A 144179-nucleotide genomic window follows, 5' to 3' on the forward strand; every position below is an offset into this window, starting at 1 on the left:
AATTGTATCTCTATAAACCTTCATTTTCAGGACAAGTTTTAAACACTTTATTGTGAAATAAACTCTAGTGACGTTGGGGTTTGTTTTAAAAGAAAACTGTGGATCACCACACTGATTTCAGTGCTAATCCCGTTTGGACACTAGGCACAACAAACCAAAAAAGAAAGGGCATCTGGCATATAAACTGCGTCAGATAAGCTATGCAGACCAGAATGATTTGCTGTGGTGATCCGTAATATAGGAGCAGCCAAAAGAGATAGATACTAGATAGTATCAGCTATCTTGAAACCAAGAGGGTCAAGTGGCCCCATGGCAGAGCTAGGATTCAAAGCCACAACCTTTCGGTTTGTAATCCCCAGCTCTACCCCACCAGGACACCACAATTCATATATTTACTATACGATATTAAATTCATTTATTTTAAAAGAAATAAGAGCAGCTAAAATGGCCCCCACTATACAATTTTTTTTATCAGCTTACAGCAGGCAACAAAAGTGCTTCAGGATTCTATGAACATGGATTTGAAACTTGCTTACATGTACTGTCTAAAGTTTTTATGTTCTTACCATGTCCAACTGGATGCCCCCCCGGTTACTCCAGTTTTCATCCAAGCCACCTACAAAAACAGTTTGTAGATATGCTCTAGACCAGGGGTGTCAAACTCATTTTCACCGAGGGCCACATCAGCATTATTGTGGCCCTCAAAGGGCCGATTGTAACGTATCCTGCTGTGATTGCAGTCACATTGCTGTTTTTCTTGGAGGCTGAATTCTGCATTTATATTGTTCTACTTTACCACAGACACAGCCTCATAACACAAGAGACGCACCGGTTTTTCTTCCTGAAGCACAAACTTGTTTTCACTTTCATTAAATTTCCTCCTTATGCTTAATTTTCTTAATTATCTTTTTGTACATTTTAGGATCATGTGTAAATATGTGTAACATCATCTACTGGCGGGCTGTGTCACTTTGCAGGTCACAAAATCAGCCTGCATTTTGAAAGCTGCAGTTTATTTATTTATTTATTAGATTTTACAGTGTATTTTTAAGACAATCATTCTGCCCTCACTAATAGTTTATCCCCCTTTCTCAGCTAGACAGCCAGACAGACAGACAGCTCCCTTCAGAATACAGTCAGTTTATTTGCTCCCCAGCTGTGTGCATCAAAATAAAGTAAACATACAAACAATAAAGAACTTAATACAGTAAAAGCACACAGCTGTAGTCAAGTGTTACATCTGGTACAATATGAGATTTAACCAAACGTAAAATAACGAGTTAAAATTGTGTGTAAAGATACTAATTGCTATAGTAACGGTAACAACAGTATTTAATTACGGTAAATTTTTAACTAAAACGCTGTGATATACTCACTAAACATTTACAAACTGAGAATATAAACGCCACTACTTACAGACAATGCTTGGGTATTATATTGCAATATAATTATTTGTATTTATTTATTATTGTTTACATTACTAACTACGCTACCCCGCGTTCTTTTGCCGTAAGTCACATGGCTTCTTAGCGAAGGTTAAAGTTAGTTGCCATGACTACGATGTCGCGTTGTCTCTTAAAGGCGCAGGAGCGCATTAAATTATAAGCGCGTCTCTGTAACGGCTCGAACCATCACAACAATCACAGTCGTTTAAGCTCTCGCGGGCCACATCAAATGACGCGGCGGGCCGGACCTGGCCCGTGGGCTTGACACCCCTGCTCTAGACCATGGCCAAGTACAGTTAGAGCAGTTAAATAGAATAAATTTGTATTCGAATGTATTCAATCACTCACTAACATTTTCATCCAGGCCCAGAACCAATCAGAAACACCTCAGTGCAAAGCGGTACTTCCCCCTGGGCAATCCATTACGAGGATCCATCTTAAACAAATCTTCACACACTGACACCTAGGGGTAGCTTGGAGAAGCCAATCTCATTCTATTTATCAAGTGCCGGGACTGAGCACTCTTTAACATGGACCTGATTTATGTAGGGAAAGCAACTAAAGTACTTAAACATCAGCAAGATACTCCCATTTGTTTTTACTCACAGCAAAGACACACTAAAATTGTCCTTGACAATCCTAATAAGATTGAGGCAACAGTTGAATGGATTCCACAAATTAAAAGCAACATGGGTTAAAATGTCAAATTCAATGCAATTTATGCATTTCACACCATACAGTAATATTTTGGGTTATTTTTACCTGCAGTGTGAATGTAGCTCAAGACTAAAGTTACATTTGACCTCATCACTGTTTTAATATTTGTCCGAAGTGGGATCTAAGGAAAAGTAAACTCTAGACAAGCTGCCATAAACCATTCGTTTCATTTAAAAAAACAAAAAAACAATTAAGACAATACTGGGCTTTTAGTTTTTTTTATTTGTTTGTTACAAATGGAAAGGTGGTCCTTTACTTGCCAGGGAGGATGATTCCATCATACTAAAAGACAGAGAAAAAAAAAAAAACAGGAATAAGAGAAAATTAACAAAATTTAATTTAATTTTATAATGCATACAATAGGATTGGTTGTTAGAGTAAAACCTTTGACAACATTTAAAGTAACCAATTTTTCATAATGTGTAATCATATGGATGCATCACGCTGGATTTTTAAAGGTCTGATAATGGCCTGAAAACTTTACGCCAACATCAAATGTGAATTTACTAAGATTGAACTGTAAAACTTGCTTGCATAAAGTAGCCTTTGATGGTTTGATGATGTTGTGATGCTTTCCAAACACAATACAGTTAAAAAAAAAAGTGCAGTAATGTTTAGTCACCACTTCCACTGCACCCAATTTCCATAAACTAGTATTTTTCATTAATTTATTCACTAAATCAGTGTTTGGCAAAGAAAAAAAAACAGTAAACAATTTAATTAAAACAAGCAAATCAGTTCCTGAACTTATGTTTATTATTCTTTTCCCCTTACCAGCCTACACAATCAATCTGAAAAATTTCTCACAAAACCTATTCTTACATAATGGCAATGGCTGCAGCACTGGAAATTTTCAATTTGTAATCATATCCTTGCACTGTCCAGTAAAAGAGCGTCATTGCATCTATATCAACTAATACAATATCACCACAATGTACAGCAAATGAACAACTAGGTCTGGTGCATGTCTAAATGGCCTTCTAAAAAGCTGAGACATACCTTTTGCTGGAACCAGCGCATGGCTTCTTCCTTGCGGATGCGGTGCTTGAAGCCAATGCGACCCCTCTTTCTTTTCTTGTCAGCAATGCTAAAGCCAGGTCTGCCCAGAACCTGTAATTACAAGTGTGGTTGAAACAGTCAACAGCCTGGCACTAATATACTAATCACAAAAAACACACTTTAGACTGTAAGATCAGAATTGCTGCTATACATTCACTGCATACTTTCAACACACCAGCGTTCGCATTTATAGCAGAGTCAGTAAACCGGATGATACAGAATATAAGGAACAGCCTGGACAATATATACAGTGACTAATCATGTACTTGAGATATTTTTCTTGAAATGTGTACACAGATATTACTGTGATAAAACCAATGTATTTTTGTTCTAATCTTCAACGTCTTTATTAAAAACAGTTAGAAGGATGATTTGTGACTAGATTATGAACTGTACAAAAGATAGTTTTAATTAGAAAACAGCAACATTTTAATATTTGCATAATATCTATGGCACCACATGGAATTAAATAAGCAGTTTTCCCCAAACCAGTATACTTCAGTGGGCTAACTTTAAATAAGAATCTTAGTAGTGTAGTAGTGCACAAGTTTTCTACCTAGGCCAGTGGTAGCTTAGTGGTTTAGGTACTGGACTAATGACCAGGTCGCTGGTTTAAGAACCACCTAATCCGTCCAACCATGCACCAACCAATACCATCGATTATCAGAGAAGCACAGTGGCAAGGTAAGCAGCACTGCCTCACTCCAGAGGAAACAATAGCACAACCAGTGCAAAAGTATAGCAAAAATAGTCCAAACTGTTGGTTATAGATCTGAAGATTCTAACAAGCCACAGCACAAACATCTTGCAAGTTTGTTATTAGTAATTCTACAAGTCAGTTGACATGAGTCATTTTACACATTGCACAGACCCTTTAGAGACTTTTTATTAAGAAAGTTCAAGCTACTGAGGGTTTAGCATTGGCTCAAGAACTCAAAAGCAGCAGGATGTCAGTTGTGGGGCCTGAACGCTTGACATTCTGAACAACAGTTCAGTACTTCAACCTGGCTAAGCCAACACAGTCTGAATAAAACATGCTAGATTTCTGTTATACAAATCAAAGTCCTGTAGAAAACTGAAAAGAATCACAGAGCGGTTACAACTGTCTGCACAACAGGACTCTGAAGTTTGCTATACACATTACTTCTCATGGTGGTAGCAACCAGGACCTTTCTTTTGTGTGGCCACTGGATGTAACATTATGCATTAGGGCTGCAACGATTAGTCGACATAATCGATAACGTCGACTATAAAAATTTGTCGACGTGGAATTTCATTGTCGACGCGCCGTTATTATTGCAACGCACTAAAGGAACTGCAGGGGGCGCAGCATCGCTTCCATGGCGCAGCGGGGAGATTATGAAGAGAGAGAGGCAAAGATAAAGAGACCGAAACTTTCAGGAGTATTTCAGGAGCATTTCAGCCAAAATAACCCAAAGAAACGAGCTGAACGCAGACACTACAAAGCAGAGTTGTGGTTTCTCGCCAGCACTACGGTGAAACGTGAGCACCCTGCAGCCGTGATGACCAGCGCTATTCTGGACATGTAAGTTTTTACACCGCTTTGTGCTTTAACCAACGTAGTTAATGTTTGTTAATGCTAGAGTACCTGTCGGAAAACTATCTAAGAGTTCGCTATTTTTCATGTTTGTTTGCTAGCTAACGCATTAAGTGCAATAGTTAATCAGTCATTTATATGAGTAACGTTATGTAACTTAACATTATAGCCTAACGTTACCCTGTCTCGTCTTCCATATTTTTTGCTCTCGTTAATGAGAGCATTCATTCTAAATAATAAGCCTCCTCCACTTAATGATAGCTAGTTAGCTCAGCAGATAATTCAGTTAAGATATTTAACCTGTTATGGTTTAGTTGGCGTAGCCAGTACACTATTTGTAATAAACTATGATACATAACCTTCAGTTTGTAATAATTAATACAGCTTTCTCTTTTGTGCTTTCTATTAATAGCACTAAGCAATGGAGTGTGGATGAGAAGAGAAGAGTTTCATGCACCCCTCAGATGGCTGAGGTCCTCACAGACAGCATTCACATGTTTCTCAACCACATGTTATAAATGTTTTTGACTTCCAGAGTGATAACTTCTGAAACATAACAGTTTCTAATGCTGTCCAAAGCTTTAAAGTGATTGTGTATTAATGTTTCAAATATATTTAATTAAACTATCAAGCTTAAGTTTCATATTCATGTTTCATGGGTCATTATTTTACTTTGATATTGGAACTTAAATAACAGAGTTTTGTTACGTTAAGGCAGAGATGGAGGTTATGACATAAATAATCATTGACTAGTCGACTAATCGAAAAAATAATCGTCAGATTACTCGACTACTAAAATAATCGTTAGTTGCAGCCCTATTATGCATTACTACAGAGTTGACTAATTATAAACTGTAGATCCTTAGCAGAACCTTGTCATTCAGTTCATAAAGTTTGAACATCAAATTAACAGGACTGATTTAATGCTAGTAGCATGAAGCACCTTTTTTTTCCTCATATCTTAAAACTTTTAGCTCAAAGAAAAGTAAGGCAACATCATACTTTACATTTACAGCATTTAGCAGACGCTTTTACTCAAAGCTATGTAAGCTGTGACAATGCAGTGAAAGGAATTAAGGATTAAAAGTCTTGCTCTAGGTCTCAACGGTGGCAACATGGCTGTGGTCAGGCTTAAACAAGCAAACTTTCAATTACTAGTCCAGTATATTAAGCACTTAACTAGCTACCAATGAGCTACCACTGACCTGTAAATATAGTATAAGTGAACTGTCTTGTTGTAAAGCAAGCTTCATACAAGCATTTAAACAACCAACATTTACAGTTGGCGCTAGCTTTTTCACCCAATGACACATTTTCTTCCTACGAGAAACATGGCAGGAACCCAGGTTATGTATACTTACCACATAGAAGTCCAAGCCATAGATGCCAATGCTTGGGTCGTACTTGATGCCCAAGTCGATGTGCTCCTGGATGCCAAAGCCAAAGTTTCCACTGTCGGAGAAGTTGTTCTTTCTTAACTCGTACTCACGCACCTACACACAAGGCAAGAGATCACAGATTAATATTTAACAATTCATTAGACTTCCAGTTGCTGCCTAATCTGATATATTAAGTGGTTAAGATTAACCATAAAAATGTTTAGGTATAAAAATCACTTTAAATTGTTAGTGTTTGGCTATGTAAGATGATTGCCATATCCACACAATTGTGACTAAATACAATGACATTTCTCATCCAGAAAGCCCCAGTTTGAACAAGACAGTAAAGACACAGAACATTACAATTTTACCTTTAATCCCTTCTCCAAGATCTCCTCAGCCTTGGCACCACGGACAGTGCAATGGACTGCAATCTTTTCATTTCTACGGATACCGAAGGATCGCACAGTGTAGCGGGCTAAAAGAGGAGAAAGATCATTTTCAAAAACATTTTCAAAACCACTGCAAGGCATAAATCAGACTGACAAATTTAAGACAAGTTTAGAAGGTAAAGGAGGTATGATTTACCCTTGGAGAAGACAGGAGTCTGGCCTGTGAGCTGTTCCAGCACCTTAGCAGCACGAGTCAGCCTGTCACCGCTTTCACCAACACAGATGTTCAGGCAGAGTTTGCGAATGCGCAACTCCCTCATGGGGTTCTCCTTCTTCTCACTCTGGTCCTGCAAAGGTATCAGCAAAGAACATTATGCCAAAAACAGTCATTACTGAACAAATTACATCTTGCAGTTATTTCTACCAGAAAATTACAAACAAACAGTTGCAGAAAAATGTAATCCCCCTAAAGAAAATAAGATTTGATTATTTAGAGAGCTAGATTATGCTTTAATTAAACTTTGTAGTTGAATGGAGCAAATAAAAATAGTATTTTAAAGTAGCCAGATTTTGTTAATACAGCCATGTCACAATGATTAAACACTATGTGGTGCAGCTAATATTAAAACCTTCTGCTAGGTTATATAAGCTAAAGTTGGGTTACAACACGATTAAACAATTGGAAACTCAACAACCCTTAATTTGCTTCAGCTGTAATGTGTTATATAAACACCACCCAGAGAGTCTGAGGTGTGTTGCATCCTTAGAAATTAAGAAGCTGTCACAAAAGCTGAGAGGGGGAGATCACTTCATGACATTAAAAGGCCAACAGGCATTAGCAATGTTCTTCAGAGAGCACTGAGAGTTTAATTCAGAAGTTCCAAACTTATGGCACATCAGCAAACTGGCCATGGAAAACATTTCATTCAGAGCACTCATCAGGACAACAAAGAAAAACCTTTGGGTTGGTGCAAAAGAAAGAATGGACCAATGTGTCAGTGGCCACCATAAAATCAACACTTAACTAATGATTTCATACCCCAGACTACACAATGCAAAAAGGTTTGACTAAAGTACACCATACATTTAGGTCTGCAAATTTCTGGTACACAAATCCCTGAAGTGACAAATCAAAGCTGTAACCGGTTGACCACATAAAACAGGTTGTCTGGTGCATAAAAGGTGAGACTTATGACCAGAAGAATACTATCCTCACAGTTAAACATGAAAGTGGGTCAGTGATGTGGGTTTTTAATGTATCTGCTGCAGGAACTGGCAATCCTGACATCCTTTTCTGATTGCAACTGTACTTGACAGTGTCCACTTGATTTCTATGTGTCCACTCTAAGACACTGTGACTATACAACTGAATGCATAAGGCAAATTATTTTCTAATTAATAAGTTTAATAAGTCTGGACACTAAAGTAATCCAGCTGATGACAAAAGTGTTTACAGGTAAGAAAGTCGGCGTTTTGTTTAAGGTAAAACTGCACTTTAGTAATAAAGACTACAACTCATTTTCTACACGCAATACTATCCCAATAAATATAACTTCACAGCAATATTGAATTACACTCGGAACAGTCATCCAAATCCGATTGCAAAACGTGTTTCACCTCGAGAATAGGCGACTAGTTTCCCTTCGGAAACTTCATTAAAAGCAACTGTATGGAAAAATTCTTAAAACACGAGAATCGAAAAGAATGTTTTCACTTTCTCTAAAACAGATTCAACTTAAACGATTCTAAAACTCGATGTAAAAAGAAAAAGAGCAACATATTAAATAGAGACGTTTGATCAGAACATGTCCGGACACATCCACACAACACTGCGAACTCAACCAAGCTCCGAACCGACACAGATTTAAACAGCTATACTGAAACTAAACAAAATGAACAATATAAAATGCACAAACACAATAATTACGCATTAGTCTGAGAAACTTCGGCTAAAAGAGTTCACTGGCAATATATCTCAGTATAACACAGCAGCAGCATTGGAGCTAAAGCACTACGAGCTGAGCTAACAGCTAACGCTGTTAATCTCTCATAATATTACATTATCATCTCTAATACAGAGACATCTATATTCGTCCGACATCCCTTTACTAATCATATCCAAAACTCACTCAATATAACCCAACAATAACGTGATGTTTTCAGATTACGCCTGTACAGCGTTTTCTTTGGTGTTTCGTATGCACTCACCGCCATGTTTGATCACTAGAAGAGGACGAAACACTTCCGGCGCAGACCATTTATAGCAGTGCGTTCACCCAAAAATCAACCGGAGAGAAACGCTTCTCCGAACGTTGTTTCCACAAAGGTTTTGGTTGTGTTCAAACTGTACACTGCGCTAATAAAGTCCGCAGTTAACATTGTAAAGGACAAGTAAGTCGTGGCAGTCTTTGCGTTTAAATGATTTTATGATTTTGATGACTTTTTATGTGAGAATAACTGTTTGTTCACATATTTCTGAACTGTCTCATCTATAACAGACCTGTTTCTGTAGGTCTTGAACGACACCTGATTATCCTGATAAATTGTTTACTTACTATAAAGTGACAGTTTGGGTTTTTTAAAGTTTCACAATTCATTTTCAAAAGCTTAAATTTATGAACTTTTTTTTTCTTTTGGACAGAGATGTGTTGCAACCCTTCAGTTATTTAAAGTGAAATATCTTAATCCTACCTGGAAATAAATGTCATTGCTGTCATTGCTCTTTATTCCCCACAATATTATGTACAGTAGGTCATATTTGCAAGTAATTTACAATCATGTGTTGAGAAATTTTCTTTTTTTAACTGACAAAAAAATATTTTATGAAGTAGACACTCGTAGTAAGTCACAACCCATTTTTATTCCCAATTATGACTCTGTTAACAATTCACCAGGTCACTGGAATGTTTTGAAATGGTATACATTAAATATTCAATAAAGCTTTCACCTTTATTAAAAGTTTTTTTGTACTTTTGTGAGTTAAATAAAGTTTTAAACAAATTACCAAATTGCAGATTCGGTTTTTTATTGCATGTTACAAAATGTCCTAGCTGTGCTAGAAATGTGGTTTGTACTTTGTTTATAAGCTTATTGTCCCATAAGTACGTATGGTTAAAAACACTAATATAATACTATTGCAATACAATAATTTATACTGCACCAGTAATATATACACTAAATATTGTATTTGCTTGAAAAATGTATTTAATTTACTTAAGAGTTTTAATGTCTGTGAAAGATATGCACTTTAAACTGGTCCGCTACTTCTCTGTTCACGTTCTGTATTTTGAATGTAAAATTTCTCTGCATCTGATAAAGATTTTGTTGACATAATGTTCTCTCCATTTCAGTGTGGGTTTTCTCCAGGAGCTCCGGTTACCTCCCACAAATCCAGAAACATATAAGTTAAATGAACTACAGATACAAAAATGCCAGTGACTGTGTTTGACAATGAACTTGAACTGATGAATTATAAGTAACCTGGAACTATCTGTCCTTCATGAATGTAACCAAAGTGTAAAAATTACATTAAAGTGCTAATAAATAAAATGGTATTTAAATGACTAATTTTGTTAAAATGTTAAAATATTTTGTACTATAATATTTATGTGATTCATTCACCCAGAATGCTGTTATAAAAATATGATTAATTTTGAGACCATCTGTAAATGCACAAAGGTTAGGCAGGACAGACTATATTCTACTTGCTATTCCTAGCAGTATGCATTATTCTATTTCATTATTACAAACATTACATGTTGTTTTAAACTGTTAAATGTTTGTCAATAAAATAAATAAATAAAAATTAATTAAACAAATACCTCTTTAAACTCTTTTACATTTTCAGCATTTAGCAGACGCTTTTATCCAAAGCGACTTACACAATGAGCAATTGAGGGTTAAGGGCCTTGCTCAGGGACCCAACAGTGGCGACTTGGTGGTTGCGAGGCTTGAACCAGCAACCTTCTGTTTACTAGTCCAGTACCTTAACCACTGAGCTATCACTGGCACTTTTCAACTCTTCAATTAAAAAAAATCACAATTACACAAACATTTGAGAATCACCAAATGAGTAATGAGTATTTTACAGTTAACATAAAACATTTAATTGCATTTAGACGTGAAATAGTACAGAAAAAAACTTTAATCAATACGTTTGGATGTAGCCTCATCAAAAATGAAGTATATGCATAGTTACTTCTCTTTGCTGTTTCAAGTAATTAGCAGTTTGAGATGATTAATACTTTAGCATTTTTACACCACTAGAGAAAATACCATATACATTACATGTACATTAAATATACATATAAATTTCAACATTTACATTACATTTTTTAAATAAAAGTTATATAACAATAACAAAATGTCACCACCCAGCATAGAAGTTGTACATCGCAAAACATTTTAAGGAATTGATTACATTTAGGTAATTTAAGTGTTGTCATGAACAACTTTAATCTAAAAAAATTATAATCTAAAAAAAGTAATCTAAAAAAACTTTAATTATTCCTAATTATTGGGGTTGCAGCGTCCCAGTAATAGTGTTTTCAATAATGATTTCTTATACACCTCTCATGTTAGCAGTAGTAACTGTTGCTGTGATTATTAAATGTTGAACAAACAATACCCTGTTCTAAAAGATGCACCAAAGCAATGCATTTATATTTTAAATTGTAGGTACTTTTACAAGCATTTACTTGCATACAGATGGACCTTTCAACCATTTGGAGGTGGATTTATGTTGTCTATTAAATTACATTTTTGCATAAAGTGCACCTACGACCAAAAATATAACACAGCTAACACAAATAATAGACATATGAAAAAAAGACTGGGTCTTGCATGACATGTCACATGTTTCAGGAGTAAGTGTGTCTGGTTTTAGAAAAGTTTGTTGAGGCTGCAATTGTGCAGCAGTTGCATAGCAGATTGCTGGGGCAGGTTTTGGGACCTGCAGTAGAGGAAGCCCTGAATCAATCTGTTCCCTTAAAGCATCACTTAAAACCTGGAGAGAGTGCTTGGGAAAGCTGGACCGAGAGAAGAGATTGTGGTCAGGAACAAAGAAATGGGGAAGTGAGCCAACTTGCACAGCATGATGAAAATCTACCAGCAGCTTCATGAAGCAGGTGGATAGCTGGCCAGGAGTCCACAGTGAGTCTTCAAATCTGGCAGAGAGATGGTGAAAGAAGGCAGTTTTTCCATGGTAGGAGCAGAGAGGGTCGAGTTCTTTGGGATATTTATGCTTCAGCCCCTCAAGCAAGCACTTCAGAAGTCGCAAACACAGTTTTCTAATAGAAGAAAGGTACAGTTGATATATCAGCACAACAACAAACATAACCATGTAATCATTGGTAAACTAGTAACGCATGTATACAGTTATTATTCTTACCGGCAACATTCATTTGGTTTACCCTCACAACATGTCTTCTTGTTGCCATGGAACCTGATCATCTCTTTTTCAATATGAGAAAAGGATATTCTCCAGCTCTCTGAAATGACAAAAAAAACACAGCAACAAATAAGCATTGCCTGTAGTGAATGCATTAGCTAATGTAAAAAAATTAGATACCTTTTTCAGTATCACAGAGGTTTCTCTGTCTTGGTCTCTTTGGGACAAAATAAACAGGCTTGGCAACAATTTTGCGTCTTGCATTCTTTCCAAGCCAATTGTCCACAACCGGGCCAGCTCGTGCAGCTTTTGGCCATCCTTGTGGCACCTCTAGGGCAGGAACAATATCCACAGACAGTAACTCATTCTCTTTGTCCCCATCTTCCAGGAAAGCCAAGGTCACAGCTGGAGAGTTAACTCTTTTCCTGCACACCACCCAGTGACCTTTACCAGCATACACTACAGAAGAAAATGCAAAGAGCACTTTAGGAGGCAAGTTGAGCTTATGTGGCGTAATAAGACAAAGGTTTCCCAATTAGTTAAATTGTCAGAGCTGTGTTATTTCCATGTGCCCAGTGTTCCCAAATGGCATGTGGTCCAACATTACCCTAATGCAGATAAAGCATATAATAATGATAAACTGATAAATAAATAAATAAATATGTATTAAGGAAGTATAATAAAACGGGACATAAAAGAGAGCATCATATTATCTACCCAAATACTGTTCTGTGGTAAAGAAAATTATTACCTTGATGTTTGCTGATGAATTTTCGAACCAAGCAATGCATTTCCTTTATTATTTTGCTGGCTGATATGGTTAGTCCATCTTCTAGAAGAAATGCACGTATTTCACCGCGTGGAGGTCGGCAGAGGGAAATTGTATAGAATAGACCATCATATTTCATCAGCTCTCCATACTGTATTCGTGGTGTGTTTAGTTTCAACATGATATCAAACTCATTGGCTTTATTAATCTGTTAAAGACATACATTAGAAAAAAGACCCTTAGGTGTGTCAACGACATCATCTGATAGCCTAAAATAACTCAAAATGCATGAAATTTGCATGGTAAAAAAAACTAAGGAAACTAAACCTATTATGTTTATCAACACATTACAACTTGGGGATTTAAATATGTATTTAAAAACTAGTGAACTCAGTATAAAAACTTTAAATACTTTTTTTTTTGTTTTAAAACAAAGTTTCCTACTGCACTAAATAGAAAAAGACAGTTCCCATAGTTTTTTCCCCATTTTCAGCAAAATGTAATTTTGAATCTATTACATGTTAAGTCAATTTAATAACAGTGCCTTGAGTATTTAGGCCTAATAATATAATAAACTGGGATTTGTATAAAATTTACAGTTAACCTAAAATAATTATCTGATTTAAAATTTAAGACAAACTACTAAAGTATTAACTCCTACGTTTACCTCAAAGTAAAATAAAGTAATACTCAAACGTCTAACAATTTTGTTTTTGTAAATACTATTAACTTATTTCTTACACTCAGTTTGAAAGAACATACACATTTAAAGATCAATGATGTAACTATACTTGAAATGTGTAAGTAAAATTCAATATTAAAATCATTTCATAAGCTAAGCATCTTATATGCAGTTTTAAACATCTCTCTTACTTTCTCTAATTCATTATAGCTCCCACTATTCAGAATTGAGACATCCCTAAATAACGTATCATGTAATTATACTTTCTGAGAAAATAGTATATTGTAACTACAGTACAGTGTAACTTTAGGCTCTTTTTCAAAGCACAGTTTTTTTTTTTTTACCATAAAATCTCAAACATCTTCCTTATCTTTCTTTTTACTTTTACTAATTCATAATAGCTCCCAGTATTCAGAATTGGGACATCCCTGAAGAAAGTATAATGTAACTACAGTGTAATGTTAAGCACTTTTTGAGGCACTATGCCTGCTTCTTTTCACCAAAAAATCTCAAACATCTCAAACAGTTTCTTATCTTTCTTTTTACCTTCACTAATTCATAATAGCTCCCACTATTAAGAACTGAGACATCTCTGAAGAAAGGCTGCTCCTCATTTTCTTTAAGAAACTTTAGCAAATCCTTTTTTAGATCATTGACCAATTTTACAGCATGTTGCCGGTCAGCTAGACGCAGGCGTAAGTCTCGGCCTCGCTGCCTTATCCAACGGTCGAGCTCGGCAGAAATAGGCAAATCCTTTTCAGCTGATTCTTCTGCATCTACGTCTTTAGGGTCACCTAAAAATATAAACTTAAAGGCTTATTATTAATAATATCAACCAGGTAAAGTCACCAGTTTTGTGAAAATGTACAAACTGGGTTTACACAAATGTATTGTAACTTAAAAGATACAAACTTAGACTACAATATTTTTATTTGCTAATAATGTAAATCAGAAGAAGATATTTAGCAAACAATATGGTAAAAGAGCAGTGTAAAACAAAGACTTCAGTGTTCTGGTTTCGTTTTCTTTGTTAGCATCTTCACATTTTACACATTTGAGTGCAAGATCTAACTTGTTTCTTTATGGATAAGGTGTACATGACTCCAAATTAGGCAGTAGCACAGTGACTAGGCAGGCACCTCTCTCTGGGAATGAGCGCAGATTTATGAAATCTGTTACCCCAATTCCTACCAAGTTTGAACCGAAAAAGATCTTGCCAGATCTGATTTTCCCATTTTCTTTCCTCTTTGGTCTTCCATTGTATCAGGTTTTTAAAATATGCTAGGTAGAATCAAATAACAGCTACCTAGCATATTTTAAAAACCTGATACCTATACACCATTAGTTAGGTAAAATTCATTCATACTTTTATGACCCAACAATTAGGCCAACATTGTTCTTGTTTCAATTTCCAGGGTTTTAATCTACGCATAAACTAAAACATGCACCAATTGCTACCTTGGTCGACCCCTGCACTGTAAAAAACGAAAGGTTTGGGTTGTAATTAATTATTCAGCACATAGCAACTTATGTAGCATAGTATACTTGCATACAAACGTCAGCTCTGGCTTTTCTATAATCCTTCATGAATGTGATTCACATAATTCATATATTCATATAAACCTTGAAAGTTTTCTATGAAAAATGAAGATAGTGTAGGACAGAAGAATTTACAATGTTCTTACCTTTACAAGGTTGACGCTTCTTTCGAATAGCATTAGGTAAAGTCTGATTTTTGTAGGCCTTATCAGGTAATGAGATTTCCTCACTGTCAATCATCAATTCCTTCAGAGGTGAGTTCTCCATTTTAAATGGTAAGTAAATCTGTAAATGTGCAATATACTTATATATATAAAATATTTTCAAAAATATTATTATTGTCAAAAAACTAATTTGTCTTACTATTAAATGAACAAAGATCAAACAATACCAATTCCATAGTCTTATGCAAAGCTCTGATCATTGTATTTACTTTTTTTTATTATTAATTTACACTTTTACCCCACAGTTTCATCTTTTTAAGTGAACATATATACATTATGTATATACTGAGGGGCCAAAACATTAGGACTACCTACATACTCTATACTCAAAACAGCTCTGACCCACCAAGACAATGATTCCAGAAACATCTAAAGAAGTCTTGTAATAGCTGGTTTAATGCATTCAATCCAGGTGTCTATAAGTAACTACTATTAGCCCAACATTTAATATATCCTTTACTGAGACTGGCACAATTGTTACAAAATAGGCATTGCCATGCAAATTTTTGGTCCTAATATTTAGTTCTAGTATTTTAGCTGATCTCTGTGTGTGTGTGTGTGTGTGTGTGTGTGTGTGTGCGTGTGCGTGTGCGTCTATGTGTGTATAAAATGCTCTAAATAATTAGAAGTTGTGCACTAGAATCTAAAGGGGAAAAAGTTCAAGTTTGTTTCCTGTTAAGAACTTATTATCAAGTAAATTATCCAAATACGGTCATTGAACAATGATTACTGGTTTAATTGAAAAAATGAATAAAGTGTCTATTTGAATAATAAAGTGTCTAAGCTAAGTAATAAAAATAGACTTACCTGAGCTCTGTATCTAAGAAGCAGCAGTTGTTGAACCTGAGTGTGTCAACACAATTCCAGACTTGCGCACTAAATACTTTCACTACACTAAAAATGAAACTGTCCAAGTAGGCATACCGGAAGTGACACCATCATGATAGAGAAATGAGAGCTGTAGAGTGTTGCGTAAATACACCTTTGCAGTTAATGATACATTAAAATGTCGTGGCCAAATCACCATAGGCTATATACACACTCTCATCCGCATTCTGAGACAGCCAGCCCTGTCACTTCCAGCGCTCCTCACAGAGTAAATATGGCGTTTTTCATTTGGACGCTTCATATGGCATACCATCTGGGCCAAAGCGTTTTAGAATTGGTCTCTGTACACTTCCCACACGTCAATATAACATGGCATACCATCTGTGCCAAAACATTTTATAATTGCCACATGGACACCTAACATTTTCCACACGTAGTATAACATACTGGGCATACTACTACTACTAACGTCTTACAATCCTTTGCCTTGACACGTAAAAATATTATGCGTCCACACATTAGAAATGACATGTTAACAGATAAAGACTTTTTTGCATGTACAGACACCATCTTTTTGTGTCTGTACACAGGAAACATTCACATGTAAAGACACGTCTTTTACACGAAAGACTATGATGTGTGCAGGCGGGGAAGTTTAATGTGCCTTGAGCCAAACTTTAAAAAGCTGACATCATTGACTGCAATTTCCTTCGGGATCAAGTGGAGATGTTTTGTGTTGCACCATGGTCCTATAGAAAATCATGAATCATTACATTCAAATAATGTATTGCAACATAGGCAGGTTCTTCACAGTGCGTAGACACATGGAACATGTGGAAACATATAGAATACCATATGTTAAGCCTTGTCACGTTTTGGTCCCTTATTGACATGTACTGTAGATACATTTAAGTATAAGCTTTCTGATTGGCTGTAAGATGCCAAGATGTAACTACATGTAAATTTTTGCAGTCTACATATGTCATTTCTGTGCGTGTGGAAATGTTTTAGGCAAAGGCAAACTATTTTAAAATACTTTGACCCTGATGGTATGAGAAGGGCTTCAAACTCTACAGCTACATCCACAATTAACGAGAGTAAGATCTAGAGCTCCTGAAATTTACGAATTCACATTCAAATCTGAAAAAAAGAACAAAGAAGATACACTTTTTTACTTGTGTTTTTCTACAATTCAGTGCCTTTTGCATCATCAACAGACAATGGTCTTAATTATGTAAAAATCATTCATTCATTCATGGGCAGTGGGTGCAATTCACTGGGTGAAAAAAGAGTGAAAAGAGAGAGAAAAAAAGTAGAAAAAACTACCAGAATAACTACTTCAGCAATTTCAGTATTGTAAAATGTATTGGGAGTAAATCATCTCCTGTGCAGTCATGTGCCATAAGAGGAGTGTAGTAAAACAAACCCATGAGCTCTATTCCCATGGAACAATCTCAGCCAACTCATCACATGGTAATGCTTGTTAGTTGGCTTTTGTTAGTTATGCAAGTTTTGCCATTAGTTAACATATACAGTGTATCACAAAAGTGAGTACACCCCTCACATTTCTGCAGATATTTAAGTATATCTTTTCATGGGACAACACTGACAAAATGACACTTTGACACAATGAAAAGTAGTCTGTGTGCAGCTTATATAACAGTGTAAATTTATTCTTCCCTCAAAATAACTCAATATACAGCCATTAATGTCTAAACCACCGGCAACAAAAGTGAGTACACCCCTTAGTGAAAGTTCCTGAAGTGTCAATATTTTGTGTGGCCACCATTATTTCCCAGAACTGCCTTAACTCTCCTGGGCATGGAGTTTACCAGAGCTTCACAGGTTGCCACTGGAATGCTTTTCCACTCCTCCATGACGACATCACGGAGCTGGTGGATATTCGAGACTTTGCGCTCCTCCACCTTCCGCTTGAGGATGCCCCAAAGATGTTCTATTGGGTTTAGGTCTGGAGACATGCTTGGCCAGTCCATCACCTTTACCCTCAGCCTCTTCAATAAAGCAGTGGTCATCTTAGAGGTGTGTTTGGGGTCATTATCATGCTGGAACACTGCCCTGTGACCCAGTTTCCGGAGGGAGGGGATCATGCTCTGCTTCAGTATTTCACAGTACATATTGGAGTTCATGTGTCCCCCAATGAAATGTAACTCCCCAACACCTGCTGCACTCATGCAGCCCCAGACCATGGCATTCCCACCACCATGCTTGACTGTAGGCATGACACACTTATCTTTGTACTCCTCACCTGATTGCCGCCACACATGCTTGAGACCATCTGAACCAAACAAATTAATCTTGGTCTCATCAGACCATAGGACATGGTTCCAGTAATCCATGTCCTTTGTTGACATGTCTTCAGCAAACTGTTTGCGGGCTTTCTTGTGTAGAGACTTCAGAAGAGGCTTCCTTCTGGGGTGACAGCCATGCAGACCAATTTGATGTAGTGTGCGGCGTATGGTCTGAGCACTGACAGGCTGACCCCCCACCTTTTCAATCTCTGCAGCAATGCTGACAGCACTCCTGCGCCTATCTTTCAAAGACAGCAGTTGGATGTGACGCTGAGCACGTGCACTCAGCTTCTTTGGACGACCAACGTGAGGTCTGTTCTGAGTGGACCCTGCTCTTTTAAAACGCTGGATGATCTTGGCCACTGTGCTGCAGCTCAGTTTCAGGGTGTTGGCAATCTTCTTGTAGCCTTGGCCATCTTCATGTAGCGCAACAATTCGTCTTTTAAGATCCTCAGAGAGTTCTTTGCCATGAGGTGCCATGTTGGAACTTTCAGTGACCAGTATGAGAGAGTGTGAAGCTCTCACTACTAAATTGAACACACCTGCTCCCTATGCACACCTGAGACCTAGTAACACTTACAAATCACATGACATTTTGGAGGGAAAATGACAAGCAGTGCTCAATTTGGACATTTAGGGGTGTAGTCTCTTAGGGGTGTACTCACTTTTGTTGCCGGTGGTTTAGACATTAATGGCTGTATATTGAGTTATTTTGAGGGAAGAATAAATTTACACTGTTATATAAGCTGCACACAGACTACTTTTCATTGTGTCAAAGTGTCATTTTGTCAGTGTTGTCCCATGAAAAGATATACTTAAATATCTGCAGAAATGTGAGGGGTGTACTCACTTTTGTGATACACTGTATGTAAAAAACAATAGTGACTAAATAAAATAACTACTAGATCTCTGTCCCGCTAGATGACAGCTAAACCTTAGACACCACAGTTGTTTGTGTATGCCTTAATTTCACAATGGTTACTCAAAAAAGCTCAATGGTCATGAAGCAAGGCAAAATTGAAGTGACAATTCATCGTTTAATTGTATTTTTAGGTTTAACTAGTGCTATAAAATTTTATGAATAATATGCCATAAATAATGTTAGTCAAGTTTAATGTACACAAGCGTTAAACATTTGGTTTCTATTTAGTAAGTCAGTCTCTCAGGTTATAAGTGGCTTTTGTTTGTTCATTTCAAGCCCAACCCTCAAGTTTGTACATTTTACCACAGTAAAAATAGTTGTTCAGGTCGTCAAACTGGATTAACAATGTCTACTTAGGCAGTGATAGCTCAGTGGTTAAGGTACTGGTCTAGTAATCTAAAGGTTGCCGGTTCAAGCCGCACTACCGCCAAGTTGCCACTGTTGGGCCCCTGAGCAAGGCCCTTAACCCTCAATTGCTCAAAAATTGTGTTAAGTGATAACTAAGTCGCTTTGGATAAAAGCGTCTGCTAAATGCTGAAAATGTAAATGTACTTAGACAATTAATATGCATGTATTATTCTTTTATATTTGTTTTGTTTTCTTTTTTGTAAACCACTTTCATTTTTTTCTTTTGACACATTTTTACATTAATTTAAAAACCATAAACAAAACTTAAATACCACACAGAGATAGTGGTAGATAGTAGAGATAGCAATGGTCACTTGTGATCAAGTCCTGTAGTGTGTTTTCTGTGCTAACAAACCTAAACTTTGGTGTTCCGCAAACTGGCTCTTAGGTCTACTGATTTTTTCTCAATAATATATTTATCATGAACTTATCTTTACTGTTGTGTTAACTAGAAAAAGAAAATGTCTTTTGACGTGTTGTCTTTTGACCCAATGAAACTGCATTTGCAATTGAAATGCTATAATACATAGTAGTTATGTGCAGATGTGTAGATTTAGAGTTATCTCTCTAAAATGTGGTGCATTTGAATGTAAAACAATAAATGCAGCAATTTTGTTTATAATGAATTTTATTATTGTAATAATTTTGTTCAAATTAATGAACTCCTTTCCTTCTGAAGCTTTTGCGATGAGCTTGTATCAACATAAGCCAGTCTTTAAGAAACAAGTTAAAATTCTGGGACATTGCAGGAGTGGACTGTGTAAGCATGTCTTCGGTGTCTGATGAAGGAATTCATTTGCTTTTCTGAGCCTTTTGAGCAGATTTAGTGACTTTGCCACCAGTAGAGGCTTTCTTATCAACAGCCTTGATGACACCAACAGCAACCGTCTGCCTCATGTCACGCACAGCAAAACGGCCTGAAACAAATGCAAAATAATAGTTCAAGTTGAAAGCATGAAAAGTGATGGTAGTGAATTGAGTTCCTAGAAATAACAGTGTAGCACTATCAACTATTGTACTTACCCAGAGGGGGGTATTGTGAGAAACTCTCCACACACATAGGTTTTCCTGGGATCATAAGTATGATGGCAGCATCACCAGACTTCAGGTTCTTGGGGTTGTCCTCAAGCTTCTTACCAGAACGACGGTCAATTTTCTCCTTCAGCTCAGCAAACTTGCAGGCAATGTGGGCGGTGTGACAGTCCAGCACAGGGGCATAACCCTGAGAGATCTGGCCAGGGTGGTTCAGGATGATGACCTGGAGAGAAAATGAAAAAAAAAAAAATTCATCAATTGTAATCGTAGTTTGATCATCATTTATGTTTCATTGATTATCTCTTAGCACCTTCTGGTGTGCAGTGGCTCTAGTGCCACCTGGAAAAAACTATTTTGTAAATTACTTTGAAATAAAAGTCCCCAAATACAAAATATGAAGCCAAAATGGCTTTTAATGATAAACTAACTTGTATCTCACCTGAGCTGTGAAGTTGCCAGCCTCCATTGGTGGGTCGTTTTTGCTGTCTCCAGCCACGTTACCACGACGTATGTCCTTTACAGACACGTTCTTGACGTTAAAACCAACGTTGTCACCGGGCAAAGCCTCAACAAGAGATTCATGGTGCATCTCAACAGACTTGACCTCAGTGGTAACATTGACTGGAGCAAAAGTCACAACCATGCCAGGCTTAAGGATGCCAGTCTCCACACGGCCAACAGGTACGGTTCCAATACCTAAGAAGCAAAAGTGTGTGCTGTTTCAGTTTCCAGAAGCACTAAATAATAAAGGTAAAAAGGTTAATGGTACAGGAATTTACCTCCAATTTTGTAGACGTCCTGCAGGGGCAGACGAAGAGGCTTGTCAGTGGGGCGAGAAGGGGGCAGGATGGAATCCAGAGATTCTAGGAGAGTGGTACCATTACTACCCCCTTCCTTGCGCTCAATTTTCCATCCTTTGAACCAGCCCATCTACAAAGTGTAAAAAGACTTATCATTTTTCATGCTTTGGATAGTATTTTATTAGTATTAGTAGTAAAAACATTTAAATTTTTTACTTGATAATTCTGGACTATTAATGCTATTCAAGACATAAATGCATGTGCATGTACTGATGAGACAAAACATTCGTACAATTGACTAATCTGCTGTCAAAACAGTTCTGACCTGTCAAAATGTGATACAAATGTGATTCAAATGTGTTGTATCTTGCAGTGCATCCTGATCTAGTCTCCTAAACAGGTCATTAATATATACAGTATACAGTCTACAGTATGTATATATATATATATATATATATATATATATATATATATATATACAGTGTATCACAAAAGTGAGTACACCGGTCACATTTCTGCAGATATTTAAGTATATCTTTTCATGGGACGACACTGACAAAATGACACTTTGACACAATGAAAAGTAGTCTGTGTGCAGCTTATATAACAGTGTAAATTTATTCTTCCCTCAAAATAACTCAATATACAGCAATTAATGTCTAAACCACCGGCAACAAAAGTGAGTACACCCCTAAGAGACTACACCCCTAAATGTCCAAATTGAGCACTGCTTGTCATTTTCCCTCCAAAATGTCATGTGACTCGTTAGTGTTACTAGGTCTCAGGTGTGCATAGGGAGCAGGTGTGTTCAATTTAGTAGTACAGCTCTCACACTCTCTCATACTGGTCACTGAAAGTTCCAACATGGCACCTTATGGCAAAGAACTCTCTGAGGATCTTAAAAGACGAATTGTTGTGCTACATGAAGATGGCCAAGGCTACAAGAAGATTGCCAACACCCTGAAACTGAGCTGCAGCACAGTGGCCAAGATCATCCAGCGTTTTAAAAGAGCAGGGTCCACTCAGAACAGACCTCGCGTTGGTCGTCCAAAGAAGCTGAGTGCACGTGCTCAGCGTCACATCCAACTGCTGTCTTTGAAAGATAGGCGCAGGAGTGCTGTCAGCATTGCTGCAGAGATTGAAAAGGTGGGGGGTCAGCCTGTCAGTGCTCAGACCATACGCCACACACTACATCAAATTGGTCTGCATGGCTGTCACCCCAGAAGGAAGCCTCTTCTGAAGTCTCTACACAAGGAAGCTCGCAAACAGTTTGCTGAAGACATGTCAACAAAGGACATGGATTACTGGAACCATGTCCTATGGTCTGATGAGACCAAGATTAATTTGTTTGGTTCAGATGGTCTCAAGCATGTGTGGCGGCAATCAGGTGAGGAGTACAAAGATAAGTGTGTCATGCCTACAGTCAAGCATGGTGGTGGGAATGCCATGGTCTGGGGCTGCATGAGTGCAGCAGGTGTTGGGGAGTCACATTTCATTGAGGGACACATGAACTCCAATATGTACTGTGAAATACTGAAGCAGAGCATGATCCCCTCCCTCCGGAAACTGGGTCGCAGGGCAGTGTTCCAGCATGATAATGACCCCAAACACACCTCTAAGACGACCACTGCTTTATTGAAGAGGCTGAAGGTAAAGGTGATGGACTGGCCAAGCATGTCTCCAGACCTAAACCCAATAGAACATCTTTGGGGCATCCTCAAGCGGAAGGTGGAGGAGCGCAAAGTCTCGAATATCCACCAGCTCCGTGATGTCGTCATAGAGGAGTGGAAAAGCATTCCAGTGGCAACCTGTGAAGCTCTGGTAAACTCCATGCCCAGGAGAGTTAAGGCAGTTCTGGGAAATAATGGTGGCCACACAAAATATTGACACTTCAGGAACTTTCACTAAGGGGTGTACTCACTTTTGTTGCCGGTGGTTTAGACATTAATGGCTGTATATTGAGTTATTTTGAGGGAAGAATACATTTACACTGTTATATAAGCTGCACACAGACTACTTTTCATTGTGTCAAAGTGTCATTTTGTCAGTGTTGTCCCATGAAAAGATATACTTAAATATCTGCAGAAATGTGAGGGGTGTACTCACTTTTGTGATACACTGTATATATACTGTATATATATATACTGTATATATATATACATACATACATACAGTGGGGCCAAAAAGTATTTAGTCAGCCACTGATTGTGCAAGTTCTCCTACTTAGAAAGATGAGAGAGGTCTGTAATTTTCATCATAGGTACACTTCAACTATGAGAGACAAAGAGACAAAATGAGAAAAAAAAATCCAGGAAATCACATTGTAGGATTTTTTAAGAATTTATTTGTAAATTATGGTGGAAAATAAGTATTTGGTCAATAACAAAAGTTCAACTTAATACTTTGTAACATAACCTTTGTTGGCAATGACAGAGGTCAAACGTTTCCTGTAAGTCTTCACCAGGTTTGCACACACTGTAGCTGGTATTTTGGCCCATTCCTCCATGCAGATCTCCTCTAGAGCAGTGATGTTTTGGGGCTGTCGCTGGGCAACACGGACTCCACAAATTTTCTATGGGGTTGAGGTCTGGAGACTGGCTAGGCCACTCCAGGACCTTGAAATGCTTTTTACGGAGCCACTCCTTCGTTGCCCCAGCGGTGTGTTTGGGATCATTGTCATGCTGGAAGACCCAGCCACGTTCCATCTTCAATGCTCTCAGTGATGGAAGGAGGTTTTGGCTTAAAATCTCACGACACATGGCCCCGTTCATTCTTCCCTTAACACGGATCAGTCGTCCTGTCCCCTTTGCAGAAAAACAGCCCCAAAGCATGATGTTCCCACCACCATGCTTCACAGTAGGTATGGTGTTCTTGGGTTCTTCTTCTTCCTCCAAACACGACGAGTTGAGTTTTTACCAAAAAGTTCCATTTTGGTTTCATCTGACCACATGATATTCTCCCAATCCTCTTCTGGATCATCCATATGCTCTCTGGCAAACTTCAGACGGGCCTAGACATGTACTGGCTTAAGCAGGCGGACACGCCTGGTACTGCAGGTACCCACGGGATGAGATCTTGACCCCAAGGGAGATTATCAATGGTCTTGTATGTCTTCCATTTTCTTACAATTGTTCCCACAGTTGATTTATTCACACCAACCTGCTTGCCTATTGTAGATTTACTCTTCCCAGCCTGGTGCAGGTCTACAGTTTTCTACCTGGTGTCCTTCGACAGCTCTTTGGTCTTGGCCATGGTTGAGTTTGGAGTCTAACTGTTTGAAGCTGTGGACAGGTGTCTTTTATACAGATAACGAGGTCAAACAGGTGCCATTAATACAGGTAACGAGTGGAGGACAGAAGAGCTTCTTAAAGAAGAAGTTACAGGTCTGTGAGAGCCAGAAATCTTGCTTGTTTGTTATTGACCAAATACTTATTTTCCACCATAATTTACAAATAAATTCTTTAAAAATCCTACAATGTGATTTCCTGGATTTTTTTTTCTCATGTTGTCTCTCATAGTTGAAGTGTACCTATGATGAAAATTACAGACCTCTCTCATCTTTCTAAGTAGGAGAACCTGCACAATCAGTGGCTGACTAAATACTTTTTGACCCCACTGTACATACTCTATACTGTATATATTAATTACACTTATATATACGGTATATATATATATATATATATATATATATATATATATATATATATATATATATATATATATATATATATATATATATATATATATATATATATATATATATATATATACGGTATATATATATATATATATCAGTGTATCACAAAAGTGAGTACACCCCTCACATTTCTGCAAATATTTCATTATATCTTTTCATGGGACAACACTATAGACATGAAACTTGGATATAACTTAGAGTAGCCAGTGTACAACTTGTATAGCAGTGTAGATTTACTGTCTTCTGAAAATAACTCAACACACAGCCATTAATGTCTAAATAGCTGGCAACATAAGTGAGTACACCCCACAGTGAACATGTCCAAATTGTGCCCAAATGTGTCGTTGTCCCTCCCTGGTGTCATGTGTCAAGGTCCCAGGTGTAAATGGGGAGCAGGGCTGTTAAATTTGGTGTTTTGGGTACAATTCTCTCATACTGGCCACTGGATATTCAACATGGCACCTCATGGCAAAGAACTCTCTGAGGATGTGAGAAATAGAATTGTTGCTCTCCACAAAGATGGCCTGGGCTATAAGAAGATTGCTAACACCCTGAAACTGAGCTACAGCATGGTGGCCAAGGTCATACAGCGGTTTTCCAGGACAGGTTCCACTCGGAACAGGCTTCGCCAGGGTCGACCAAAGAAGTTGAGTCCACGTGTTCGGCGTCATATCCAGAGGTTGGCTTTAAAAAATAGACACATGAGTGCTGCCAGCATTGCTGCAGAGGTTGAAGACGTGGGAGGTCAGCCTGTCAGTGCTCAGACCATACGCCGCACACTGCATCAACTCGGTCTGCATGGTCGTCATCCCAGAAGGAAGCTGACGCACAAGAAAGCCTTATTTTCAGAAGACAGTAAATCTACACTGCTATACAAGTTGTACACTGACTACTCTAAGTTATATCGAAGTTTCATGTCTATAGTGTTGTCCCATGAAAAGATATAATGAAATATTTACAGAAATGTGAGGGGTGTACTCACTTTTGTGATACACTGTATATATATATACAGTGTATCACAAAAGTGAGTACACCCCTCACATTTCTGCAGATATTTAAGTATATCTTTTCATGGAACAACACTGACAAAATGACACTTTGACACAATGAAAAGTAGTCTGTGTGCAGCTTATATAACAGTGTAAATTTATTCTTCCCTCAAAATAACTCAATATACAGCCATTAATGTCTAAACCACCGGCAACAAAAGTGAGTACACCCCTAAGAGACTACACCCCTAAATGTCCAAATTGAGCACTGCTTGTCATTTTCCCTCCAAAATGTCATGTGATTTGTTAGTGTTACTAGGTCTCAGGTGTGCATAGGGAGCAGGTGTGTTCAATTTAGTAGTACAGCTCTCACACTCTCTCATACTGGTCACTGAAAGTTCCAACATGGCACCTCATGGCAAAGAACTCTCTGAGGATCTTAAAAGACGAATTGTTGCGCTACATGAAGATGGCCAAGGCTACAAGAAGATTGCCAACACCCTGAAACTGAGCTGCAGCACAGTGGCCAAGATCATCCAGCGTTTTAAAAGAGCAGGGTCCACTCAGAACAGACCTCGCGTTGGTCGTCCAAAGAAGCTGAGTGCACGTGCTCAGCGTCACATCCAACTGCTGTCTTTGAAAGATAGGCGCAGGAGTGCTGTCAGCATTGCTGCAGAGATTGAAAAGGTGGGGGGTCAGCCTGTCAGTGCTCAGACCATACGCCGCACACTACATCAAATTAGTCTGCATGGCTTTCACCCCAGAAGGAAGCCTCTTCTGAAGTCTCTACACAAGAAAGCCCGCAAACAGTTTGCTGAAGACATGTCAACAAAGGACATGGATTACTGGAACCATGTCCTATGGTCTGATGAGACCAAGATTCATTTATTTGGTTCAGATGGTCTCAAGCATGTGTGGCGGCAATCAGGTGAGGAGTACAAAGATAAGTGTGTCATGCCTACAGTCAAGCATGGTGGTGGGAATGCCATGGTCTGGGGCTGCATGAGTGCAGCAGGTGTTGGGGAGTTACATTTCATTGAGGGACACATGAACTCCAATATGTACTGTGAAATACTGAAGCAGAGCATGATCCCCTCCCTCCGGAAACTGGGTCGCAGGGCAGTGTTCCAGCATGATAATGACCCCAAACACACCTCTAAGACGACCACTGCTTTATTGAAGAGGCTGAGGGTAAAGGTGATGGACTGGCCAAGCATGTCTCCAGACCTAAACCCAATAGAACATCTTTGGGGCATCCTCAAGCGGAAGGTGGAGGAGCGCAAAGTCTCGAATATCCGCCAGCTCCGTGATGTCGTCATGGAGGAGTGGAAAAGCATTCCAGTGGCAACCTGTGAAGCTCTGGTAAACTCCATGCCCAGGAGAGTTAAGGCAGTTCTGGGAAATAATGGTGGCCACACAAAATATTGACACTTCAGGAACTTTCACTAAGGGGTGTACTCACTTTTGTTGCCGGTGGTTTAGACATTAATGGCTGTATATTGAGTTATTTTGAGGGAAGAATAAATTTACACTGTTATATAAGCTGCACACAGACTACTTTTCATTGTGTCAAAGTGTCATTTTGTCAGTGTTGTCCCATGAAAAGATATACTTAAATATCTGCAGAAATGTGAGGGGTGTACTCACTTTTGTGATACACTGTATATAAAATGACTGTGCTAAAGTCAGTCATTTTAATATGTTAATGAGTGTATGTTAATTATATGCTAGTCTTTCAACCATTATATATATATAATAAGTACATTGCCATGTTTTGGCTCTCACATTGGTGCTGGGCTCCAGCATGTTGTCTCCATGCCATCCAGAAATTGGCACAAAAGCAACAGCTGCGGGATTGTAACCAATCTTCTTGATGTAGGCGCTGACTTCTTTGGTGATTTCCTCAAAGCGAGCCTGGCTGTATGGGGGCTCAGTGGAGTCCATCTTGTTGACTCCAACAATAAGCTGCTTCACTCCCAGGGTGAAAGCGAGAAGGGCGTGTTCACGGGTTTGTCCGTTCTTGGAGATACCAGCCTCAAACTCACCGACACCAGCAGCAACGATCAGCACAGCACAGTCAGCCTAATGCAAAAATAATAAATAAATAAATAAATAAATAAATAAATATATATATATATATATATATATATATTAGGGCTGTCAAACGATTAAAATTTTTAATCGCGATTAATCTCAGAATTTCATATAGTTAATCGCGATTAATCGCATTAAATAAAATCTGTGTAAATGTTATAGAAAACAAGGTTTTTTAAGTGAAATGTGAAAAGTGGACGTTTCTACACGAAGTGAGTGTGTTTTGACCCTTTTGGGGCTTCCATAGTTCATGGACTAGCGTGCTTGACTCCGGTATTCAGTGCCGTAACAGATTAAGTTAATAAAGTGTTTTGCTCCCGACAACTTGTGAATATACCGTGTATTTATTTCTTTATTATGCAAGTGCATCCCTACGACGCTCAGTTATATTATTTTAACAAACCGCAAATGAACAACGGTGGCAAGTCCGACATTAAAACGTTGGTTCTACCAGTCAAGTCTCAACATGAACTAGAATTTGAGTTAACGGCACTATTGTTTTTAATCGCGTTAAATTGAGATTGCGTTAATGCGTTATTATCGCGTTAACTTCGACAGCCCTAATATATATATATATATATATATATATATATATATATATATATATATATATATATATACACAGTACAGGCCAAAAGTTTGGACACACCTTCTCATTCCTGTGGTTTTTCTTAATTTTTTTTTAAATTTTCTACATTGTAGATTAATACTAAAGACATCCAAACTATGAAGGAACACACATGGAATTATGTAGTAAACAAAAAAGTGTTAAACAAACCAGAATATGTTTTATATTTTAGATTCTTCAAAGTAGCCATCTTTTGCTTTAATGACAGATTTGCACACTCTTTGAAATTTTCTCAACCAGCTTTATTAGGTTTCCACCTGGAATGGTTTTCAATGAATGTTTGTGCCTTGTCTAGAGTGAATTTTTGGAATTTGTTGCTTTTTTAATGTGTTTGAGACCATCAGTTGGGTTGTGCAGAGGTAGAGTTGGTAAAATATAAAACATATTCTGGTTTGTTTAACACTTTTTGGTTCACTACATAATTCTTCATAGTTTGGATGTCTTCAGTATTAATCTACAATGTAGAAAATAAAAATAATAAACATTGAAGAGAAGGTGTGTCCAAACTTTTGGCTGGTGTGTCCAAACTTTTGGCCTGTACTGTATATACAGTGGCTTGCAAAAGTATTCACCCCCCTGAGCATTTTTCGTGTTTTGTTGGCTCACAACGTGAAATTAAAATGTATTGTTTGGGGGTTTGCATCATTTCATTTAAAGAACAGGCCTACACCTTTGAAGATGTGAATTTTTTTTTATTGTGAAGCAAACAACAAATAAGACAAAATAACAGAAAACTTCAATGTGCATAACTATTCACCCCCCTAATGTCAGTACTTTGTAGAGCCACCTTTTGCAGCAATTATAGCTGCAAGTCGCTTTGGATAAGTCTGTATGAGTTTGCCACATCTAGCCACTGGGATTTTTGCCCATTCCTCAAGGCAAAACTGCTCCAGCTCTTTCAAGCTGGATGGTTTCCGCTGGTGAACAGCAATCTTCAAGTCTGACCACAGATTCTCAATTGGATTAAGGTCTGGACTTTGACTAGGCCATTCCAACACATTTAAATGTTTCGCCTTAAACCACTCGAGTGTTGCTTTTGCAGTATGCTTAGGGTCATTGTCCAGCTGAAAGGTAAACCTCCGTCCCAGTCTCAAATCACTGGCAGACTGAAACAGATTTTGCTCAAGAATATCCCTGTATTTAGCACCATCCATCTTTCCCTCAATTCTGACCAGTTTCCCAGTCCCTGCTGCTGAGAAACATCCCCACAGCATGATGCTGCCACCACCATGTTTCACTGTGGGAATGGTGTTCTTGGGGTGATGAGATGTGTTGGGTTTGCGCCAGACATAGCGTTTTCCTTGGTGGCCAAAAAGTTCAATTTTAGTCTCATCTGACCAGAGCACCTTTCTCCATACATTTGGGGAGTCTTTCACATGCTTTTTGGCAAACTCAAAACGTTCTTTCCTATTTTTATCTTTAAGTAATGGCTTTTTTCTAGCCACCCTTCCATAAAGCCCAGCTCTGTGGAGTGTACGGCTTATTGTGGTCCTATGGACAGATACTCCAGTCTCTGCTGTGGAACTCTGCAGCTCCTTCAGGGTTACCTGTGGTCTCTGTATTGCCTCTCTGATTATTGCCCTCCTTGCCCAGTCTGTGAGTTGTGGTGGACGGCCCCCTCTTGGCAGATTTGTTGTGGTACCATGTTCTTTCCATTTGATGATGATGGATTTGATTGTGCTTCGGGGTATCATCAAAGATTTGGAAATTTTTTTATAACCCAACCCTGACTTGTACTTCTCAACAACTTTATCCCTGACTTGTGTGGAGAGCTCCTTGGTCTTCATGGTTTTGTTTGGTTAGTGGTGCCTCTTGCTTAGTGGTATTGCAGCCTCTGGGTCCTTTTAGAAAAGGTGTATAGATACTGACAGATCATGTGACACATAGATTGCACACAGGTGAACTTTATTTCACTAATTATGTGACTTCTGAAGGTAATTGGTTGCACCAGAACTTTTTAGGGGCTTCATAGCAAAGGGGGTGAATACATACGCACATGCCATTTTCCAGTTTATTATTTAAAATTTTTATATACATATATTTTTTTTTCTCATTTCACCTCACCAACTTAAATGACTTTGTGCAGATCTATTACATAAAATTCAGATTAAATAAACATTTAAATTACAGGCTGTAATTTAACAAAAGAGGTAAAAAGTCAAGGGGGTGAATACTTTTGCAAGGCACTGTATATATATATATATATATATATATATATATATATATACAGTATATATATATATATATAAACTGAACATACATTTACAAATAAATGTGCATAACTTTGAAAAGCAGGACACTGACAGAGTCAGAGCTAACAAATAAGTAAATACAGGTAATAAGTAATAAAAAGAAGCATAAACTGGATAATTATTTAGAGCTTGTTTAAGGGAGTTTTAGGGCCTAGCACCTGTAAGCAAGTACAGAAAAGACTTTCAGTTTTTCTTGCCTTGTCTTAAAGGGTTGTAGGTTAAGACAAGCCATATTTTGCCAAAAGGTTTCAGTAATAAAAAGGGTAGGTTGTTTAGAGTGACAATAGATTTAGACAGTAAACAGCAAGTTTAACTTTTCAACATACAATAACCAAAATAATCTTCATAGTGACATAAGGAAACATTTTATTGTAAATGGAAAAAAGAGCCTGTAGGAAATAATTTTAGGCTGAAAACAACAGACTAACCTGTGAAGTACCAGTGATCATGTTCTTGATGAAATCTCTGTGTCCAGGAGCATCAATGATGGTGATGTAGAACTTGCTGGTCTCAAACTTCCAAAGAGAAATATCAATGGTGATACCCCGCTCACGCTCAGCCTTCAGTTTGTCCAGCACCCAGGCGTACTTGAAGGAGCCCTTGCCCATCTATTGTAAAGATATGAATGTTTGAAATCAATAACAAGCACAATTACAAACAGTATATGACAGGTGACTGGTAGAAAATATGGAGAAAAAAGGATTCACTTTATGTTAAATTGCTGTATTGTCGTTACTGAAAGGTAATAAAATTAAGAAACATTTTTCCTATGTATGTGTTAATTACATATCATACATTTTGTATCATATTTAACCATTATTTACACTAATTATTTCACAATACTTGTGTATACACACATTTTCATGACAAACTGGCTATAATTTATTGCTAGTTTGCCCTTTAAAATCCAAATATCTAAAATGTTCATTTTGCAAAACAAGACCACAAAGGAATTCAAAAGAAATGCAAAATTATGTACAGGTTTACATGTTTAGGTACACTTCTATTTTATGGCAGTCTTGGTATTTTAATGATTTATTTAATGATTTTTTAGCAGATTATTATTGGTTTTCTAAATATACAGTATATTAAAATATTTTTGGCAGAAACAAACCAATTTATGTAAAACTTAATTTGTTTATTCTCTTGAGCTTTTATTTAACTGAAAAAAGTCAAACAAAACATTTCCAGTGTTTTTCTTGACCAGCTTGGTTCTATAATCGACATATAAACATTTTAAATTTGATGCTTTTAACACTCTCTAAAAAAGTTGTGACAGGCAAAATAAAATAATATTTAAGTATTTCATTTTTTTTATATTTAATTTAAAAACATTCCACAATAAGCAGGTGAATTGGTAACAAGTGAGGGAATGAAGATTTGGTATAAAACATTTCACCACAGGCTCAGTTTTTGCAAATAAAGATGAGTCATGGCTCACAACAAAATATTGTGAAAAGATTAAGGAAATTCAGAGAAATCTCGGTCCGTGTAGGTATGATGCCATGTACACACTATTGTGAGTGCCAGACCTTTGAGCCCTCAGATGGCATTGTCCCTTAACACACAAAATGTCAAGGTACTGATAAATATAGCCACCTGGACTTGTAAGTACTGCAAAAAACCATTTTCACCACTGCATCAAGAAATGCAATCTGAAACTCTTCACAAAGAACAAGCTTTACATTAATTCTATGCATAAACACCAGCAAGTTCTCTGGGCCTGTGTTTATCCGACATGAACGAAAAGACATGAAATGTGTGCTGTGGTTAGGCAAGTTCACGTTTCAGGTTGTTATCGGAAAAACGGATGTTCTCTGTGTCAAAGATAAAAATTACAAAAACAGATTATTATCTTTGAAAGCCATAAAAGTTAACATCTTATTGTATTGGGGTACATTAGTGTACATTGATGTGAAGGCATACATTGGAATAAAGGTTATTTTAGCAAGACAACGTCAGGTCTCTCTGGTTGTGCTACAACAGTGTGGTTTTGTACACACAGAGTTTATGTACTTGACTGGCCTGTCTGCAGTACAGATCTGTTTTCCATTGAAATTGTATGACACACTACAAAAAAGAGAATTGGACAGTGGCCAATTTGTAAAATATAAATTCATTTGGACAGTAAGAACACTAGACATCTGTTTTTGTGCTGTTGTCAGTAAATGAAGGCTCATGTACAGTAAATCACATTGTTTTTCTTTTGTTTTAGTTTTTAAAAACTTTATTCATGATATTGTGCACTGTAGATGGTTAGCTTAAATCCCTACAATCATTTGTTGAGGAATTGTTGGATTATTAATGGACAATTGTTTGGCAAAGTTGGTGATTCTCAACATATTCCCTCATCCCTTTCAGGATGTTTCTTTTATATCAGCTCGGGTTTTTTATTTGTTTATGCACAAAACATAACCTGCATCAAGCAGGCATAATTTTAAAGCAATTATATACTCACTAAAACTATTTTTTAAATATTTTGTTTGGTTTTTTTATGTTTAAAAAACAGAATTATTACTTATCATTTAAAGTTTTTTCTTTTTGTCAAGGCCAGAAAAAAACAGACTGTCAGCCTTATGTTGCGGGGTAATACTTTTAAGTTATGATCAGATGTAAACCAAAGAAAATAAAACAAGCAGGATTGCTGTGAATTAAAAGCTGCTGGTCCAAGGTGGTGCTGTCCACAATTAAGCAAGCTTTACTCACTGGTATGAAATTAAGACACCTTTAATCTTGTTGCTCAACACAAAAAGTAAAAGCCTTTTCAATGAGCTTTGTGTTTAGACGAAACAAAAATTTAGTTATTTGGTTCCCATGGGAGAAAAGGTGAGACATTTAAACCCATCAAAGTGATACGTGGTATCAAGCATGGTTGTAATAATATTATGCTCAAGATTATTTTTGGATTGGGTAAACGAAGCTAGAGAAAGCTTTAAAATGTGCCCTGTTATGCCAGAAATCTAATAATTAATATTATAGTGTTTGACTATGGGGCAATGAACGCAAAAACAAGTTGTGTTTGTATATACTTAGCCCATTAGTTAAAAAAAATAAATAAAAATAAATAAATAGATTAAAAAAAAAAAAAAAAAAAGAAGAAAAAAAAGAAGAAAAAAAATATATATATATATATATATATATATATATATATATATATGCTAAAGAAATCTCAGATTTGTGAAAAAAATAGAATGTATTCCAATCATTTAAGAAAAATCTTTTACTCAGAATGACCTCCACGATCCGTACCAGTCTGGCTTCAAGGCAGCGCATTCTACGGAAACAGCACTTGTAGCTGTTACTGAGAAGCTTCATGCAGCCAAAGCAGCCACTGTCATCAGTCCTTATTCTTCTTGACCTCTCTGCAGCCTTCGACACAGTGAATCACAGCATTCTCTTGTCCAGTCTCTCCAACCTTGGAGTAACTGGTTCAGCATGGCATTGGATGGCCTCCTACCTCGAAGGGCGCTCCTACCAAGTGTCATGGAGGGGATCCATATCTCCCCCATGCACTCTCTCAACCGGTGTTCCTCAGGGCTCTGTACTTGGCCCACTTCTTTTCTCTATCTACACCCGCTCTCTGGGTAAGGTCATAGCCTCCCATGGCTTCTCCTACCACTCCTATGCAGATGACACTCAGCTCGTTCTGTCATTTCCTCCTTCAGACACACAAGTCTCAGCTCGCATCTCAGCATGTCTGCGAGATATCTCACAATGGAGGTCAGCTCATCATCTAAAACTTAATCCCAGCAAGACAGAGATGTTGCTCATTCCCGGAGATCAATCTCCAACCCAGGACCTAGTCATTTCCCAGATGATTCCCAGATCAGACCATCTGATAAGGTAAGAAGCCGTGGTGTTGTCCTGGATAACCAGCTGACCTTCTCTCCTTATATAGCCAACATGACAAGATCGTGCCGGTTCCTCCTGTACAACATCAGGAAGATTCGACCATTTCTCTCCAGGGAAGCTACCCAGATTCTGGTCCAATCACTTGTAATCTCACGGTTGGACTACTGCAACTCCCTCCTGGCAGGAGCTCCCATGTCCACTATTAAACCCTTGATTTTTAACCAGCCCAAACACTGCCACATCACCCCACTGCTGCGTTCTCTTCACCGGCTTCCTGTAGCTGCACGCATTCAGTTTAAAACACTGATGCTCGCCTACAAAGCCAAAAATGGACCAGCCCCAAGCTACCTTCGAGGTCTACGCAACCTCTGTACCACGCAACCTCCGAGCCACTAGTCTCGCTCGACTTGAGCCTCCACCCAGGACTAAAGGAAGACAAGCATCAAGGCTCTTCTCTGTTCTAGCACCCAAGTGGTGGAATGAACTTCCTCTGTCTGTCCGAACATCGGAGTCTCTTGCTGTCTTTAAAAAACAATTAAAAACCCACCTTTTTACTAAACACTTAAGCTGACTTGTACTTATTTACTAAAAATTTTTTTCCATTTCCAAAAAAAAAAAAAAAAAAAAAAAAAAAAGGTTCTAACAGGTTTCAGCAGATTTGTGTTCTTCGACTGTTTACTAAAACTTGATAAATGAAATGTTTACTATGGAAGCACTTCTGTAAGTCGCTCTGGATAAGAGCGTCTGCTAAATGCAGAAAATGTAAATGTAAAGAAAAAGAAGTTATAAATGAAATAAATGAAATTCTGGGACTGTCATGACTTGGTGTGTACGAAAGTGTACAAAACATAAATTCTCTTTACAAGAGCTCAGTCAAAGCATAAACTATGGATATTTCATATTAATACAAATAAAACCTTATACAGATAAGAATGACATGACTATCTATACAGACCGTGTAGATAACTGAAACAGTAGGTGGCGCCTGTACTCCATCCACGTTATTAATACTGGCCACTAAAACGGCGCACCCATAAAAAGCCAGGCCGAATGCTTTACTTAACATTCACAGTTTATTCATAGCAACAGTGAATACGCGTAAGCAAGCCCACCTCTGCTGCTTCCTTCTCAAATTTTTCGATGGTTCTCTTGTCGATGCCACCGCATTTGTAGATCAGATGACCGGTGGTGGTAGATTTACCGGAATCGACGTGGCCGATAACCACGATGTTGATGTGGATCTTTTCTTTCCCCATAGTGGTGAATTACTGTGGAGAGACATGGTATTAGTTCACCCGCCTAAGTCAACGTGTGACTAAAACGCCGGTAAAGCACATGTTTAAGAGTTACAGTACGTTTTGAGGAAACAATTACTGCGTTTGAACAAAGTTACTACGGTATGGGTCATGAGTTTTGTAGTATATTACGTTTTGCATCTTCCTAGCAGAACAAACATTACGCCTAGAATGGTATGATTTAGTGATTAGCCGAAAACGTAAAGAGCAGTATGAAACACCGTACATGAACTTCACATGAACTCTATGTACAGGGCGCTTAACTTTATCTTCTGAAACGTTATACCCACATTATTACGTTAGCCTGTTTAACTGGGCTGAAATTTGAATATGAAACCGAAGCTTAGACTGTATCCATCACTTCTAGTGTTATACACAAACTATTAGCTTGTCCATGTGAAGGGAAAAAGGGGATTTAATACCCTAAATTACACAAATTTTAATTAACATTTCAAGTTAGATTTAATAAATTGCTAACATTAAATTTTACTATAGTCCCGACTAATTTCAACGACTAAAACTAGTATTCCTAGACTATCAAACGCCAGAAATGTAAAGCAGTCTTTGAACAAATATCTAAACCGTGGCAAATTCGCTCCAAGCCGTTTCTGCTGCTGCCTCCTCCCTTACAACCTCCATGTTGAGTTGCTGGAGGCGGCCATGTTGTTCCAGACTGCCATTTCAACAGCTGTTTAAAATGCGGTAGAGGCCAGTAGCAAGACAAACTCCGTTTCTCAAGTGCTTAAGCCAAAGACCAATATACTATAACACTAACATTACGTTTGTTTAATATTTATTAAGAAAATCTAGAAGACTTACCAAAAGGAACAGAACTAGAACAGGTCCAACTTACCAGCCAAGTTCTGCCTAAAGACCCCAGGGTTGAGTTGGATAAAAAGGAACGAGTCACACGACTCATTTATATTTATACCAACCGAGTTGGGGAGGGTATAAAAGAGTTGGGACACCTGATCTGTGATCTGGATAAAAAGGGTGCATCACTGGGTTACTCTATGCAATGATTGGATCAAGCAAACTTGGCAGTCAGAATAAAACCATGCAGTGCTTACACTGTACTTGCACTTGGGTACAAGCATATCAGCATGAAAACCAGCCTTTGACAGAAGACAAGACAGGTATTGCAATTTTTTAATCAGTTTATTAGTTACTCAGCAGCTTTCCAATATAACTGTGGCAACAGGTGCAGTTCTAAACCCTTCAACTCAAATTAACAACTGAAAGAGGCTATTCAAACAATGAAGCCACAACAGTTATCCATAATGGATTCCTTTCCTGCGAAAATTCTTACGATGAGTCTTAATCAACATTAGCCAGTCCTTGAGTAGAGTGCCCAGGTTTAGAAAAAATTCAGGTGGTGAGACAGGATGCCCCACAACCTCTAGAACAGCTGGAATGAGAATTCACTTGGTCTTGCCAGCCTTCTGTGCAGACTTTGTGACCTTGCCAGCACCAGCAGCCTTCTTTTCAACGGCCTTGATGACACCAACAGCAACGGTCTGCCTCATGTCACGCACAGCAAAGCGACCTTTGAAGAAAAGGGGGGAGAAAAAATTAGCCATATTTATATGGTTTTACTGTATTAAGAGCAAAAATTTACATCAACTAACTAGTATTTAATCAAAAATCCTTACCAAGAGGTGGGTACGTAGAGAAGCTCTCAACACACATGGGCTTGCCAGGAATCATCTCAACAATGGCAGCATCACCAGACTTCAGGTTCTTGGGGTTGTCCTCAAGTTTCTTGCCAGAACGACGGTCAATCTTCTCCTTCAGCTCAGCAAACTTGCAGGCAATGTGGGCAGTGTGACAGTCCAGCACAGGGGCATAACCCTGAGAGATCTGGCCAGGGTGGTTCAGGATGATGACCTTTTTGAAAAAGGAACAAGTTAGCCTTCAGCCTCAACATCAGATCAAATACCAATTAACAAGTGGCAGAATACCAACCTGAGCAGTGAAACTGCCAGCCTCCATTGGTGGGTCGTTTTTGCTGTCTCCAGCCACGTTACCACGACGGATGTCCTTCACAGACACGTTCTTGACGTTGAAACCAACGTTGTCACCAGGAGTAGCCTCAGGGAGAGACTCGTGATGCATCTCAACAGACTTGACTTCAGTGGTCACGTTGACAGGGGCAAAGGTAACAATCATGCCAGGTTTCAGCACACCAGTCTCCACACGACCCACGGGCACAGTTCCAATACCTACAGTAAAAAGCAATGTTAGGAGTGCTACAATAATGTTTGCATTGTGCACTAGGTGCCATGTTAAATGTTACAAACCTCCAATCTTGTAGACGTCCTGCAGGGGCAGCCGGAGGGGCTTGTCAGTGGGGCGAGAGGGTGGCAGGATGGCATCCAGAGCCTCCAGAAGAGTAATACCGCTAGCATTACCGTCTTTACGCTCAATCTTCCATCCCTTGAACCAGCCCATCTTGAATTGAAGAGAAAAGCATTTAATCAACTATTCATATACAGGCTCCATTTGAAATGAGCACAAGAGCTACAACTTACATTGCTGCTGGGCTCCAGCATGTTGTCCCCATGCCATCCAGAAATTGGCACAAAAGCAACAGTGGCAGGGTTGTAACCAATCTTCTTGATGTAGGCGCTGACTTCCTTGGTGATTTCCTCAAAGCGAGTCTGGCTGTATGGGGGCTCGGTGGAGTCCATCTTGTTGACTCCAACGATAAGCTGCTTCACTCCCAGGGTGAAGGCCAGGAGGGCGTGTTCACGGGTTTGTCCGTTCTTGGAGATACCAGCCTCAAACTCACCGACACCACCAGCCACAATCAACACAGCACAATCAGCCTACAAAATAAAAAAACTTCAGGTTTAGCAGAGACCAAAACAATGTCTTCACAAAAGTTTGTAAAGTGCGTTTTACAAACAGTATAACATACCTGTGAAGTACCAGTGATCATGTTCTTGATGAAATCTCTGTGTCCAGGGGCATCAATGATGGTGATGTAGAACTTGCTGGTCTCAAACTTCCAGAGGGCAATGTCAATGGTGATACCACGCTCACGCTCAGCCTTCAGTTTGTCCAGCACCCAGGCGTACTTGAAGGAGCCCTTGCCCATCTGAAGTCATAGAATATTAAGTCGTTTTACATTACACAACTTTTCCACAACTTTGACAAAACCGTCCATAGTAAACGAGCTTTTTTATTAAAACCAATTACATAAATAAATGTGATGGTATTTCAATAGTCGTTAAATTAAGCACTATCAGTGTGCGCCATTAGCTGAAGTTTGTTACGTCAATGCGCAAGCCACACCCACCCAGCCGGCTTGAGACCACTAACGCGTGTTTCAGGGCGCCATCTTGGCTCAACTGGTTGTGGTGCAAAAACGCAAATTTGAACAAAATCATATAGCCAACTTACCTCGGCAGCTTCCTTCTCGAACTTTTCGATGGTTCTCTTGTCGATGCCACCGCATTTGTAGATGAGATGACCGGTGGTGGTGGACTTTCCGGAGTCGACGTGGCCGATAACCACGATGTTAATGTGGACCTTTTCCTTTCCCATGTTTGCTTAAGTTTCTGTATAAAATATTTATTTAAAAAAAAAAAAAGCGGCCATTTAGTTGAGTTTTCATAAATAAGCTTACACCAAGTATACAAGTACTTTAATTAAAAAGACATGGAAATGTGTAATTGGCCCTCATGTCTGGCACGTTGGGGCCTAACGTACAGGCCGGTCACAAGCCAAAGCGACACGTGTTTTACAGATGCATAAGATCGTAGGAAATAAGAAAATTGAGGTAGGATGAAAATAACCTAGTTTTAACGAGGAGTTTTATAAAGTTGTATTCATACAGTAGTTAAAAAAAGATTGGAGGCAAAAGCTTTTTAAACAGGCCGGAGACTCCTCCGGGTAGTCTTTGTTCTGTTACCGGCTCAGACATTGTTCAAAGAAGGCGTACATTAGTTTATTTAACAGAAATATGAAAGCAAACCCAAGTAGCCAACAAAATGAATATCAAATTTATTTAGCATTCCTAACTTTATCTAATACTTTATCCAACACTTACACTGCATACAGATAAACCAAACGTAACACAAGAAAAAGTACAAATGTGGCAAAATAAATACCTAACAATAAACTACGTTTCTGATTAAAAAGACAAATACGTTAAAAAAAAATCTCCATATAAAATCACTACTCACCAAGGTTTGGCGATTAGTACACAGCAGCTGCTCCCCTATGCCAGGTTAACAGAAAGAGGAAGAAATATGCTGTGGAAAGGGAATTTATATTAGAGGAGGCGGTCAGATTTCCTCCCTCCTCCCGCACTTCGCCGCAAATCACACGCAATTCTGCTCAAATCCCCGCCTCAGACCCGCAACGTCATCAACGCGTCTCACAGATTCCGGAATTATTCACGATCTTTACATTAAAATGGTTCAAACTTAAGTCTTTTTATAAAGGAAAATATCAGACATATTTAAATACAATGCAATTTCTAATCAATTATGATTAAACATTATCATCCACGTCTAGTCAGACATTACTGAGCCCGACCCTGACGTGTGACGTTAAGAGCGTAGTCAGTAGCATCATGCATGATTGTGCTTACATGAATTAAAAGTCTGAACTTCTATCAACTAAGTTTACAAAATTTTGCTTTATTATTTTAAAATTAATTGTTTAATATCCTTTTAGATGTTTTTGGAAAGTCTGTGTGTAATTGATACCAAAGCAGCATAGATAACCATACTTCACAAATTATGATTATATAAAATTACTTAACCATTAACACTAAAATAAAATAGTGGGTACTATTCTTGTGTCTTATTTTAGTATATTTAATCACTATTTTTGATTTCTTTAGGACGTAGACTCCTTCCGCTAACATGCACCTGTATCTCATTGTGTCTGGTTTCACAAGTGTGTTGTTTATAGACAGCTAAATAACTCATGAACAATAATTTGTTTGAAATGTTTGAAACTAGGTTTAGCCCAGGTATGTGTTAACTAAATAGCTAACTAGATTTTTTTTATAGTTTATTATCATTCTGTAATAAAATCAAAACTTACACTTTTTTTTCAGTATTGTAAATTAAAGGGTTTGAATCTTGATAATGTTTTATATTGTATTACTGACAACATGCGATTTACAAATAAAAAAAAGACCAAATAGCTCCTAAACATTATCAGTCAGGTGTCATAAAGTTGAGCCTAGGTATGCTGTACAAAAGTAAGTGTTGAATATTTACAATAATGTTTTTAGATATTACCTTGACGCCATGCAGTTAAGTAGCCATTACATGGACATACATTAAGACACCAGAGACAAGAGAAATACCAGTGCAAAATACAGTTAGACCCTGGATAAATTGCTTACATGTTACAGCATAAACCTTTTTGTCATTATATACACTAAATTGGTAAGATGAAACACACAGAGAATATGTGGAGGTTTATATTGCTGAAACTCTAAAACTTGCTATATTCAACTTCAGCTTTAAAGATATATTAGGAATTTAATTTGATAAGAACAGATCTTAGACACACAGAAGCAATGCAGTTGCATTTTTTTCAGCAGAACTCCTATTGTATAAATTATGTTAAAGATGTATGTTGTAATGTTGCTTAATGCATAATGTAATTAGCAAATGCACAGCAAACTAGTTGGGAAGAATGTCTAAAGAACAAAGAGCTACAGACTTAATGAAGTCTTCAAACCACTTGCAGACAACTTGATTGTAACACACTGTATTCGAGAACAGAACATTTACATCACAACACTTAGCTGATAGCAATGCATGTGACACCATTGTCTCCTGTAGGTCTCCACCCAGTGGTCCACCTATTCACATTCAAACTTGATCTACACATAGTGTCCTCTGTAGAGTGGTCTAGGGCAACCCTACCAAGGAACCAAGAAACGTTAACCAGTTCCTTAAATAATGTTTTACGTATATAACGTTTACATGAATCTGTCAGTTTTATATAGGTATACTGTAAGATTCTAGTCATCAGTTTACTACTTGCCCTAGACTAGGCCTAGGGACTCCATCACCTTTTTATAAGCCTATTTCAAGCAGCTGGTTTCACTCTAACCTTCCTCTCAAATCTCTACCATAATTCAACAGAGCCAGCTGTTACCTTCAGTCAAGCACAGCACACACACACATGTACATGTACCCCTAGCAGATTCAGTGGCACAGTGAAAGCAGTACACATTCCACATTGGCAACAATATTGTATTATGTTGTGGGCAAATAACAAATTATCAGTATTTCTCTGACACTGAAGCTATGAGTTATACATTTTGGTTAAGTGATGTTGGTCTAATTTAGTAGTTTACTATTTTACTAATACAACTTACCTGTATGTATTAAAATGGTTAAAATGCTTTAATTTAACAAAATGTTTTAATTATTATTTGCTCTCTGACAAATTACATCTAAAAGGTTCTATTTCTAAACAACATTTTAATACCTGCTTGTATGCAAACCTTCTAACTGGAACTTGCAATGATGCAAATGTGCGCAAACTGCTTGTGTCTGTGCCAGTTAAATGTTTGACTTACATGCTTTTGTAATAAAATAAGACAGAATAAGAGTAAATATAGACAGATTTGACTTAAATGCAATTAAAGGAGAGACTTGTCACCCAACCTGAAGAGCTAGATGATCGGGCTCTACAAAGAAATATAATGACAGAACATTTCTTCCAAATTAAAGACCCAACAATGCTTAACTACAGCAAAAAAAAAACAACTATTGTATAAATAATGAATAACAGTTATAGATAAAGATAAATGAATCAAGTTTGGAACAAGATGAGTAGATAATACAATGTATGTATTAGATTTTTTATATAATATTGTAAATCTGTTATAAATATAAAATAGATTTTTTCCAGAGAAAACCAACCAAATCACATGAAATTACATACTGCATAGTGCTACATTGTTTACCCTTTTAAATATAAGGGTGTCAAAAGATTTTTAAGCATAAAAACTATACAAAATGTGTTTGATTCTCCAAGGATTACCTTAAGATTGCCATTTTTATTGAATATTTTAACTGTTAATGTTATTATAAATATTATACATTCTATTATAAATGGGAATTTAGTTTACTGTGGCACACAAAGACAACAAAATTAGGGAACTAATACAATGATTCTAGTAAAGTTTTCTTTACTATTTCTGCAAGAGACAACCTCAAGTGTGCTTTGTAGAAAAGTATTTGTGGATGGTAATAAGTACGTTCAGTTTATTGCGTTAAAAATGTTTTGCCCCACAAAACTTTTTGGGGATACAATTATGGAGTCATCATAGATTCTTTTTAGCACACTTCTTTTTGAGAGTTCAGGTCATGAAAAAGTTTGGTTTAAAGACTTCAGCTCCACTAAACAGCTTTGGAATGAACTGGAACATCAGTGCTCAGTCATACAAATACTTCTTTAAGTGAGTGGGCACAAATTCCCATGGACACAGTTCTTGTGAGAAACTTTTTCAGAGAAGTGGCTGTTGTTATAGTTAAAAAAAAATCACATAGAGGTAACTCTTGATCAGGTGTTCAAATACTTTTGCCCACGTAGTGTAAGTGCTAACAAAGTCCTGGGAAGAATACAAAATTATGTGTCTGTAATCAATTACAACACCGTGTTGGTATTTTACTGTCAGCTCAGATGTAGGGCACCAAGTCAAAACACAAAAAAAAAAAAGCTCTGAGATGGTGGTCATATGACTGTCACTGATAAGACTTTATCACAACAGTGGGAAGCAAGTGTTGGCATACACAATTCAGAGGGCAGTACATTTAAGTACATTAGCTGCTCTGTATTTTTCTCTCATTGTCACAGATCATAGTCTGCAGGTCTAAAGTTTCTTCAAATTCACATTCATGCTCACGCATTACTCAGCAGTTCCCTCCCTATTGCTGCAGGATGTCAGAGCTCATGAAACCTTTGTCCCTAATCACTTATGTAATCACCACTAAAAACCAGACACTCCACTTTACAACCTGTAACAAAGACTTTAGACATCTGTTAGCAAAACTGGTAGAACTGTTTCTCTATATATATCCAGAGTATACAGTCAAGTTCAACAGTTTCACTTGGGCGAGGGAGGTGGCAAAGCATTCTGGATCTAGTTCAAGTGTTGGAAAAGGCTTTAGTGTTGAGTCATGCATGTGGAGAGGAAGGGCCTCAATCTTCCGTTTCCCTTCAGGAATGGCAAATAAAGCGGGCATTTTAAACAGTTCTTTACTTGTAAAAGAGTTATTTGTTTAATTTTAGAAGCAGAAATTAATTTTTTATAATTAGTCTACACTTTAAAAGTATGGAAGAATACCTTCATAAAAGTATGTATTCTTCCATACATTTATTATTGTATGTATTCTTCCATACATTTATTCTTGTATGTATTCTTCCATACATTTATTCTTGTATGTATTCTTCCATACATTTATTATTGTATGTATTCTTCCATACATTTATTATTGTATGTATTCTTCCATACATTTATTCTTGTATGTATTCTTCCATACATTTATTCTTGTATGTATTCTTCCATACATTTATTATTGTATGTATTCTTCCATACATTTATTATTGTATGTATTCTTCCATACATTTATTCTTGTATGTATTCTTCCATACATTTATTATTGTATGTATTCTTCCATACATTTATTATTGTATGTATTCTTCCATACATTTATTCTTGTATTTATTCTTCCATACATTTATTATTGTATGTATTCTTCCATACATTTATTCTTGTATGTATTCTTCCATACATTTATTCTTGTATGTATTCTTCCATACATTTATTCTTGTATGTATTCTTCCATACATTTATTCTTGTATGTATTCTTCCATACATTTATTCTTGTATGTATTCTTCCATACATTTATTCTTGTATTTATTCTTCCATACATTTATTATTGTATGTATTCTTCCATACATTTATTCTTGTATGTATTCTTCCATACATTTATTATTGTATGTATTCTTCCATACATTTATTCTTGTATGTATTCTTCCATACATTTATTCTTGTATGTATTCTTCCATACTTTTATTATTGTATGTATTCTTCCATACATTTATTATTGTATGTATTCTTCCATACTTTTATTATTGTATGTATTCTTCCATACATTTATTCTTGTATGTATTCTTCCATACATTTATTCTTGTATGTATTCTTCCATACTTTTATTATTGTATGTATTCTTCCATACATTTATTCTTGTATGTATTCTTCCATACATTTATTCTTGTATGTATTCTTCCATACTTTTATTCTTGTATGTATTCTTCCATACATTTATTCTTGTATGTATTCTTCCATACATTTATTCTTGTATGTATTCTTCCATACTTTTATTATTGTATGTATTCTTCCATACATTTATTATTGTATGTATTCTTCCATACTTTTATTATTGTATGTATTCTTCCATACATTTATTCTTGTATGTATTCTTCCATACATTTATTCTTGTATGTATTCTTCCATACTTTTATTATTGTATGTATTCTTCCATACATTTATTATAGTATGTATTCTTCCATACATTTATTCTTGTATGTATTCTTCCATACATTTATTCTTGTATGTATTCTTCCATACATTTATTCTTGTATGTATTCTTCCATACTTTTATTATTGTATGTATTCTTCCATACATTTATTCTTGTATGTATTCTTCCATACTTTTATTATTGTATGTATTCTTCCATACATTTATTATTGTATGTATTCTTCCATACATTTATTCTTGTATGCATTCTTCCATACATTTATTCTTGTATGTATTCTTCCATACATTTATTCTTGTATGTATTCTTCCATACTTTTATTATTGTATGTATTCTTCCATACATTTATTCTTGTATTTATTCTTTCATAATGTTATTCTTCCATAAATGTATGGATGAATACAGTCTCTCCCTTGGTTAAATACTTGTTAACAGTGCATGTGCTGTCTGGTCTGTTAAGTATGTTACATGTCATACATGTGTACTATCACCAAAACAAATTCCTCGTATGTGTAACAAACCTGCATGGTGAAAAAAAGTGATTCTGATTCTGCTTATGTACAATGTTGAATTTTGGTGTATGAGGGACAATTTGCACTAAGAATTCTGATTCTGAGCAGCACAGTGCTGCAGCCGGTAAAGTGAATGTCACATAGCAACACTAGTGGACCTGGATTTGAGCCTTAAATCTGGTCCCTGTCTGTGTGGAGTACTGTGCATGTTCTCTTTATAGATTTTCATATATAGCAGAGAGTGAATTGTCCTAAAAGTGTAAATGAGTGACTAAAAAGTGTGTTGCCTTGTAATGGACTGACCCAATGCGACCCTAACCAAGATGAAGTAATTAGTGAAAATAACTGGGCCTCACAAGAAAATACTGCCTTTGAATCCACACAAAGTTGTTCTGTTAGAAATGTGCCATTTTAGTATGCAAGAGTGAATGAGATGTATCTTAAATTATAATGTAGGACTGTTTTTGAAAAGCATGCATCTATTTGATTGATTGATTGATTGATTGATTTAGTACTTTATTAATCCCCGAAGGGAAATTGTGGTGTCGCAGCAGCAATAACAATTATGACAAAAAACATCACACAGTGACATTACAATGAGGTAAATAAAGAATCAAAAAATTAGTACAAATGTAAATACAAGTAAGATAAAAAATCTAAAAACATACATAGAAGAAAATAAAATAAAATAATAAAATAATATAAAAAATAATAATATAATATAAAAACATCTAACAGGACAAGAACAAAAGAAACTAAAAAGGGGGGGGCTGAAGGTGCAGTTACAGACGTTGTGCAATTTGAAATTTTTAAATAAAAAATAAAAAATAAATAAAAAAAATAAATAAATAAATGAGCATCCACAGCATTTAAAATAAATTTAAATTTATTTTAAATGCTTATTGTATGAGTATATAACATTTATTTTCTTTTTGTAAACGTTACAATTTTGCTTTTCAATGTTAAATATATTTTCTCCTATTTAACATTTTATACATTTATTTTTATTTTATCAGTCTGGCAATCTTACTATTTGTACCCTATATTATATTAGATTGAAAGAGGTTTTTATCTTTCTTTTTTTTTTTAGAAAGATTTTCTATTCTTTTTTTCTAACTTTTTTGGAATTATTATTTACTGTCAAATGCTGCCAACATTTTTATGTAAGATTTTCTTAATTACAGAGTTACTATTTTTATTCAAGCAGTAAAAGAATAAAATTTATATATTTAAAAACCAGGTTCTTTAAAACTAAAACTATTAAAACATATAAAAAAATTCACAAAGACAACCACTAAAGTATAGGCATTAGCTACATTAGAATCTTGGTGGAATGGCTCATCCACAATTTACGTCAAACCTGGATGTGTTTAATTAGCTACATTTGATTGGTAAGAGGACAATTATATTACATCACATGGGTAATATGAGTTTTAGTTAATAAAATGTTTCCAAAATATTTTTGTATCTTTTGTGTATTATCACGTTTTGTTTAATGTTCTTAATGTACTGTAGTATGACAAATATGCACCAACAGGCAGGATTTTTAGATGACATATTTCCACGATGCAATTGCCAGCACAAATAATTTAATTTATAATGCCACAAATAAACAGTTTTTAAAACTTGAACTTGTTATAAATAAAAATTAAATCCTAAAGCTTCCAGTGACCACATAAGACTTAAACCAATCCCATTTAAACCCCCCATCTCCCCCGACAGCTAGAAACCAAATGTCCTCTCATGCTAATTCAATAACACAAGCAGCTGTGTATGAAGGTGTGGTGTTAAGTGTGACAAGACTTGCATGTGTGAGCACTACAGGAATCTGTCTGAGAACCTTAAAAATTGAAATAGGTCCTATTTACATGTAAAAAGGAACTCCTTCCATGTTTCACAACTGCAGAGTGTTCATAGCATCCCCACCCACAAGTAAAGCCAAAAGCTGCTTAAGTTCCTGACTAACCAAACACCAAATCAAACAGATAAATTAACATTACATTGTTTTTTCTCCATTAGCATTCACAATCCAGTCTAAGGGCTGTTAAATTTTTACTTGTAAGTTACTTTAAAAAGCAACCACCAAAATATTATGAATGTATTACCTCTGACAAACAGAAAAAATTAATTATTGCTATCGTTTTGCTTCTGTTAGCAGTCATGATTATAACAGATTAGCACTGGATAATAATGTTTCTCTTTTAAAAAAAAAAAGCAAAAAGTAAAAAGACATGACCTGGTATAGTTTCTAGCAATTAGGATAGACTGAAAAATTAGAAAATAAACTTAGTTTATTTTAGAACATTTAATTCACCTAACACACATATAAAATTATAATAATGACTAGAATAGTAGACACAGGAACAAGACGGTTTAACAGTTTACTGTTACTATTATTTCTATTAAATGGTCATATTGTATTTTGGAAAAGTTCCTTCAATATAATAAAACTCTAGTGCAAATATCTTACAATTACATAATCCAACATTAAACTAATGCATCCCTTTAAAATGTATCAAAATTCAATATAACATAATTCAAAATTATGTATTAAAATTTGTACCATTAATAATGCCTATTACATTGACTATATATACACACATATTTGGTAAAATATATTTTCCTTGTGTAAATCCAATGAACATTGTAATGTTTCTTTTAGTTAATTATTCAGTTGTTTGATGGGAAATAGAGCTATAGTGCTTATTTTCTGTCTCTGTCCTTTTCTCCCGGACTGCCCATGTTTGGATTTTTCCAGTGCCAAAGAGCATGTAGAATACAGCTCCAGAAGCACTAATGCCTGCCGACAGATAGAACACCTTCGTCCAGCCCATTAGAGAGTGCTGTTGCACACAGAAACAGAAAAGAATGACAAATGCATTTTAATGTGTCATTAGAACTAATTACTTTATTATATTGTAGTGTTGTAAAAATGGGGTTATAAAAGCTTATAGAAGAGCAGCTTACATCCTTGGCAAGTTGACCAACTGCAATTGGCGCAAGCATTCCAGGGATTGTTCCGAATGTGTTTGTGATCCCAAGTAGTATGCCTGCATACCTGAATACATGGAAAATTGGGTAGGAAAATTGGAATGGGGAGGGCGGGTGTTAGACAAAGTTTATTACATAGTCAAGAATAGCACAAAATGAAACTGTAGATGTGAAAATGTAAGTGGCAGTACTGAGGAGCGATGTCAATTTGGTTCATAAAGACTCCAGCAGCGCTTGTGCCCCCGATGGTGATGGACAGGGTAAGAAAGGTTACAGCCAAGTTGCCACTGCATCCTGAGAAACCAACAGCAAGCAGACATACTCCAGGCAGAAGCAAACCTGCAAAAACACAAACTTATGAAATCTAGCAGACCAGTGTTTTTACACAAATGAAATTATAAATCTATCTCTGGTAATAAACTAAATTAAATCACTAACTAGGTGTATGTGTGCTGATATAATCAAACCTGCAAAAAATCTTTAAAATAATCTGATGAATGCTTTAACACAGACTTCAGTCATCTTACAATGTTGAAAATGTATTTTAGCAGTGTAACAATACGAGAAGTGAAGCCACTATTTTACTTCAGTAGTGAGACAACAGTGTTTATTTTGGGTACCTATAATCAGTCAAACTACACTCAGCTAGCACTATTATGTGCATCTATCTGGTACATTCATTGCTTATTTTACAATCTACTCCAACTTTACAGATGAACTTGTTGATATACAATTACTAACTGCTCCAACCGAAAATTTAAAACCAAAGTGTCCTGTTATTACAAAGTATTTGCTGAAGAAAGAATTAGGAAATATTAACATACATTGTGCATAAAGAAGTGAAATAATGCATGACTCTAATTGCACGCCTATAAGTGCTAAGTGTGTATTCCTAATTTTAAGAGGTCAGTATGTTTAAATAGTATGTAAAATCTAAACAACACTGCTGTACCTGATACTTTTATATCAGAACAATTTAGTGTTACTGCAGTGCTGAGAAGGGTGCTATGGGGGTCCTTTTCCATTCATAAACGGGGTTGACATTTAAGTCAAGTCAAATTTATTTGTATAGTGCTTTTTACAATGGACATCTTCAAGCATCTTTAGAGAATACAGGACCGACAGACCAAAACCCAAAATGTAGTGATTGTATACCCACAAAGTTGATCTGTATATCATTAAATTAATACAATGAATAATCATCACAACATATCAGGTGTTTACATTTACTTTATGAAAGTGGATGAACGTAACAGTTGGTATACTTAATAAAGTACTGGGTGGGTCCATTTTATTTGAAACACAGCCCCTCAAAAAACAGACTACACTAAGTTGAATAGCATTATTAGTACATAGCCAGTGGTGTCACTACTATTACAGAACAGCTGGTTGTGTTTTGTGGGTATTAAAAACCCGCCACAAACCGGCAAAGAGACCACTATTCGATAAACAAATGATACTGTAATACAGTCAAACCAGACCTTTCTCTGAGCACAGAAAAGTCTGCAGCTCCAGTAAATCATAATCATTATAAATTAAGAGATCACTTGTAGCATTTAGCAGACACTTTTATCAATAGCAACTTACATTTAAGACTGTATACAGTTTGAGCAATTGGGGGTTAAAGGTCTTGCTCAGGGGCCCAACAGTGGCAACTTAGCAGTGGTGGGGCTTGAACCGACAACTTTCTGATTACTAGTACGAGTACCATAACTGCTAAGCTACCACTGTTCCAGATCATGTCACAAAGTTAAATGGTATTCTAAAACTCTTTACACTAGTAAACTGTACAGTATACTGTACATATATTTTTGTCAATCAGAAAACCTACAAAACTTGTAAGTTTAATGTTAAATAAGGTGCTGAAATCAGGTCACATACTAATGAGCATGTGAACAGTCACTAACCTGTAAGAGTGAAGATTTTGCGGACAGCTGTAACACTCAGTAGCTCTCTCTCCAGGAGAGTATCCGCTAACACACCCGAAAGCACAGAAAATAACCAGCCACCCAGGTAGGGCAGAGCTGACAGGAATGAGTTCTGCACATCACACACAGAGCAATATTAATATTAAATTCAATCATTTTACAAAACATGTTTTTTTATTTTTAATCTTGATTAAGCCTTAACCCAATGTTACCAGCAGAGTGCTCTAAACACTGCTTCAAAAACGCATATTTAGAGGCTTAGAGTAGAAACACGTGAAATCAAACCTGGCGCAGACCAAAGTGCAGCACTGTGTCCATGTAGGTGGGCAGTGATGTGAGCAGCATGTAGTAAGCCCAGTTAGAACACATCTGTGTGATGATGATGGCCCAGAGCGGAACTGAGAACAGCATGGGCACTACGGGAATTGACCAACCATGGGTGCCACCCTGCACATGTAAAACAGTAAAGCTATACAGAACTGTGAGGATGTATGCATTTATGACTACAATAACTATTACAATATGCCATAAAGTACTTAATAAACGACATACATCAAAAGGTAAATGGTAAATGCAGTGTGCAGAATGTCATGATTCCATTTCACTCTTGCTTATCTTAAAATGGAACATAATGTTCATAAAATTTACTTAAATGTATGTAAAAAAAAAATCTTTCATTGGTGTAACTACTAAAAGTAAAGCAACTAGTTCAATTTTCATTAGTGAGGTAGTATTGTTATTTTATGCACCTATAACCAAACTACAACCACCCAGCACTTTATTAGGTCTACCATTCTGGTACTTACATTCAATATTTTACAATATTTACCCACCATACACATACACTTTGTGGGTATACAAATAATAAATGCTCCAATCAAAAATAAAGCCAAAAACAATCAACGATCAACTTGCCCCCAAAATCTTGCAAATGGCAAAGTACAAGTAGTTTGACATGGGAGTGGCAGAGGTAGCTTAGCAGTTAAGGTACTGGACTAGTAACCAAAAGGTTGCCAGTTTAAGCCTCACTACTGCCAAGTTGCCACTGTTGGGCCCCTGAGCAAGGCCCTTAAGCCTTAATTGCTTAGTCGCTTTGGATAAAAGCGTCTGCCAAATGCTATAAATGTGAATGTTTAAAACCCCATGATAATATTTTAAAATAAATCAATAAAACTTATTTTAGACATGGATTCAGGTAGGATTTGTATTTTTATGAACAATTAAGAAGACTAGTTTATAGTTTCAGTACAAATATATGTGTTTTAATTTCCTGAAAAAAGTGATAGACTAATAAAGAAATACATTCTAATTTAACAATTCAAAGGCACACATTTTAAGTTAAACCTTAAGGGTTCATAAAACATAAAAAATTACAGTGGAATTATTGGGTGGTCTGTTTAGAAATGTGAGTTGTACATTTCTTAAATGAAGTTTATATTTTATAAAAAATACCTCTGAACCTATAGAGTTGATTATGTATTCTTTTTCTTGGTCACTTATTCTTGGATGTGTGCGAGGTTCATCTGACACCAGGATGAACCACAGTACTGCCCAAACACATCCTGCTCCCCCTGGTGGTAAAATATCAGAATACAAACAGATTTCCAAGTCATTAACTGCTCAATTGTTAAACAGGGTACATTGAAAGATTTTAAATTTGACACCGCATCTGTAGTAGTGGGTATCAGCAACATCGTGAGAGCATGTGTCAAACAAATGAAATAAAATCTCACTTAATTGTGCTTTTTTTTTTTTATTTAATACTTTTTTTAAATCATATTTTTCATTAATTGAATGTACTTAAGGAAATCTGTGCTAAGGAAATGCTGTTACTAATGTTTTAGACCCACTTTCATTATAAGAACGTGGGTAGAGAGTAATTACTTATTTAATAATAAACAAAATATAGCATAATGACAGATATGAGAGATTTCACTCAGAAGTCTTTTTTTTATTATCTTTTTTTTTTTTTTGCATTTTACCCTCTTCTTATCACAATTTAGCGTAGCTAATCCACTGCTGTGGACCCCGACGGTGTCCAAGGAGAAGGTGTCTTGACTGACACACACTCCCGCCGATGTGTGCGCAGTCTTACCAATCCCTTCTTATTCACCCACACGTAAATTTGTGTGTGAGGTCGGCTTCGCACACAGAGAGCAATGCCCCGACCTCCACTTCTGTGCAGGCGCCCTGGGAAACCAAGGTCCTTACACAGCGCTATTTGTTTTAATCTGGTCTTTTCCACCCAGCAGACTGGAGGCCAATTTTGTCTGCTGCAGACATTAGCCAATTATGCCTGCTAGAGGGTGCCCAGCCGACCAGCAGCAGAGCTGAGATTCGATCCTGGGCGTTCAGAATCCCGGCGCTGGTGAGAAGTCATTTTTGAAATGTCTCCAAAATATTCTCCTTTATTTAACTCTGAAAACAACATCTAAACTTATTGTTCGACTCAATCAAAACTGAAAGGCAAGTACAAAACCTCCATGCTGTAAACAAGCTGATTTTTTCACAATGCACCACAGCCATCATTTCCACCAAAAAAGCCAAACAGATGTAAAGGCGTACATTAAGTACATTAAAATTAAATGCTGGAGAATTCCTTTACGGATTTGCTAGCAGCATCTGAGGAAGTCACTGCGTTAAGGTAAACAAAAATAAATAAATAAATAAAAATAGGTGTTTAGTATTTACCACAGCAGTAGAAAACTGCAGGCCAGCCCAAACTGTGACAGATTAAGCCAGTGAGAGGAAAAGCAACAAAGGCACCAAAGTTGCCCCCTGCTCCTGAAAAAGTCATTAGACGAGCTCTCTCTAATGGAGGGGCCCAACATGCCCACATTGCCATCATAGCAGGGAAGGTTACACCCTAAGTACACACAAGCAAAGCTTAGTCCATGCTTACTCACATGTTCTTTATTAAGGTTACCTGACAAATCTCATTAAATGTTAACAATTTGTTTTCAGTAATAATCTCACCTCTCCAAGACCTTCCAGAGTTCGTAGAGCAAACAGCCAGTTGGGCCCAAGCTGTGCAGCCAGGGGAGTTAATAAAGTAAGGACTGATGTGCACAAAACCCCACCTCCCAGAAAGAGGCTCCCACCAAAGCGACCAGACAAGTAGCCTCCAGGAATCTGGGTGAAAAGGTACCCAAAAAAGAATGCACCCAAAAGCATTCCCTGTGTCTGAGGATCCCATGAGTACTGCGGTACCTAAGAAAAAGTATAGACAGGAAATGTACAGTGGGACATTTGAGACTGCCTCTTTCAGAAAACCACTGGAATGTAATTATAGGTTTAAGCAAAATAATACAATTATGATTTTGTAGATGTGTGATTGGTAGGTGGACTAAAATCTCTCACCCCATCTGGCTGATCAAAATTATCAGTGCTTCTGTTAGAGGTAGGAAAAGATGCCGGACATTCTTCGGATTTACTGTCATTGGACGATGGCTGGGTACCATTGACCATAGCAACCATAGCAACACTTAGATTGACCCGAAGACCATACACCACAGCAAAGCCGAAGAACATCATGACAGCCAGGTTGCATCGTACAGAGCAGCATTTTGGAGGCACTGGTATAAATAAATAAATAATCAACTTTACCTTTAAAATTGCATTAGTATTTTAATTACTTTAATATTATACCTATGTCATTTTTAAAAAACCATCATAAAACAATAATTATTGTCTTATTTTTTAGCTTTAATTCATTAACAACTTTCTAGAATTTGTTCTTAGGTTGCAGCCCAGGGAATGTTTGTGGCTCAAGACACATGGACATAAGATCTGCACTTTTAAGTTAAACACGTTTTCCTATATAAAAATGTATGAGCAAACTTTGCAAGACAGGCTTTTGGCAAATGCTGAGACCAACTAAAGGAAAGCTGTGGAAACACTGCTCTGTGGTTTGAAAATGTCAGTAAACATACTTTTCTGATACAACACTGTCAAAGAAAGAGCTATTTTTTGTGCTGTATGCCTGGGAAGCTCTATTCTGTGAGCTTCTGTGACCTCAGACCTAAGAAATGTCTGTAGACGTATCCAAGATGTTTGTTAATCACAGCTATTTAACCTATTCCACTAAACTCATGGAAGTGGCGTCTATCTACACCGATCAGCCATAACATTAAAACCACCTCCTTGTTTCTACACTCACTGTCCATGTAGTTCTTTGTAGTTCTACAATTACTGACTGTAGTCCATCGACAGTTTCTCTGCATGCTTTGTTAGCCCCCTTTCATGCTGTTCTTTAATGGTCAGGACTCTCCCAGGACCACCACAGAGCAAGTATTATTTGGGTGGTGGATCATTCTCAGCACTGCAGTGACACTGACATGGTGGTGGTGTGTTAGTGTGTGTTGTGCTGGTATGAAAGGATAAGACACAGCAGCGCTGCTGGAGTTTTTAAACACCTCACTGTCACTGCTGGAGCCAACAGCGCCCCGTGGGCAGCGTCCTGTGACCACTGATGAAGGTCTAGAAGATGACCAACTCAAACAGCAGCAATAGATAAGCAATCGTCTCTGACTTTGTGGACATGGTATTTAAAAACTCCAGCAGCGCTGCTGTGTCTGATCCACTCATACCAGCACAACACACACTAACACACCACCACCACGTCAGTGTCACTGCAGTGCTGAGAATGACCCACCACCTAAACAATACCTGCTCTGTGGTGGCCCTGTGGTGGTCCTAATCACTGAAGAACAGGGTGAAAGCAGGCTAAAAAGTATGTAGAGAAATAAATGGACTACAGTCAGTAATTGTACTGTAGAACTACAAAGTGCTTCTATATGGTAAATGGTGCTGATAAAATGGACAGTGAGTGTAGAAACAAGGAGGTGGTTTTAATGTTATGGCTGATTGATGTACATTAGATAACAGAACTGAAAAAATCAGTGTAGATCAAACTGCAACACACCAAGTGGTTGTTTGTTAAAACACCTCAAGGAATTCACCAACTACTAGCTTCTGTCAGACTGGAGCTTAAAGATTCAAACAAACTATGTAGCCTTGAATCATCTAAAATAAATGTATGCACACAGACTTATGCCCAGTCTGAAACTACTAGTGAAAAAATTGAATACATTGTTTTCACAGCAATTTATGTAACCAAAATTTAAGTACACAGTTGAATTTTCACAATTTCTTAGTATAGCTATATTTATAATAGGTAAACAACGGATGCAAAGTTGCAAAAACAAGCTTCTGATAAGAAGATCTAATCTACCTGCTAACAGTCTGAGATTGTCCTTAATGGAAAGTATAAAACTATCTATTATTATTGTACTTTCTCTTTTTTCAACAGTGCAAAATACTGTAAATTTACAGTTGCAATCAGTAAAATTCAACCCCCAAAGAAATAAATGATTTATAACTCTAAACTTTTCTGCAGAGCTAGATTTTGCTTTAAATAGTCTTCATCAGCTAAACAATACAGCAAATGATCAAAGAAAGTAAATGTAGTAGTAGTTATTAGTAGCAGGATATATTATTATCTTTATAATATATTTATTATCAGGATATATTATTATTATATTATTTATTATTATATTAGGGCCTGTGGTAGCCTAGTGGGTAGGGCTTTGGGCTATCAACCGGAAGATTGGCGGTTCAAATCCAGGCTCTGCTATGTAGCCACTGTTGGGTCCTTGAGCAAGGCCCTTAACCCTGTCTGCTCCAGGGGCGCCGTAAGTTGGCTGACCCTGCGCTCTGACCCCAGCTTCCAACACCAGCTGGGATATGCGAAGAAAGAATTTCATTGTACTGTACATCTGTATATGTATATATGACAAATAAAGGATATCTTTCTTTCTTTCTTTCTTTCTTTCTTTCTTTCTTTCTTTCTTTCTTTCTTTCTTTCTTTCTTTCTATTAACAACTGTTCAACCACTTTAAAATGTTGCTAATCTTAAAACGTACTGCTAGTCTGTATGACCTAAAGTTGGATTCCAACTTGACTAAACCATTGTGAAGCTGTGATGTGTTATATAATCACCACCAGAGATGTGTTCATGGTGCATTGCAACACGAAAACCAATGAGCTGTCAAAAGCTAAGAGAAGATGATTTCATAAGCAAGGCTTATGACCAGAAGAATACTATCCCTATGGTCAAGCATAAGGTGGGTCAGTCATGATGTGGGAAGCTTACCAAAATTGCTTACTGGGGGTTATCAAGGCAAAAGAACGTTCCACTAAGTACTGAGACTACGGGTTGAATAATAGTAGACATAAACATTTGTCAAGAGAACTACATATTTTTCATTTAAACTCAAAATTATGTCAACCTTTAAAAACTGCTTGTATGTATTAATAAATATTCTCGGTTTACTGAGACCCTTGTGTTATATTTTCATTCATTTCTATACACACAATATGTTTTAATATAAGGGGGCTGAATATTTCCAATTTCTTACTGTCTGTAGTTTTGAACTATTCAACTTTTATTCAAATTCTTATGCTTATTATATGAATTGAAAACACTATTAAATATGACAAAACGCAAATAGTCACTAGTCATCACACTAGTAATCTCTGACTTTTGGCCCACACTGTACATCACTAGAACAGTTAATACTACAATAACAAAATATTGCCAAGAATTGTTAAACGAGTACATAGTTTTACAAAAACATGCATTTTACCTTAACATTTGAGAAAAGCATACCTGCGTGTTGTGCTGCTAGTGTTGGCAGTAGTGGCGTTTCCTCTTCCTGATCCTCCACAGCAGAGTTAATAGAGCAGCCATAATGCATGGCCATGGCAGACAGTCAAATGCAAATGCTGGTTTACCAAATCATAATGTCTACAAACCATACACAGATAGTCAACATAAGAACATACGTACTCAGAATGCGTAATTCACTAAAAAACTTAAAATCATCTAATTCTGTGTACATAAACGTTTTCTGCAAAATAAAAAAAAAATGAAATCAATTTTTTTTCTCTAGTAATGTCTATTTAGCAATTTACTAAACAGAGAACCATACCTCCAGGCTGAGGTATGGAGTTGAGTGGTAATCTGTACAGTTCTCTAAACCTTTTTTCAGGGTATGTCTCTTTAGAGTACACCACAAAGTGTAGGAAGTAAAACTTGGTGAAAACAATAAACTTGTGATCGATTCTACAGCAGCAAAAGTACAATATGAAGGGTTAGTTACGACCTACACCATCATGTGACGAACAGCTGCACTTTTTCCAATGTGTAAACATTATTGACTTGCAAGACTGCGCATAAAAGCAAATTGTGACAGAATTTTTGTAAAGAGGGTTTCAAAATATGTGATAAGGTCCTATGCATGATCACTTATGAAATAGATTAAATAGATCAAAAACACCCAGGTGTCAAGATAGAGCAACTTTGGATGTTCTTTTAATTCAAGTGATGTAATTGCATAGAACACTAAAGATGCATCTATTAACTTATCATTTATGACATGTGTACACATCTGAATAATAATCACATCAAAATGTTTAATTATGTGTTTTCCCCTATCAATATTCAATGGTTGTCAGGAGTTCAATAAAGACGCAGACCTTGACAATTCTCTGACAAAGTTTGGCACAAAGTAGTGAGTCACGACCCATTGTTGCTTGCAGTCAGTTCAAAAGTATAAGTCAGTTATATTTGTCACATGGGTTTTGGAATACCTTGGAAAACCATTGTGAATTAATTCAGTATGGCATTGCATCAAGAAATGCAACCTGAAACTCTAATAAGCCAAAAAAAAGCCATACATTTCCATGGGGAAATGCTGTGGGCTCACCTTTTTTTTAAGAAAAGCAGACATCAAGTTTTCTGTGCCAACAACAAAAAGGATAATCCAGACTGTTATCAGCAAAAGATGCAAAAGTCAACAAGTGGCATGGTAATGGGGTACATTAGCAGGGGAATTACTACTGTTGGACGGCATTATTGTCATTCCTGTTATTCTGATATTTGTCTCTTACTCATTTTTTCATGTACATCCAAAACAGTTTATAATTGACTTCTATCTTCCCAACACTTTTATAGAATTTGTTTAGATGGGTGATTGTAATTATAAATGTACTGTCTAGTTTGGAGGCAAGCTACATACTATTTCCCCACAGTCCACTGCTGAGCTGATTAATGCTGTTTAGATGGTTTTTATTGTATAGATTTTTTTTTGTTTTTGCTCTTGTCAGACATCTTATATTTATTACCGTCAAATTGTATTGTATCCTATATGATTTTCCCTATATGCCCATGTCAATCTTTTTTCTAAATAAATACCTAAACATTTAAACGTCAACTTTATCTTTGAGTTTTTCATACAGCTTCCATTAATTTTGTTTGTATAATTAAAATTTCAAACCCCACCCAAATTTACAGTTTCAATTTACTTTCTGCATTTCATCTGCTGCAAACTGCAGGTTCCTCATATTTTACACTGCCCTGTGGTGTACCATTACCATTGTCTACAGTGTGACACGTTGTTGACGTTTTACCTAAAAAACAACTTTGAACATCAATTGAACATTTGCCCTCCAATGCTCAATACATTAAACTTTATTAAACTAGAAATGTAAATGTTGCTAACCGACAAGCTTATAGTGTCCCATAAAAATAGTAAACTTTGACTTGTATGTACCATAGCAAATGTGGCAGTAATGTAAAACATTAAGATGAACATAAATACCTAAATACTATGACAAGAACCAGTTCAGCATTCAAAATAAAGATTTAACCTGATGTTACACAGGAGGACAATAACATGAAGCACACAAGCAGGTTCACTTCTGAAGATTTGATTGTGATTAAAAAATGTTTAACAGCCCATTAAGGTTTTTACCACAGAATAACAATGGGATATTAGTCAGAACTTTTTTTTCATTTGGTTTCTTTGAGCCATTCAGGGTTGCTTGTGTGCTTGAGCTTTAGGTCACAAACTGACATGCAGGATTTTCTGATAGAGAGCAGAACTTATGGTTCCTTAAAATATCCCGTGGAAGCAATGCAGCCCCATACAATCACACTAACACCACCATATTTGACAGTTAGATTACTGTTCTTACCGTGGTAAAGTTAGTTTTATATTGGACATTCGCCTGACATTCGACTTTCTTTCGGCTCGTTCTCGGCTAATAAACATCCAAAAACTAATTAATTGCACGACCTGATACCTCACTACACAAGTAACAAACTACAATTAATTTTGTTTAAAAAGGTTTTTCTAATAATTTTTATTTAACGTTATTTGGTAAATGTGAGGTGCATCCGCGCTGAAATGCTAAGGAAGTGCTAAGGGAGCGTCTATAAAGTTCCGAGGTGTAGTTATTACCCAGTGGCGTGTACCATCTAATATAACTGTGTTAAATCCTACAGTATGCTTACAGTAAACAGCGAGAAACGCAAATTTTGAGGTTGAAATACTTAACTAGTCTCCTGTACTAGTTAATACAGCCACAATAATAATTAAAAGTCCCCCAGTTTGGCTACATTACAAAAGTTTTTAAAAAATTAACAAAAATCAAGAAACACACATTTAAAAAAGAAAAAGGTTGTAGTAGTTAACTAGTCACCTGTACTAGTTACTACAACTACAATATTAATTAAAAGTCCCACAGCATAATAGGTAATCAAATAATAAAAAAAAAATTAACAAAAATCGAGAAACGCACATCTGTGAAAAGACAAAGGTTGTAGTAGTTAACTAGTCTCCTGTACTAGTTACTACAACCACAATACAAGTTAAAAGCTCCACAGTATAAGTATAGTAATGAATTAAAGTATTTAAAGAATGAACAAAAATTGAGGAACGCAAATTTTGATATGATGACAATTGTAGTAGTTAACTTAAAAATTAACAAAAATCGACGCACATCTGTGAAAAGACAAAGGTTGTAGTAGTTAACTAGTCACCTGCTCTACTTACTACAACCACGTTTCAAATTAAAAGTCCCCCAGCAAAGGTACAGTAACGAATCAAAGTTTTATAAAAATTAACAAAAATCGTGAAACGCAAATTTTGGAAAGACAAAGGTTGTAGTAGTTAACTAGTCACCTGCTCTACTTACTACAACCACGTTTCAAATTAAAAGTCCCTCAGCAAGGGTACAGTAATGAATCAAAGTTTTATAAAAATTAACAAAAATCGTGAAACGCAAATTTTGGTAAGACAAAGGTTGTAGTAGTTAACTAGTAACCTGTACTACTTACTACAACCACAAAACAAATTAAAAGTCCCTCAGCAAGGGTACAGTAATGAATCAAAGTTTTATAAAAAATTAACAAAAATCGTGAAACGCAAATTTTGATAAGACGAAGGTTGTAGTAGTTAAATAGTCGCCTGCTCTACTTACTACAACCACGTTTCAAATTAAAAGTCCCTCAGCAAGGGTACAGTAATGAATCAAAGTGTTATAAAAATTAACAAAAATCGGGAAACGCAAATTTTGATAAGACAAAGGTTGTAGTAGTTAACTAGTCGCCTGCTCTACTTACTACAACCACGTTTCAAATTAAACGTCCCTCAGCAAGGGTACAGTAATGAATCAAAGTTTTATAAAAATTAACAAAAATCGTGAAACGCAAATTTTGGTAAGACAAAGGTAACTAGTAACCTGTACTACTTACTACAACCACAAAACAAATTAAAAGTCCCTCAGCAAGGGTACAGTAATGAATCAAAGTTTTATAAAAATTAACAAAAATCAGGAAACGCAAATTTTGGTAAGACAAAGGTTGTAGTAGTTAACTAGTCCCCTGCTCTACTTACTACAACCACGTTTCAAATTAAACGTCCCTCAGCAAGGGTACAGTAATGAATCAAAGTTTTATAAAAATTAACAAAAATCGTGAAACGCAAATTTTGGTAAGACAAAGGTTGTAGTAGTTAACTAGTAACCTGTACTACTTACTACAACCACAAAACAAATTAAAAGTCCCTCAGCAAGGGTACAGTAATGAATCAAAGTTTTATAAAAATTAACAAAAATCAGGAAACGCAAATTTTGATAAGACAAAGGTTGTAGTAGTTAAATAGTCGCCTGCTCTACTTACTACAACCACAAAACAAATTAAAAGTCCCTCAGCAAGGGTGCAGTAATGAATCAAAGTTTTATAAAAATTAACAAAAATCGGGAAACGCAAATTTTGGTAAGACAAAGGTTGTAGTAGTTAACTAGTCACCTGTACTACTTACTACAACCACGTTTCAAATTAAAAGTCCCTCAGCAAGGGTACAGTAATGAATCAAAGTTTTATAAAAATTAACAAAAATCGTGAAACGCAAATTTTGGTAAGACAAAGGTTGTAGTAGTTAACAAGTAACCTGTACTACTTACTACAACCACAAAACAAATTAAAAGTCCCTCAGCAAGGGTACAGTAATGAATCAAAGTTTTATAAAAATTAACAAAAAACGGGAAACGCAAATTTTGATAAGACAAAGGTTGTAGTAGTTAACTAGTCACCTGCTCTACTTACTACAACCACAAAACAAATTAAAAGTCCCTCAGCAAGGGTGCAGTAATGAATCAAAGTTTTATAAAAATTAACAAAAATCGGGAAACGCAAATTTTGGTAAGACAAAGGTTGTAGTAGTTAACTAGTCACCTGCTCTACTTACTACAACCACGTTTCAAATTAAACGTCCCTCAGCAAGGGTACAGTAATGAATCAAAGTTTTATAAAAATTAACAAAAATCGTGAAACGCAAATTTTGGTAAGACAAAGGTTGTAGTAGTTAACAAGTAACCTGTACTACTTACTACAACCACGTTTCAAATTAAAAGTCCCTCAGCAAGGGTACAGTAATGAATCAAAGTTTTATAAAAAATTAACAAAAATCGTGAAACGCAAATTTTGATAAGACAAAGGTTGTAGTAGTTAACTAGTTACCTGTACTACTTACTACAACCACAATACAACATAAAAGTCCCCTAGCATTTGTGCAGTAACTAAACAAAATGTAAAAAAAATTAACAAAAATCAAGAAACGCAAATTTTTGTAACACAGTGGTTGTAGTAGTTAACTACTTACCTGTACAAGTTACTACAACCACAGTACAAATTAAAAGTCCCCCAACATGGGTACAGTAATGAGTCCAAGTTTTATAAAAATTAACAAAAATCAAGAAACGCAAATTTTTGTAACACAGTGGTTGTAGTAGTTAACTACTTACCTGTACAAGTTACTACAACCACAGTACAAATTAAAAGTCCCCCAACATGGGTACAGTAATGAGTCCAAGTTTTATAAAAATTAACAAAAATCGTGAAACGCAAATTTTGATAAGACAAAGATTGTATTAGTTAACTAGTCACCTATACTACTTACTACAACCACGTTTTAAATTAAAAGTCCCTCTGCAAGGGTACAGTAATGAATCAAAGTTTTATAAAAATTAACAAAAATCGTGAAACGCGAATTTTGATAAGACAAAGGTTGTAGTACTTAACTAGTCACTTATACTACTTACTACAACCACAGTACAAATTAAAAGTTTTACAGCATGGGTGCAGTAATGAATCAAAGTTTTATAAAAATTAACAAAAATCGTGAAACGCAAATTTTGATAAGTCAAAGGTTGTAGTAGTTAACTAGTCACCTGCACTACTTACTACAACCACAGTACAAAATAAAAGTCCCCCACCAAGGGTACAGTAATCAGTCAAATTTTTAGAAAAATTAACAAAAATCGTGAAACGCAAATTTTGATAAGACAAAGGTTGTAGTAGTTAACTAGTCACCTATACTACTTACTACAACCACAGTACAAATTAAAAGTTTTACAGCATGGGTGCAGTAATGAATCAAAGTTTTATAAAAATTAACAAAAATCAAGAAACGCCATTATTTATAAAACTAAGGTCGTAGTAGTTAACTAGTCACCTGTTCTAGTTACTACAACCACAATATAAGTAAAAAGTCTCACAGCATTGGTACAGTAATGAATCAAACGTTTAAAAAAATTACAAATTAATAAATGAACATTTTGTTATAAAGAAGGTTGTATTACTCACTTAGTCATTATACTACCTACTACAGTACAGTATTCAATCAAGGTGTAATAATATATTTTTATATAATTAATGTTTTGTTAATTACCCAAAAGGTGAACTACTTACTACAACTAACAATTGCACTTGAAAAATTGCAATAATTACTATTCTTAGTTTACAAATGATCAACAATTTTCAATATTGCAAAAGGTTTTAAACATGTGTCCAACTTTTTTTTAATGTATTGCAGTATGATCTGTATGCTGAACATACAAAGGAGAAGCTCTCTCAAACATTATTGTTACATCTATTAGATCATCTTTAATAAAAAACTTTTCACAAGCTTACCAGTCTTTGTTAATTTCAATTTCAATTTAATTTAATGTATCCTTTAATACAATGTAATGTATCAGATAGTGCATATGTATTATTGGGAGTTAAAGGCATAAAACAATTGCAATAGAGCTACTGACTCACAAACTAAATGCATATTTAATATTAAATCACAACATGCCTGGGCATCATAATTGGTAAGCTCCTTGTTGTTAACCAATTTGAAAGTGGATCTAATGTTTCTGATTTACAGCATTGGGCTAAGGAAAATTAAGTTTGGAAGAATTAAAATCAGTTAATTAGTCCACACAAATTTGTTGCAAAATGTATTGTGTATGCTGTTTGCCTTAGTAGCATAAAAACGTAATATGAGCAAGATTATATGCAAAGAAAGAGGTTGCAGCAAACCAAAAGGTGACAGTAAACCAAGCCATATATCACAGAAGACTGACATGTCGACCAATCAACTCTCAGCTACCACTTCAGGCATTGTAAACACCCCTACACCTTAAGGTCATTAGGATTAGTAGCTGTAAGGCAGACAACATTTACATTTACATTTTCAGCATTTAGCAGACGCCTTTATCCAAAGCGACTTACACAATGAGCTGAACACAATGAGCAATTGAGGGTTAAGGGCCTTGCTCAGGGACCCAACAGTGGCAACTTGGTGGTGGCGGGGCTTGAACCGGCAACCTTCTGTTTACTAGTCCAGTACCTTAACCACTGAGCTACCACTGCCCCTGTGATAGCTCAGTGGTGGTCAGACAAAATGATACAGATTCAACAATCTATCATTAAGGAAAATCCGGGTATTGGCATCTTTCTCAATGGATAAGGTAGGTTCTAGTAGACATTTTGTAATATTTATTTATTACTAATATTTTTATTTATGTATTATTTGTATATCTGCTAAATGTTTCGTAATAATATGTTAATTACAATGTAATAAATGTAATAAACATTTTCCTGGCATATTAGCCTTAATTGTGAACACTTTGTGCCAACTTAAGCCAAATAATATGATTATATAAAATAATATTTTGCTGTCTTTTAGTGATATGGAACAGTAATTAACAAATATCTTAATCAATTTTAATTAAACATTGACCTGGAAATAAATGTGTTTTTTGGGCAATGTCCATTACATGCTGCCATTTTTAAAGTTGAAATGTATTGCAAGATTAAAATAATTTTATTTCTCAATGAAATTAAAGTATTTAAAATGGTTAAAACAGTAAAGCATAATTATCGAAGATAGATATGTCTATATCACCTTAATATAATAATAACTTAGCATATTAACATATTACAATATAATCATGAATGTTTAACTACACTTACGATACAGTTGCATTTTATTTATGAAGTTGGATTTAATCCACAGTGTAGCTTAATATTATAATGGAACTTGAAAATGCAAGATTTTAAGTGGTGGATGTTGGTAAACAAACCAGTGACAAAGGATTGAAAGACTTTTGTACGTATTCTCTGGCAAGACAACAGAACACTCACTGTATAGATGATGCATGTGACATTTTTCAATCATTTTGTACTGTGCTGTTAAACAAGAACAAGAATGATGATGTTCTCAGAAACATTAGAAGACTTTAAGATCTTATTGCTACAGCCAAAATACAGGGGTTGGAAAAAATAACTGAAACACCTGTCATTTTAGTGTGGGAGGTTTCATGGCTAAATTGGACCGGTCTGGTGGCCAATCTTCATTAATTGCACATTGCACCAGTAAGAGCAGAGTGTGAAGGTTCAATTAGCAGGGTAAGAGCACAGTTTTGCTCAAAATATTGCAATGCACACAACATTATGGGTGACATACCAGAGTTCAAAAGAGGACAAATTGTTGGTGCACGTCTTGCTGGCGCATCTGTGACCAAGACAGCAAGTCTTTGTGATGTATCAAGAGCCACGGTATCCAGGGTAATGTCAGCATACCACCAAGAAGGACAAACCACATCCAACAGGATCAACTGTGGATGCAAGAGGAAGCTGTCTGAAAGGGATGTTCGGGTGCTAACCCGGATTGTATCCAAAAAACATAAAACCACGGCTGCCCAAATCACGGCAGAATTAAATGTGCACCTCAACTCTCCTGTTTCCACCAGAACTGTCCGTCGGGAGCTCCACAGGGTCAATATACACGGCCGGGCTGCCAAACCTTTGGTCACTCGTGCCAATGCCAAACGTCGGTTTCAATGGTGCAAGGAGCGCAAATCTTGGGCTGTGGACAATGTGAAACATGTATTGTTCACTGATGAGTCCACCTTTACTGTTTTCCCCACATCCGGGAGAGTTACGGTGTGGAGAAGCCCCAAAGAAGCGTACCACCCAGACTGTTGCATGCCCAGAGTGAAGCATGGGGGTGGATCAGTGATGGTTTGGGCTGCCATATCATGGCATTCCCTTGGCCCAATACTTGTGCTAGATGGGCGCGTCACTGCCAAGGACTACCGAACCATTCTGGAGGACCATGTGCATCCAATGGTGGTGCCGTGTATCAGGGTGACAATGCACCAATACACACAGCAAGACTGGTGAAAGATTGGTTTGATGAACATGAAAGTGAAGTTGAACATCTCCCATGTCCTGCACAGTCACCAGATCTAAATATTATTGAGCCACTTTGGGGTGTTTTGGAGAAGCGAGTCAGGAAACGTTTTCCTCCACCAGCATCACGTAGTGACCTGGCCACTATCCTGCAAGAAGAATGGCTTAAAATCCCTCTGACCACTGTGCAGGACTTGTATATGTCATTTCCAAGACGAATTGACGCTGTATTGGCTGCAAAAGGAGGCCCTACACCATACTAATAAATTATTGTGGTCTAAAACCAGGTGTTTCAGTTATTTTGTCCAACCCCTGTATGTGACCTTGAAGAATTTCAGATGACAGGGCAGCTGAAATCGACCAGGATGAAGGATTGCAGAGATTTTCCAAAACCCATGTGGGAACTTCACCTTTCTCTGCTTGTTTCAGGCATATTTCTGATTCTGTTAAGTTAAAGATGAATAAAGAGGAAGAGTCATCAGATAAAAATCCATGCTACTGTCCAGGCGTCATCAACTGTTTGAACATTATCTTTCAATATTTCCTCTTTGGAGTGGAATTATGTTGGGGAATCTACTGACAAAACAGAAAACACTGATGACATTTTCTCTGAAAAAACAAGAGAGACTAATTGCCATGTTGAGGCATGGTTTGGTATAATCAAGCATAACATCCTAAACAAAAAGAAAGGATTGCATCCAGAATAGTTTGTGAGAAAAATGCACAGTTCTCTTCAGGGCAGGTACACTGAGCACATTGTCTACCACAGTTTCCCTGATGGCCTTCTTGTAAAACCACTTAAATTACAAGACATCAGCCTGTCTCAGGAAATGTGGGCCAAATGTCAGGAGACAAAAAGGACAGAGGTTTCTCAAGTCAAAATTTTGGGGCTTAAACCAGCAACCCTCTGATCACTGGTCCAGTACTTTAAACACTAGGCTACAGCTGGCCTAAATAACTACTACAACCTACTACAACCTTCGTCTTATCAAAATGTACATTTGTCAATTTTTATTAATTGTTTAAATTTTTTGATTACCCACTGTACATATGCAGTGGGACTATTAATTTGAAATGTGGTTGTAGTAAGTAGTACAGGTGACTAGTTAACTTCTACAACCTTTGTCTTATCAGAATTTGCGTTTTACGATTTTTGTTAGTTTTTTTAAAATATTTGATTCATTACTGCAACCATGTTTTTGGACTTTTAAATTTTTCTGTGGTTGTAGTAATTAGTACAGGTGACTAGTTAACTACTACAACCTTTGTCTTTTAAAAATTTTTGTTTCATGATTTTTGTTAATTTTTAAACATTTGGATTCGTTACTGTACCCATGCTGTGGGACTTTTATCTTGTATTGTGGTTGTAGTAACTAGTAAAGGTGACTAGTTAGGTACTACAACATTTGTTTTATAAAAATTTGCGTTTCATGATTTTTGTTAATTTTTAAAACATTTTGATTCGTTACTGTACCCATGCTGGGGGACTTTTATCTTGTATTGTGGTTGTAGTAACTAGTACAGGTGACTAGTTAACTACTACAACCTTTGTCTTATCAAAATTTGCGTTTCACGATTTTTGTTAATTTTTATAAAACTTTGATTCATTACTGTACCCTTGCTGGAGGACTTTTAATTTGAAACGTGGTTGTAGTAAGTAGTGCAGGTGACTAGTTAACTACTACAACCTTTGACTTATCAAAATTTGCGTTTCACGATTTTTGTTAATTTTTATAAAACTTTGACTGATTACTGTACCCTTGGTGGGGGACTTTTATTTTGTACTGTAGTTGTAGTAAGTAGTGCAGGTGACTAGTTAACTACTACAACCTTTGTCTTATCAAAATTTGCGTTTCACGATTTTTGTTAATTTTTATAAAACTTTGATTCATTACTGTACCCTTGGTGGGGGACTTTTATTTTGTACTGTGGTTGTAGTAAGTAGTGCAGGTGACTAGTAAACTACTACAACCTTTGTCTTATCAAAATTTGCGTTTCACGATTTTTGTTAATTTTTATAAAACTTTGATTCATTACTGTACCCTTGCAGAGGGACTTTTAATTTGTACTGTGGTTGTAGTAAGTAGTGCAGGTGACTAGTTAACTACTACAACCTTTGTCTTTTCAAAATTTGCGTTTCACGATTTTTGTTAATTTTTATAAATCTTTGATTCATTACTGTACCCTTGATGGAGGACTTTTAATTTGAAACGTGGTTGTAGTAAGTAGTGCAGGTGACTATTTAACTACTACAACCTTTGACTTATCAAAATTTGCGTTTCACGATTTTTGTTAATTTTTATAAAACTTTGATTCATTACTGTACCCTTGCTGGAGGACTTTTAATTTGAAACGTGGTTGTAGTAAGTAGTGCAGGTGACTAGTTAACTACTACAACCTTTGACTTATCAAAATTTGCGTTTCACGATTTTTGTTAATTTTTATAAAACTTTGATTCATTACTGTACCCTTGCTGGAGGACTTTTAATTTGAAACGTGGTTGTAGTAAGTAGTGCAGGTGACTAGTTAACTACTACAACCTTTGACTTATCAAAATTTGCGTTTCACGATTTTTGTTAATTTTTATAAAACTTTGATTCATTACTGTACCCTTGCTGGGGGACTTTTAATTTGAAACGTGGTTGTAGTAAGTAGTGCAGGTGACTAGTTAACTACTACAACCTTCGTCTTATCAAAATTTGCGTTTCACGATTTTTGTTAATTTTTATAAAACTTTGATTCATTACTGCACCCTTGCTGAGGGACTTTTATTTTGTATTGTGGTTGTAGTAAGTAGAGCAGGTGACTAGTTAACTACTACAACCTTTGTCTTATCAAAATTTGCGTTTCACGATTTTTGTTAATTTTTATAAATCTTTGATTCATTACTGTACCCTTGATGGAGGACTTTTAATTTGAAACGTGGTTGTAGTAAGTAGTATAGGTGACTAGTTAACTACTACAACCTTTGTCTTATCAAAATTTGCGTTTCACGATTTTTGTTAATTTTTTTTACATTTTGTTTAATTACTGCACAAATGCTAGGGGACTTTTATGTTGTATTGTGGTTGTAGTAAGTAGTGCAGGTGACTAGTTAACTACTACAACCTTTGTCTTATTAAAATTTGCGTTTCACGTTTTTTGTTAATTTTCATAAAACTTTGACTGATTACTGTACCCTTGGTGGGGGACTTTTATTTTGTACTGTGGTTGTAGTGAGTAGTATAGGTGACTAGTTAACTACTACAACCTTTGTCTTATCAAAATTTGCGTTTCACGATTTTTGTTAATTTTTATAAAACTTTGATTCATTACTGTACCCTTGCTGGAGGACTTTTAATTTGAAACGTGGTTGTAGTAAGTAGTGCAGGTGACTAGTTAACTACTACAACCTTCGTCTTATCAAAATTTGCGTTTCACGATTTTTGTTAATTTTTCTAAAACTTTGACTGATTACTGTACCCTTGGTGGGGGACTTTTATTTTGTACTGTGGTTGTAGTAAGTAGTGCAGGTGACTAGTAAACTATTACAACCTTTGTCTTATCAAAATTTGCGTTTCACGATTTTTGTTAATTTTTATAAAACTTTGATTCATTACTGTACCCTTGCAGAGGGACTTTTAATTTGTACTGTGGTTGTAGTAAGTAGTATAAGTGACTAGTTAAGTACTACAATCTTTGTCTTATCAAAATTTGCGTTTCACGATTTTTGTTAATTTTTATAAATCTTTGATTCATTACTGTACCCTTGATGGAGGACTTTTAATTTGAAACGTGGTTGTAGTAAGTAGTGCAGGTGACTAGTTAACTACTACAACCTTTGTCTTATCAAAATTTGCGTTTCACGATTTTTGTTAATTTTTCATAAAACTTTGACTGATTACTGTACCCTTGGTGGGGGACTTTTATTTTGTACTGTGGTTGTAGTAAGTAGTATAGGTGACTAGTTAACTACTACAACCTTTGTCTTATCAAAATTTGCGTTTCACGATTTTTGTTAATTTTTTTTACATTTTGTTTAATTACTGCACAAATGCTAGGGGACTTTTATGTTGTATTGTGGTTGTAGTAAGTAGTGCAGGTGACTAGTTAACTACTACAACCTTTGTCTTATTAAAATTTGCGTTTCACGTTTTTTGTTAATTTTCATAAAACTTTGACTGATTACTGTACCCTTGGTGGGGGACTTTTATTTTGTACTGTGGTTGTAGTAAGTAGTATAGGTGACTAGTTAACTACTACAACCTTTGTCTTATCAAAATTTGCGTTTCACGATTTTTGTTAATTTTTATAAAACTTTGATTCATTACTGTACCCTTGCTGGAGGACTTTTAATTTGAAACGTGGTTGTAGTAAGTAGTGCAGGTGACTAGTTAACTACTACAACCTTCGTCTTATCAAAATTTGCGTTTCACGATTTTTGTTAATTTTTTTACATTTTTGATTCGTTACTGTACTCATGCTGTGGGACTTATAATTTTTAATGTGGTTGTAGTAACTAGTACAGGTGACTAGTTAACTACTACAATCCTCATCACATAAAAATTTGCGTTCCTCAATTTTTGTTCATTTTTTAAATATTTTGATTCATTACTGTACTTATACTGTGGAGCTTTTAACTTGTATTGTGGTTGTAGTAACTAGTACAGGAGACTAGTTAACTACTACAACCTTTGTCTTTTCACAGATGTGCGTTTCTCGATTTTTGTTAATTTTTTTTTTAATTTTTTGATTACCTATTATGCTGTGGGATTTTTTATTAATATTGTGGTTGTAGTAACTAGTACAGGTGACTAGTTAACTACAACAACCTTTGTCTTTTTTAAACGTGTGTTACTTGATTTTTGTTAATTTTTTAAAAACTTTTGTAATGCACCCAAACTGGGGGACTTTTAGTTATTATTGTGGTTGTAGTAACTAGTACAGGAGACTAGTTAAGTATTTCAACCTCAAAATTATTTGCGTTTCTCGCTGTTTACTGTAAGCATACTGTAGGATTTAACACAGTTATATTAGATGGTACACGCCACTGGGTAATAACTACACCTCGGAACTTTATAGACGCTCCCTTAGCACTTCCTTAGCATTTCAGCGCAGATGCGCCTCACATTTACCAAATAACGTTAAATAAAATTTAACAGAAAAACCTTTTTAAACAAAATTAATTGTAGTTTGTTACTTGTTTACTGAGGTATCAGGTCGTGCAATTAATTAGTTTTTGGATGTTTATTAGCCGAGAACGAGCCGAAAGAAAGTCGAATGTCAGGCGAATGTCCAATATAAAACTAACTTTACCACGGTACTGTTCTTCTGGTGAAATGGGGTGTAAGCGTAATACACAGTGTAACAGGACCAATGTATTCCAAAATGCAATAACATCTGAGTGTTCAACGGTCTGGGAGGAGATCCCCAATAAAGCAGTCTGGTCTGGTCATTTTGTTCTCAACAAATCACACAATTTATATCAGTTAAAGATTTTTCACTTGAATCGTTCGTTCGTCGAGATCCGATGAGTGATGTAAGTGTTTCCTTATTTTTTGAGCAGTGTAACACAAACTATAATAGTAAAATATTCTTACCGGCAACTCTGAAGTTTCCGTTAAAAGAAGCTGGTGTAGAATGAGTGACCTGCGCTCTCACCAAATAAACACTATTTTAAAACCTGTAAGTGCATGTCGCCTACAGACCAATGATTTACAACACATATGTTTACTAGACGATTTCCCTGTCTGACTTCGTGCTTTCGAAAACAAGTTACACATTTCGCAGATCTTCAAATGATCCCTCGTCAAATAACACACCACATCATCACATGTGATTTGTAGATCTCCAATTCTACGAAAGTGCTTGAAACGTCCGTGTTTTGTTTTTAAACAGTTGGTCATGTGATTGGCGCAACTGCTGTTGCGTTGAATACGTAACGAAACTGCGCATTTATCATAGATTTATAGATAATGTGGAAGAACCGATAGTCTTTATTTTAGCTTTACAGCAGTTAAAGATGATCTATAAACGTGTCATTTTGTATCCTTGACGGAAGCTCTGACGAAAGAAGCATGTGATTAATTGTTGCAACAGGAAGTTAATGCAGTAAGTAGATACATTTGTTCTAGCTTTATTTTGTATGATATGCTTATAGAACTGATTGTGTTGGTTTAAACCTGCAAGAGTGTAAATCTTTATAACCAGACTTAACACAAGTATACTTTTGCTGACTTTACTAGTTTGTTATTAAATGCTATATAATAACGTTAAACTTAATTGCAACGAATGAAATCACTAAATGTTTATTTACTCATTTGCTGGAAATTCTGATCTGAAGTGCATCACAATCATTGCTTTCACTTTTTTCATTTGCTTTCATGTGAAAGTTCAGCTGCACATCTAGAATAAACATGGACTTAAGCCTGCTGGTTGGGGTCGGATCACTGCTTTTACTCTCAGCCCCAATTCAGGGGTCCAACAACTCCACCACCCCCTTGGTTCTCTGGCATGGAATGGGTAAGATCCCTCTTTACATTTGGCCAGTATGACGATGTAAATGGGAATCCATTATATATATACAGTGTATCACAAAAGTGAGTACACCCCTCACATTTCTGCAAATATTTTATTATATCTTTTCATGGGACGACACTATAGACATGAAACTTGGATATAATTTAGAGTAGTCAGTGTACAACTTGTATAGCAGTGTAGATTTACTGTCTTCTGAAAATAACTCAACACACAGCCATTAATGTCTAAATGGCTGGCAACATAAGTGAGTACACCCCACAATGAACATGTCCAAATTGTGCCCAAAGTGTCAATATTTTGTGTGACCACCATTATTATCACTGCCTTAACCCTCCTGGGCATGGAATTCACCAGAGCTGCACAGGTTGCTACTGGAATCCTCTTCCACTCCTCCATGATGACATCACGGAGCTGGTGGATGTTAGACACCTTGAACTCCTCCACCTTCCACTTGAGGATGCGCCACAGGTGCTCAATTGGGTTTAGTCCATCACCTTTACCTTCAGCTTCCTCAGCAAGGCAGTTGTCATCTTGGAGGTTGTGTTTGGGGTCGTTATCCTGTTGGAAAACTGCCATGAGGCCCAGTTTTCGAAGGGAGGGGATCATGCTCTGTTTCAGAATGTCACAGTACATGTTGGAATTCATGTTTCCCTCAATGAACCGCAGCTCCCCAGGGCCAGCAACACTCATGCAGCCCAAGACCATGATGCTACCACCACCATGCTTGACTGTAGGCAAGATACAGTTGTCTTGGTACTTCTCACCAGGGCGCCGCCACACATGCTGGACACCATCTGAGCCAAACAAGTTTATCTTGGTCTCGTCAGACCACAGGGCATTCCAGTAATCCATGTTCTTGGACTGCTTGTCTTCAGCAAACTGTTTGCTGGCTTTCTTGTGCGTCAGCTTCCTTCTGGGATGACGACCATGCAGACCAAGTTGATGCAGTGTGCGGCGTATGGTCTGAGCACTGACAGGCTGACCTCCCACGTCTTCAACCTCTGCAGCAATGCTGGCAGCACTCATGTGTCTATTTTTTAAAGCCAACCTCTGGATATGACGCCAAACACGTGGACTCAACTTCTTTGGTCGACCCTGGCGAAGCCTGTTCCGAGTGGAACCCTCCTGGAAAACTGCTGTATGACCTTGGCCACCAGGCTGTAGCTCAGTTTCAGGGTGTTAGCAATCTTCTTAAAGCCCAGGCCATCTTTGTGGAGAGCAACAATTCTATTTCTCACATCCTCAGAGAGTTCTTAGCCATGAGGTGCCATGTTGAATATCCAGTGGCCAGTATGAGAGAATTGTACCCAAAACACCAAATTTAACAGCCCTGCTCCCCATTTACACCTGGGATTTTGACACATGACACCAGGGAGGGACAACGACACATTTGGGCACAATTTGGACATGTTCACTGTGGGGTGTACTCACTTATGTTGCCAGCCATTTAGACATTAATGGCTGTGTGTTGAGTTATTTTCAGAAGACAGTAAATCTACACTGCTATACAAGCTGTACACTGACTACTCTAAATTATATCCAAGTTTCATGTCTATAGTGTTGTCCCATGAAAAGATATAATGAAATATTTGCAGAAATGTGAGGGGTGTACTCACTTTTGTGATACACTGTATATATATACAGGGGTTGGACAATGAAACTGAAACACCTGGTTTTAGACCACAATAATGTATTAGTATGGTGTAGGGCCTCCTTTTGCGGCCAATACAGCGTCAATTCGTCTTGGAAATGACATATACAAGTCCTGCACAGTGGTCAGAGGGATTTTAAGCCATTCTTCTTGCAGGATATTGGCCAGGTCACTACGTGATGCTGGTGGAGGAAAACGTTTCCTGACTCGCTTCTCCAAAACACCCCAAAGTGGCTCAATAATATTTAGATCTGGTGACTGTGCAGGCCATGGGAGATGTTCAACTTCACTTTCATGTTCATCAAACCAATCTTTCACCAGTCTTGCTGTGTGTATTGGTGCATTGTCATCCTGATACACGGCACCGCCTTCAGGATACAATGTTTGAACCATTGGATGCACATGGTCCTCCAGAATGGTTCGGTAGTCCTTGGCAGTGACGCGCCCATCTAGCACAAGTATTGGGCCAAGGGAATGCCATGATATGGCAGCCCAAACCATCACTGATCCACCCCCATGCTTCACTCTGGGCATGCAACAGTCTGGGTGGTACGCTTCTTTGGGGCTTCTCCACACCGTAACTCTCCCGGATGTGGGGAAAACAGTAAAGGTGGACTCATCAGAGAACAATACATGTTTCACATTGTCCACAGCCCAAGATTTGCGCTCCTTGCACCATTGAAACCGACGTTTGGCATTGGCACGAGTGACCAAAGGTTTGGCTATAGCAGCCCGGCCGTGTATATTGACCCTGTGGAGCTCCCGACGGACAGTTCTGGTGGAAACAGGAGAGTTGAGGTGCACATTTAATTCTGCCGTGATTTGGGCAGCCGTGGTTTTATGTTTTTTGGATACAATCCGGGTTAGCACCCGAACATCCCTTTCAGACAGCTTCCTCTTGCGTCCACAGTTAATCCTGTTGGATGTGGTTTGTCCTTCTTGGTGGTATGCTGACATTACCCTGGATACCGTGGCTCTTGATACATCACAAAGACTTGCTGTCTTGGTCACAGATGCGCCAGCAAGACGTGCACCAACAATTTGTCCTCTTTTGAACTCTGGTATGTCACCCATAATGTTGTGTGCATTGCAATATTTTTAGCAAAACTGTGCTCTTACCCTGCTAATTGAACCTTCACACTCTGCTCTTACTGGTGCAATGTGCAATTAATGAAGATTGGCCACCAGACTGGTCCAATTTAGCCATGAAACCTCCCACACTAAAATGACAGGTGTTTCAGTTTCATTGTCCAACCCCTGTATATATACAGTGTATCACAAAAGTGAGTACACCCCTCACATTTCTGCAAATATTTCATTATATCTTTTCATGGGACAACACTATAGACATGAAACTTGGATATAACTTAGAGTAGTCAGTGTACAACTTGTATAGCAGTGTAGATTTACTGTCTTCTGAAAATAACTCAACACACAGCCATTAATGTCTAAATGGCTGGCAACATAAGTGAGTACACCCCACAGTGAACATGTCCAAATTGTGCCCAAATTGTCAATATTTTGTGTGACCACCATTATTATCCAGCACTGCCTTAACCCTCCTGGGCATGGAATTCACCAGAGCTGCACAGGTTGCTACTGGAATCCTCTTCCACTCCTCCATGATGACATCACGGAGCTGGTGAATGTTAGACACCTTGAACTCCTCCACCTTCCACTTGAGGATGCGCCACAGGTGCTCAATTGGGTTTAGTCCATCACCTTTACCTTCAGCTTCCTCAGCAAGGCAGTTGTCATCTTGGAGGTTGTGTTTGGGGTCGTTATCCTGTTGGAAAACTGCCATGAGGCCCAGTTTTCGAAGGGAGGGGATCATGCTCTGTTTCAGAATGTCACAGTACATGTTGGAATTCATGTTTCCCTCAATGAACTGCAGCTCCCCAGTGCCAGCAACACTCATGCAGCCCAAGACCATGATGCTACCACCACCATGCTTGACTGTAGGCAAGATACAGTTGTCTTGGTACTTCTCACCAGGGCGCCGCCACACATGCTGGACACCATCTGAGCCAAACAAGTTTATCTTGGTCTCGTCAGACCACAGGGCATTCCAGTAATCCATGTTCTTGGACTGCTTGTCTTCAGCAAACTGTTTGCGGGCTTTCTTGTGCGTCAGCTTCCTTCTGGGATGACGACCATGCAGACCGAGTTGATGCAGTGTGCGGCGTATGGTCTGAGCACTGACAGGCTGACCTCCCACGTCTTCAACCTCTGCAGCAATGCTGGCAGCACTCATGTGTCTATTTTTTAAAGCCAACCTCTGGATATGACGCCGAACACGTGGACTCAACTTCTTTGGTCGACCCTGGCGAAGCCTGTTCCGAGTGGAACCTGTCCTGGAAAACCGCTGTATGACCTTGGCCACCATGCTGTAGCTCAGTTTCAGGGTGTTAGCAATCTTCTTACAGCCCAGGCCATCTTTGTGGAGAGCAACAATTCTATTTCTCACATCCTCAGAGAGTTCTTTGCCATGAGGTGCCATGTTAAATATCCAGTGGCCAGTATGAGAGAATTGTACCCAAAACACCAAATTTAACAGCCCTGCTCCCCATTTACACCTGGGACCTTGACACATGACACCAGGGAGGGACAACGACAAATTTGGGCACAATTTGGACATGTTCACTGTGGGGTGTACTCACTTATGTTGCCAGCTATTGAGACATTAATGGCTGTGTGTTGAGTTATTTTCAGAAGACAGTAAATCTACACTGCTATACAAGCTGTACACTGACTACTCTAAGTTATATCCAAGTTTCATGTCTATAGTGTTGTCCCATGAAAAGATATAATGAAATATTTGCAGAAATGTGAAGGGTGTACTCACTTTTGTGATACACTGTATATATATATATATATATATATATATATATATATATATATACTGAAATGTTTGATAAGAGTGTATGTGATGTATAGCACATGCTGTGTCCTTCACCAGAAGATTTTGAAATAATATACTGCTCTTGACCACAACCAAAATTACAATCACCTAGAAATCCACTGGAAACCAAGAGAAACCCACAGTGGTTCTCAGAATTTTGTAGCACATTAATTGGAAGAGGACTCTAGGACCTTTTAAAAATAAATATTAAATGTAATTTGATGCTTATTTAATACTACAGTTGCTATATCATTGTATGCATGCACTAGGGTACAAAATTGCTATATCTCTTGAATTACAATGAGGAATTGGCTTTGCATTAAAACTGTGTTCCTAATATTATTTGTTAAGGGGATAATTGCTGCAACCCGCTGAGCATGGGCTCAATAAAGAAGATGATGGAAGAGGAAGTGCCTGGAATATATGTTCTGTCTCTCATGATTGGCAAGACTGTTGTTGAGGTACAGGTCACATATTATATTTTAAAAAGAAACCAATTCATAAGTTTAGCCTCTTAATCTGTATAATCTGTATTTCAGGATACAGAAAGTGGATTTTTTAAGGATGTCAATGAGCAAGTGACATTTGTATGTGACAAACTGGCACAGGACCCTAAACTGAAGGCAGGTTACAATGCGATGGGCTTCTCCCAGGGTGCACAGTTTCTGTGAGTACAGCATGAAATGGACTAGAATGATTAATACAGATATTCACACACACTCACACCTAGGGCAATTTTTAGTACATATCTCTAATTGGCCTGACTGCATGTCTTTGGATTTGTGAAAAGATAATGGAGCACCTGGAGTAATCTCACATGGAAAAAGGGAAAACATGCAAACTCCATAAAGAAGGTTTGCAAACAGTATCAAACCCAGTTTGTCAATTAGGCTTTAGTTACTTAGTAACACCAATGTCAATAGTGACCTAGCTAAAAGTCATGCGTTAAAAATACAAACTAATTGTTTTGCCCTATTGCAGATAAAAAAAATAATAAAGCCATTTCCTCTGATTATTTTTAAATTTCCTTTCCTTTAGACGTGCTGTGGCTCAGAGATGCCCTAACCCTCCAATGAAGACCCTCATCTCGGTTGGTGGACAACATCAAGGTACCTTGTGGGCTTAGGTAGTTTAATTTTAGTTTAATGCCAATTTAGCCAGCTTGCAGATCCTACATGCTATACAGAATGCAGTATAATGGAGATCTGCTTCATGCAACATTGTAAAGTGTGTTTAGTTTACTCAGAGAACACATTTATACAGCTATAGAATCCAACACTGTTGTTTGCTACAACACTAGCAGTTGATTCAATAGTTTTTCTGCAGATGCTGCTTTTAAAAGCAGGTAGAAACTCATGTAAGTCATGCTAAACAATATGTAGTCCTGTTCTGTAAGCTTGTATGGCCTACTTCTTCACAGCTGGACTGTTGTTGCTTTCATTTTACAACACTTAGAGCTGACTAGGAAAGTTTATAGCAGGGCATAATTAAACTTGTTGACGTTTGAGGTGGCATCTTGTAGAAGTTCCATGTTTAAAGTTGCTGAGCTTAGACATGTCCTGTTTCACTTCTTCTTCTGTTGGCTGCTCCTGTATAAAGGCGCCACAGCGGTTCATTCGGCTCCATTTTGCCCTGCCCTGAATATTCTCCACTGTCAACCATCTTCATATCCTCCCTCTCTGCATCTATAAACTTCCTCTTTGGCCCTCCCTTCCTTCCGGCACTTTATTCTCACAACAAATCACAGTTATCTGTGAATATCATATCATACCTAACCTAACCTCGTTTGTCAGCCTGTCCATGAACATTGCAAACAAGAAAGGACTCCGAGCTGACCCTTGATGCAGTGCCACTTTCTTTTTTAAACCTGTTCGTCATTCCTACTGCACATCTCACTGCTATCACACTGCCCTCATACATATCTTGCATGTCCAGCAAATATTTCCCTACCACTCCAGATTTCATCTTACAATACCACAGCTCTCTTGGCACATCATGATATGCTTTCTCTAGATCAACAAACACACAATGCAAATTCTTCTGGCCCTCCCTATACTTCTCCATCAACATCTTCTTTGAGCAGTTTTTGCCACCAATTTTCCTCCCAATTTAGCCGTATCCAATTACTCGATTGCATTACACTTCCTCGCTACTGATGCTGACTTCCACTCCTGACCAACACACACACTCTCCAACACGTGTGCAGTAGCCGACTGCATTTGTTACCTGCACAGTTCATATGTGGATCAGATTTGCGCCATGCACTGATGCCATTAACCTTCGTCTCCATCAATCATCCAGCAGAGTTCATAATCAGCCAGCAGAGGTCGTAATTGCATGAGGATTCCCCTCCATCTTTCAGCACACTCCCAGCTTAGTTCCTCTGTCTGGTCAATCAGTACCCTTTTCTGAATTTCACAACAAAGTCTTCTTTCTTTACCTCCTCCATCTGATCCTTGGTTCTGCCCTCACTGTCTTCTTCCTTTTTATCTCCAAAGACATCCTACAGATCACTGTCCGATGCTGTCCAACCACACTCTCCCCTGCCACCACCTTACAGTCTCCAATCTTTTTCAGGTTTCATATATAGGATGTAGTCCACCAGTGTGCATCTTCCCCCACTCTTATGTTCCTCTGTCTTCCTAAAATGTTTGTTCCTACAGCTATTTCCATCTTTTTTTTTTAAAAATATGACACAATCTGCTCTTTCTTATTCCTGTCCTTAACACTGTATCTACCCAACACCTTTTCACCATCTCTATTTCCATCATCATTGAAGTCAGCTCCAATCACAACTCTTTCTTCTTTGGATACCCTCTATCTCACAAACCACTTGTGGGGCATATACACTGATCATCACTCCATCAATTTCTAGCTTCATACTCATCACTCTATCATCCCCATTACATTCTTGATGTAGTTTTCAAAAAGACCCATACCCCATTTCTCTTCCCATTTACACAATTGTAGTGCAGTTTAAACTCCCATTCCACTTGGTCTATTTTACACATAGTATTTCAACCTTTTTACTCTCCACCATATCACATAGCCCTCTTCCTTTACCAGTCATAGTGCCCAATGCTTACCAACAGTACACTGCCAATGTTTATCTATGCAAATTGCTTAAATATCTAATTTGATTATTTACCAATAATTCCCATACTAATATTAAAAATGATGCACTATGTGCACTATGGACATTTTTACAAATTTATTTTCATGTCAGTTTCCTTTTCTTAATTTGTAATTACCAATCTACTCTTTCTTAGGAGTGTACGGTTTGCCTCGATGCCCTGGTGAAAGCTCTCATATCTGTGACTGGATCCGAAAAACATTGAATTCTGGGGCCTATACTGATGCAGTGCAGAAACTGTAAGTTTTTTAAGCCTTAAAAATATTAATTGTTAATGTTTTTGTAACACTACCTACGACTGTTGTTTTGCTTTAGCTTGGTGCAGGCGCAGTACTGGCATGATCCACTTAACGATGACTTATACAAACAGCACAGTCGGTTCCTTGCTGATATAAATCAGGAGCGGGTAAGTCTGTATCATTCAGGGCAGTAACGGCTCAGAGGTTGACTGATGCGCTGACTGATGGTTTAAGTTTCACAAATTTGCTGCTGTTGGGTCATGGAGCAAGGCTCTTAACCCTCAGTTGCTTGGTCTGTAACATCTCACAATTATTACTCACTTGGATAAAACATCTACTAAATTTAAATGTGTAGCTGGGCAGTGGTGGCTCAGCGGTTAAGGTAATGGATTGCTTAGAAGGGTTAGGGTTAGGCTACCTCTGTCAACCTGCCATTATTTGGTTCTTAAGGAAGGCCTTTAACCCTCAGTTGCTTAAACTGTATTTTGTTGTAAGTATAAATTGCTGTACATAAAAGCTTTACATAAATTGCCCACATGAGTCAAAAACTACCACTCAAATAACTCTACAGTTTGTCATTTATTTTAAATATGAACTGGTGGCATAGTGCAAAAAGTAAGAAATGGGCATTGCCATCTGGATACGATTCTCATCTCTGTTTACTATCTGTGTGAAATCTGGCATGTTCCCCCAGTTTCCTTCAAGTTTAAAAACATGTTTGAGGTAAAACACTGCTCTAAATTGCTTTTAAGTAAGGTTGAGTGCAGTTTATAGATGTTATACATGTTATTAAATCATTTTCATCTTGTTAAAGGTGGTGAATGAGACCTACAAGAAGAACCTCATGTCTTTGGAAAAGTTTGTCATGGTTAAGTTTCTGCAGGACAGCATCGTGGACCCTGTGATATCAGAGGTAATAATCTGTCTTATACAGTAGTGTTCAAAAAAATAGCAGTGATTTTAAAAAAGTGAATAAAACACAAAATCATTATAATAACTTTTATTTCCATAAATGCAAATGCACTGAAAATACTACACTTTTAATTCTAAATCAAAACATTAACAACATTTAGCCAGTTTGTGTTAATCCTTTACAGAAAGTTAAGAAAAATGAATATTAGGCTGTTCAAAATAATAGCAGTGCCAGCATTTTTCTTTAAAAACTCAAAAAATTTATCTATAAACTGAAAATGTTTGAGGTTTCACTTTACTTTAAATTACTGAACTAATATTTAGTGGCATAACAATTGTTTCCGAGATCTGTGTTGCATGGAGTCGACCAACTTCTGGCACCTCTGAACAGGTATCCAGTCCAGGATGATCAGACGACATTCCACAGTTCTTCTGCAATTTTGGGTTTTGCCTCAAAAAAACGCGTTTCAGACGTCAGCCCACAAGTTCTCTCTGGGATTGAGGTCAGGGGATTGGGCTGGTCACTCTATTACCTCAGTCTTGTTTGTCTGTAACCAAGATGTTTTGGGTCATTGTCATGTTAAAACACCCATTTTAAGGGCATTCCTTCTTCGACATAGGGCAACATGATCTCAAGTATTCTGATATATTTAAACTGATCCATGATCCCTCGTATGTGATAAATAGGCGTAACACCATGGTATGAAAAACATCCCCATATCATAGTTTTGTACCACCATGCTTTACTGTCTTCACAGTGTTCTTTGGCTCGAATTCAGTGCTCGAGGGTCGTCTGACATACTGTCTATGGCCACTTGACCCAAAAAGAACAATTTTGCTTTCACCAGTCCACAAAATGTTGAGCCATTTCTCTTTGGACCAGTCAATGTGTTCTTTGGGAAATTTGAACCCATTCAGGACACGTCTTTTTCTTAACAACGGGACTTTGCAAGGAGTTCTTGCTGTTAAATTGGCTTCACTTAATCATCTTCTGTACTCACTGGTAACTTCAGATGTTCCTTGATCTTTCTGGAGGTGATAACTGGCTGAACCTTTGCCATTCTGGCTATTCTTTGATCCATTCAAACAGTAGTTCCATGCTTCCTTCTGCATCTTTCAGGTTTTGGTTGTCACTTTAAGGCATTTGAGATCATTTTAGATGAGCAGCCTATCATTTGCTGCACTTCTCTGTATGTTTTTTCCCTCTAAAATCAACTTTTTAATCAAAGTACGCTGTTCATCAGAACAATGTCTGGAACAACCCATTTTACCCAGTATTTCAGAAGGAAATGCGCTATGACCAACCTGTGCGACATTTGCCACCCTCCTACCTTAAATAAGGGCCAAAATTGACACCCATTCTTCTGCAGAATAAATGACTTCACCAATTGAACTCCTCACTGCTATTATTTTGAACAACCCACTTTCAATCAATGCTTCGATTACTCAGAATGAACAGCATGCATGTCCTAATTGTTGGGTTTGTTTTGTTTTCATTACTCTACTACACTTTCAAGTAAATTTTTTGCTATGTAGAAATAGCATTTCTACTAAAAACATTGATTTATCAAGTTAATGGTGTTGGACTGCTATTTTTTTGAACACCACTGTATGTATTTGATATACTTGATCCTAAATTACAAAGAAGTGTAGAATTCTCTAAAATTTTATAAAAAATTCTTTAAGACATGCATAATATGTCTATTCACACTATTAAAACATTTAACATCTGTGACTTAAATATAAGTTAAATCATCTTAAAAATAACCCCACATGAACATGCTTTAACTCCACATTAAGAGCACCTGTAAAAGTCATTATACAATAGGACACATTTATATTAATGGCTGATTAAGAAAGTGATTGTGGGTATTTTAAGAAAGTTATCATTTTAGTCATTTACTTATCAGATCAAGTGTTTTACTCTTTACTGCTTTACTTTTTCTTTACACTTTTCTGACATACCAGATTTTATATTTTTCTCCCATTATTATTTAAATCTTGGCCAGAGCAAGGCCGTTAAGCCTCTCTATTGTGTGGGTGCCGTACAATGGCTGACACTGCGCTCTGACCCCAGCTTACAAATGAGCTGGGACACGCAGAAAAAGAGTCCTATTAGAAAAAAGTAAGCATGCATTGTGAAGCATGGGATTTAGGTGTAAAACCTGACTGTATAAACATAAGTGATGGTTCTTAGTTTGAAATGGTAAAAAACTGTGGTTTTGCATAATGCATACTAAACACTTTATCTGATTAACTGATCAGTAACAAATATGTTATTGTTCGACTAAAGCTATTGGCTTCATTAGGTCATTTAAATTAATTTTTACAAAAACACTGAGCTTAAATTAAAGCTACATTCAGTGTTAAAAATATGTGCTTACACCACTTTTTTCTTTTCAGTGGTTTGGCTTTTTCAAAACTGGTCAGGCTAAGGAGACTGAGACGTTACAGGAAAGTGTTCTGTACAAAGAGGTAAGCACAAAAATCTGACACATTAAGACGTTTAAAGGCCACCATAAAAGACCACTTTTTCATAAAAAATTATTATTGACTCATTATAGGCCCGACAGTTGATACATTGTTTAGCTTTTATTGCAGATATTAGAGTTTAATAAGCACATCAGTCATGCCCTAGTGAGTGCATTATTTCAGCATTTCTATCAGAACTTAAAAACCTTAAAGGAGATAAACAATACAGGCACATGAGCTTGCATTTTGTGATCTGTTTTGCTGGTGATATTTAAGAACATAACTCCTGTTGTTTTGCAGGATCGTCTGGGTTTGGCAGAAATGGATAAAGCAGGAAAGTTGGTGTTTCTGGCTACTGAAGGGGATCATTTGCAATTTAGCCGAGAGTGGTTTAATGCCAAGTTACTCCCTTATTTGCGCTAATCCCAGAGTTTTTGTGCTAATTGCATAACAAAAAAATGACAGAACAGTAACCTGTTCCAAGCACATGCTTTACTGCTGCACATTTTAAAAATTTTAAATCTAATGTTCTCTTCTGCACTGATGTAGCCTTTATTTGAATTTTAACAGAAATAAGTAGTTAAATCTGACTTACCAGAATTGATGATATTGAAAAAAAAATCAATGCAGTTTGATGTTATCAAACATTAACTGTTAACATAACAATATTTCATACATTATGCCTAAAGTCATTAAACAATTTAGGCAGTAGAAAAGACAGACACTTGATATTCAGGGCATGGAAAATTAGGGAAAACATCCAGGGTACTCAAAGTGCAAAGAAAAAGCTTAAAAGTCATTTTCCTGCCCTGAATTTCACTAATTGAATAGAATGTGCTGAATTACTAAACTAAAAAAACTAAAACATTTTAAAAGTATGATGGTTAATAAATTATTGTTTATAGTAAAGTAAATTGTATAAAAGTTGTTGCAATGTATCAGAAACAGGATCTAAAAATCTTTACATTCCTTTTGCTAGTCATGTTATAGACACTCCTTAAAGAGTCCTTCACTCAATATTCGCTGCGCACAAATAAAAGCCTAACAGAATCAAATGCCAAATGGCTAGCATCTTATAATACTGTAATGTTCATGATCCACTGCTGAAATTTACTCTGTAAAATGTTACCAAATGCACATGTAACCTGCATTTTGTGTAAGCATCAGTTTGTGTAGATCTCTTATGTTAACAAATAAAAATTCTAGTTTTTACAATATTTACAAGTTGTGTTTAATGCCATATTTGGTTAAGGGGCTGAACTGTTGTCGAATTTCACAATTAAAGGTAAGTTAACATCATAAATATATACAGACAGAACTAACCTTTAAACATAAAGGTTTGATGAAGACAATTACTCAAAAATGGTGCTAGTTGTAAGTAGTAAAAGTAAAGGTAATCAGAAATAACTATTGTCCATGTCAAAAAACCTTCCATCAATGGACACTCAGTGATGAACCAGCTAAGGTTTGTGAAAGACTCTAGTCCAATTACGACTGGACTTGAGTAGAGTCCGATAACTCCTCAGTTCAACACCTGGTCATCTAATGGTTAAACTAAGACCTGAAGAGGCCTAGTGCGAGTGTAGTGAACTTAAGTGAATTGACCGTCTCCGGCTGTGCTTGTGTTGTCATGTTTTACTCTGAGCTTGTGTGCGATTAAAAGTAACGTTCACGTTAAACCCGACTTAAGTGTTTGGACTGTTTAATTATTTACATTATTTTACATGGTGTCAGAAGTGACTAGGACTGTCTGCTAACGAATATGGCCAAGTTTAATCCTCCAGAAAACTTCGCTTTCAGCCGTCATAAGGAATGAGCTGATTGGAGAGATTTCAACGGTTCCGTTTAGCAACAAAGCTGCACAATTAGGACGGCGAAGTGCAGGTCAGTTCGTTGATTTATGCCATGGGCAATGAGGCTGAAAACATCTTCAAGTCGTTCACGTTTTAAGCAGATGGGGATGATAAGAAATTCGATGTTGTGTTAAGAAAATACGACGAATATTTCTACCCCAAACGGAATAAGATTCATGAGCGCGCTGTGTTTTATCAAAGGGTACAGCGGCCAGGTGAACAGGCAGAGAACTTTATAAGAGCCCTTTTTGAACTTTCTGAACATTGTGAGTTCGGGGTTAATAGAGAAGAACACATTCGCGACCGCATTGTCATAGGAATTATTGATAAGGACTTGTCACGTAAACTGCAGTTAATGGCGGACCTCACATTAGCTCAAACTGTTCAGACAGTTCGTCAGTCCGAGGAGGTGACGTCACAAGTTCATCAGCAGGGAGAGGTGTGCGCCGCAGTGCAGGAAATCTCTAAAGGTAAACTGGCAAGCAGCACAAAACCTAAATGGGTGTTTGGAAAGCCCAAGTACAGGGATGAAACAAATCCAAAATGCGGGAGATGTGGAAAAATAAAACATAAACAACAGGAAAGGTGTCCTGCGATAAAGTCAACCTGCAACAAATGCAAAAAGGTGGGTCACTGGGAAAAGATGTGTCATTCTAAGTCTGTTAGTGAAGTGACCGAGACAGTGCCACAGACTCCATACTTCCTAGGTGCGGTTACAAATACCGGCAGTGATGAGGAGCAATGGACAGTTAAAATTTAAATTGGCAAAACTCCAGTGACATTTAAAATTGACACAGGTGCTGATATAAATGTTATGTGTGAAGAGACATTCCACATGTTGACCCCCAAACAACAATTAGAACATTCAAACATCACCCTGTGCAGCCCTGTGCAGCCCTGGCGGCCCAATGTACTGTTTGGGTAAATTTCAGGCCAGTACCACTTACAAGTGTAAGAAATATTCATTTCCTGTGTATGTCATAAGCAATCAAAATGGCAACAATCTGCTGAGCCGTGCCACAGCATCAGACATGGGACGCATTGATAGAATACATGCTGTTTTTGGTGAGCATGGGCTTCTTAAAACTGAACCAGTGAAGATCCAGTTAAGAGAAAATGTCCAACCCTATGCTGTCTCTTCAGCTCGTAGAGTGCCTTTACCCCTCATGCAGAAGGTAAAAGAGGAGCTGCAGCGAATAGTAGAGAACGGTGTAATTGAGCCGGTGACAGAACCAACAGACTGGTGTGCACCCATGGTGCCAGTTCCTAAACGCAATGGAAGTGTGCGAATCTGCGTGGATTTAAAGAAACTAAATGAGGCGGTAAAGAGAGAAAGGTACGTCCTGCCTACAGCTGAAGAAATCTTGGCAAAACTGAGTGGTGCAACCATGTTTACATCATTATATGCAGCATCTGGCTTTTGGCAGATACCTCTACATCCAGAAAGCAGCAGGCTTACGACATTTATAACGCCATTCGGAAGATATTTTTTTAAACGTCTTCCATTTGGTATCACTAGTGCGCCAGAAATCTTTCAGCGGAAGATGACTGAAACACTTCAGGACTTAGAGGGAGTTTCTGTATTCATGGGTGATGTACTTGTCTTTGCCAGCAGTTTGGAGCAGCATGACCAGTGCCTTAGTAAGTTGTTGGAGAGAATTGAAATGGCAGGTTTGAAACTTAACAAAGAGAAGTGTGTGATGAGACAGAGCCAACTACACTTCCTTGGCCAGATAGTTGATGAGTCAGGGGTGAGACCAGATCCTGAAAAGGTACGAGCCATTCGTGAACTCTCACCGCCACTGAATGTTCAAGAACTGAGACGGATTCTTGGCATGTTCACGTACCTGGGGAAGTATATTCCTAATCTGTCAACAGTGTGCCAACCATTACATGAGCTGCTCAAATCTAAGACTGTTTGGACATGGGACCATCCGCATCAGGCAGCATTTCAAAACATCAAAGAGCTGCTGTCTGCTGCTCCAGTCCTGAAATTTTACGATGTAAGGAGACCTACTGCAGTGTCAGCTGATGCCAGCAGTTTTGGACTAGGTGGAGTACTGTTGCAGCTGCATGATAAAGAGTGGAAGCCAGTGGCATATTGTTCACGTCGCTTGCCCAAATCGAAAAAGAGTGTCTTGCCAGCGTTTGGGCTTGTGAAAATTTTGAGAAATACCTGGTTGGTTTAGACACTTTCAAATTGGTCACTGACCACAAGCCTTTAGTGCCCTTGATGAATAAAAAGGACTTGGATAATGTTCCTCTGAGGTGCCAGCGACTCCTCATGAGGCTCATGAGATTCAAGCCAACTGCTGAATATGCTCCAGGCAAAACCATGGTTGTTGCAGACACCCTGTCCCGAAGCCCTCTTCCAAACATGGACGAGAAAACAGAAACTCACTCTGATGTGCATTGCTACATTGCAGCAGTCATGGACTGCATGCCAGCGACATCCCAAAGGCTGGAGACCATCAGAAAAGCTACTGCATCTGACAACAACCTGCAAATGGTCCGGCAGTACATCCAGACTGGGTGGCCAGCACACATGAGAGATGTTCCAGCAGCTATCAGAGACTTCTTTCCAATTCAGAATGAACTGTCAGTGCATAGTAGTATTGTTACCAGAGGCAACCGTATGAGTATTCCAGAGTCTTTGAAAGCAGAAATTCTAGAAAGAATACATGATGGACACCAGGGTTTGACCAAATGCAGAGAGCGGGCCAATACATCAGTATGGTGGCCTGGAATCTCAGCAGCGATAAAACAGAAAGTTGAGTCCTGTCAGTTCTGCCAAGAGGTAAAACGAACACAGACAAGGGAACCTCTTCTTTCAACAGCACTGCCAGATAGGCCATGGAAAAGACTGGCAGTAGATTTATGTGAACACAACAAAATCAACTACCTCGTTGTGTCCGATTACTTTTCAAGGTTTCTAGAAATAGTTCACCTACCAACTACAACTGCCTCACAAGTTATTGTAAAAATGAAAGCACTCTTCGCAAGATTTGGGTGCCCAGATGAGGTGGTTTCAGACAACGGGCCCCAGTTTGCGAGTGTGGACTTCCTGGAGTTTGCAAAAGAATTTGATTTCCAAAACATCACCTCCAGTCCACATAATCCCCAAGGCAACGGGCAGGCGGAACGAGGAGTTCAGATAGCAAAGAGAATTCTAAAGCAAAAGGATCCAATGCTTGCACTCATGTGTTACAGGGCTACACCATGTTCCACCACGGGAGTGAGTCCAGTCGAGCTCCTCATGGGCCGTAGAATTAAAACTACACTTCCTACACTTCAAGCAAATCTGCAACCCTGTTGGCCAAACCTAAAAGACATCCAAAGCAAAGATGCCATGGAAAAGCAGAAACAAGCTTTCTATTACAATCGTCGCCATGGAGCAAAGCCCCTTCCACCACTGCATCCAGGCGATACTGTTCTCACAAAATTGGACCACCAGAAAGTATGGGAAACACCTGCATAACAGGACAGCATAACACCACGATCGTATGTCATTGAAACCCAACAGGGGACCACATTGCGACGCAATCGTCGTCATCTACAGCAGATTCCTGTGTCTTCTGGAATCAGAGACAGTGTGGTAGCCGAGGGACAGCAACACAGCACAGTTGTGCAAGATCCTGTGCCGGCAACCAACTCTGATACTAATGTACAGACCCCTGGTATAATAACAACAGAGACACAAAAGGGTCCTCTATTCACTAGGTCTGGTAGGCTATGTAAGCCCGTGGACAGACTAAACCTCTGAACTTGTTCTCAAAATAACCTCTAAAATAGTTTTGTGAACACGAGAATATGAGAGCAAGAAGTTCTGTATTTAAAAAAAAAAAAAAAAAAAAAAAAAAAAGGGAGATGTCATGTAATGCGATTTACATAAATATTGTCTGGCCCTTTAAGAGTGGTAACTGTTCTATGCTAGGGCATAGGGAGCGAGTGTAGTGAACTTAAGTGAATTGACCGTCTCCGGCTGTGCTCATGTTGTCATGTTTTACTCTGAGCTTGTGTGCGATTAAAAGTAACGTTCACGTTAAACCCGACTTAAGTGTTTGGACTGTTTAATTATTTACATTATTTTACAACGGATACCAGCCTTGTAGCCTTGTTTGCTAACCCTATTAACACAAAAGCACAAATACATCTATCATGGTATTAATAAATGCAAAATTTTAAAAATAAGTATTTACCCGGCCCGAAAGTGACATACTTAAAGACTGCACTGGTCATATTTAATTGTTGTTTTTATAGCTTATGTATAAAAATACAAGAAAAAAAGTTGGTGAAACAAGGCTAACTAAGCAAATCAGCAAATACATCTGAAAAAAACATTAAGCCGAAGTGGCTTGTTTACATTTCTTCTGATGCTCACATAATAGACATGCTTCCAAGCAGTTTTACTTCACAACGTTTTTACTGTCTAAAATACATACAGACAGACCTAACCTTTAAACATAAAGGTTTGATGAAGACAGTTACTCAAAATTGTGCTAGTTGTAAATAGTTTGTTTGTTTATTAGGATTTTAACGTCATGTTTTACACTTTGGATACATTCATGACAGGAACAATAGTTACTCATTACACACAAGATTCTATCGAACGCAGTCATGGACAATTTAGTGTCTCCAATTTACCTCACTTGCATGTCTTTGGACTGTGGGAGGAAAACGGAGCACCCGGAGGAAACCCACGCAGACACAGGGAGAACATGCAAACTCCACACAGAAAGGACTTGGACCACCCCACCTGGGGATCGAACCCAGGACCTTCTTGCTGTGAGGCGACAGTGCTACCCACTTAGCCACTGTGCCGCCCAGTTGTAAGTAGTAAAAGTAAAGGAAATCAGAAATAAATACTGTCCATGTCAAAAACCTTTCATCAATGGACACTCAGTGATGAACCAGCAAAGGTTTGTAAAAGATCATAATGATTGGACTAGAGTAGAGTTTAATAACTCCTTAGCTTAGCTCAAAACCTGATCATCTAATAGGCCTATACACCATAGTGTTTTTAATGATGATCTGGGGGGCCTCAGCAAAGCTGGAATTTTGCACTGGTCTATCAATAAGGTCTCTCTCTCTCTCTCTCTCTCTCTCTCTCTCTCTCTCTCTCTCTCTCTCTCTCTCTCTCTATATATATATATACAGTGTATCACAAAAGTGAGTACACCCCTCACATTTCTGCAAATATTTTATTATATCTTTTCATGGGACAACACTATAGACATGAAACTTGGATATAACTTAGAGTAGTCAGTGTACAACTTGTATAGCAGTGTAGATTTACTGTCTTCTGAAAATAACTCAACACACAGCCATTAATGTCTAAATAGCTGGCAACATAAGTGAGTACACCCCACAGTGAACATGTCCAAATTGTGCCCAAAGTGTTAATATTTTGTGTGACCACCATTATTATCCAGCACTGCCTTAACCCTCCTGGGCATGGAATTCACCAGAGCTGCACAGGTTGCTACTGGAATCCTCTTTCACTCCTCCATGATGACATCACGGAGCTGGTGGATGTTAGACACCTTGAACTCCTCCACCTTCCACTTGAGGATGCGCCACAGGTGCTCAATTGAGTTTAGTCCATCACCTTTACCTTTAGCTTCCTCAGCAAGGCAGTTGTCATCTTGGAGGTTGTGTTTGGGGTCGTTATCCTGTTGGAAAACTCAGTTTCAGCCCAGTTTTCGAAGGGAGGGGATCATGCTCTGTTTCAGAATGTCACAGTACATGTTGGAATTCATGTTTCCCTCAATGAACTGCAGCTCCCCAGTGCCAGCAACACTCATGCAGCCCAAGACCATGATGCTACCACCACCATGCTTGACTGTAGGCAAGATACAGTTGTCTTGGTACTTCTCACCAGGGCGCCGCCACACATGCTGGACACCATCTGAGCCAAACAAGTTTATCTTGGTCTCGTCAGACCACAGGGCATTCCAGTAATCCATGTTCTTGGACTGCTTGTCTTCAGCAAACTGTTTGCGGGCTTTCTTGTGCGTCAGCTTCCTTCTGGGATGACGACCATGCAGACCGAGTTGATGCAGTGTGCGGCGTATGGTCTGAGCACTGACAGGCTGACCTCCCACGTCTTCAACATCTGCAGCAATGCTGGCAGCACTCATGTGTCTATTTTTTAAAGCCAACCTCTGGATATGACGTCGAACACGTGGACTCAACTTCTTTGGTCGACCCTGGCGAAGCCTGTTCCGAGTGGAACCTGTCCTGGAAAACCGCTGTATGAGTTCTTTGCCATGAGGTGCCATGTTGAATATCCAGTGGCCAGTATGAGAGAATTGTACCCAAAACACCAAATTTAACAGCCCTGCTCCCCATTTACACCTGGGACCTTGACACATGACACCAGGGAGGGACAACGACACATTTGGGCACAATTTGGACATGTTCGCTGTGGGGTGTACTCACTTATGTTGCCAGCTATTTAGACATTAATGGCTGTGTGTTGAGTTATTTTCAGAAGACAGTAAATCTACACTGCTATACAAGCTGTACACTGACTATTCTAAGTTATATCCAAGTTTCATGTCTATAGTGTTGTCCCATGAAAAGATGTAATGAAATATTTGCAGAAATGTGAGGGGTGTACTCACTTTTGTGACACACTGTATATATACATAAATACCATCTGGGCAACACAGACTTTCAACTCCCTCCACAAATTTTCTATGGGGTTGAGGTCTGGAGACTGGCTAGGCCACTCCAGGACCTTGAAATGCTTTTTACAGAGCCACTCCTTCGTTGCCCGAGCGGTGTGTTTGGGATCATTGTCATGCTGGAAGACCCAGCCACGTTCCATCTTCAATGCTCTCACTGATGGAAGGAGGTTTTGGCTTAAAATCTCACGATACATGGCCCCGTTCATTCTTCCCTTAACACGGCTCAGTCGTCCTGTCCCCTTTGCAGAAAAACAGCCCCAAAGCATGATGTTTCCACCCCCATGCTTCACAGTAGGTATGGTGTTCTTGGGATGCAACTCAGCATTCTTCTTCCTTCAAACACGAGTTGAGTTTTTACCAAAAAGTTCCATTTTGGTTTCATCTGACCACATGATATTCTCCCAATCCTCTTCTGGATCATCCATATGCTCTCTGACAAACTTCAGACGGGCCTGGACATGTACTGGCTTAAGCAGGGGGACACGCCTGGCACTGCAGGATTTGAGTCCCTCTCGGTGTAGTGTGTTACTGATGGTAGCCTTTGTTACTTTGGTCCCAGCTCTCTGCAGGTCATTCATCAGGTCCCTCCGTGTAGTTCTGGGATTTTTGCTCACCGTTCTCATGATCATTTTGACCCCACGGGATGAGATCTTGACCCCAAGGGAGATTATCAATGGTCTTGTATGTCTTCCATTTTCTTACAATTGCTCCCACAGTTGATTTATTCACACCAACCTGCTTGCCTATTGTAGATTCACTCTTCCCAGCCTGGTGCAGGTCTACAATTTTCTTCCTGGTGTCCTTCGACAGCTCTTTGGTCTTGGCCATGGTTGAGTTTGGAGTCTGACTGTTTGAGGCTGTGGACAGGTGTCTTTTATACAGTCAAACAGGTGCCATTAATACAGGTAACGAGTGGAGGACAGAAGAGCTTCTTAAAGAAGAAGTTACAGGTCTGTGAGAGCCAGAAATCTTGCTTGTTTGTGGGTGACCAAATACTTATTTCCACCATAATTTACAAAACAATTCTTTAAAAATCCTACAATGTGATTTCCTGGATTTTTTTTTCTCATTTTGTCTCTCATAGTTGAAGAGTACCTGTGATGAAAATTACAGACCTCTCTCATCTTTCTAAGTAGGAGAACTTGCACAATCAGTGGCTGACTAAATACTTTTTGGCCCCACTGTATAAATATTAGGGCTGTCGTTAATCGCGATTAAAAAAATTAATTGAGATAAAAATGGTTAGATTAAATATTTTAATTTGGCTGTTTGTGCCACATACATGTGTGTCTCTGTGGTAATGAACTGTATTTCAAATGAATTAGAATGTAAAGCGCATGAACTGTACACGGAACTTTACAAACACTGCTGTTAAATGGATCACAATGGACTGTATAAAGCAGGCAGGTCCGCGATCGGGTTTTATACGGCCCGCATCTTCTGTCTTAAATTGTTCAAACAGAAAAAGTAAATTATCGTCGCTGTCCGATGAAAAACTACTTGTAGCGGTTTGATGAAAAGATGAATGAAATCACGCAATCTCTGTAACGAGTATTTCCATTGGCTGCTAGAGCTGTCCATCAAAACCGCATATCTCCGCCTTCTCCCCCTCCGGTAAGAAGTGAAACTCTGTGTGATGTTTCATCTCTACAGTTTATTCAGGTTATGCTATCACATGGTTATAAACATGATTTATATTTGTGATGTTTGTAGTTTTTTAAAAACACATTTGTATCTGATATTTATATGGACTAAGCGTTTACATGGACTGTATTAATTAACACTTTTTTTTTAAAGCTACAGTCAATAACTTATATATAATGTCTGGTAACTTGACTGTTTCAGGTATTTATAGGTGTTTAAATGGTAATTTAGAACAGTATTTCCCAGTCTTGTTTCTGCACATTACAGTAATAAAAGGTTTTCTTAATAGATCTATGAAATAATCATATCTGTGTTTTGATGCTTTATGCCTAATATTAGATCAAAATATTTTGAAAAGCATGATTTCTGAGTCATCCAGAAAACTTAAGCAAAATGTCAAGTATTGTTTAATATGAATTTCCTTTTTTTCTTTTTTTTTTTGTAGTTCTGTATGCCAGGAAATACTCCAAAGGTAGCCATGCATATTTTATTGTTTAAAATAATGTCATCAGGGACTGCTGGCCCTCAGGCACTTTCACATTATCAAATCTGGCCCTCTTCGAAAAAAGTTTGGACACCACTGGTATAAACGCTTTAACACAGCTAACGATGTGGGCCTACATGACATTATACAAGATGCACAGGGACGTAACGGGAAGGGGGGGGGGGGGGGGGGGGTTTGAGGGTACGGTTGGTGCACCTGTTTTCAGTGTCAGGGTTATGAACAGGAAAAGATCCTCACATTTGTCAGATAATGTGCTTTCTAAAATGAATTTAGAATGAATAATTTTATCATATTTTATGAATGTTTGTATTGGTAAACATGTTCTTGCAATAAAAATGTTCATAACTGTTCAAATTTTGCTTAATTATTAGTTTGCAATTAATTGAGATTAATCGCGATTAATTTTGTTCTTTAATCGCGATTAAAAAAATTTCGAGTTTGCTGGCCAATTATGAACAGGGATACCATGGTCCTTAAACCAGGTACTGGTAGCTTTGGCACTGTGTGCAGGTGCCAAGTCCTGTTGGAAAATGAAATCTGCATTTCCATAAAGTTGGTCAGCAGCAGGAAGCATGAAGTGCTCTAAAACTTCCTGGTAGACGGCTGCGTTGACCTTGGACCTCAGAAAACACAGTGGACTAACACCAGCAGATGACATGGCACTCCAAACCATCACTGACTGTGAAAACTTTACACTGGACCTTAAGCAATGTGGATTCTGTGCCTCTCCTCTCTTCCTCTAGACTCTGGGACCTTGATTTCCAAAGGTAATGCAAAATTTACTTTCATCAGGGAACATAACTTTGGACCACTCAGCAGTCCTTTTTGTCTTTAGCCCAGGCGAGACGCTTCTGACGCTGTCTCTTGTTCAAGAGTAGCTGAAACCCATGTCTTGCATACGTCTGTGCGTGGTGGTTCTTGAAGCACTGACTCCAGCTGCAGTCCACTCTTTGTGAATCTTCCCCACATTTTTAAATGGGTTTTGTTTCACAATCCTCTCCAGGGTGCGGTTATCCCTATTGCTTGTACACTTTTTTCTACCACATCTTTTCCTTCCCTTCGCCTCTCTATTAATGTGCTTGGACACAGAGCTCTGTGAACAGCCAGCCTCTTTAGCAATGACCTTTTGTGTCTTGCCCTCCTTGTGCAAGGTGTCAATGGTCGTCTTTTGGACAACTGTCAAGTCAGCAGTCTTCCCCATGATTGTGTAGCCTACAGAACTAGACTGAGAGACCATTTAAAGGCCTTTGCAGGTGTTTTGAGTTAATTAGCTGATTAGAGTGTGGCACCAGGTGTCTTCAATATTGTACCTTGTCACAATATTCTAATTTTCTGAGATACTGAATTTGGGGTTTTCATTAGTTGTCAGTTATAATCATCAACATTAAAAAAAATAAACATTTGAAATATATCAGTCTGTGTGTAATGAATGAATATAATATACAAGTTTCACTTTTTGAATGGAATTACTGAAATAAATCAACTTTTTCATGATATTCTAATTTTATGACCAGCACCAGTATATACAGTATATACCAGTATACCAAGCTTTATTGGTATATTCGTATTGCCAAAGCTCAGTTACAGAGGAAAAAAAATAACAACAGGAAAGTACAAATAGTTACTGTCTACAACTACGAACATGGCAGATTCACTTGCTATATGGTTATTATTTGGTGAGAATGGTTGTGGGGGAAAAACAAAACAAATCTGCTGCTGTATTTCTCCCTGTAACCGCTAGAGGCTAGATTGTACTTGTAAGTGGCTTATTTTTTCTTTTCTTTTAAAATTAATAAAGTGGATTAAACCCTCCCTTACCACAGGTATTTAAGTAAACGTTCAGGTGTATAATTTGTTGTACTGTATTATTTTAGAAAGCATGGTGGTGCACCTGCTGGTGTTGTGTTTATGCCTTGCATCCGGTGACAGTGTTACAATCGTGAATGGGTGAATAAATGTGTCTAAGTATCTGATGTCTTGTAGCCCTGGACATGTAAATTTACTCTGGCATGTTTTCAGTTGTATTTTGTGAAAAAGCTTGTGGAGTAAAACCTTGCGGAAGCATGTCCTAAATGTAAGCAGCAGAAGAAATGTAAACTAACCACCATAAACACAAGGCATAAACACAACACTAGCAGCTTTTTAGTTTACATTTTGAGTCTTAAAATTGTATAGATTTTTTAATGTTACAATAAGGACAGTACATGATAAATAATAAATGTACAGCATATAAACTAGAGAAAAACAAACCTTCTCAAAACAGGGTCACACCATGTCGTTCATGCAAACTCCACTTTTGCATGGCACTCCTGTTTTTTTCTAAACGTTTATAAACACATTTACAGAAACTGGCCTGATTTTTCGAAACACAAACTGAAAAGAGTTAACTACTTTGTCAGAACTCCACAAATCTCTTGCAAAATTATACATCACACTTAAAACCATGTTCTCTCCTCTCAAAACTGATTCCTTCCACCAAAACAATACACACAGCTTTTATATGCTTTATCACATCAAATATAATAAACTTGTGATAACTTTAAAACACTACCATCTAAAGTGTTCATGTATCTTTTGGTTCTATGAGGCCATGTTAGAAAATCAAATATAAATACAAACATGTGGAAATAAGTTTTTTGTCCCAAATCATCATTTACAGTACTACATGTACATGTTCCCTATTATATGTTGTATGTTGCAAAAATGTTGCTAAGAAATACTTGTTACTGCAATGTGTTCAGCTGAGCAGGAAATGATTTCAAAATGCATTTTTCCCTCTGTGTTCTTTTTGCTCCATCTTCTTGCCTAACATCTGTGTAAATCACGTGAGGTCTCTTTTATACTGTGACAAATGACTGAAGTGTTCTTGCAATTGAGTTTGCACACGTGAGTTTGCAACATAAGCAAGACTAATTGGTAATCATGGTGTTGTATTTTAAAGACCAGTGTTTCTAAGTGACCAATATGAGTTGTGCTTACAGTTTAGCAGTTTGGAGTATTGTTGTTGATACATGAAATTCAAGTTTCAGAATTGTGTGCATAGTCTTTTGTGTGTGTAAATTGGGGGAAACTGTAAATGCACTTTTTTCCACAATCCTAAAGTCTGAATTGAACATTTGTATATTAAAATTAAATTTACAGACCGTTGGCTTTACATGACATTCTTGGTATTCCTCCCAGGGTATTGTACTTTTTCTCATAGGAGAGACAGTATTTTCAATTCCTCCCTAAACCAAAGCTGACAAAATATACTTGCAGTAAACCAGTCACAGAGATAATACTTTTTGTTTTTAAATGTTTGTCATTAAATTAGCTTTTTGATGCCACTTTGGACTTGCTTTACCTCACTGACCATCCTAGCTGTAAAACCCTGGTGTACATGTGTTTTTGTTTTCTTGCCTTAAGTAACTCTTATTTTCCATCCCAGATTTGCTTGATTTTACTGCATTAAAGGAGCCAATCCACATGGTGCATACTTTTTTGTTTATCCTTTTTCAATTGTGGTTTGTTTACATATTTTGGAAAGCATGTTCAAAATTTATGCACAAGTGAAGCTGGTCACAGACACCCCACACCCAAACATCAAAATCCTAACAACTGGTAACAGGTTGGTCTCCCTTTGATGCTGAAACAACCTCAACTCTTCTGGGAAGACTTTACACTCACAGACCTTTCCTAGAATGTAGTGTAATGTAATGCTTACATTACATGTAATGACCTAGCTCACTCTCGATATGCTAATTCATAGTAAAGGTGTTGGATATGGTTGCAGTCAAGATTCCACCTAACTGCAGGTTATTTGTTTTATTTACATTATTACACTAAACCATGTCTGTTCCAAAACTGTGTAACAGCATTGTATACTGTAAAATTTAATTCTTACTTTACTGAACTCAGACACCCAGTCAATACAAAAAACAGCATCAGATCATTATTCTGTATATGACAAATCTAAATGTATACGCCTACCAATGATGAAGTGTGAGTCATCACTCCAGAAGTGGTTTCCACTCTTCTTAAATCCAATGCTTTTAATTAATTGCATGTGGTGGTCTTAAACATGTGAGCGGCTGCTCAGCCACAGAAGTCAGATTCATTGGGCATCAGATAAAGTTGTGCTGAAGTGATTTCTAGAGTTAAGTTATGCTTTATATGGCTTTGCAACCAAGCTGCTGTTGCACTATTTAATTGTAACAGCACTTACAATTGACTGTGAACATCCTACAGGGGTGCAAATTTTAAATTACTTGACAAAGTGCCAACCATCAGATCATTTATGTTCAGTAACCACTTTTTATTCATTCATTATAATAAACCACTTTCTTCTGTTTAGGATTGGGTTAGGTACATAGCTAGTTCTGGAGCACAATGGAAATCTTTTTAAAAACAGACACAGTGAAAGTTGATCGTTTTCACGTACTGCATTTAAAGGGGGAAGGGGTATGGATGCCATTCCATGCAAATCCCACATTTGACTACATTTGCTAGCTTCAAGCAGGGTTGGAACACTAACTCTCTTAACTCACTGCATGGAGACATGGCAAATTCAACATTTATCATAATATCAAACAATCAAATAAAGTGGACTTTGTTAGTAGTTTAAGTTATAGTTTAATAGTTTAAATTAGTGTCACTCTAGGTTCTTGCTATTTTCATCTATCTTTTCACTGGATACTGCAGTTTCCCAAAAACAGAAGGTGAATTGTTTACTTTAGACCACATCTAGTCAGTGGGCAAGTAAATGTTTGTAAGTGTTTTGATGCGCCAAACAGGCATCCAGCTTGTATTCCTGCCTTGTGCTATAGCATTTTTTTGCGAAGCAGCAGACCCACCTTGTCCCAAAGTTAAATGTTTTTTAATGCAATCTGTCAAAATAGATGTTGTTAGATCTTTGGTATGATCAGTATTTCTGCTTTTCTCACCACTTTTGAGCTGAGAATGCAGTTCTGAAAGTTGTTTTGGCTAAGTTTTGCTCTTGTTGATCAAAACTAGCCTTCTCTCTAAAATGTTCTCATGTAGTTTAGCCTAAACACACACACTCTCTCTCTCACACACACACACTTTTCTGGTCTTTATAAAAACTGTTTTCTTTTAATAAACTAAGGCATCCATACTTTGACTTGGTGTCTGGTCTGGGTGCTTTCCTCATACGAGATTCAACGAATGATTCTTCTCCTGGTTAAGTTCTAGTCTAGTTTAAGGGACAGGACTGAGTGAATTTGAGAAACTACCTAACAAATGATAACAAAAAATACCAACAGATAGTAGTAATTCAAAATAAAATTTTCTTGAATGCATGTTTCACTAATGTTATTTTAGTTCTGTATGCAGCATTTTACTTTTGTTTGTTGCTTACTAATCACTTAAGTTTTAGATACAATGTATTGCATAGCAATACAACAATAATCCCACACAAACAACAGAAAGTAAAGACAAACACATTCATGTATTAATTGCACAAACTTTAATAGCTTCTGCACAATGAGCAGAATTTTCAATTGTTGACCAAATAAAAATAACTAAAGACAGTAAGACAAATATTCCATATGGACTGAGTGATACAAGAGAAGTTTAGGAGACTTGGTCAGAAGTATGGATAGGTAAAAGCATGTGATAAAGCAGAGTTTGTCTATCAAAATGTCTACTGAGCATTGTAAAACAACTAAATAGCCATCAAGTGAGGAGCTAGATTTAACATTGAGTTGTTATCGATTGGAATTCTTAAACTCTGTGGAAATAATATGCAGTTTTGACAAAAAAACATCACAATTCACGTTCTTAATAGAAGGTCCTATACTTACTGTACCTTATTTTCAGCCATATAATGGACTGCTTGTTTACAATGCTGTATGGAATGTGTTGTATGCAATAAAATACAGTATGAAATTGAAAAGAAAAAAAGTTTGATCCTTTTATCCTTTAGCTTCAGTGTTAAGAGCAACAACAATTCTGTCTGAATGCAATTCTTGTATTTGGTCCTATTTTTTCATAACACAAATCTCTGTCATAATTATACCACAAATATTAATAGTCACCATCAATGTCTGAAGTGTTGGCATTGTTTTTTTCAGGAAAAAGACATACATGTGCTTCAGAAATGAATTGCATATATAGAACAGAACTTACTAAGACTCCCTCACCCCAAAAACTGCCTCCTGACTGTATGACAAAAAGGATAAAAAAGCAACAATTCTTATAAGACAAAAATAAGGCAAAATAACACTATATCTGGAGACAATATTTGCATTATTATTTTGGCTGTTCACATTTTATTTATTTTTTTACTCTGATGGAATGATTAAAAGTAGCAAAACAACTTGATTGTTGGCAACTAGTGTGGAAGTGCTATCTATCAGTTTTAAACAAAAAAGGTTTTTTTATATGCCACAAAGTAAACAGACATCTCATTGGCTGAAGGAAGATGCAGCCATACCTGGGACTGGCCGAAAAAGAGTGTGAACACAGTTGGCATTTCAGTTTTCTTATGATTGGCTGCTAGATCAATCAGTCAGGTAAGCATTGGTAAGAGGGGTGGTCTCCTACAGGAGGGGCTTTTATCAGGCAATCTCAGTTGCTGTAGTGACCAGTTTCTTGCCATCCCATACAGTTTTAAATTGTTCAGGAACTGGCATCTCAATCTGGAGATAGGAGAAAAAGCAAAATAAGTTTTATTTTACACATGCACATTCATACATTGTTTATTGGGTATATAGTTTGGAGTTTCACACTGCATATGAAATCAGTTTCTTCGAAAACAGTTCAGTTTTCTCTTTAAATAATGCACACATAATTGGTATGTGGTGAGTATGATGCTTCATAGAAACATTAATACAAAATACTTCTACAGGAGTGTATACTACCATTAGCTTATTATAAGTCAGTCATGTCATGTTTAAACCATACAGCTAAAAGCAATATTTCCTACAAAAAGAGAAATATTATTCATACTTCTAACATGACTTCTTTTTCTGTGATGAACCTGAAATGTTTTCCATCTGGCACTCGGGTGGCGCAGCGGGATATTCCGCTAGCACACCAGCGGACCGTGTCTGCTGGGTGGGGAAATGACCGAACCAGTGGGTGGGGTCTTTAAACACTGTGCAAGGACACTGGTTAGCAGACCAAGGTGCCTGTGCAGAAGCACAGATGTAAAAGAAGAGGTTCGCTAGAACTGCACACGTGTTGGAAGGCACATGAGCAGCAATATACCCTCCTCGAACGCAATCAGGGATCCACAGCAGCGGAAGACAAATTGACTACGCTATGAGAAAATGCATAAAATAAATAGGAAAACAATTTTTTCCATCACTTACAAAGTCTCCATCTTTGCCAGGCACCAGCACGTTCATCTCTGAGCTCTTGGCACTGACTACCTCGCATGACAGAGAGTCCTTACTCAGGTACACATGGCAACCATCAGTCTTGTTTATGGAAATGGTTGGAATTTTGCCCAGCACCTGAATACACAAGAAAAGATTTATTAATGCAAAACAAAAAAAAACTATGATTCCAAACTGTCTAAAAAAATATAAAAAAATGATAAAAGCATGAGCAGACATGAACAGAGTACTGAACTGCGCTGTGGACCTTTTAACAACTTAAGAGAACATCCTCACTGACTTTAAAGTACCCACTATGTAGCTTTAAAATACAACATACAAGCACCAATAGTTGCACAATGTTCTTATAGAAGGTGTGCGTAGTGTATAATCCACTGAGGATCCATTTGTGCATGGGAGAAAAATAGCACAGTGTGATGCTAATAAAAACAAAAAGAGTGATGTGTAAATCCATTTTCTTGATTGGTCAAGCCTTGATCCTTTGCCATAAAATGCATCAGCAAGTAATCCAAGCCTTTAAAAAGTGCATATCGAATCATTCAGGGGACCTAAAAAATCCTAATGGATATCAATACAAGGGCTTGGGAATACATCAAGTGATGTCAAACTATTTTATTGTTGTATTCACAAAGGCAAATTATAACTGTCATGAACAGCAAGTCATATAATCAATGATGACCAAAACGGCCACCAACTTCCCAAAATCTGCCCCCCTGACAATAAAAATAAAACAATCTATACAACATTCAGATTCACATTTTAAAATGCTTACAAGTAGCAAAACAACCCGATTGTTGGCAACTAAGTGCTATCTAACATTATTAAATAAATTAACACATTTTATAAGCCACAAAATAAGCAGCCATTTCACTGGCTGAAAAAGATATACGCACCTTTAATTGGCCGATAGACAGTGTGGATACAGTTTGCATGGAGCCACTACTGTTAGCTTGAGCTTAGCTAAAATGGACTGATGCACAACAAAAACATTTATGGGACTTTGCCAAGTAAACTTTCAGAACCACTGGGGTCCAAAAAGATATATCATGTATCAGTATGCCACATTCTGCACAACAGCATGGCAGTGAAATTAGAAAGTGCAGTAGCTTGCATAAGAGAAAAGTGGCTTTAAAAAGTGTTTGTCTCCACATGATTACTAAGTGTTGTTAAAAACAATTGTAATTACTGGTAAACCTTTTCCCCTACCAATTTTTGGAACAAGGTATCAAAATTGGAATGAGTATACATTTACATAAAATCAATAAAATTAATTACTATGTAAAACTATGCTATTTTATTGTTATTAATACTTTGCCTTGCTGTATTTGTAGGTATTTCCAATAATGTTTTTTTTGTGTGTGTGGTTGAGGGAGGATTAAGAGTTTGGGCATGTTTCTACTTGTATAGCCAGAAACCTACATTTTACTTTAAGACCATAATTGACAAATTGCCCTTTCCACCAATGTTAGACTGTGTACAATGTGTAATCATTCCTCTCTAAATATCAGAACCTAAAACATCTGTTTATAGAACTAAACATTCTAAAGCTAAATTAACAATTGCTATAATTTCAACAGAAAAAAACTAAAACAACATTTATACTGAATATAACTGATGCACTAGAAAACTTACCTGAACCTTAATATCTCTGCTGTTGATCACCTCAACAATGCCCACAACATCATCGAAAACAAGTCCCAGTTTCTTACAGTTATCTGCAGAGACAGTAACATGCTAATATGAAACAAATGTATATTTCTGTGCTACACATTCCTAACCAACCCTTAAAAAACATCCATGTTCAGTTCAGGAAGTCATGTTTCCATACCTACAGTGATTGAGTTGATCTTTCCCTTTACTTGCAAAGTGCTGTTGTTGCACTTGAAGGCATACACCACCTGCTTAAGCTCTGTATCACTGATCACAAGACCCTGAGCACCCTCCTGGTTCTCCTGTTGGTTACAAATAAAACAAAAATAGACTGAATTAAAATAGAAACAAGAAACAGGGGATTTATCAATTACAAATTACACTTATTTTAACTTACCACTCGCCATTTTTTGCCCTCCAGCTCCAGGACTGCAGGCTGAGCGCGGGCAGGGGCAGCTGGCCGGGTGGATGAGAAGGGTTTGGGGCCTGTTTGTACAGGGGCTGCCTGAGACCTTAATGCCGGATTCTTGTGGGTCTTCTGGTTATCACCCACATGCTTTAACCCTAAATGTGTTTAAGAAGGCAGGCAAATATATTTTTTTAATTATTTAAATAGTAGTTCCGCTATTGGTAAATTGTGTAAATAACATTTTCTTTTGTAAATTGTTTTTAACATGTTCTATATGTTTCTAAATGTAAAAGGTGTTTTTAAACATGGGTGCACTATTGGTACCAGACTCTAGTTTATCTAAAAACACTACTTTTAGGGGTTCACATTTAGAAAAATAGAATACAGGCAGCATGTGTGGACATAATGAACTCTCAGAGAAAAGACAAATCCACATACATGAAAGATACTAGGATTTAGTTATATGGCATAAAATGCTATTTTGAGCAAGTGAGTCAAGAACGAAAACCAACCCCATTGTAAAAAAAACTGGATTGCACACACTGTAAAATGTATACAGCTGGGATTCTCACTTATGAGTTTGTTCTTAATGGAAAAAATTGGGTCACAATAATTATTTAAATATAGTAGTAGTGAAGTACGCTAGCCCGCAACTTCTAAGATTTGGATTGGTTTGAATAGCAGGGAGCAGTATTTCTTGATGCAGTTACAAACTGTGTTAAGTGACAATGGTTTTCTTAAATAGTAGCCCATGTGGCTATATTTAGGATGAACTTGGTTTCTCATGCAATGCCATCTGAGGACTCAAAAGTCACCCACATTCAACAGTGGCTTCTGGCTTTGACATACACAGACTGAGATCTCTCCAGATTTCTTGAATATTTTCACAATATTATAAACAATAGATGGTGAAAGACTAACAAATTTGCAAGCTTGCATTGAGTAATGTTCTTTTTGAACCTTGAGCCTTACTGAAAGACCCCAGCTGTAGACCAAAAGCACACCCATTGCACCAATATGGTGTTTGTGGGTCAACTATATGCAGTAGCACACATCCTATCAAATTTAGAAACACATCCAACTAAATTTCGAAAATCAGGACTACTCTGTAATCTATGACTTTCCTATATTAGGATGATGAAAAATAGAGTACAAATAAAAGTAAAATGGAAAGGTCAGGTAAATTATAATTCTTAAAGGTTTGCATCACATTCTATAGCCATCATTGGTTGTAATAATGAATTACTCAATAGAACTTTTAGTGTACGTTTAGGAAGATGCTGATTATTCAAGTCTCAAAACAAAAGATACAGTAACATTATTGAAATCTGCACTGATACCTTTAGTAATGTCAGCTCCTTTGTTAATGGAGGCAAAAAGGGCATTGTGGCTAACTGGGCCAGAGTCTCCACCTGCTCCACTGCCCAGGTCAGCTGGGGGAGGTGGGGGGCCAGGAGGAGGAGGGGCAGCTCCACCACTTGCTGCTCCAGAGGCTGAGGCAACTGGACCCTACAATAGGCAATAAGCAAAATTTGAAAAAAAGAGTCTATAAAAGCAGACTGAGGTACATTGAAGTGCAGAGAAAAGATTCCAACTTACGCTCTTGCTCCAGGCCAGTCCAGTGGTGTGATGCTGCTTTATGTAGCCCTGCAGCTCAGTCCAGATTGACAAGTAGGCCTTAACCCAGTCCACATGAGTTTTATCCCTATAGAATAAGACACACAGCAGGTCATAAACGGTGTAGAGACTAATCTATGAAAAAGCCAAGAACCTATTTAGACAATAGTTTTCAGAATTTTTTTAAAATTCAATTACACAACAGGGTATTACTGCGCTTACTTTTCCTTGTAATCCTTGAGCACACGGTTTGTGTAGAACATTGCAGCATCCTGCATCTCTTTGACAAAAGGAACTGGTTTAGGGGCCTAATAATATAAAAGAGAGAGTTTTACAAACACCATTTATTCCTTTGTTTACAGAAAAACAACTTTAAAATCAAATGTTTCTGCTGCTAGGGTGAAACACTGAACCATTGTTAACAGACCGAAAAAAAAAACCACACGCCTTTGTATAATACACGTCCAACATGAATGAATGTTCTGTTTCAATCGTTACATATGAAATGTAATAAATGGCAGCTTGCACACTGGTGCACTTACCATGGCTACCCAGCCAAGAGCAGGCACACTCTCGCTGACGGCAGAGAGGTGGTTGAAGAGTGGAGAGGAGCGGTTCTGCTCTCGGAATGACTGCACCTGCTGAATCACTTTAGACACTGGAGCCAGTAGAGAGGTCAGGGTGGCCTACACACAACAAAAATAAAAATTCTAATAAATAACATTCAACACGATACACTTAAAGTTCATTTAAAAATAGCTGATGGGATTTAGGAGTGCTTAATATTCTATATTCAGCCAGCAGATGTTGTAACTGCACCAGTCATGGGAGAGAAACCCCAACCGGCTTAGTCCCGCCCAAATCCGAACAACAGGCCAATCGTTGTTCATGTGGCCGCTCAGCCTTAGCCGGTAGGCAGAGCTGAGATTCGATGTATTTGAGATCCCAGCTCTGGTTCCAGCGTGTGCTTTTACCGCTGCGCCACCTGAGCGGCCACCTATATTCTAACTTTAAGCTAGACCTGACCAAACTAATGTTCCTAAATTTGCTAAACTTTAGAGTAATAAGATACTGGTATACATTTTTAGAAGAGTAATCTGTCTTAAAATGTTTATTTTGTGCTTTTTTTCAATGAAATACTGTTAATTTAAAACAGCTTTATAAATCTTTGAAAATATACAATGCTTCCTAAATTGATGCCTGTGACACATTCCAAACAAATTGGGATGGGGAATGACTTAAGTTTGCGACATGATATACTGGGTACCTTCTGGTCATTTATGTGGTAAGTAGGGATCGAACAGTTATATTAAAAAAAAAAAAAAAAAAAAAAAAAAAAAAAAAAAAAAAAAAAAAAAATGTGCACTACGATCCAACAAGTCCAAACTTTCAAACTGCTCTTGGATATATTGCGTACTCTGAATTAGAGGAAAAGAACCATTTCCACCATTGCAATCAATGTATTCTATGGGGCCATGTTAGTACCCATGATACTGGTAACTTAACCATCGGTGAAGACACCATTGATACAAAGGGGTTACATTGTGTTGACGTTGCTTTGTGTAAAACACATGTTTTAACCAATTAAACCACAAGTAGAATTTTTCATTCTTCTCCAAAGGTGCTGACAATTCAGGAGCTGACTAAGTTATTGAAATGGTTGGTTATTTGATCTGATGTTATAGTTCTCTCTTCATTTATAAATATAGTACTTGGTACTATGGTGCCGTATGCTAAAGTGACTACCTGAAAGCATTGCAAAGACATTTTCATGTGAAGACACTTTTTTAATAATGTAGAAAAAGAGAACACTTACATCAGAGGGCTTCTGGGAGCAAGAAGCGGTAACCAGAAGCTGCCTCTGACTGGTGAAAGCCTGCTTCATCATTTCAGCCTGCAAAGGGAAAAAGAAAACTAAGCTTAAGCAAGCAAAAATCCACAAAATCGATAAATATGTGTAGCAGTGTTGGAGTAGGTCAGTTAGCACAGGATAACATACATGCTTCTGTACATCACCCCCGATCTTCTGACTCAGGCTGAAGTACTCTGCCATGGAGCCTGAGATCAGAGCATCAAAGGCTTTGACAAACGGTGCCACAGCTGCAGACAGAAAGCAATATGAGCATTAGCAGATCTCAGCTTAAGCCTTTCATTTACACAGTTGACTTTGCCATTTACATTGTTAACTTTAAAATAAGCCTTTTTAAAGCAAATTGGCTGGAAGAGCTTATTTGCACTCGAACAACAATGCTTGTTGTTTGCAGTATATAAGCAATAATGAATGAGTCATTTGTTCGGTTTTGTTACCTCCGGCATTTGCAGCACAGCCACCTGCCCCTCCAGTGCCGGACACGGCCTCTAGTCGGCCAACAGCAATCTCCAACCTCTGCACCAAACCTGCCAGCTCTGCCATGCCTAACTCAAAGAGACAAAGAGATAACAGATGCCTTTATTCTGCATACTGCACAAACCAAAAATTACATTATTCATGAACATCTACTGTCCTTTATTCTGTACTGAGGCTAGTTCTGGATGTTCAAGGTATATTAAAATTGTTCACCTTAAAGTTGCAGTAGACATAGCTATTATTGTTTAATATTTAACAGCACTGTAAGATGCTAATTCACACTGGAACACTAATAGAACCCAATCAAGTCAGTAGTAACAGACTTGTAACAAATTATTTTGTCCTTATCTTATACCAGCATGGATTAACACTTTATTATGAATTAAAATATTAATTCTGCATGGCTTGTGGTTCAGTATAAATACACAATTTACTTTCTGTGACATGTTTTCAACAGATTTGTAAAATTCCTAATGGTAAAACTTTTAAATGTGGAAATGTGGACTACTATTTCATTTGCATTGTCGGTCCAGTGATTTAGGAATTTGGTTTTAAATAGCATATTGTCAGTAAGTTGTGAACATGAACGCAGTACATACTAACTTTATGCAGGAATTATGACTATGGATAGCTTGTACTCATGACATTAAAATGATTTTAGGAAACTGTAGATACAATGAAGGTCACATAGTTTGAACTATGTTTGAAAATGCAGCAGAGTGTGTACAGACTTTAATGGGTGTGAGGTGGGACTTGTTATAACTTGTTTCAGGAAGCAAAAAGCATGCAAGCAGATACTCTTGGTGTCTTTATAATCAACTACTACCAGCTAAATCCTACTATGCAAAATGTTTTTTTTAATGTTCATGAATCTGTACAATTTCATCACAAATCAATAGTAATGGTGCATATGGCTTTTAGGAACTTCCAACTTGTCTGAGAGCTGTTGAAAAAGCAAGGCCTTTTCTTCACAGGTAAAGGACTTCCATTATGCAAAAGAAACCCAAACCAGCAACTGACTTTTAATTATGTCCACATGAACACCTTGGCACAGTAAAAAACAACAGGTACCCAGGTGTGCCACTAATTACCTAATTTTAATGAGGCCTGTTCTGTTCTGTGGGGAAAGACAACAACAATCATTTAAACAACTTGTTGCAAGATTAAAGTAACCTTGCTTTTTAAACACAGCAATGCAGTTCTTTCTAAACTGGTGAGACTATTATGAGTGGGTCACAGACATGCATGGTTAAAAAGTACGTTTAGTGGTGTGGACTAATCAGCATTTCAAATATTTTAAAAAACATAGTACATAGCCTTTCTTGTTTAATATTTATAAGTAGCAGCATTATTAGGCCAGTATAGAAAATATAAAACACAGTGCTAAAATTTACATTCAATACATTACAATACATCACAATTTAATAGTGATGTAATTGTAGTGTTAATGATCTATCGATGTGCATTTTGACTTTAGTACCATAATACATTTTGGAGCTGAAGAAAAACCAGTTGAGAACAACTAATTTACATGACACTGAATAGCCACTCTGACTGCTCAGGTTGGATAAAAGAACAAATTTGAATGTCAAAAGTGCCTTACCCTTTTGTCTGCAAAACTCATACTAAAATATTTTAGTTATTTCAACACTACTTGAAATAAGTAAAACTGCCCAGCATGCTTTTATAAGCAGTGGTGATTTAACTCTCTCTGAGTAGAACACACGCAAAGCACAAACACTGTTTTGGACAAAAGCAGGTCATATCTGCTTTAGATTTGGGAGAAGTAGGCCAAAGTACTTCTGTTCTTGGAACAGGCTGCTTAAGCGTACAACATTCACTGTGCTCCATAAAACAACACTTTTTCTTTAAAGTTGGAAATTGATATGAGAAAACATACCAGATTACAAGATAATAATTTCCAAAATACAATATATGTATCATGATCAGGCCTTTCACAATATTAAGTTACTTAAGCAATATTTATTTTTACTTAACATAGTTTTTTTGCTATTTATATTTTATATTTTATTATGTTTACACACACCGAGACCTAAGTAACTGCATTTCGTTCTAATCATGTACATGGTTTTGAATGACAATAAAGCCGAGTCTGAGTCAATATGTAATTATTTCTGCTTATGATTAAATCAAATGTTAGATTACTATTCTCTGATTTTACAAACGAGCATTTACAATCCATTTTTAACATCACATAATTTTTGCTACCTCATGGTTCTTTACCACACCCTTGACCTGTGTAATGTATTAAGCATGGTAAGTACCTTAATGTTAAAATGTCAGCAGAGGTTTTAAGCAGCCATACTGACAGGGAAAATAATGATAAGAGCTGGTTTTAGAATAAATACGCACAGAAGACTAGAGCACATAAGAGATACAAGATTTCTCATTGCTAGTAAGCACATAGTAGATAGAGGAAAGGTGTTTCCTTACTTTTGCTCTCTACCTGACTCTGTTCCTACGTGTAAAAACAGTTTGAGCCCAACTGTGATGTTGCTGAGGTCAGGCATTAAATAAAAGTGTTTTACACTGACACAAAAACAAATGCTGAATTATGGAAACACTAATATATACATATATTTGATGCCAACTAAACATTAAAAATAACTAACTACTACTAAAGAGTGTGTACGTGAGCAATTTAAATGCTATACTTAAATAGTTGGTCTGTGGCAAGCAAAAGCTAATTTATTTAATATAAAATACATTCCTTTACATTACATTGAAATAACATACATTTCAGTCAAAGCAAAAATAAGAGTTGTGCAATCTCTTTGTAATTCACTATAAACTTAAAAATTTAAAGCATGAAATGCAAGTAAGACAAAAGCATTTAAGACCAGCTGATGCCCCAGTTGTTATACTGCCATACAGACAATAATCAGAATTAGCTGAAAGTGTTAACAAGCTTACTTATGCTCAACAGTCTGATGTCAATGAGTGACTGACATTCATGACGTCAGGGCAGTGGCAGAATGTAAAGGGGTTCAAGCTGCATCAGCCTCATACTACAACTGTTGGGCACTTGATCCTTGATTGCTGGAATAGTATTCTATCCAGATTGCTTCTGGAAAATAGCTAAATGTAAATATGCCTGTGTAGGATCTTCAACTCTATTCCTCTATTATAAGAGTTGACTTCTCTTTCTACTTGGTACAGACATAGTGACAAATTAGTGGTCTTCCCTCTTTCGTATTCAAAGAAATGTGTATTGGCATTTTAATTTTTTCTAACCGTCTGGTATTCAATATTTCTGGTTCTAAAACAGACAAGCATGTCTCTTACAATTTACCAAACAAAGGCTTGTAAACATAACATGGACAAAACCATAAAGTGCACACGCAGTCAGGTTATTGTGTTATTTCCTGGACTGTCTGCAGAAAAGCTACAAACGCTGCAACTTTCAGGCTTCCTAATCAGTCAAATACTAATATCATGTTTATACAAAACACACATCAATCAGAAGCATTGTTTTGTAAACAAAACGGAGCAGTTAAACTGAAATGACGATTTGGTTCCAAATGCCTGTTAAATCGTTGGCGGAGCCCCAGTTCGCATACTAGCCTACTAAGCAGTATGTCAGATTAGTCGGGAGACCATTGGAGTGTGCTGTTCTCACATACTGTTTAGTATGGAAGTATGCGGCTCAGAGCATAGCTTTGATTTTCAGCAGCACTAACGACGTATTATGAACACAATTCAACAATAACCGCGGAAAAGGTGCATAATGCAATAAACTGTACATATTCGGTTGCTTACCTTCACCTTTTGACGTACGTTAATGAGACCGACACAAGCCTTTTCCTCCTCCAGAGCAGTGGGTGTGTTTGTTCCGTCTTTTACTCTTCCTGTATAAGATACAGATAATTCCCATCAGCCACTGCGCGCTATTTCCGCCCCAGCTCAGCAAGCACCTTTCAGTTTCCTTATAAGGGCAGAGAGAAGGAGCGATAGAGAAGTAGGAAGAAACTGAGAGAAAACGAAGCTCCAGCTGTTAAAGGCTGCAAAAACCTCGCTGAATGTGCCTTCTAAAACATTAGACACGCAGTCAGCTCAATATTCAGTGTTTACCCGAGCTACTGAAACAGTGTGTGCAGTTGAAAGTTTGGCATGTTCGTCATGTATAGGAAAAATGCCTTTATTTGTCACATATACATTTACATTTTCGGCATTAAGCAGATGCTTTTATCCAAAGCGACTTACATTACAGTTACAGTATGCAGTCTGAGCAATTAAGGGTTAAGGGCCTTGCTCAAGGGCCCAACAGCAGCAGTGGTAGGGCTTGAACCACCAACCTTCTGATTACTAGACCAGAACCTTAACCACTAGGCTACGGCCTGCCCACAGAGAACTATTTTGTTGTATGTAGACACATTACATCTGTTTTACCATGAATTTTCTTTTACAGGTTTTGTGGGATGGGGTGGGACATTTTCATTGACATTTTTGGCATTTAGCAGATGCCTTTATCCAAAGTGACTTACAGTACTGTGACAGTATACAGCCTGAGCAACTGAGGGTTAAGGGCCTTGCTCAAGTGCCCAACAGCAGCAACCTGGCAGTGGTGGGGCTTGAACCAGTGACCTTCTGATTACTAGTCCAGTACCCTAACCACTAGGCTACGGCTTGCCCAGATTTATACATATGCCCATGTACATAGAATAATTTTTTTTCCACATATTCCAGCTTGTTTGGAAGCTGAGGTCAGAGCGCAGGGTCAGCCATTGTACAGCACCCCTGGAGCAAACAGGGTTAAGGGTCTTCCTCAAGGGCCCAATAGTGGCTTTATAGCAGAGATAGGATGTGAACCAACAAGCTTCCGATTGATAGCCCAAAGTTCTATCCACTAGATATGGGTATACAGGTGGCTTTCTGCCACCTCCCAAAACTTGCAGACTGTGGTATGCCTGAATTACTAAACTAAATTACTCAATTACTTACTGGTCTGTGTGTACAGTGGTGTTCAAAAAAATAGCAGTGATTTTAAAAAAGTGAATAAAGCACAAAATCATTATAATAACTTTTAATTCCATGAATGCAAATGCACTGAAAATACTACACTTTCAATTCTAATTCAAAACATTAACAACATTTAGCCAGTTTGTGTTAATCCTTTACAGAAAGTTAAGAAAAATGAATATTAGGCTGTTCAAAATAATAGCAGTGCAGCATTTTTCTTTAAAAACTAAAAAAATTTATCTATAAACTGAAAAAAATGTTTGAGGTTTTACTTAACTTTAAATTACTGAACTAATATTTAGTGGCATAACAATTGTTTCCGAGATCTGTGTTGCATGGAGTCGACCAACTTCTGGCACCTCTGAACAGGTATTCCAGTCCAGGATGATTAGACTACATTCCACAGCTCTTATGCATTTTTGGGTTTTGCCTCAAAAAAACACGTTTCAGATATCAGAACACAAGTTCTCTCTGGGATTGAAGTCAGGGGATTGGGCTGGCCACTCTATTACCTCAATCTTGTTTGTCTGTAACCAAGATGTTTTGGGTCATTGTCATGTTGAAACACCCATATTAAGGACATTTCTTCTTCCACATAGGGCAACATGATCTCCTCAAGTATTCTGATATATTTAAATTGATCCATGATTCCTCGTATGCGATAAATAGACGTAACACCATGGTATGAGAAACATCCCCATATCATCATTTTGTACCACCGTGCTTTACTGTCTTCACAGTGTACTGTGGCTTGAATTCAGTGCTCAGTGATCGTCTGACATACTGTCTACAGCCACTAGACCCAAAAAGAAAAATTTTGCTTTCATCAGTCCACAAAATGTTGAGCCATTTCTCTTTGGACCAGTCAGTGTGTTCCTTGGCAAATGTTAACCCATTCAGGACGTGTCTTTTTCTTAACAACGGGACTTTGCAAGGAGTTGTTGCTGGTAAATTGGCTTCACTTAATCATCTTCTGTACTCACTGGTAACTTCAGATGTTCCTTGATCTTTCTGGAGGTGATCACTGGCTGAATGTTTGCCATTTTGGCTATTCTTTGATCAAGTCGAACAGTAGTTCCACGCTTCCTTCTGCGTCTTTCAGGTTTTGGTTGTCACTTGAAGGCATTTGAGATCATTTTAGCTGAGCAGCCTATAATCTGCTGCACGTGTCTATGTTTTTCCCTCTACAATCAACTTTTTAATCAAAGTACACTGTTCATCAGAACAGTGTCTGGAACAACCCATTTTACCCAGTATTTCAGAAAGAAATGCGCTTTGAGCAAGCTATGCAACATTTGCCACCCTCCTACCTTAAATAAGGGCCAAAATTGACACCCGTTCTTCTGCAGAATGAATGACCACCAATTGAACTGGGCCAGTGATAGCTCAGTGGTTAAGGTACTGGACTAGTAAACAGAAGGTTGCCGGTTCAAGCCCCGCCACCACCAAGTTGCCACTGTTGGGTCCCTGAGCAAGGCCCTTAACCCTCAATTGCTCATCGTGTTCAGCTCATTGTGTAAGTCGCTTTGGATAAAAGCGTCTGCTAAATGCTGAAAATGTAAATGTAAATGAACTCCTCACTGCTATTATTTTGAACAACCCCCTTTCAATCAATGCTTCCATTACTCAGAATGAGTGGCATGCATGTCCTAATTGTTGGGTTTGTTTTGTTTTCATTACTCTACTACACTTTCAAGTACATTTTTTGCTATGTAGAAACATCACTTCTACTAAAAACAGTGATTTATCAGGTTAATGGTGTTGGACTGCTATTTTTTTTAACACCACCGTATGTGTGTCTTACTCTTTATTTATAAAAACCCAGCAGTGTTTTTCACATTTACTTTGACTTTTATTTGATTGCAGACAGTATGATAAATCATGTTTTGTTTGGTCAACTTCATTTCATTTGTTAATATACAGTGTATCACAAAAGTAAGTACACCCCTCACATTTCTGCAAATATTTCATTATATCTTTTCATGGGACAACACTATAGACATGAAACTTGGATATAACCTAGAGTAGTCAGTGTACAACTTGTATAGCAGTGTAGATTTACTGTCTTCTGAAAATAACTCAACACACAGCCATTAATGTTTAAATAGCTGGCAACATAAGTGAGTACACCCCACAGTGAACATGTCCAAATTGTGCCCAAATGTGTCGTTGTCCCTCCCTGGTGTCATGTGTCAAGGTCCCAGGTGTAAATGGGGAGCAGGGCTGTTAAATTTGGTGTTTTGGGTACAATTCTCTCATACTGGCCACTGGATATTCAACATGGCACCTCATGGCAAAGAACTCTCTGAGGATGTGAGAAATAGAATTGTTGCTCTCCACAAAGATGGCCTGGGCTGTAAGAAGATTGCTAACACCCTGAAACTGAGCTACAGCATGGTGGCCAAGGTCATACAGCGGTTTTCCAGGACAGGTTCCACTCGGAACAGGCTTCGCCAGGGTCGACCAAAGAAGTTGAGTCCACGTGTTCGGCGTCATATCCAGAGGTTGGCTTTAAAAAATAGACACATGAGTGCTGCCAGCATTGCTGCAGAGGTTGAAGACGTGGGAAGTCAGCCTGTCAGTGCTCAGACCATACGCCGCACACTGCATCAACTCGGTCTGCATGGTCGTCATCCCAGAAGGAAGCTGACGCACAAGAAAGCCAGCAAACAGTTTGCTGAAAACAATGATACATTTCCCCAAATGTTTCAATAAGAATGTTTTATTAATTATTTTTATATTTCAGTTTGATTGATTATTCAGCTGTTTTAATCTAATTTTTGAATAGTTGTGTGTATCCCTCACCTTGTTCTCATGCCAAGATAGAGCTGTTGTTGGAGAGAAATTATTATTATTACAATTATTGTATTATATATTAATAATAATGTTATAAATGTTCAGAATTTTGGGTATGTAGTTTAAGTAAGCTTTTTTTTTTTGTAAACATACAAGTGTTATGTTAAATACACTTCAGGGTGACTGAATACAACACTACCTTTAATACCTGGAATGGAATGGAATAAAGCTTTAAATAATATTATGAACCATCACAATATTTAAATTAATAATACAATAACATCCAAGGTCCACAAGTCTCTATGCAGTTTGAGGTTGGCCTTAAGGCATGCAGGTTTCATACCCTTTTGAAGGAGTCTATTATTTTCCTAGTGCAATCAAGAGTAGTTAAATACACTTGCATTCAAGCAATCTGTCTCAAACCACATGCTATATACAAAATAGTGTATAAAATGTCATGACACTATTGGTGTGATTTGTGATGGGTATATCTTTTCTTATACCAGGATTTTTATGACTAACAATGTCAGTTTGTTAGAAAAATAACACACACAAAACCAGAAATATTAAATTTTAAAATTATTTTATTTTAATTTTCCTCAGAAAAATCCATTTGTAACTAATTGATTCACATAACACAGGGACTCCTTTACTGAACCACTGAGAATAAAATGATCATTTTCCTTCCCCTAAATGTAAAGGGGTCTATATTTTCCATTCATACATTTGCATAAGCAGCATTTATTATTAATTGGATCATGGTGCTTAAATCAAATATAAGGGCCTATACAATGCTTGCCCTAAAATATTCTAACATTTGGATGATGCATTCAAGTAGCCCAGTTAATATACTCTTGTATTTTACTAATATAAAAAACACAGGAAAAGTAGTCTCAATCACATATCACATATATCCCAAAAAGCCTTTATCAAAGGCATTCTTAAACTGACCATCAGCATCCTTCAAAAAAATCATCAAGTTCATTAAAACCAAGTGACTGGTTAAAACAAATGTAAATCAGACAAGACAAAGTTGGCATCTATGTTTAAGCAGTCAGTATCATAAAATGAGTGCCAAGCTCAGCTTTTCTTCACCTGTTCCATTTAATTTGAAGAAACTTGGACAAAAAGCCGAGGGTGAGGTCCAGTGTTACATCCAGTGAATTTTCCACTCTGTGGTAAGCCACATCACTATATGGTTGCTGGTGATTTAGGTGACGAGTTTAATAAACTCCTTCTGGTACATACATTGCCACAAAGGCCACACGACCTGATATAATACATGCATTATTTTCAATAAAACAACCACACATTCATACATGCAGTCATACAACTTGGCGATAATGGGTGCAGCCCCGAGAAGAAGCTTGGTCTGCACTATTGCCATCTAGGTAGGAGAGCTGTGTAGATGTTGAGGGCAGTGCTTAGAAAAGGACTTCTCACTTGATGATGGCCGGACATGCTCAGTTGTCCTCAATGTGCGATGTAGCATTAGGATGGAGTGTCTCTTTCAGAGAGCGACTAAGTTCTGATCAAGGTTTTTTTTTTCCAGCAGGCTTTCTTCATTTCCCTTTAAAACAATACATTCTGATATCAGGAGTACATAACTCCAGATTTTCCTAACATATAGGATAAAGACAGCAAAAAGGGACAAACACTCTGGTTAAGGAATCAACCTGTCTCCTGGCTCAGATTGGGTGGAGGGTTCCAGTATGAGATGGCAGTGGAAGAGGCAAATATGGAGTCCTGAATGGTTTTCCTAAGAGACAGCTAAGATTCGCCAGTGTGACTACATGTGTGTTGTTCAAAATAAAATCAGTTGAAAATAGCAAAGTGTTTCATACTGCTATATAAGCTCTTCTCTCTGTTTTTTAGATTTGTGGGGCCCTTGGCCATTGCGCAAAGAGCCGTTTTGGGGCCGCAGCAGATGACCACGTTCTCGGTCAGTCCAAGGAACTCCTGCCTGGCCATCTTCACTGTCCAGGTCAGAATCTGAGTGCATGAGAGCAGATGAAGAAGGTGTAAGGACTGACTTCAGCCGGCCTAGATAATAGAAAACATAAATCATAATGTTATAATGTTTTTTTGTTTGCATTTTCCCCCTTAATTTTTCTCCCAATCTAGTCGTATCTAAAACCAGATTGCATTACGCTTCCTCTCTACTGCTGTCAACCTCCAGTCTGACTGAGGAGAGCCGTGACTAACACATGACCCTCCGACACGTGTGTAGTAGCCGACTGCATCTTTTCACCTGCACGAGACGGCTTCATATGTGGATCAGCTTTGTGTTCAGAGAGACACACCCTGTCCACATTATCCCTCGCCTCTGTGCAGGCGCCAGCAATCATCCAGCAGAGGTCTTAATTGCATCAGTTATAAGGAATCCCCTCCAGCACCATCCCTTTAAACAACAAGCCAATCGCTGTATGTGTAGCAGAGCTGAGATTCAAACCAACAAGTTTGAGATGTCAGCCCTGGTGTGCAAGCAAGTTTTTTTTTTATTTGTTTAAAAAGTTTTACCTGTTCTAGGTGGATGGAGTTGCATGCTGTCACGGTCATCTCCCTCTAGAATTTTGTAACGACTTTTTCGTCTGACTTTACCCCTGCGTCTACTCAAAGCACACACACATGCAAATACAGAAATGTTTTACTATTTTTGCAAAGGTATAATATTAAGCTGACATCTAATGCTAACTTCCACACTCCCCAAATCTAATGCACTGAGTAAATGAGAAAATGTAATGGTAAATACATTAAAGGAAGTATCTTAAACATATACAGTGTTGTGAAAATTTGCCTTCTTCCCAATTTCTTCTGCTTTTGCATATTTTTCACACTTCTGTGTTTCCAATCATCAAACTACTTTTTATAATTAGACAGAGAAATCCCAAGTAAACACACAATTGTGAAAACGTAATACCCCCAATTAGCTGCTACATCAACCAGTGAACCAAATTCAACTGACAAGTGGGAACAATTTCACCAGCCACAACCAGACATGATGACTTGTTTAATCTAAATGTCACTTAGGTAGAACCTGTCTGCCAGTGTGAAGCAGGCTAGATGGATTCAAAAGAAGCACACAATGCTCTGTTCTAAAGACATTCAAATACAGATGCAAAACAAAGTCACTGAAATCTACCAGTCTGGAAAGGTTTACAAAATCATTGCTTAGGCTTTGAGACTCCAGTAAACCATGGTGAGAGCCATTAAACACAAATGACAAAAACTTGGAACAATGGTGAACCTTTCCAGGACTGGAAGGCCTACCAAAATTTGACGACTCATCCAGAAGGTCACAAAAGAACCCAGAGAAACATTGCCATTTAGGAGAGCTGCACGGTGCAACCCACAGCTGACCAAAAAGAACACAAAGTCTTCTTGTCTTACATTTGCCAAAAAATCTAAATGATCTTCAAGACTTTTGGGATAATAATCTGTGAACTGAGGAGTCAAAGGACCCTGACAACTTGTCATAATTGATGGAGCTATTAATTCTGCTCTCTATAGGAAACTCTTAGAGGAGAATGTCCGCCTGTCAGTCCATGATCTATAGCAGAACACAAGTAAGACCAGCTCTGAATGACTCAGAGGAAGCAAAATTAAGGTTTTTAAGTGGACGAGTCCTGACCTGAATTCCATCAAGATGCTGTGGCAAGACCATAAATGGGCAGTTCATGCTCAAAAACCCTCCAGTAAAGCCAAATTAAAACAACTCTGCAAAGATGAGTAGGCCAAATGTTTGATTGCAGCTGTTACTGCCAATAACGGTAAAAATACAAGGGATCTTCAAAAAGTTTCCACACTTTTATATTTTCATTGGAAACGGTGAGGGTGGGAGGAGTAGTAATTGGTCGTGTCTGAGAGACTGAGAGATGCTTATAGTCCGGATTTAGTGCCATCTGATTTCCACTTTTTTGAACCGCTTAAAGAAGCTTTAATGGGAAGAAGATTTTTATGTGATAATGATGTGAAAACAGCGTGGCTACATGCTCAAGCAAAAACGCTGGGAAAAATGCACTGGCAGGTGACTGTGTAGAAAAAGGGATATAATTTGTTTTTGAAATTCTTAATAAGTAGAGTTTAAAAAAACCCTTTTGAAGAACCCTTGTATATATCAGGTATAGAGAGTCACACTATGCCCCATATGAATCCCCCACCAATTGGCAGCTATCACATAGGCAGTCAAAAGAAATCCCATACAACCTTTCCTCCATCATAGCCTGGTCAAACTTGAATTCAGCTGAATTAAAATACTCTTAGAATGATTTCTTAATGGTTAGGGAGAGAAGTAACAAAGATTGAGTGTTTCAAGTGAAAACAGGTCTCATGTTTGCTTGCAGTAATAAAAGATAATTAATTAATGACAATACAGACACAGTAAACTTTGCATATGAAGTCCAATGCTTTAAAATCAGAAATTAAAATTGGTAATTTCTTCTGTACCTGTTACAACAGCAGACCAGGCCCCATATCAAAGTTGAAATGGCAACCACAATCATAAATGATGCTATAGTCACATATAACACACTCCATTCTGAAAGAAACAGAAAATCCAGAAATAAATTTTTTTTTAAATTGTTAACATATTTAGTACTCAATCGTACATATCATTCATTTGTCTTAAATTCTCACCACAGTTACTTTCTGCATCTCCCAGCTGGGTTCTGATAAAGTTCTCCATCCAGAAAGGGTGGCACACACAACGGCGGGTAAACGGGTCACACTCTCCATGGTTGGAGCAGTTCAGCTGGCAAACTACACACACAGCACAACATGCACCATAAAACATTTATAGATAACAGTATAATGCCCTCTCAGATGTCAGCTAACAGCATATGTAAGAGATTATCACCACTCACTGACTGTGTCCACCCGCCAGGCCTTAAAGATAAGGAAGTCATTCTTTTGCTTGCGCAGTTTGTTACGGAGTCCTATGGCAACACTGTGACCAGACAGAGGTTGGCGCCCAGGTCCTCCGGACACCAAAAATACTATACGAGTGCTGGGTAAAGGTGGAAAATACACATACACAGATCAGTGAATTATATAAACAGTACAATTAATTACATACATGGCATAATAATTTCTTATAAGCATAATAAAATTATGTAGAGTAAGGGCATTTGGCAAAGCAGTCTAATACACTAGCCCACTGGCCCAGCTCATTTGGCCTCCACTCCTGCAGACATGACCAACTGTTGTGTTAAGAACCTATTAATATATATAATCTAGGAGCTTGTGTGGCACAGCAGTCCATTACGCTCTGGGTTCGAATTTCAGAGGTGGTATCAGCCACCGGGAACCTACACAGAGATGACTGGGTATGTCTGGGGGAGGATGGTCAAAGCACTGGGATGGATTAGTACCCTGTGCCAGTGTATTCCTGCTTTGCTCCCAGTTCCCCAGTAAAATTGGACCCACCGCAACCCTGACCAAGATAAAGTGGTTGTTGAAAATAAATGAATATAGAGGCTACACTGCATAAAAAGGACCAGTATACTTTAATTGCACAAATATAATAAAGTGAAGCCATTCCATGACATTTTTATTACATGATCTATTTGCATTCATTTATTTTCATGTATTTACCACTGTTTAGGGTCACAGTGGGTCCAGTGTCCTCAGAATCACTGGGTGCAATGCAGTAACACACCCTGGACAGAATGCCAATCCATCTTGGTGCCTCTGCAATCCTGGCCATGCCGCACCACATATGCAGGACTGTTTACTCATATGCAAGACTGTTCCTCATTATTTCTTTACGTTATTCAGACAGAGTGGCCACCATGCTGTAGCAGAACTGACCTGTGCTCGTTGAAGGCGCTGATCTCCCTTACGATGATGTCACTGTCCAGTACGCCGAGCAGAACACCCACCTGTCTAAGCAGCATGTCCCTTTGTCTGTGGGACACCTGAGATACAGCCACCTCCAGCACCAGCTCCACCAGGTCCCGCTCCAACACATCTATCACCAGAGACAAAACTTAAATATTATATATTTCAATGTATTGCATTAAAGTGCTGTTTAGTATTCATCAAACATCCAAACTCATACAGGCACTAACCTGGGCGAACCTCCACAGTGCCTCTGTCACTACTGCTCTGACCCTTACTGTCGGTCACTGTCAAAGTGAAGCTGTACTTCCCCACCACCAAGTTGTTGAGAAACAGCACTGCCCGGTGGTCAGAGTTGTTTAAGACATCCTACCAAACACAAATCATATAAGCAAGGGGTGTCAAACAAAGCTTGCGGGTCATCAACTGTAATTGTAATTCATTTGTTTATATAATGTAATTTAAGTGCATCTTTTCATAGATCATTATATTATTTTAGAAATAATAGAGTTTTACTTAAAATAAACCTTTGTGTCTTTTGTTGCTGCCATAAACACAATTTTGTGTGCAAAGGTTATTTTTTCCATGATTTTATTTGTTTAATAAATTAATTTAGTAACAACAAATGAGCACATGTACAGAAACAAATCAGGTCACAAAAACCTCAAGCAATTTAGTCAATAATCTCTGGGCAATTTGGAGTAGCCACTTCACCTACTGGAACTGTAGGGTGAGAACCAAACTTACTTTTCTAGGACCAAAAAGCTTTGTGGCAAAAATGCTACCAGCTTTCACACATACCTGGTCAATGTTTGTTAATTTCATGATATAATGTTTTGTCATTAATCAATTAATTACATTTTAATCTATGGAACAGCATTGTGTTCATAAATGTAAAATCTGCTTTTGTATTTAGGTGTTTAATATAACCATATTAAATGACACACATCAATTTTAGCCATATCACATGAGAAATTTTCAATCACGATATAACTCCTATTTTCGGTCGATACGATATAATTCCGATATCGATATGAATAATACTGAATAAAGCTGAATACACCACTGAAGTAACCACTGAATTAGTCCTTCCTCTCTTATCAGCTATTCCGTCTGCTTCTTTTTCAACTGTGTACAGTGGCGGAGCCAGACAATTTTCATAGTGGTGGCCAGACTGAGACCATTGCTCACACAGGGGTGGCACAGAAACTGTCTGATACCTTATTTTTTGTATGTGGCAAGTGGCTGTTGATCTAGTAATGTTTTGTTCACTCACTTGTTTACCTATACAGGCAGTGAATGTAATGTAGAATTACATCAAGCCTAGCATAATAAGCTTTATATTTTTTTTCTCATTTTCCCTGACAAGTGAAAAACTAAAATATAGCCTATGACCTTAACATTATGAGGAAGAATTTCAAAGATATTCCTTTGCAATACTTGATCATTTGACTTCAAACTTGTGTGTACTGATGAGACTCATTTGAACCCCAGAACATGCCAGTGTGAATGCATGGAAAACAAATTTTAATTTTCTTTCAAGAATATGACACATTCTGACCAGCACTATTAAGCCAAATCAGCATTGAAAATTGACTTTACTTTTAATATCCTTCTACAATGCTGGGGCTTCTTAAAACTGAATATTTTCTGTTAAATAGAAGTGTTATTTAAATTCCATTCAATTGTTTTTCGGGGAAAAAACGCCAAATTTAGAGGAAAACCGCCCAATCTGGCAACAGTGGAACACGCAGAGCCCGTTGGTGCCTTTACTCTTAGCGCGCCACAACTAATAAGTATTATAACTTAGTATAACTACTAAGTATCATTAGTACTCAGTAGTAGTACTTCTTCTGTAATTGTGTTGGTGGTTGACATTTATGTTGAGTGTATTACTGCACTGTTTTTATGGAGAACTACTTAAGGTGTGCTGTTGAATTGCGTCCCTGTGGGAACACCTGCGTGCAAAAATGCTTCCGCAAAAAAGTAACACCGGCAAAGCTGACGTAATATACTGTATATCGTTCGAATTTGTTTAAAAATCATATCACCGTTATTGAAACATTTTCTATCGCGATATATATCGATATCGAATTATTGTCCAGCACTAGTAGGTTCTGTGTACAAAGCCTAACTGTTTCCAAGCCCAACTTTAAAGTACAAATGTTTTGCCATCGTCTCAACTTTTTAAGCCCTGAATTCCTGTGATGGATTGGTGCTCTGTCTATTGTCTTGACAGGATGAAATGACAATCATACTGGATTTGTAATGCTCAGACCTCAAAATAAAGGTCTTAGATTTACTTAAAATAAATTTGGCTTTCCAAATCTCCTATATAATGATCCAGGCTATACAGAAACATGTCCAGAACCATCTGTACAGGTAAATGTTGAAGTAAATTGTTTGTCAAATCCTTCTCCCTAAAGTCCCACCAATCACTAAACAACAGCAGGGTTTAGTTAGAATGAGCTTACTCTGTAGTTATTTCCTACTACATTATTATTAACATAACATCAGAAATAATTTCTATACTTACACCAGCTGCTGGACTGCTGTCATCTCGTGTCCAGAGGTAAGTGATCCCTCCTTTATCATCGGAGGAATGGGAGCCGTCCAGGATTGCTGTGCGGACAGGTAAAGTGACTGGAGCACTAGACAGCACTTTGGCTACAGGTGGTTGGTCCATTTCTAACATTAGAAAAAGTGAAAGACTTTGTTAAAGTACATGGACCTGCTGGGCAGTTGTAGGAGTGGAAGACATAGCTAAAATGTCTATATTTAAAGATATTTTCTCTGTAAACATGTATGAGGATATTTAGTATCGCTGAGGTTGAAATCAGAATGTGTTACACACTAGAAAGATGAATTTTATATATTAAATCATACAGAAAAATATGCAGCCTTTCAGGTTTTTCCAGTTTTTCACAATATGGCACCACCTCAGTGTGCCATACACATTCTTTTCCAGGATCCCTTGCGGTAGACTAACACCCCTACCCCACATGTCTGGGACCTAAAAACTGGGACCTAATGTTCTAGTTGATAAGTCAAGAGTATAGTTGGTTTATAATGCAATAGTATAAAGAAGCACAAAAACCTTAAGAATTTATTGCAATAAGTGCTTTATCATATTTCCTAGCAGTAGTTATTATTTGTCATGTTTTTTAAAAATATGATCTATATACCTTCACGAGCAATCACAGTGACCGTGTCTGAACTCTGCAGATTCCTTTCGTCTGTCACCATTAGCGTGAAAATGTACGTTCCCACCTTTAGTTCTGTCACTGTGGCAATCGCACTATCTTCATCATCAATCTTCACACCATCTGGACCCCTGTGTCATTGTTGCAGGTACAAAACAAGGCCACTGAATAAAACATGAATAATCCTAACTTTACTAAATTGCAAATGCTGCCTGATTACTAGAGGTATGAGATAAGTACACTAAATAATACACTGTATATGTTTCAGCATGACAAAATCATAATTTGACAGGTTGGTGTGGCGGAACTCCAGTGGCCAGCACAGAGACCTGACTTCAACCTCTGGCCTTCTCAACCAAGTCAACTTCTAACCTAATGCTCCTCTGACTAAATGGGCACAAATTCCCCTAGACAATACAACATTTTGTAAAAAATAAACTTTCCAAGAAGATTGGAGGCTACATTTACATTTACATTTTCAGCATTTAGCAGACGCTTTTATCCAAAGCGACTTACACAATGAGCGGAACATGATGAGCAATTGAGGGTTAAGGGCCTTGCTCAGGGACCCAACAGTGGAAACTTTGTGGTGGCGGGGCTTGAACCGGCAACCTTCTGTTTACTAGTCCAGTACCTTAACCACTGAGCTATCACTGGCCCAGGCTAATATCAATAAATAAAAAAATCTATATTTCTTGGTCACTACAATTTAAAGTTCATTGTATAAGCCAAAATAAATTCAGCTCAAGTTAGTGTGTAGCTGATTGATTAATGCTTATTTTTTGGGGGAATAAAAATCTATTTTTGCTTTTTTCCCCCCAATCTAGTAATATGCAATTACTCTATTGTAACTTTTCCTGCTGCTGCACAATTTCAGCCCTAACCAAGCAGAGTGGCAGCACCCTCTCCCATATACTGAGCACTGTATATAAATTGGCTTTATGGCTTGTAGAAAAGGTTACTAATATAAAAATACAGCTACTGTCTGGCTCATGCAGACCATTCATCTTTAACTCTTTTTTGATAAAACACTAAAAGCAATATTGTGTTGGTATAAATGAATTAAGAGGTAACAGTTGTTAACTACTTACTTGGTCTTTTCCCAGTGGTAAGTGACAATTTTCTGGTCATCACTGCTTTTACTGCCATCCAGGGTGGTATGATCAACAGGAAGTGTCAGTTCCTTGTCTGGCCCAGCATCTGCTACTGGTGGCTTATTGTTCTCTGAGGAAAAATAATCCACAGCAGTGCAGCTCAATTACAAACCGCAAAGCTCTTAAAGTGTGGTTTTACACCAGGCTAACGGTGGCGAGTGATGCTCATCAGGTTGGGAGATGCTTACCTGGCTGCACAATGACGGTGACCTGTGCCGTGTCCTGCTGTCCAGCTGAATCGGTGACTGTGAGCTGGAAGGTGTAGTCTCCCTCCTGCATAGCAGACAGCTGAAGATTCGGTGTCCGTACTCCCTATATTAACAAGATTGGTTAATCTAACAAGACTATATTACTATTTCTCTCAAATATCTAAGCACTATTAAAAATAGGTCAGTTTGTCAAACGTCTGCTCTGCTAGACCTGCCAGGTAAACCAAAGAGTGCTTTTATTGTGGACACCTGTATAATTCTTAAAAGTACATCCTTATACATCCTCACAAGCTTACAGAACTGGATCAAGTGCCGATATAAGCAGCAAAGATATTGTAGTAAAAAGTTATAAGCTGCCTCTGAACACAACTTTAGCTGAATAATTGTCAGTCGGAGGCTACATATTTTGGGTCCCCAAGGTTTCGTGGATGCCCAAAAAACACTATCTGGCTTAAAGTTAGTACGAGGAGGAATAAAGATTTTTTTTGGTTTGTACGTGACTTATTTAAGGGATTCACAGAGCTACAGAAAACAACACTGTAGCAAATTATACAATTAGAATCTGTGGCAACTGTGAAAGTTTCTGTACAGTATCAGCATGGTGAAGTCTATATATGGACAGTAACAATGCACAATTTTACAAATGCTTTTGAAGCTGAATGAAAACTAACCCTGGCAGTCATCTTCCCAGCAATAAAGTGCAAAGAGGACCAATGCAAAATAAAAGCCCATGGTTTTGGATGTAATGTTCAGGTGTCAGGCATCCACAGACTTTTGACAATATACTGATATATCAAAGATCAAATCTTACTATCCATTGATGTACAGTTAGCATTTTGACCAGATTGATATACACACACAAATACATATACAGTGTATCACAAAAGTGAGTACACATCTCACATTTCTGCAAATATTTCATTATATCTTTTCATGGGACAACACTATAGACATGAAACTTGGATATAACTTAGAGTAGTCAGTGTACAGCTTGTATAGCAGTGTAGATTTACTGTCTTCTGAAAATAACTCAACACACAGCCATTAATGTCTAAATGGCTGGCAACATACTGTAAGTGAGTACACCCCACAGTGAACATGTCCAAATTGTGCCCAAAGTGTCAATATTTTGTGTGACCACCATTATTATCCAGCACTGCCTTAACCCTCCTGGGCATGGAATTCACCAGAGCTGCACAGGTTGCTACTGGAATCCTCTTCCACTCCTCCATGATGACATCACGGAGCTGGTGGATGTTAGACACCTTGAACTCCTCCACCTTCCACTTGAGGATGCGCCACAGGTGCTCAATTGGGTTTAGTCCATCACCTTTACCTTCAGCTTCCTCAGCAAGGCAGTTGTCATCTTGGAGGTTGTGTTTGGGGTCGTTATCCTGTTGGAAAACTGCCATGAGGCCCAGTTTTCGAAGGGAGGGGATCATGCTCTGTTTCAGAATGTCACAGTACATGTTGGAATTCATGTTTCCCTCAATGAACTGCAGCTCCCCAGTGTCAGCAACACTCATGCAGCCCAAGACCATGATGCTACCACCACCATACTTGACTGTAGGCAAGATACAGTTGTCTTGGTACTTCTCACCAGGGCGCCGCCACACATGCTGGACACCATCTGAGCCAAACAAGTTTATCTTGGTCTCGTCAGACCACAGGGCATTCCAGTAATCCATGTTCTTGGACTGCTTGTCTTCAGCAAACTGTTTGCGGGCTTTCTTGTGCGTCAGCTTCCTTCTGGGATGACGACCATGCAGACCGAGTTGATGCAGTGTGCGGCGTATGGTCTGAGCACCGACAGGCTGACCTCCCACGTGTTCAACCTCTGCAGCAATGCTGGCAGCACTCATGTGTCTATTTTTTAAAGCCAACCTCTGGATATGACGCCGAACACGTGGACTCAACTTCTTTGGTCGACCCTGGCGAAGCCTGTTCCGAGTGGAACCTGTCCTGGAAAACCGCTGTATGACCTTGGCCACCATGCTGTAGCTCAGTTTCAGGGTGTTAGCAATCTTCTTATAGCCCAGGCCATCTTTGTGGAGAGCAACAATTCTATTTCTCACATCCTCAGAGAGTTCTTTGCCATGAGGTGCCATGTTGAATATCCAGTGGCCAGTATGAGAGAATTGTACCCAAAACACCAAATTTAACAGCCCTGCTCCCCATTTACACCTGGGACCTTGACACATGACACCAGGGAGGGACAACGACACATTTGGGCACAATTTGGACATGTTCACTGTGGGGTGTACTCACTTATGTTGCCAGCTATTTAGACATTAATGGCTGTGTGTTGAGTTATTTTCAGAAGACAGTAAATCTACACTGCTATACACGCTGTACACTGACTACTCCAAGTTATATCCAAGTTTCATGTCTATAGTGTTGTCCCATGAAAAGATATAATGAAATATTTGCAGAAATGTGAGGGGTGTACTCACTTTTGTGATACACTGTATATATATCATACATACATGCTATATTTTAAGGTAGGTTTGTAGTTTTGCATATTGTGTGCAAAGCTCAATTTACACAAATGTAAATTACTCCTATTAGAAATATTAGATCAGCAACTTATTATCAAGCCATAGCAAGTTCATACTTACAGATGTGTTTGTTATCCAAATTTGGCTATATCAAATAACCATGTTCTCTGGTTTACACTGGCCAGTAACAGATTTTTATAGAAAGCCCTACTATTTTTGGTAACTGCTTTATCATGATCTTTGTTTTAGAGTTCAGAGCCTAATATGGTAATACTGGCCACACAGGTATCGGTTGCCAGTTGATAGCAGACAATTACAACAATTATTAACCTACAAAACTGATGTAATGTCATCTGTCATCATAGGTAGGTTTAGAAAACAGTAACTCAGGTGTTTAAAAGCCATATTACACACAAAGCAAAATAAATATACTGTATTACCTGCATCTCCACCACTTTGCCCTTGCTTTCTGGGCTAAGAGACCATTCATAAGCCAGAGGTTCGTGGTCGTCTGTGCTCTGGTTGCCATACAGAGTTATGGAGTTGCGGGGCAGTGTGATAACCTGGTTAGGCCCAGCATTGGCTACAGGCCTGTAGTCCATAGCCTTGCTGACTGACAGCATGGCCTGGGTTGAGTTCTGAACACCATCTGAATCAGTCACAGTCAGGCTACAAGCAAGTAAGAAAGCAACAGGACAATAAACCATTATAACCTTTTAAATCTTGTGACTGGCATTAATAATTACAAACATGACTAACATTTAATGAAATGGTTTTTTAAATCAACAATCATATTAAATGTTGCTACAAGATGTGTCTACAACAAACATATTTTGGAGACTGCTGCTACATAAAATTGCGACACAAAAATGCAAGTAGAAGCTAAAGATGCTCCTAGTAAGGCTTACCTAAAAGTGTAGTTACCAGGGACGAGATTTGTTAGGGTAAGAATGTCTGTATCTGCTGAGGCCTTCTCCTCTCGAAGTGGCCCCTTCACCTCTTCCCAGTGCCATGCCACTATCTTATCATCATCCGTGCTTTCTGGTGGACATACATATACAGTAGTATATGTCTTAAACGATTTATATAGGTTTTAACCATTTTTTACAGTTTTGTTCTAATTGTCTGTGTTGGCTGTAAATCTATTAAATAAAACAAATGTTTCTTACAACATAAGTCACATCTTTTTTACTTTCTTAAAACCATAAACTGCCTAAAACCATAAACTGACACTGTATTGTATTTGACCTATTGACATGAAATATAGTTATCAGCATTAAAGAATATTATATTTCATTTCATCTACATTCTTTGGTATTTACACCTTACACATTTGTAAGTGGCAACCAGGCATAGATGGGGCTTGAATCATCAACCTTCCGATTACTTGTCCAGTCCCTTAATCACGGAGCTATCACTGCCCTAGTAGCCTGTTATACCAGAATTACAGGGATGTGCCCCAACAAGGCTTAAAACATCCATGAATGTTTTAAGTAATGGCAGTAATGTAGAATAGTTACATAAACATAAATGTCAGGTATTTCAGCACTGCAGTAGCTAGCACTTCATAACAGGTTAATCAAGTACGTAATACAGATACATCCCAAACATTAAAGCTTGTCTCATAAACAATGGTTAACAGAAGATGATTGGCACCACTCTAGTTTTCAGTGGAGCATGAGGCAAAATCTTTATATATTTTTTGGAAATACATGACCGTGTGCTGAGGTTAATGTACCATATCCAATCTGTTTATCAGTGGTTCTGTACTAATGCATGCTAGATTTCTCTTATATGATAAGTGCATAATGAGTTTTTGGTTTATGATGGAAAGGATTAAAATTTTTAAAATAGTTACTGTTTGTTTTAGAATTGCAGCTTTTTTAACCAACACAATTGTGGCTGACGAAAATAAAATCAATTACTTAAGAATAGAGATGTTAATAATAAACCAATTAAAGACAAATAAGCCATTGATCAATCATTGTTTATTAATAACATCCCCAGTTTTAACGAGTTCTTAGTCATTTTTAAGAATTTCATCCACATCCATTGAGAAAAGGTGCACAAACAGTATGTTTTTTGCTGTAAATAATGTTGAACTATCTGAAGAACACAATACAACTAAATTATTAATAAATAAAACTAAACAGAAGTACTGTATGTTACAAGACAAAGAAATTACTTTGTGCTTAGGAGTTAGTGTGGTTGCAGCCTCTGGTGTTCAAACACTGAAACTGCAGTAGATGAACGAATGAATTGACCTGTTATCTAATGCGCCTCTTAATAGTATACTCTCATAATACACAGTGACACTTGCATTGCAAGGCAAAAATTATGTTATTTTTGTAATGCTAAAGTAACAGGAAACCAATGCTTTTGCAGCCCATTGCTTATAATGTTTAGAAAAAGTGTCCTACAGATTTTTGTCCTTCAATGTAGTCACAATCAATAACAACCAGCGCATTAAAGGCTGAGATTAATACTCACGACTGCCATCGATTACAGTGGAGCTTGTTGGTAAGGAGATCTCCTGGTACTTTGGTGAAACAACAGCAACTGGTGGCTTATTGACTCTAGGCTCTGTGAAAAGGTTTGTATAATTAGTGTAAGAAACCAAGTCTTGCCTTAAGACAAGAACACAAACTTTCTAAGCTACTAGTAAGTAAGATCTTGAATTGAACACCCTGGTAGGGGTAGAAATGTACCTTTTGGTGAATTATCTAATCTCAAACTAAAATAATTAGAGTGCCACTAATGGCACCACTAGAAATTCAAAATGTAACTAAAAAAGCTAATGGGACTTTGGAATAATGATCTATGATCAGATTAAATGAAAATATTTTTTTTTTGGCATCAAACACTTTTGTAAAAATGCTAAATATGGTGAAGGGTCTGTAATCTTGTGGGTGTGTTTTTTATCCCTGAGGCCCTGAGAACCTCATTAAAGTGAAATACCAAGCCATTTTAAATCAAAATCTATCTGCCTCTTCCAAGAAACTAAAAATGGGTCATTGCTAAATTTTTCAACAGGACAATGATGAAAAACATGCCATAGCCTGCCATAGCCTCTCCGTCCCCCAATCTAAACCCTATAGAAAACCTGTGGGATGAGCTAAAGAGGAGAGTGCATAAGAGAAGACCCAGAGGCCTGGACAATCTGGAGAAATTCTGTAAAGAGGAATTGTCCTAAATTATGCTCATTTTTACCAGGGGTGCCAGTTATTGTGGAGGGGACTGTAAATGTTTTTGTATGTGTGTGTGTGTGTAAGGGAGGGGGTGGAGGTTTCAAGGCTTGATCATTCAAAGCAAGCAACTGTCCAACAGATAATAAATGTATTCACCTGGTTTAACAGTAACATTTACGAAGCCTTCTCCATGTGCACCATCACCATCCACAATCACCTCAAACTCATAGAGACCTATAGTAAGCTGATGAATCAAGACTACAAATAAATATCATTCAGAATACAACATTTTTATTCAAGTATTTGGCTGAATGAATAAGAGATAAAATTATGAAACCAATTTTCTTTAACCTTGCTCAGCTTGAGGGTCATACTATGTTTTCCTTCCATTTCTCCACTGTAGTCTTTAGGGTGGGTCCTCAGGCGCCAGTCAAAAGCATAGTTAGTTCCTGAAATAAAACAAACAAATAAACAAAATATATTATCCTACTCCATTAACAGAAATAATGGATGTATTTAAAAATGGCACACTCATATACTACATAGTGCACTAGAATGAACAGTATGGAACAGTGGAAGTTTAGTGGTTAAGGTGCTGGACTAGTGATCAAAAAGTTGCCACTGTTGGGGCCCTGAGCAAGGCCCTTAACCATCTATTGCATGCAGTGTATATCAGCACAATTGTAGGTCAATATGGATAAAAGCGTCTGCTAAATGCCTTGAATGTAAAATACCTGGCATCATTTGGCACATCACACAATCAAGTGACTAACATATATAGCAAATGTGTTTACTGTTAGAATTACCACAGACCGACCTGGGTTTAATCCACACCTCTGGTTTCTGTCTTTGTGAAGACCAGTTTGACATGTTCTCCATGTGCCCTGTTATGACCAGCAACTCTAGCGTACACTAAATTAATTGTATAAAAAGATTACATTTTTATATCAGATGCTTGGCATTGTGCTTGGTGATGTAAGACTTTGGAAACACATACCATAAGTACAGTTTTTGTGCTGATGTTAATGCCAGAGGAGATTTGGAACTTTTATGCACTAAGCAACTCATCACTTGGTGACCTTGCTCTGTAATATTACATAGTTTGGCTGGATTGCTGTTGATTGTGGAATATCTAGGATGGAATAAATTTCACAAACTGACTTGTTGCATCGGTGCCATCCTATTACGGCCCATTCTGTTTGTAAAAGCAGACTGCATGGCAATATACAGTATGTTCAGCTAATATGTTTACAATTGTGACCATGTAAATACTATTTTAGACATGACCAAGATCTGTGCAAAACAAGTAATAGTAACAATGTTACCTATAGGGGGTGGTGGCAGTACAAAAGCATTGAGCTCCACTTCACTGCGTGGAAGAGTAACCTCCACATTGTTGCCTGCAGATACCACCAGCTCCTTCACTGTCATGGAAACAAATAAATTCAACAAGATTTATTCACTGACATGAATCACATCATATGCAGAGACACAAACCAATGTATTTAAACAAGATGCAGTGCTGTGGCATGCATATTTTAGTCCAATCTAAAACACTACATTAACAGTCTGGAAAATACAATATGACCAAATAAATACAATCCCAATTTTGATTTTAAATTGTAGTTAAAGAAAGCAAATAAACTTTGAAAGCAGTGACTGTATAAACTATCTTTTACAGGGGTGTACTATAAAACAGCACAAAGAAAAAAAAAGTGTTTATCAACCTTTTTGGAAATATTTTAATTGATCGTGAATGAATGCTGTTTTGAAACTTTTTATTGATAAACATGTGAATAGGCAACAGGTAAATACCCTGATGATTCTATATAGAAGAAGCATTATCTAAAAAACTCATTCATAAGTATGGATCGAGGTTTAATTTAGTAATGCTACCCTCTACAGTCCATAAAATTATGAAAAGATTCTAAGAGAGCAGATAAATCTCTGCTTAAAGAGCACATATGCATATCCAATGCCTGAAACTGTTAGACAGCATGACACAAAAAAACAACATGCTACTGTCATGCATATAACCAAATGGTCTCAGGAATATTTAGTCCTTTGTCAGTAAACACATTTTGTTGCTGCAACTGCTGTCAACTTCTCTGAGCTCAAGCTCATCCAAGATGGACGCCATAGTTTAAGGCTAGTGAGGAAAAAGACCATCTTGTTTTTAAATGCTAGCATCAGTGGCATGGTATGAGGTTGTGTTGAGCCAATGGGACGGTTAACTTACACATTTGAAATGGCACCATTGGTGCTGAGGGGTGCATATGCATTTTACAGTGACCTATGTAAAATCTTTTTTCTAGGGATATTCCTGCTTGTTTCATCAAGACAATGCCAAGACATTTTGCACAGGTTGCAAAAGTATAGCTTCGTATTCATATACAAAAAATGAATAAATAAATAAATAAATAAACCAGATAAACCCAAACCTAAACCCAAACTTAAAATATCTTGAAATAAGCTGTTCTTATTTTTCTTGTTCCAATTTTTTTGACTTAGATTTCATATTAATGCGATTTTGTTGCAAAAATATCAGCTGGGAAATTGGTGAATATGAAGAAAAGCTACACATCAGTGTAAGTAGTTTTTTTTGTGAGTGTGAAACTGACATTACATCTAGCTTATCTCGTTTCGTCGCAATAACAAAGAGAAAATGTGCTTTAATGATTAGTTGGCATATCTCATATCACCTGGGGTTTCTGCTGTGGTGGAAGACTGTGGTGGGATTGTCGGAGGCACAGCACTGCGGTTGGAATATGAATCTATAGGATCTTCTGGTGAAGTTGTGTTCTGTAAAGTTTTGTCTTCTCTGCTGATGTTTGCTGAGGTATTTATAGTTTCATTGGTTGAGGATGGAAAGACCGCTCCATTCCAGTGAGGCTCTATTGTTCCCTACAATAAATAAAAGCATCATTTTACACACTCTAGGTTGTGAATTAAAAGACCTAGTATATAATGAAATCTGTCCAATTACATACTTACAGGCACAGGATGTCAAATTTGCCAGTGCGGGCTATAAAACACTTCAGTGCAATTTCTTTTTATATTTTCTTACTTTACTGTAAGAAAATATTAGTTGTTTTTTATCATCAGTAAATTAGGCTGATTTTGAATGTCAGTTTAATAAAAAATTTAAAAACACTTTTTGCCATCATAATGGATTTGACACCATTGGTTGCTAGGGCTAATCAGGTGAACCTAATCAGGTAAAGCCTGCCATAGGAATAAGTGAACCAAATCAACAGTACACTCACAACCACAAGTCGTTTAAAGAAAAGAAAAGTGACATACTCGAAAGATGTCTTTGTGTTCTGGATCCTTGGTAGAATCAGCCACCACAGCATGGCGAGGTCTTCTTGACTTCTTTAATGTATTTTTGCTGAGCAGCTGCAGAAGGCCCACGGACATGACGTTAGAAAGTGGCAGGACTGAGATGTCGCAGCCATCGGCCCGACTGCAACTCAGTAGCACGCACTGACCTCCAAGGCTCCAAACCGCACCGCACGTAGGTTCTAAACAGCAAGACTGCCAGCAATGAGCCCCACCTTGATCCATAGCTAGCGGCTGCCATCCCAGCCCAATCACACTGCTGCGGGGGATGCCTAACACTCCACCGGTCACTCTGCACAAACCTGCCACCACCCCTTAAAGAAGGAAAGAGAATCGAGAGAATCAGAAGTGACCATTTATTTAACAGTTTTGGCATTTAATAAGCAAATGCACAATTGTCATGGAAAATGTCTTTTTTATTTCAATCTCAATCATTCTCACAGTTTAGTACTTTTTAGTACATATTGGATGTATTTTCTCTCATAATATGGTCAAAATAGTACAACCCATGCAAATAATTTATGGCTAAAATTACTAAAGCGTCTACCGTTCTTCTATCATTCTCTTTTGCCTCTTTAGTCTTTTCCAGTCATTTTAGGCAACATTACAAAGTGGTAAATGCTTTACCATCCCAACGTTTTTTTAAAATGTTTTGCAGGCCTGAAATAAAGGAATGGATGTTTATTAACAAATGAAGCTGACCATACAAAACATGAAATAAAAGTCAAAGTAAATGTAAAAAACACTGCTTTTTCTTAAATATGCATTTTCCGTAGTGTACCTTTTTAGAATTAAAAAAATCTAGCTAGATTTAGCTTAATGAGTTTTGCATGCTAAGCAGGCTAAACCAGCTTTTACTCCAACTTCAGGCTGGAAACCAGCCAAACAGTTTCAAACCTGCTAAAACTGCTGAACTATCTTAACTCACTTTACTTGTTTTTTTTATGCACTGATTTCAGTTTGAAGTGGTAAAAAACATTTTAGGTAACTTAATAATACATTATGTATTGTGCTAAACATTGACTTAATGTTACTATTTTAATAGGTAAGTGATTTTTGTTTAAGAATTAAAAGCCAAATTGACCAATTATTCATGGTCATTAATAAACTAATATAATTTACTGTAAATGTGATGTTGCTCCTCATTATTGTTAGCAAATGAGGCTGCACTCTCTATCTCTGTATAAATAATCTGTAAGTCGCTCTGGATAAGAGCGTCTGCTAAATGCAGAAAATGTAAATCTCTCTAAAATTAGCCATGAATTCTGATCAGTACATCTCTACTGCTGCATGATTCAGCTACAATCTGGACCCTGACTCCTGACAATACCTGCAAGATTATGATCTATTATTTTTTATTTCAAGCTGCAGAGTGATGCCGTAGGGTGTGGTAATGCTGCACATCTTCAAGGTCCGAAGTTTAGTCTTTGCCTCCAAATACCAGCTTTATGGAGTTTGTCATGATTTCTCTGTCAGCAAAAGCTTTAATTTTGGTATTTCAGTTTCTTTCCACCTCCCAAAAACACACTGGTAGATAGATTTGATGCACAAAATTGGCATTATCATTTAAGTGTTCGAAGCCTTGTGATGATATGACATCATTTGAAGGGTGTATCTGGCATAGGATAAGTGATATAGACAAAATAGCTTGGAAATGGTTTGGCTACAGGAGAGCTAATGTTCACCAAAGCTTAGTTATTTGCAAATTGTGTTACAAGATTGTGAGAACGAAATATAGCAACAGGACTAACCAAACCCCTTTTTTTGAAAAGCACCAAGTTCAGCATTAATACTGCAATGAAGCCTGTTCAACAGAATTTTCTTGATTATGTCATAAAACATTGTTTTTGCACTGTTTGCGTAAAATCTGCTACAAGAATAGCTCTAAATATTAATCATTTGTTCTTACAAAATGGCAATACATACTTTCTAAAAATACAATAAATTTTACAAATCACACAAATGAATAGAATGTCATGCCTAAAACACACTCAAAAAAGTTGGCACAGAAACAAAACAAGACTAAGATTACACAAGTAACACTGTTCTGAAAGGTTCCACAATTAGCAGTGTAAGTGGTAGCATATCAGTATAAAATAAGCATCCATTAAAGATTTAATCTTTGCTAGCAAAGTGCCAAATGTCATAAGAGAACTGTCAGTCAGTTCAAAGACAATGGTTCTCAGTGCAAGACTGCAAATACTTTAAATTCATAATATCATAAAAAGAGATTCAGGAAGCCAGGGGAAATCTTGATGCGTAAAAGCCAAATAGCAGAATCCGCTACTGAATGTGCGTGACCATCGAGCCATAAGGTGGTGCTGTTTGAGAAACACACATGCTACCCTGATGGACATAGCCACTTGGGCTTGTGAGTATTTAGGAAAGTTATTGTTAATTAACACAGTCTGGTGCTGTATCAAGAAATACAACATGAATTATTAGCACTGGCATCCTGGCCAAGGTCTGTTACTGTCTGTTATTCTGAGGAAGTCAGACCCACCAAAACTCTGACCAAGATACAGCGGTGGTAAAACAAAAGAAATACTAAGCAGCAATAAAAATAAAAGATTATACAGTTTGTAATTGTGTACAAAATGTAAGAACATAAAAACAAAAAATACTACATGGTGGAAATAACACATTTTACGGATATTACAGAAAAAATAAACATCATCAAAGCTCAAGACCAGGAAAGGAAATGAGGATTTTCCTTTTACTAATAAGCCCTGTAGTTTCCACAGCACGCTCTTATATCAGCCATGTCAACAACAGTCTGGTTTCTCTGCACTGTGTCCTTAGTTCTAATTTCCCTAAAGGCAAGACGTGACTCAGCAGCATATTATGGGATGGTAGTAATGGCATGACTGCAGAGATACTGCTGGCACTACAAGGCCCAAAAGACTTCATTTTGAAAATGGGACACACTGCAGGTCTGTTTAGCAATTGCCCCCCCTTTTGAAAGCTTCTTTCTCCTGCACAAGGCTACCATTGTGCCTCTAGCATTGTAATGCTCAACCGATCAGTTCCCTTGATCTAAAAAGCCATTCATGCTTTAACTCTTCATGTATAAATCCAGCAAATGCTAAAACAACAAAAAAGATACATTTACAACCACAGGGTAAATAAAATCAAATAAAGTAAAATATGATAATGTGTAATGAAAAGTGTTTATAGGCCTAAACAAATTTATGTTATAAAAAATGTAGTAAAGTACATGGGTAGAGCAGCAGTGTAATACGCAAGCTCACCACTGCAAAGACAGTCTGAAATTCAGCAGTGCTACAGACACAATTGGCTGTGCCTGCATTAGGGAAGGTAAAATTGGCTTTTTTTTCACTGCAGCTGCAACATGGAAATTCCTTTACCTCCACCATGATGAGGGAATCACATGTAGCCTAGCAGTAGTCTTTGGACAAGCCAACACTTTCTGTGAGAATCCACACGAGTTAGACGGGGTGGGTGCTAATCTGCGACTCCCCTTGGCCAAGGTGGAGATGGTACAAGCGGCAGAGGAATTGCAATTGGGAACTGACATATGATTAGATAGGGAGAAAAAAACACCCAAAACCCCTTTGAAATGTCACCGAAAACCACATATGCATAATATTACGATGTAATACAGGTCAATTACAGCTTTAAAATGTTTAGGGTAAGCTTTATGTTAGTTTATGGGCAGCTGTAGCGAAGTGGTTAAGGTGCTGGTCCAGTAATCAGAAGGTTGCCAGTTCAAACCTCACCCCTGCCAGGTTGCTGTTGGGCCCTTGAGCAAGGCCCTTAACCCTCAATTGCTTAGATTGTATAGTGTCACAGTACTGTAAGTCACTTTGGATAAAAGTGTCTGCTAAATGCTGAAAATGTAAATGTAAATGTATTTTGTTCTATTTTTCTTGACAAACTGAAAGAAGGGTTCCTCTATTAGACTCCCAATTTCAAAATCCCTAAAATGTCAGTGGGTTCAAATCAGGACAGTACAATCACATTCACCTTCTGTTTTGGAAATCAGTCCTAAGTTATTTTGTCAAAACTGATCGTTGTCTAATTGAAACTTCCATCTTTAGACTTAGAGAAGCAGCTCAATATCATAAGACTCTTGACTTGGAGTAGTGTTTTGGGATCATACACACAGACTTTTAGCTACAAAGCTGCCAGAAGGTTGAACTTTTGTTTTGTCTTACCAGAGAACATTGTACACAAAGTGTAGCTTTTAGTAAAGGAACTTTGCATGTGGTGTCGGAACAGACATGGCTGCAGTGCCATTCACAGCTTATTTTCTGTGTAAGTGTTGTTCTTGAGACTTTAAGTGGCTTCTTTCCTGACTTTTGTCTATCACTAGTCTGAGTGACAGAGGGTGTGTGCTTAATGTGTTTGCTAAGGCTCTGTATTTTTCCCTTTTAGCGTTGTTTGATCATCTTCACCCTGACAACTTGGCAAAGCTTTTTACCTTCACCATGATTGCTAATAGCTGCATGAAATTTTTCCAGTGTCAACAATGTCAAGTTTTGTCAACAATGTAAATTTTATAATAGAGCCAGATGTGCCTTTTTCTTTTTTTAAGATTTGCAGCATTATACAAGTTGACTGATTTTTATGTAAGCTTTACATAAACACTGTGGCCAACAAACATAAAAATGCTTCTATTTAATGCCTCTAAAATACTTCTATTTCAAATTCAATACAACATATTTATTACAAATTATACTATTGGATTTACAGATTGAGCAAAAAGAATGCACTTAAATTACAGTATTTGATATGAACCCCTTTTTGCTGTAATGGAAATTTGATGATCCATATTATTATATTAATATGATTAAGTGGTGTGTCCCAATACTTAGTGTGGTAAATTTAGTGTCTCACTACAAACATTTATATTTGAACTAATAAATACATCTTTTGACCATTTGTGATCATAATTAAGTTAAAAATACAAAATCAAAGACAGTGTGTGTAAATTTGAAGTAGATATAAGCACTGTAAATATATTAAATAACAACATTAAAGAGTGGTTGACTACTTATTTTGTTCTCAATGTACATCATCTGAGAATTAAAAATTTTCTACTAGTGATGATTTAGCTATGGTGTTTTTACCATGTTAAAGTGACTAATAGAGCAGTATTCAAACATACTTTTTAAAAGATACATTTGATACTTTTTTTTAACATAAACATATACTTTATAGTTTTTTTTTTTATGAGCATTAATAAAGTACAGTTTATGGGCAAGAATGGGTATAGGTTTGTTGAAGAACTGCATGAATGAACTGTAGAACAGTTTAAAAACAACATGTGTTAATGACCAACTGCAGGAAATGTAGGTATCTACAGTCCATACTATTATATAAAAATTTAGAGAATACAGAGAAAAGGGCAATATGTAAGTGCCCTTGACTTTCACTCTCAGATGACTGCATGTTTCTGTAATGAATATAAGTACATCGGCTTAGGTTTACCTTAAAAAAACTCATCTAAGTAAACACAATTTATTGCTACATATACTAATACAAGCAGAAGCCACACAACAACAGCATCATACTAATTTGAGATAGACTGACACTACAGAGGAAATGTGTGCTGTGATCTGATCAGTCCAACTTTCAGTTTATTTTTAGAAATACTGTGCATAGTGTTTTTCATTCTGATGGTTACCAATGCAAAGTTTAAAAGCCAGTGTCTGTCTTGGTATGGGGCATAACATATGACAACAGATACCCCACAGTGTTGAGCGTCTGAAGTATCATAACAAGCAAGAGTGGAAAAAAAAACCCACAACAACTGGTGCCCTTATTTTCTAAACGAATACTAAACATAAGTAAAGGTTAAATGACACGGTGGTAAAGATTATGCCCTCCCAAATTCTGATGTGTTGCAGCATATATAGTGTGTAAATATTTGTAAATAATTTGATTAGTAGATAGACTTAACTGTCTTTTTACTGTTTTCTTTTTCAGGATGTACAAATTATTACTAGCTGTTTTCTTCATAATATTCCTAAAGTCCCAACTTTTTCTGGAATTAGGTTTGTGTATTACATTTAGAATATTCATCAGCTTTTTGAGTACTTGACATGTTGGATTTGTTTGTTTGTTTATTAGGATTTTAACGTCATGTTTTACACTTTGGTTGCATTCATGACATCACCTCACTTGCATGTTTTTGGACTGTGAGAGGAAACCCACGCAGACACGGGGAGAAAATGCAAACTCCACACAGAAAGGACATGGACCGCCCCACCTGGGGATCGAACCCAGGACCTTCTTGCTGTGAGGCAACAGTGCTACCCACTCAAAAACACACAGTAATGCACTATTTTGGCTTTTTTGATTGTGTTAAGTAAACATAGCTTACCAGACGGACAAAGGCAAAACAAACAGCTGAGTGCCAGGAGGAAGCGCTGACTAGACCTGGTCCATAACAGCAAACTGCAACTGTTGGTGCATGCTATTGCACACGGCATCTTCAGACTAAGAACAAGGTTCTGAATATGAGAGATATGGAAAAGGTTATATTAAAATGCACATAAAGTAAATTCTACAAAATCATAACGTGATGTGTCTACAAATAAACAAAATTTAAAGTAGTCATATACAATTTCAGTTCCTAAGAACATTATTTCTCTTCATTTAAAAAAATGTCAATGCTGGCGGTGCGTTTTTATAGTTTTTGTCTTGTTGAAAGGACAATAATAGCAGGTTTTTATTCATGTTTTTTCAGCACTATTTATTTATTTATTTTATAATCCTGAGCAGGTGATTAGACCCTGCTGCTGAAAAGCATTCCAAAACATAATGCCTTTAATATTTTATTTTGCATTGGAGATGGTGCTACCTGGCTGCTGAGCCTTGACAGACCTATGTTGCACACAGAGCTTAGATTTTAAGCTAAATGTTTTACATCCTTTAAACTTCATTTTAAGGTAGGGCTTAATTTGCCCAAATGGTTTAATGAATGTAAATAAGCAGCAGTGTCATATACTAATAAAACTATAAACTAACATTTTAACACAGTCAATTAAATCATGAAATAGTGCCATAAAAAACATTGATAGCTAAATGTACCTTTCTTTAAGCAGAAGATGACGGTTAGAGAACAGCTGAGAAAGCTAGGTGAAAATCATCAAGATGGTTACATCCCAGCACCTTGTTAGACCACAGCAACATTGCAATCCTGTCTCACAGTTTAGACAACTGAAACATAGACACAAAGAAAATAAACAGATGATCAATTTAGGCCAGTAGTGTAGATACACACAGTGTAAACTGGCTGTTACTCCTCTCCATACTGTTGAAATTAGTAGTGCAAGACCAACAAAAAACAACTGGTTTGTATATTACACACCTAGTTATTAAATGAAAACTAGGTGAAGTATGTTTGCCCAACAAATTACCATTTCCTCTGACATCTTATGATTGTTGAATAGATGACATTGCACATGTTAAGTAAATGATGGCAATAAGTTTAAAGGTTAAGTGATAGTAAAAATGAGTTCTGGAAAATAAAAAATAAAAACAGTTGTGAAGAGTGGTTGTTCAAGTTACTATAGCCTTGCTGGTAGCATCACAAACCAGTAATTTGCAGGATGTCATTATGTCACTACATTACTGTTTAAGATATCATTTTAAACTTGTTTGCACATTACATATAAAACATCTATTTACACTTTTGAATAACATCTGAAACTAAAAGTTTAAAATTCCTTTTTCTCCAACAAATTTATGGCTTTATGCCTTAGTTTTTATGTTTATGCAGACAATGTGTTGTCTGTCAACAAATATTTACAGCATAAAATACAATAGATTGTCAGAATAGTAGCTAACAATTGTATCTCGGTTTCCTTTAACTCTAACTGCAAAAGTGTTGCAGGTTATAGTAGGTAAATTATGATGCGTTTGCTCTGATGTGCAGGATGAGTGGTGTTTCTTTTGTCAAGTATATAAAAAATCTTTTGAGAAGTCAATTAATGATTGCTGGTAATGTTTTTTTTGCCTTCTTACT

The 144179-nt window shown here is 37.4% G+C and overlaps 8 protein-coding genes across 13 annotated transcripts in view; 1 reads left to right on the plus strand and 7 right to left on the minus strand.

Annotated features, from left to right (window-relative positions):
* Positions 1-2364: 2364 nt before the first annotated feature.
* rpl11 (ribosomal protein L11) lies at positions 2365-8779 on the minus strand. Its single transcript, XM_063013301.1, has 6 exons — positions 8759-8779; positions 6747-6897; positions 6530-6636; positions 6141-6272; positions 3162-3272; positions 2365-2444 (listed from the first exon to the last, which is right to left on the minus strand). The coding sequence occupies exons 1-6, from the start codon at positions 8762-8764 to the stop codon at positions 2415-2417; spliced, it is 537 nt and encodes a 178-aa protein (XP_062869371.1). The 5' UTR covers positions 8765-8779; the 3' UTR covers positions 2365-2414.
* Positions 8780-10899: 2120 nt separating this feature from the next.
* LOC134301311 (cyclic GMP-AMP synthase) lies at positions 10900-15196 on the minus strand. Its single transcript, XM_062985973.1, has 6 exons — positions 15076-15196; positions 13937-14184; positions 12691-12916; positions 12120-12398; positions 11940-12039; positions 10900-11838 (listed from the first exon to the last, which is right to left on the minus strand). Exons 1-6 carry the CDS (start codon positions 15194-15196, stop codon positions 11304-11306), a joined length of 1509 nt encoding a protein of 502 aa, XP_062842043.1. The 3' UTR covers positions 10900-11303.
* A 5034-nt stretch (positions 15197-20230) lies between these two features.
* LOC134331794 (elongation factor 1-alpha-like) lies at positions 20231-37172 on the minus strand. 2 transcript variants are annotated; one of them, XM_063013323.1, is made up of 8 exons: positions 37116-37172; positions 36080-36235; positions 31544-31723; positions 27927-28223; positions 21435-21585; positions 21095-21351; positions 20644-20878; positions 20231-20537 (listed from the first exon to the last, which is right to left on the minus strand). In XM_063013323.1, the coding sequence occupies exons 2-8, from the start codon at positions 36221-36223 to the stop codon at positions 20413-20415; spliced, it is 1389 nt and encodes a 462-aa protein (XP_062869393.1). In that variant the 5' UTR covers positions 36224-36235; positions 37116-37172; the 3' UTR covers positions 20231-20412. The 2 variants fall into 2 exon arrangements, with proteins under 2 accessions (XP_062869393.1, XP_062869403.1); XM_063013333.1 differs by lacking the exon at positions 37116-37172 and adding an exon at positions 37082-37098.
* A 229-nt stretch (positions 37173-37401) lies between these two features.
* On the minus strand, positions 37402-40538 carry LOC134331786 (elongation factor 1-alpha). Its single transcript, XM_063013312.1, has 8 exons — positions 40453-40538; positions 39668-39825; positions 39183-39362; positions 38794-39090; positions 38563-38713; positions 38228-38484; positions 37915-38149; positions 37402-37808 (listed from the first exon to the last, which is right to left on the minus strand). The coding sequence occupies exons 2-8, from the start codon at positions 39809-39811 to the stop codon at positions 37684-37686; spliced, it is 1389 nt and encodes a 462-aa protein (XP_062869382.1). The 5' UTR covers positions 39812-39825; positions 40453-40538; the 3' UTR covers positions 37402-37683.
* Positions 40539-48623: 8085 nt separating this feature from the next.
* Positions 48624-57986, minus strand: si:ch1073-513e17.1 (sialin). The gene is made up of 10 exons (XM_062990566.1): positions 57893-57986; positions 54583-54797; positions 54199-54432; positions 53914-54088; positions 52675-52793; positions 51508-51669; positions 51202-51334; positions 49486-49633; positions 49271-49361; positions 48624-49146 (listed from the first exon to the last, which is right to left on the minus strand). The coding sequence occupies exons 1-10, from the start codon at positions 57984-57986 to the stop codon at positions 48970-48972; spliced, it is 1548 nt and encodes a 515-aa protein (XP_062846636.1). The 3' UTR covers positions 48624-48969.
* Positions 57987-73160: 15174 nt separating this feature from the next.
* Positions 73161-86135, plus strand: ppt1 (palmitoyl-protein thioesterase 1 (ceroid-lipofuscinosis, neuronal 1, infantile)). 2 transcript variants are annotated; one of them, XM_062990569.1, is made up of 10 exons: positions 73161-73180; positions 73462-73591; positions 78514-78623; positions 78702-78829; positions 79201-79271; positions 81432-81534; positions 81611-81701; positions 82349-82447; positions 84850-84921; positions 85219-86135. In XM_062990569.1, the coding sequence occupies exons 2-10, from the start codon at positions 73486-73488 to the stop codon at positions 85339-85341; spliced, it is 903 nt and encodes a 300-aa protein (XP_062846639.1). In that variant the 5' UTR covers positions 73161-73180; positions 73462-73485; the 3' UTR covers positions 85342-86135. The 2 variants fall into 2 exon arrangements, with proteins under 2 accessions (XP_062846639.1, XP_062846642.1); XM_062990572.1 differs by lacking the exons at positions 73161-73180; positions 73462-73591 and adding an exon at positions 76252-76321.
* Positions 86136-101057: 14922 nt separating this feature from the next.
* The window catches only part of cap1 (CAP, adenylate cyclase-associated protein 1 (yeast)), a 43653-nt gene continuing 531 nt past the window's right edge, over positions 101058-144179 (minus strand). The window contains exons 1-13 of one of the 3 annotated variants that reach the window (XM_063013361.1): positions 112756-112839; positions 108936-109043; positions 108628-108728; positions 108445-108522; positions 107171-107314; positions 106851-106936; positions 106611-106716; positions 106352-106520; positions 105000-105166; positions 104781-104904; positions 104585-104667; positions 102926-103069; positions 101058-102250 (exon numbers count right to left, since the gene is read on the minus strand). In XM_063013361.1, coding sequence (XP_062869431.1) covers positions 102170-102250; positions 102926-103069; positions 104585-104667; positions 104781-104904; positions 105000-105166; positions 106352-106520; positions 106611-106716; positions 106851-106936; positions 107171-107314; positions 108445-108522; positions 108628-108728; positions 108936-109041 — 1389 coding nt within the window. In that variant the 5' untranslated portion in view covers positions 109042-109043; positions 112756-112839 and the 3' untranslated portion in view covers positions 101058-102169. Of the gene's footprint in view, positions 102251-102925; positions 103070-104584; positions 104668-104780; positions 104905-104999; positions 105167-106351; positions 106521-106610; positions 106717-106850; positions 106937-107170; positions 107315-108444; positions 108523-108627; positions 108729-108935; positions 109048-112755; positions 112840-144179 lie in introns of those variants that run through there. The other 2 variants (XM_063013370.1, XM_063013377.1) reach the window with 2 other exon arrangements.
* kiaa0319l (KIAA0319-like ortholog) overlaps positions 117318-144179 on the minus strand; it is a 31629-nt gene continuing 4767 nt past the window's right edge. The window contains exons 2-22 of one of the 2 annotated variants that reach the window (XM_063013350.1): positions 143243-143371; positions 142533-142662; positions 136145-136497; positions 135544-135745; positions 134167-134265; positions 133193-133290; positions 132998-133085; positions 132144-132236; positions 130562-130694; positions 130094-130322; positions 127135-127258; positions 126884-127016; positions 125775-125923; positions 125126-125277; positions 122820-122958; positions 122560-122719; positions 121614-121756; positions 121387-121509; positions 121198-121288; positions 119272-119360; positions 117318-118743 (exon numbers count right to left, since the gene is read on the minus strand). In XM_063013350.1, the coding sequence (XP_062869420.1) occupies positions 118598-118743; positions 119272-119360; positions 121198-121288; positions 121387-121509; positions 121614-121756; positions 122560-122719; positions 122820-122958; positions 125126-125277; positions 125775-125923; positions 126884-127016; positions 127135-127258; positions 130094-130322; positions 130562-130694; positions 132144-132236; positions 132998-133085; positions 133193-133290; positions 134167-134265; positions 135544-135745; positions 136145-136497; positions 142533-142641 (2853 nt within the window). In that variant the 5' untranslated portion in view covers positions 142642-142662; positions 143243-143371 and the 3' untranslated portion in view covers positions 117318-118597. Of the gene's footprint in view, positions 118795-119271; positions 119361-121197; positions 121289-121386; positions 121510-121613; positions 121757-122559; positions 122720-122819; positions 122959-125125; positions 125278-125774; positions 125924-126883; positions 127017-127134; positions 127259-130093; positions 130323-130561; positions 130695-132143; positions 132237-132997; positions 133086-133192; positions 133291-134166; positions 134266-135543; positions 135746-136144; positions 136498-142532; positions 142663-143242; positions 143372-144179 lie in introns of both variants that reach the window. The other variant, XM_063013343.1, reaches the window with a different exon arrangement.

The sequence above is a fragment of the Trichomycterus rosablanca genome, chromosome 2 (assembly GCF_030014385.1).
Source record: "Trichomycterus rosablanca isolate fTriRos1 chromosome 2, fTriRos1.hap1, whole genome shotgun sequence".
Classification (NCBI taxonomy): Eukaryota; Metazoa; Chordata; class Actinopteri; order Siluriformes; family Trichomycteridae; genus Trichomycterus; species Trichomycterus rosablanca.

Bases quoted from the DNA above. Each gene is read 5' to 3' on its own strand.
- LOC134331786 (XM_063013312.1), bottom strand. From the start codon at position 39,811: ATGGGAAAGGAAAAGGTCCACATTAACATCGTGGTTATCGGCCACGTC. The intron at 39,363-39,667 runs GTAAGTTGGCTA...CTATGACTTCAG, and splicing joins TCGAGAAGGAAGCTGCCGAG to ATGGGCAAGGGCTCCTTCAA. The intron at 39,091-39,182 runs GTATGTTATACT...TTTATTTTGTAG, and splicing joins TGATCACTGGTACTTCACAG to GCTGATTGTGCTGTGTTGAT.
- si:ch1073-513e17.1 (XM_062990566.1), bottom strand. From the start codon at position 57,986: ATGGCCATGCATTATGGCTGCTCTATTAACTCTGCTGTGGAGGATCAG. The intron at 54,089-54,198 runs GTGAGATTATTA...GTGTGTACTTAG, and splicing joins CTCTGGAAGGTCTTGGAGAG to GGTGTAACCTTCCCTGCTAT. The intron at 49,147-49,270 runs GTAAGCTGCTCT...TGTGTGCAACAG, and splicing joins TTGGTCAACTTGCCAAGGAT to CACTCTCTAATGGGCTGGAC.
- rpl11 (XM_063013301.1), bottom strand. The intron at 6,637-6,746 runs GTAAATCATACC...CTCCTCTTTTAG, and splicing joins GACTCCTGTCTTCTCCAAGG to CCCGCTACACTGTGCGATCC. The intron at 2,445-3,161 runs GTATGTCTCAGC...TCTGTCTTTTAG, and splicing joins TGCGCTGGTTCCAGCAAAAG to TATGATGGAATCATCCTCCC.
- ppt1 (XM_062990569.1), top strand. From the start codon at position 73,486: ATGGACTTAAGCCTGCTGGTTGGGGTCGGATCACTGCTTTTACTCTCA. The intron at 81,535-81,610 runs GTAAGTTTTTTA...GTTTTGCTTTAG, and splicing joins ACTGATGCAGTGCAGAAACT to CTTGGTGCAGGCGCAGTACT. The intron at 81,702-82,348 runs GTAAGTCTGTAT...ATCTTGTTAAAG, and splicing joins CTGATATAAATCAGGAGCGG to GTGGTGAATGAGACCTACAA.
- LOC134331794 (XM_063013323.1), bottom strand. From the start codon at position 36,223: ATGGGGAAAGAAAAGATCCACATCAACATCGTGGTTATCGGCCACGTC. The intron at 21,352-21,434 runs GTAAATTCCTGT...TTTGCTTCTTAG, and splicing joins GGACGTCTACAAAATTGGAG to GTATTGGAACCGTACCTGTT. The intron at 20,538-20,643 runs GTAAGTACAATA...CATTTGTTTCAG, and splicing joins CTCACAATACCCCCCTCTGG to GCCGTTTTGCTGTGCGTGAC.
- LOC134301311 (XM_062985973.1), bottom strand. From the start codon at position 15,196: ATGGAGAACTCACCTCTGAAGGAATTGATGATTGACAGTGAGGAAATC. The intron at 12,399-12,690 runs GTAATAATTTTC...TTTCTTCTGTAG, and splicing joins ATTCATCAGCAAACATCAAG to TGTATGCTGGTAAAGGTCAC. The intron at 12,040-12,119 runs GTATCTAATTTT...TTGTCATTTCAG, and splicing joins CCTCTGTGATACTGAAAAAG to AGAGCTGGAGAATATCCTTT.